The 144,179-nt window shown below is 37.2% G+C and overlaps 3 protein-coding genes across 55 annotated transcripts; 1 reads left to right on the forward strand and 2 right to left on the reverse strand.

Moving 5' to 3' along the window:
* Window positions 1-14,213: 14,213 nt before the first annotated feature.
* ALG5 (ALG5 dolichyl-phosphate beta-glucosyltransferase) lies at window positions 14,214-56,600 on the reverse strand. 4 transcript variants are annotated; one of them, XM_070578085.1, is made up of 10 exons: window positions 56,443-56,600; window positions 50,995-51,166; window positions 50,563-50,609; window positions 49,249-49,317; window positions 45,499-45,591; window positions 41,395-41,508; window positions 30,704-30,763; window positions 25,313-25,464; window positions 16,755-16,840; window positions 14,214-14,420 (listed from the first exon to the last, which is right to left on the reverse strand). In XM_070578085.1, exons 2-10 carry the CDS (start codon window positions 51,131-51,133, stop codon window positions 14,305-14,307), a joined length of 876 nt encoding a protein of 291 aa, XP_070434186.1. In that variant the 5' UTR covers window positions 51,134-51,166; window positions 56,443-56,600; the 3' UTR covers window positions 14,214-14,304. The 4 variants fall into 4 exon arrangements, with proteins under 4 accessions (XP_070434186.1, XP_008528942.1, XP_070434184.1 ...); XM_008530720.2 differs by lacking the exon at window positions 56,443-56,600 and adding an exon at window positions 55,932-56,098; XM_070578083.1 differs by lacking the exon at window positions 56,443-56,600 and adding an exon at window positions 54,964-55,150.
* On the forward strand, window positions 56,269-63,433 carry EXOSC8 (exosome component 8). Its single transcript, XM_008530706.2, has 11 exons — window positions 56,269-56,360; window positions 57,416-57,452; window positions 57,709-57,772; window positions 58,372-58,445; window positions 59,950-59,995; window positions 60,707-60,812; window positions 60,902-60,947; window positions 61,753-61,849; window positions 62,145-62,265; window positions 62,764-62,870; window positions 63,217-63,433. The coding sequence occupies exons 1-11, from the start codon at window positions 56,344-56,346 to the stop codon at window positions 63,330-63,332; spliced, it is 831 nt and encodes a 276-aa protein (XP_008528928.1). The 5' UTR covers window positions 56,269-56,343; the 3' UTR covers window positions 63,333-63,433.
* On the reverse strand, window positions 63,345-102,798 carry SUPT20H (SPT20 homolog, SAGA complex component). Of its 50 annotated transcripts, none has more exons than XM_070578057.1 (26): window positions 102,657-102,798; window positions 100,363-100,458; window positions 97,844-97,879; window positions 97,145-97,203; window positions 96,813-96,879; window positions 94,345-94,471; window positions 93,235-93,338; window positions 90,816-90,932; window positions 90,645-90,698; window positions 88,242-88,381; window positions 86,539-86,695; window positions 86,387-86,443; window positions 84,214-84,285; window positions 83,285-83,442; window positions 80,786-80,812; window positions 80,197-80,229; window positions 79,516-79,633; window positions 78,870-78,972; window positions 78,561-78,719; window positions 76,545-76,614; window positions 75,901-76,055; window positions 73,537-73,592; window positions 71,536-71,655; window positions 66,188-66,293; window positions 64,616-64,719; window positions 63,345-63,851 (listed from the first exon to the last, which is right to left on the reverse strand). In XM_070578057.1, exons 2-26 carry the CDS (start codon window positions 100,363-100,365, stop codon window positions 63,714-63,716), a joined length of 2,340 nt encoding a protein of 779 aa, XP_070434158.1. In that variant the 5' UTR covers window positions 100,366-100,458; window positions 102,657-102,798; the 3' UTR covers window positions 63,345-63,713. The 50 variants fall into 50 exon arrangements, with proteins under 50 accessions (XP_070434158.1, XP_070434136.1, XP_070434161.1 ...); XM_070578035.1 differs by having other exon boundaries at window positions 76,545-76,851; XM_070578060.1 differs by having other exon boundaries at window positions 78,870-78,969; window positions 102,427-102,779.
* Between the last annotated feature and the right edge of the window lie 41,381 nt (window positions 102,799-144,179).

Consider the following 144,179-nt stretch of genomic DNA (forward strand, 5'->3'; position numbering starts at 1 on the left):
TATCTCTTTGAGATCCTGCTTTGAATTCTTTTGGATCTATACCTAGAAGTGGGACTGCTGGATCATACGGTAGCTGTATTTTTAGTTTTTTGAGGAACTTCCATATTGTTTTCCTTGTGACTGCACCATTTTACAGCCCCACCAACAGTGCACAAGGGTTCGAATTTCTCTGCGTTCTCGCCAACACTTGTCATTTTCTGCTCTTTTGATAGAGACCATCCTGATGGGTGTGACTTGATATCTCATTGTGGTTTTGATTTGTATTGCTCTTACTATTGGTGATATTGAACATATTTTCATATGCTTGTTGGCCATTTGTGTATCTTCTTTGGAGAATTGTTTGTTCAAGACCTTTGCCCATTTTTTTAATCAGGTTATTTGTTTTTGTTGTCGTTTAGTTGTTGTAGGAGTTCCTTATATGTGCTAGATATTAACCCCTTATCAGATATGTGACTTGAAAATATATTCTCCAGGGGCCGGCCCGGCAGTTAAGTTTGCACGTTCTGCTTCGGCGGCCCGGGGTTCGCTTGTTCGAATCCCGGCTGCAGACGTGGCACCGTTTGGCAAAGCCATGCTGTGGTAGGCGTCCCACATAAAAAGTGGAGAAAGATGGGCACAGATGTGAGCTCAGGGCCAGTCTTCCTCAGCAGAAAGAGGAGGATTGGCAGCAGATGTTAGCTCAGGGCTAATCTTCCTCAAAAATAAATTAATTAATTTAAAACAAAAAGAAAATATTTTCTACCATTCCATAGGTTGCCTTTATAGTCTGTTGATTGTTTCCTTTGAAGTTTTAAGCTTGGTGTAGTCCCATTTGTCTCTTTTTGCTTTTGTTGCCTGTACTTGGTATCATATTTGATCCTCATTCTTTTTTTGTGTGTGAGTGTGAAGAAGATTGGCCCTGAGCTAACATCCGTTGCCAATCTCCTCCCTCTCCCGTTTTTTTTTTTTTTTTTCCTTGAGAAAGATTAGTCCTGAGCTAACATCTGTGGCAATCTTCCTCTGTGTTGTATGTGGGATGCCTCCACAGCATGGCTGATGAGTGGAGCAGGTCCACACTCAGGATCCAAACCCACGAACCCGGGCCACTGAAGTGGAATGTGCAGAACTTTAATCACTCAGCCATGGGGTAAGCCTCTGATCCTCATTCTTGATGCCTCTGCTGCTTTTAAGAAACCCATGAACTTTTTGAGTAAATTAAATGAATAGATGAATGAATGCAGCATGGATGAAATGAAGAACAGAAAAATTCTACTTAATTAAATGGCAGGAATTATTCAACCATGATTAATTCCCAATTCAAGTTTCACTTGGGCTTCATCATTGGGCTCCTCCTTCCCCTCCTTGCCTCATTAACACCCACTTTCCTCCAGATCTCAGTGCAAGTGTCATATCCTAGAGAAGCCTTCTTGCTCCTCTCTGACTTGGTCAGACCCTCTGTTTTGTAATCTTAGAGGACCGTGTATCTCTCATTCATAAGCAACATCATTGTTCCCAGTCGACTCCTATTTAATTACTTGATTAATGCCTGTCTCCTTCAATTACCTGTAATACCTAAAAGAATGAGGAGTCTATCTGATTTTGCTCTTGTTTATTCACAAAACCTAAAACAACGCCTGGTATATAGTAAGTGCTCATGAAGTGCTTGTTCAGTGTATGAAGATTGATTAGGCGTGGAAGAAGAGGACAGAGTAACAGATCTTGGGCTTGGATTCACACCAGGCTTTTTTTTTATTCCAAGGGCGTACCAGTGCAGGAGAAAGCAATGCCTGCCTCTGGTCTTTTTGGAAAACTAACAGAAATGTGTGTGTGTGTGTGTGTGTGTGTGTGTGTGTGTAGTGGGGAGTGAAGTCGGGGGTGCTTTGTGGTCATTTTGGGGAAGTGGCAGGCATATTAAAGGACCTGAAGAGAGAGAGCAATATGATCCACAAAACTTACCTCCACAGTAAGGATGAGATTAAGCTTTATTCTTATTTTTATGTGGGATTTAATTATTTGATGGTACATGTGACACAAACTTGAACGCAGTTATAATGACTTTTTAATTTAAACTTTATTTCTATATACTTTTTGTGCGTTATGAGGGTTGCTTGATTTTGTGATATCTGATCCCCAAAGAACTAAATGGGCTCCCATTGTTTTTGACTGCAGACCTTTGCTTTTGAGATAAAGATAAATTTAATTTTGATTTTGGAACTGTGCAATACTTTCTGAAATAAAAGGCAACATCCTAGGGTATCATGGAATTATAGTTGGGGGTCACTACTAATACCGGGTGTCTTAGTCAGATCAGGGACTATAACAAGATAGCATAGACCAGGGGACTTTAAACAACAGAGGGTTATTTCTCGCAGTTCTGGAGGCTGGAAGTCCAAGATCAAGGTGCTGGCAGATTCAGTGTCTGGTGAGGGCCCGCTTCCTGGTTTCCAGATGGCCCCCTTCTCATTGTATCCTCACACAGCTGAGAGAACAAGCTCTACTCTCTTTCTTTTATTATAAGGGCACCAATCCCATCACTGGGGCTCCACCCTCATGACCTCATCTAAACCTGATTATCCCCAAAGGCCCCACCTCCTAATGCCATCCCACTGGGGGTTAGGGTTTCAACATGTGAATGTTGGGGGGACAAAAACATTCAATCCATAGCAATGGGAAAACCCTTAGTTTAAAACCCTTAATTTGTGCCAGCCCCAGTGGCTTAGTGGTTAAGTTCCGCGGACTCTGCTTTGGTGGCCCTGGGTTCAGTTTTGGGTGCAGACCTACACCACTCACCTCTCAGTAGCCATGCTGTGGTTGTGGCTCACATACAAAAAGAGGAAGGTTGGCAGCAGATGTTAGCTCAGGGCGAATCTTCCTCAGTAAAACAAAAACAAAACCAAAAACCCTTAGTTTAAAGTCAAGTTTTTGCCCTTGATTCAGTTGATTGGAAACAGTCTCTCCCCTTCCTTTGAAGGACAGGCTGAGGCCATTAGACCAGCAAGACCCCTGCCTGTTTGCTGCCTGGCTGAAAGATGCAGATTTCTCCCTAGTTATTTGTTAGTGATTAATACGTTGACTTTTTGCCATTCTGTGTGGCCTTCTCTTCTTTATCAGGGCTAATAAAGCTGATACTCTTTGATCCATACATTGCTCTTCAATTTACCTTAATTTATAGATGACTTCTGGCAGAGTGAATTCTAGGAGAAATTAAAGAGATATTCAAAACGGTTTACATGAGAATAAAATAATATCTCTCAAAGCATTTTCTGTACAAATGTTTCATATTCATCCAGAATCTTAAATGCTTGACCAGTAAAACTTAATCATTTTTGGTCCTTAATAGTGGGCTGCTGTCTTCGCATATTATTTAGTGAGCCTTAGGTCTACTTTTAAGGCCTTTATTGAAAATAGTTAAGCATTAGAAGAAAACAGATCCATTAGTTTTTGCTTTCTTCTTTGAGAGAGAAGTTTGGGTAGAGAAATAAGATCTTTTAGAATAAAGTTACCTTTAGAATAAGGCAGGTCATAAACAAACCAATAAAACATAAGATAATATTCTGCATTTACCAAATACAAAAATATTCTTTCCTATATGTACATATAAGTTATCTTACATTTTCATAAAATTGTAGTTTTCAATGCTTAACCTCGTATTATTTCATGTGGTTCTCACAGTAACCCTGTGGGGAGGCAGCTCTGGTGTTCTCTCTGTCTTACCACCTCATAGGTAAGAAAACTGAGGTGGACGCAGCTTTCATCACTGGGAAAAGTCTCCTGACTCATCCAAACGGTTTCCAGCCACATCAATTGCCTGTCCAGAGGGAAAAATAATGCCCAAGAAACCACATTTTTAATGAAATTAAATTTTCTAACATATATTTCCTATAAGAAATAGAAATAAGGTTCTATTGTTGTTGAAGTATCTTTTGCACAATGATAATCTTTAAAAAATGAATGAGATGTAATTGCTGCTAAAACTCAACTATCGTGCACTTATTAACTATCAGAAAAGGTAAATTTGCAGATATTAGAGAAATTTAAAAAATTGTATGAGACTTGACTAAACTGATGGTTTTATTTTATTTATTTTTTTTAAGGTATGCTGTGTTTTTTTTTCCTTGGTGGGAAGATTGGCCCTGAGCTAACACCTGTTGCCAACCTTCCTCTCTCTTTTTTTTTTTTCTCCCCAAAGCTCCAGCACATAGTTATATATCGTAGTTGTAGGCCATTCTAGTTCCTTTATGTGGGATGCCCCACAGCATGGCTTGATGGGCGGTGTGTAGGTCCATGCCCAGGATCCAAACCGGCGAAGCCCCCAGCTGCAGAAGTGGAGCATGCGAACTTAACCACTTGACCACAGGGCCGGCCCCCTAAACTGATGGTTTTAAATTTGAAAGTCTCAATTCATTTTTCTCTTTATATAATTGGCCTGTGGGAAGAGAAAAGTAATCATAGTTGAAAACATTAATGGGTCAGAATCTTACACTGCCTACTTTAGTAGGACAAGCTGTCACCTGATTTGGGCTTGCATTTGGCAGATTCTGCAAATATGTCGTTTCTTTTAAAAAAGGACAAGGTGGGTACTAGTTGCATCCTTAGCTTATGGATTCTCCAACAGTGGGTCACAGCTCCCCAACTGCGATGCCAGAAGAGTTTCTAGGGGATCGCAAGGCCTATTTCAATGTTCAAGACTCATTTTTACCATAAAAGACTAGGACTTTTACATTTTGAGTTAAAAGCATCTCTGGACATTAAAAAAAAAAAATCGTGAAACAAAACTAGTAGTTGCTGCAGCAGTAGCTGATAGTGGTAATAGCAGCAGTAGAAAAAAGAAAAACTCTTTCTGTCCTTTTTTTAAAAATAAACTTTTTATTTTGACTTGTAGATTCACAAGCAGTTGTAAGAAATACTACAGAAAGATCTTGTGTACCCTTTACCCAGTTCTCCCAGTGGTAAAGTCCTGCAAAACTATGGGGCAACATCACAACCAGGATACTGACACTGATACAGTTGAAAGACAGAACATGTCCATCACCACGGGGTTCCTCATGACGCCCTTTTACAGCCACACCCACTTCCTCCCCACCCCAACCCTCTCCTCAACTACTAATATGTTTTCCATTTCTATAAATTTGTCATTTCAAGACTGTTTTATAAATAGAATCGTACAGTACGTATCCTTTTTTTTCACTCAGCATAATTCTCTGGAGATTAACCCAGGTTCTTGCGCGGATCTATAGTCGGCTCATTTTTATTGCTGCGTAGCAGAGCGTGGTGTGGATGTCCCACAGTTTGTTTAACCATTCACCTGTAGGAGGACTTCTGAGTTGTTGCCAGCTTTTGGCTATTATGAATAAAGCTGCTATAAACATTCATATACACATTTTTTGTGTGAACATAAGTCTTCATTTCTCTGAAATAAATGCCCAGGAGTGCAGTTGCTGGTGCCATGGTAGTTGCATGTTTAGTTTTTTAAGAAACTGCCAAAATGTTTGCCAGAGTGGCTGTACCATTTTACGTGCCCACCAGCAATGTGTGTGCAATCTGGTGTGGCTGCATCCTCACCAGCATTTGGTGTTATCACTATTTTTTGTTTTAGTCATTCTCATAGGTGTACAGTGATAGCTCATTGTGATTTTAATATGCATTTCCCTAATGGCTAAAGATGTTGAACATCTTTTCATGTGCTCATTTTTCATCCATATATCTTCTCTGATAAATAGCTCTTCGTGCTTTTGCCCATTTTCTAATTAGAATGTTTATTTTTTTACTGTTGAGTTTTAAGAGATCTTTATATATTTGAGATACTAGTCCTTTGTTGGATATGTGGTTTTTGAGTATTTTCTCCCACTTTGTAATTAGTCTTTTCATCCTCTAACAAAGTCTTTTGTAGAGCAAGAGGTCTTAATTTTGAAGTCCAGTTCATCAATTTTTCCTTTTATTGATTGTGCCTTTGGTGTAAAGTCGAAGAACTCTTTGTCTGGCTCTAGATGCCATTTTTTTCTTATGTTTTTCTTCTTAAACAGTTCCCTTTGCATTTAAGCCTGTGATCCATTTTGAGTTAAGTTTTGTGTAAGGTGTGAGAGTTAGGCTGAGGTTCACTTTTTGCCCATGGATGTCCATTGCACCACCACCATTTGTAGAAAAGACTGTCTTTCCTTCACTGAACTGCTTTTGCACATTTGTCAAAAATCAGTTGGGCGTATTTGTATGGCCCAAGTGTTCTCTGCTCTGTTTCATCAATCTATGTGTCTATTCCTCCACCATACTACACAGTCTTGATTATTGTAGCTCTATAATAAGTTTTGAAGTCAGATAGATTGATTCCTTCTACTTTATTTTTCTTTTTCAAAATTATTTTAGTTATTCTAGTTCCTTTATCTTTCTATATAAATTTTAGAGTAATCTTGTCTACATCTTCTGAAAATCTTGCTGTGATTTTCATAGGAATTGTGTTAAACCTGTGTAACAATTTGGGGAGAATTGACATCTTTACTATGTTAAGTCTTCCAATCCATGAACATGGTATATGTCTCTCCATTTATTTAGATCTTCTTTGATGTCTTTCATCAGCATTGTGTAGTTTTCTGCATATATGTCTTGTACATGTTTTATTAGATTTACACCTAAGTATTTAATTATTTTGATTGAATGTAAATGATATTACATTTTTACTTTGTGTCCATGTGTTCGTTGCTAGTATATGAAAATATAATTGATATTTGTGTGTCTATCTTGTACCCTGTGACCTTGCTGAATTCATTTATTAGTTCTAGGAGGGGTTTTTTTTGGGTTCCCTGGGATTTTCTATGTAGACAATCATGTCATCTGCAGATACAGACTTTTCCTCTTTTCTAGTGTATGCATTTAGTGCCATAAATTTCCCTTTCAGCACTGCTTCTGGTGTGTTCCACAAATTTTGATATGTTCTATTTTTTATTTTAATTCAATATATTTTTTAAAATTTCCCTTGAAATTTCCTCTTTGGCCCACGGACTGTTTAAAAGTGTGATGTTTAGTTTCCAAGTTATTGGATGGAGATTTTTCTGTTATGTTTCTGTTATTGACTTCTAGTTTGATTTTCTTGTGGTTGGAGAGCACGTTCTGCATGATTTCAGTTCTTTTTAATTTGTTGAGGTTTGTTTTATGGTCCAAGAGATGATCTATCTTGATATATGTTCTATGGGCATTTGAAAAGAATGTATATTCTGCTGTTGTTGGGTAGAGTTTTCTATAAACGTCTATTAGATCCTGTTAGTTGATGGCCTTATTTTCTATAGTCTTGCTGATTTTCTGTATAGTTTTTAAAGAAATCTTTTGTTAAGAGAGGAGTATTGAGGCATCTGATTATACTTTGTCTATTTCTCCTTGCAATTCTATCAGTTTTTGCTTCACATATTTTGCAGCTTTGTTGTTTGGGATGTACACATTGAAGATTTCTATGTCTTCTTGGTGGATTGAATCTTTTTTATTATTATATAATGTTCCTTTTTGCTTCTGGTATTTTTCTTTGATTGAAATCCTACTTTATCTGATATGATAGCTGCTCTTGCTTTCCTTTTATTAAGGTTCGTATGATATATATTTTTCCATCTTTCACTTTCAACCTGTCTATATGGTTATGTTTGTAGTGACTTTGTTGTAGACAGCATATAGTTGGGTCACGTTTTTAAATCCTGTCTGCCAATCTGTCTTTCACGTGTTGAATTTAGACCATTTACGTTGAATGTAACATATTATTGATATGTCAGGGCTTGTCCGCTATTACATATTTTTTTTGTATGGATGTTCTGTTTTTTGTTTTTCTGTTTTCTTTTTCTGCCATCCTCTGGGTTACTCGAACAACTTTTTGAATTCCATTTTGATTTATTTATAGTATTTTTGAGTATATCTCTTTGTACAGTTTTTTAGTGATTGCTTTAGTTGCTCTGGTTTTTCTCCCTTTACTCTCCTTCATTTATAGTATAATTGTCCTATATATTCCTCTACATATATTTAGAACCACCTCAGACAGTGTCATAGTATTTACTTCTACCATCAAACATAAAATTAAAACTCTAGAAGGGAAGGAAGGTTTTTTGTATTTAGCAATATTTTGCTTACCATATGCTTTCTTCCTTCCCCATGTTCCTGCTTTTAATGTTTTCTTTCTGTTTAGAGAACTTTGTTTAGCTGTTATTTTAGGGTAGGTCTGTGAGTGTCAAATCCTCTAAGCTTTCCTTCATCTGAGATTGTTTTGATTTCCGCTTTATACTTGAAAGAGTTTTTTGCTAAGTATAAGATTTTACATTGACAGTTCCTTTCTTTTAACATTTGAAAAATATTATGCCATGCCCTCCAACCTCCGTGGTTTCTGATGGTAAATTCATTGTTATTCTGATTTTTTTTCCCTCTGTAGGTGTGTCATTTTTTCCTGATGGCTTTCAAGATTTTTTCTGTCTTTAGTTTTCACAAGTTTAATTATGATGTGTTTTGGTGTGGATTTCTTTGGGTTTATCCTGTAAGGACTCTGAAACTATAGGTTTACGTCTCTTGCCAAGTTTAAGGAGTTTTAAGCCATTATTTCTTCAAGCACTTTTTCAGCCCTTCCAGGGACTCTGATGATACAAATGTTAGATCTTTTTATAGTTTCACAGGTTCCCGAGGCTTTTTTTCATTCTGTTTTCTCTCTTGATCAGATTGAGTAATTTCTATTGTCCTATCCTTCAGTTTACTGATTCTTTCCTTTGTCACCTCCGTTCTACTGTTGAGCTGATCCACTGAGGTTTTAATTTCAGTTATTTTATTTTTCAGTTTTAAAATTTCTATTTGGTTCTTCTTGATATCTTCTTTTACTTTCCTAATACTTTCTACTTCTTTGCTGAGGCTTCTGTTTTTTCATTCCCTTCAAGCATGTTTGTAATTGCATTGAAGCATTTTTCTGTTGGTTGCTTTAAAATCCTTGTCAGATAATTCTAACATCTCTGAAATCTCAGTGTTGGCATCTATTGATTGTCTTTTTTCATTCAAGTTGTGCTTTTTCTCGTTCTTGCTGTGATGAATGATTTTCTTTTGAAACCTGGACATTTTAAAATTTTGTTCTGACACTCTGGATCTTATTAAGCCTTTTGTTTTAGTTGACGTTTACCGACACTGCTCCAGCAGAGGAAGGGAGAGTGCTCTCTTGTTATATTGCCAATGGAGCTGTAAGTACATTTCCCTACTTGGCCTCTATCGACACCAAGGGGAAGGAGGACTACTTATTACTGTTGGGCAGGGGTAGGAGTTCTGGCTTACTACATGGTCTTTACTGTCACTCTAGTGGGGGTGGACTCATTACTGCTGGGCCACCAGAGGAAACAAGCCTCCTCTGACACCATCCCAGCGGGGAGTGGGTGAAGCAGCTTGTTACTGCAGGGTGGGAATGGAAGTGCAGGCTCCCCTGGTGACCTGCACTGGTGTCATGATGTAGAGGACTCATTACTGGCTGGTAAGGATGAGGCCCTGCTCTCTACTTGGTCTTCTCTGACAACACCTGGTAAGGGTGTTTAAGTGCCTTCTTACAGCCTCGTGAGGGTATGAGTCTAGGTTCCCCACTTGGCCTTTGGTGTTGTCAGCAGGGGCCAGGGCATCATTTTTTCCATAGTGTTTGGTTGGAGTAGAGCACTTATTGTCTAGAGGTTTTCTGCCCCTTTCTTGGTCCTTTAGCAAGGGAGAGAGGCATTTGTTGGGGCTCCTTTTTCGTCTGTGCCCATTGGCATTTTTAGGTTGCTGGTTTCAGCTCCAAGTCTGAGATACATGAGATGAAAAGAAAAGCCAAGGAGCCCACCATCATGGCAGTCCCTAGACAGTCTGCCTTGTTTGCACCTTTCAAAGTCTACCTATGGTTGTTTTATGTATAATGTCCAGGGGTTTTAGTTGTACTTAGCAAGAAGGATAGGGAAAAGTACATTTACTCCATCTTCCCAGAAGTCAGAGTCGTCCTTACTTTCATTTTTTTGTCATGGTATAATTATTCTGATTTAGCTGGCCCTTCGACTAAAATTCCTGAGAAAATATTTCTTTAGATCTCAAGGAATACAGTGCAAAATATAAATGAATAGGACTGCTCTTCTAAGTTTATTTGAGAAGAATGACAAAGACCAAAAGGAACTGAGAGGATGTAAACTGTCTCCCCAGATGGAGGTGATTCTACTTTCATTGAAGTTGTACACTGTACATGGAGAGTCCCATAGAAATATATGAATTTATGGAAAGTTTTCCTAATTTTGAACTGCAAAGATTTATCTATCCTTATAATATATCTGGCTCCTTGATTTTACATTATTTGAATTGTTATATAAACGTATCGCATTTTCTTTTTTAAGTAGACTATTTGAGGACAGACACCTTTTAATGCAGGGCTGCTATTGATTTCCTCGTAACAGGGTAGTAAATCCATCCAGAGATGCTTGGAAGTTCAGCATTCACCATGTACTCACTGAGTGAATGATGGAAGAAATAAATGATATATAAAATATATTCTAAAGACCTGACAGCATATGTATTCTTACTTTAATGACTTGTACTTTCTCTTTAATTTTATTGTGGAGGATTTGAATTTAAATTTATACCACTGGATGGTTGGGGGGTGTTTTGTGGGCATGATGGCTTTTCGGGCCTAGGTTTTACCATCCGTGCTCTGATAGTAGAGTGAGTTGCACTGACAATGACCTACCCTCCATCTTCATCACACACACACACACACACACACATACAGGTACATCTTGTCACTGTAGACATTCATGGGTCAGAGAAATAGTATATGTACCTTCCTTTTCCTAGGAGTATTTCTGAGGTGCATTGTGATGCTACCCAGACAAGGACCGCTGCTGTCATTCTTGGTCCTCTCTCTGCTCCCAGTCCTTTCTATAGGACTGTCTGCCCTTTTGATGTGGCACTGGAAGCAGGTTTCCCTGACTCTCACACTGCCATTGATGATGGCTGGAGCCCTTGCTCTCCCCCAGCAGACTCTCCCTGGTGGGGGAAGTTGCCTGCAGTCTCCGCAGAGGTCACAATGAGGTTTAAACCCACTGCTGATGTGCCTGAGTTTTCACTGGGATTCCTAGAGATAGACGCCAGGGTAGAGATAGTTCCCTGGCATTCCCACTTAGAAAATGGAAAACAATTTTTCCACAGAAATACTGTTGCAAAACATGGTTAGGTTTTACTGCAGACCAGTACAGAGTAGTTTAGGTATATTACAGACACGTTATACGTGTTTTAGACTGTTCTAAGGACGTAACCATCCTTTCCAACATTATTTCTAAGGGAAAACGCCTTCTGAGTTTCAAACAACTGATTTACAAGCTGGCTTGAATGAAACCCGCTTCTAAGTTGACGACAGGCTGAATGCTTCTAGGCATGTGGTTCTACAGGTGAGATTTGTAGGCATCACGCCCTTGAAATGCAAAGTCCTCAGAGGGTGGCGCCGGGATCTGTTTTGCTTGCACACGTAGAGCACTCTATTACTACAGCAAGTGATCCTGGATGAGTTTCAAATAAAGAAAATTTCTGTAATGTTATCAATTTAAACTACATTTTTCTCTTACTGAGTGCCTCAGATTCTATACTGTGCTTTTAGCTAGGTGAAGCTGTGCCTAGAAAGGTAAATTAGCATCAAGGATATCAAACCTTTCTTAATAGTGTTCATGGATGAACTACGTATAAAGTATTGACACTTTCCCTCAAAATTCCTATTACGCTTCAAATACACATTTTTATTACTAGCTTACAAAGAACAGTACATACTTTGTCTTATTATAGTTTCATTAGGGATCTTATTTTTGGTTCAAGGCTTATCCTGAAATTGTTGTATATGCTCATGGTCATTATTCTATTTGCTGTCTGTCACTTCTACTTGCATAAACCTCGCCTTTTCCATTCATTTAAGTGACTTAAATGCTCTCAAACCCTGGTAGTAAAGGAAGTTTGTATTACCTGAGGGCTAAGCTGCTTCTCTATGGACTAGCCAAGACAGGACAAAGACTGGTGACTGATTCCAAATCTACTAGCTACCACTAAGAGGCTGATCCTTTTAGTAGATAATAATCTAAATTATGGTATTAAGTGTTTACTACATGCTAAGCATTGTGCTGGGGACATTAACTTTTTTTAGATATTGTTTTTATTTTTATTGAGGTAACATTGGTTTATAACATTATATAAATTTCAGGTGTACATCATTATATTTTGATGTCTGTGTAGATTACATCATGTTCACCCATGACTAATTACCATCATCACCACAGGCACGTACAAATCACCCCTTTCACCCTCCTCCCTCCTCTCTTCCCCTCTGGTAACCACCAATCCAATCTCTGTTTGTATGTGTTTGTTTGTCATTGTTTTTATCTTCTATTTATGAGTGAGATCTTACGGTATTTGACTTTTTCCCTCTGACTTATTTTGCTTAGCATGATACCCTCAAGGTCCTCCCATGTTGTCACAAATGGCCGGATTTCATTTCTTATGGCTGAGTAGTATTCCATTGTGTATATATACCACATCTTCTTTACCCATTCGTCCCTTGGTGGGCACCCAGGTTGTTTCCAAGTCTTGCCTATTGTGAATAATGCTGCAATGAACATAGGGGTGCATATATCTCTACGCATTTGGGTTTTTATGTCCTTTGGATAAATACCCAGCAGTGGAATAGCTGGGTCGTATGGTAGTCTTTAATTTTTTGAGGAATCTCCATACCATTTTCCATAGTGGCTGCACCAGTTTGTAGTTTTGATTTGCATTTCCCTAATAATTAGCGATGTTGAACATCTTTTCATGTGCCTGTTGGCCATCTGTATATCTTCTTTGGAAAAATGTGGTGATCTTCTGCCCATTTTTTAATTGGGTTGTTAGTTTTTTTGTTGTTGAGATGTATGAGTTCTTTATATATTTTGGATATTAACCCCTTATCAGATATACAGTTCGCAAATATCTTCTCCCGATTGTTAGGTTGTCTTTTCGTTTTGTTGATGCGTTTCCTTTGCTGTGCAGAAGCTCTTTAGTTTGATGTAGTCCCATTTGTTTATTTTTTCTCGTTTCTCTTGCCTGGTCAGACATGGTACTTGAAAACATGCTGCTAAGATGGATGTCGAAGAGCATACGTGGACACTAATTTTGAGTAAGAAATCATTTGTTTTCAAGGAGCTTATTGTCTAATGCAGATGTGATAGTATCACTGTTGTTGAAACTACCGGAGAGGAGTCATTTTTAGCCTATTTCCTTTTCCACTTAAATCTTGTCTTTAAAATGTTATATTCAATGTACTTGTATCTTTCTACTTATCCCCGATTTTCATACCTTCAGAAACTGAAGTAGCATAGTCAGTAAAAAATGGAGGCTCTGGATCCAGACGACATAGGCTAGTCATGACTCCACTATTTCCTAGCTCTGGGACATCGGGGACCTAACCACGTCGCGCCTGTTCCCTCTGCTGTTGTTAAGTTAGGTGAGTCATTACACACTAAGTGCTCAGAACTGTGGTGGGCACAGAGTAAGCGCTCAATAAATGTTAGGTATTATTATGATTAGTTTGCTTCTCTAAAACATCAGAAACAATCTAATTCTGATTTTTAGGGGTCAATTATTTTATAATTACTTTTTGTTAGCCTTTACAGTATCTGAAAACACAGGCTTCTGATGTTACTAAGTAAATACATTTATTAATATTATGAAACTTTCTTTTTAATAAAGAATTTCTAATTTCTAATAACATGAACTCAAGAGAGAAGGATTGACAGGAGGTAAGAGAGTAAGTGCAGTAAAAGTAAGTAAAATTAGGAAGGAGACAAGTAAGACTGTATAAAAAAGTGGATACCTTTGTGAACAAGTCTATATCCTTTCTTTAACATACAATTTCCTAGGGTTTGATAGATTGAAATATGGGTTTAATATCGATGAATTTGTATATATTTAAATACATGCTAACTTTATTTTTAAATCTCTGAACACTGTTATATGATTGTGCTTTTTATTTACGTTCATGAGAATTATGCAGGCACTTTAGAGTACGAATAATTGCTTCTGTCTTCTGTTTAAAGACTGTATTTCTCAGAATCATAAGAATAATCTAAATAAACAAAATTGCTAAAGCAAAAGAAAATCTGATTTTGTTTACAAACACCTTAACATTTTTTTGTTGTCGTTCCTAAAGGTGTATACAAATTTTTCCTTACGGCAGTTAATTCTTTAACATTATCAAAAGGCAGACAATGGCATAGGTTTATTCCAGCTTTATTTAAAATTTTAATTGCAAATGAAATAATATGACACGGATGCATAAGAACACAATCAATGATGGCAAATAAGCTAATTCACTTTCCTGGGTTGTTGAAGCCTCCAGGCCCCAGTCAGATATCGAAGTCGTATAAAAAGCAGGTCCTTGCCCATCTGTAGCCAGCTCCAAAATGGAACTAATTTAGAACCTGCAATTTAAAAATAAACAAATAAACTCAGGAGAAAATATATCAGTGTAAAATAGTATTTTAGAAGTCAATCTACATGACCTTGGTGAGCTTCTGGTAACCTTATTATTCATATTGTTAATGTATGTATGTATTTATGTGTGTATGCATGTTAAACATTTAATTCCATCTGTACGTTTAAAGATGACTTTTGGGGACAAATTTTCACGTTTTACACGCTGCTTTTCAGTCTCTCATGTACTACAGAGAATCAGCTACACCTCCACACATAATACAAGTATGGATTAATAATCTTGAGATAAGTCCAAGACAAAAATCCAATTTTTATTCTAATTCTATCAAAGACTCTCAATCAGCTAAAATAAATACCATCTTGGCTAGGCCATCTTCTTGTGCTGTGATTGCCAAATGGCAACATGCCAAGCCCAGTTGACTACATGAGATTTGCCTCCTTGAACATGTTTTAAAAGCCCTTGCTTTGACCCCGAGGGATTTCTTTTTAGTAGGAAGTGGAGCTCCACCCCACTCCCCCCAGTTCAGGTAACTGGGGTGCTGGCTGGTAAAGTGACATGGCCAAGATCAGTACTAATCACTGACAATTTCCAGATTGGAGCATTGGGGCTCCAGCTGCTTTCTCTTTTTCTTTCTTTTTCCCCCCAGCTTTACTGAGGTTTAATTGACAAATAAAATTGAAATCTATTTAAAGTATACAATGTGATGATTCGATGTACGTATACACTGTGAAATGATTACCACAATCAAGTTAATTAACACATCCACCTTAATTATGTTTAAATCATGGACAAAAGAATTAAACATCTTCAAAGATGAAGTGAGTGGTTTCTCTAAAAACAGCAAAAACAAAACATCTTGAAGTGAAATGAAACTTGGATCTAAACTGTGACAATTTCAGATGGCCCTAATAGGGAGGAGCGACTGACTATATGGCCGAGGGTTCTGGGAACAACTAATACAAAACTACTCTTTGAGTGCTGGTTATTGAAAAATAATACACAACTATCTCTGAAATGCAAATGAGCAAATGATATAAATATGAAACACATTTTTACTTTTCCCCACTTCATCTTCCCATAGAGTCTATGCTGGGCATAGATCAACACAGACAGATAACAGAGTTGATCACTACAAGTCTGAGCAATCCTTTTACCTGCTTCCCAGTCCCCTTTGATCCATACTGCTACTGTGGAGATTAGTTAAATTTCTGTAAACTCTATTCGATTCAGCAAGACTCCAAGAGGTTTAAATTCGTTCTAGACTGTATAGTTTGTATGATTGCCAGACCGGTTCTTAATCTTTTTCTGTCCCTAAACATCTGAGGTTACAGAGCAATAATGGCTTACTGCAACAATGACTTTCCAGAGGAGGCCATGCTCACCTGGGGGACAGGTGACTTTGAAAGTCTCCAGATGATTGTTAACTGTTCCCACACTGTTAACTGATATAGGTTCATTCTAAAGTAAGCAAAGGAGAAAACTAGAATATGTTTTAAATTCTATACAGCCAGAGTAGTCTACACTTTTCTGAACAGGAATTATTAAGAATTATGATAGGGGCTGGCCCCGTGGCCGAGGGGTTAAGTTTGCGCGCTCCACTGCAGCAACCCAGGGTTTCGCCGGTTTGGATCCTGGGCGCGGACATGGCACCGCTCATCAGGCCACACTGAGGCAGCCCACATGCCACTACTAGAAGGCCCCACAAAAGAATTATGATAGATTTCACATTATTACAGATCTTAGAGATCTTTACGTCTTCACATTATTAAAGATCTTAGAGATCTTTTTGAACATATGTACAGATACAGTTAAAAATTGGCTGTGAATGGATTGTGGACATTTGGAGTAAAAACAACTATAATTCCTTATTTAGCTTTGCATAGTGGTTTGCAGGTACTCAATACCCACTGAGTTATGATTATCCAATGAGTAATACAATACTAAAATTACCCAATGAGTAATACAATACTAAAAAAAAAAGGTGATGCAAACAATAAAGTTTATTTCTAGCCTCAGATTACTGTGATCTTGTCTACTGTAGCAAGTTTGATTGAATTTCTTGGGCAGAGCAGTAGGCCTACTGAAGACCTCAAGAAGAGACTGAAGTAAAAGAGAAGGCAGTGAGCCGGGTGGAGGGTGGAGGGGATCAGCAGGCAGGCAGTACTCTCTATGGAACAGCCTCTCTGAGTCAAGACAGCTGAGTAGGCCCGATGGGAGCAGGGGGGAGCATTAAAGCCAGCTGACTTTATTGGGCAACTGTATTTCTGACGTCTCCCCCACCCCCACATAAGATCAGCTGTAACATAAACAGTATACTCACCTTCAATTTCAGTCCAGTTGACAGCAATTTCTGCTATTGGAATTTTAAAGAACTGTGCTATGTAAAGCAGTTCTACGTCAAATGCCCTGAAATAGAATATATATTGATATTTATTTTTAAAAAGACAAATAGAGTGTAATTAAATCTCTACCTTGGCAGGTTTTAAAGAAGCTTACATGGCAGATGTAAAGCTTATACTGTTAAACTGAAGGTCAGATTCACATAAGGTCAAATAAAAGGTAAGTAGTTCAGGAGCTTCAAGGCAAATAAAATAATTTAGTGTGTCATTGCATAACATTTAAATGAGAAATATGCTGTCTCTATCACAACTCAGAAACCCCAAGGATAAAAATGGCCTCTTGGGCTCCAAGAGCAAATTTAATCCTGGAAATTTTCATGATCCATGGTTTGCAATCCTAGCCTTAATTAGCTCAAGGTACAGAACTGACAGCATTTTCAACTGATTCAGAGAGCTAATAAAGCGGAACTCTGAGGAGCTCTTGGAGAGAATGTTCTAAATCACTTTAGAGTTGCTTGATTACATTCTACTGTCAAAGGATCAAGGGTTCTTTTCTAAAAACAGGGTGCCTAGGGCCCCATCTTTTCCTTTGCCCTTCCCCGTGCCATCGTGGACAATACAGCACTGGCAGCTGTTGAAAGTGAAAAGCCAGTTTAGACTGGTCGGAAATGCTCTTTGGGCATAACTAATACATACAGAGGAAGTAGATATATTGTCTCTTTCTAACATACACCGTTAAAAACATCTCCAGTCTCAATTCCCGGTCATCCTTCCTTCTACCTATGAAAGGTTTCCTCCTCACAGCCCCTCGGTTTAGGTCAAATCTGCTTTCCCTGACTCAGAAGTTTTCCTGGGCTCTGTTTACAAAGTTCTCTGAACCAGCTGCTTCCTTTCTCTGGCATCAAGCGCAGGAAGAGAAGCAGCACTACCTGTTAACCTTCATGCTCTTTAACTGCCCCTAAAAGTGCTCAAGTCCTTCACGGTTCTGCTTTGATCCTTGAGTCATCAGGCCCTCACTTTCTAGACTACATGGAACACACTTCAAACTTTCAGGGCTTGGTTTTAAAATATTAGCATAGAGAGGAAAATGCCTAAAACCCACTTCTGTTTGATTTCCCTGATCCAAGACAACTTGAATTCGCGAGTTTTGTTTTCTTGGCCATAATACCACCACCATCCGTTATGCAACTAGTTTAAATCCCAAATATTTGGATAATTCAATGAGAAAACTATTTTTTAAAACACTTAATGCTTTTTCTTATCCTAATAAAATATTTACTTAAGATGATAAACCATTTACAAAAGTGTTCTTTGTATTTTTAAAAGGACTATGTGAAACTTCCGTTAACTAGAATTGTGACACTCATGAAAGGAGATAATCTGAATATTAAGCCTTGTGCTTAACCCTCTCCTTTAACACAAAAACAAAAATTTACCTAATGGGCTGAGTTAGTTCTAATGATATTCAATAATCTGAACAAGATTATTAAGTGTTTTTCTAAGAATATCAGTATATGCTTAGTGACTTATCAAAGACACAAAACAACATAAGAATGATGAAAGGAAAGGAGGAAAAAAGCACTGATTAATTGACATTACTTTATATTAAAAAAATCCCTTAAAGGGCTATTTGTTTTCTAAATGATTACTTTTTTTACTCTATCTTTCTTCCCTTAAACATTTTAGATGAAATGAAGACGCTTATTTTTTAAAAATTGCAGTAAACTTCACCGTATTATAAGAGACCAATCTGTTACCATAGCAAAGATTATAATTAAAATACCAAGTACTTCTGCACGGAACTGTATGCTACTATGGAGAAGCAGTACAAGGCTTATTCTCCAGTAAGATGCCTCCATGTGTTTTTGCAAGTGTGGGGAGGGCAGAGCCCCCGTGTTTTCTTTTGTTACTCAGCTCTTGGACTAGCTGTTACCTCACGAACAGATGTATTCCTGTAGAAGAAAGGGCACGCTGAGACTCTGGGAAACACAGCAGACACACACGTACCCGACCGTTCACTCCTGAAATTCCACTGAAATTAAAACAAGGATGGAACAGACACACAGGAACAAAGAGAAGAGGAGATGATAGCAGTAAAAGAGGAAATTTCAAAGTTGGAAAGTAGTTGGACAAGTGGTAACTAGGGAAAGTAGACAATGGCAGGGGGAGAAGCCTAGAAGCAGGTTAAGGGGTGCCACAGAACGCCCAAAGGCTCAGAAATCAGAGCCTCAAATGACGCCTGCAAGTGGGTGTGCAGGTGGGTTGCAGATGGGACGACTCACTGAAATCTAGATGAGATTCTCCTTTCCTCCAAAGATTCTGCGAATGCTGGCAGGCAGGCTCATATCTCCTAGGCAGGAGACCGAGGGATCCCATTTTAGTGAAAACGACCAGCCCAAAAGGTGGCGACAGTTAGGAGTTTCCTACACAAAATGGCCCCACTATTCAATCTGTAGTGAAATCTACGAGTCAATCAGAGGCTCTGACCATGCACACAGCTTCTGATGAGCTTTTTTTAGTATCAGACTAAAGACATCTGGGATAAACTGTAATGACTAAAACAAAGGAAAAAAATTGGTGCAACAGACACAATGCAGGGAAAGAAGAAAATGTCAAAGTTTTAAATGAGACATTAAGAGAAGTAGTGGAAGATATAGTAGTCATGAAACAAAGAGAGATTTTTTTTTTAAAAGTGAATATTGGAAAACAAGAGTTGTAGGAAATTAAAATTTTCATAGCAGAAATAAAAATTCAAAAGGAGGGCTGAATGATAAAATTGAGGAAATCTTCTCAAAAGAAGAAAAATAGAAAAGAGGAGAGAAGATAAAATTATAGGATCAGTAAGGAGGTTCCATATCTGTTTTATAAGAGAGAAGAGAGAAAAGGGAGAGAGGAAATTGTCAAAGAAATGATTAAAGAACATTTCTCAGAACTAAAAGACAAGAGTTTCCAGATTTAGATGGCCTACTGAGTACCCAAGAAAACACATGAAAAAGGGCCACATAAGTCTCTGAATAATTTTAAAACACTGAAGCAAACTTCCAGAGGGGGATGGAAACAGCATGCCACAGACAAAGAAGCAGGATTCAGATTATCTACAGAATTGGACTTCTCCACAGAAACAGTGAGTGCCAAAGACAACAGGGCCAGGCTTTCAAAATCCCGAGGAAATGATTTCCAACCTCTAATTCCTTCTCCAGTTAACTATTAGACAAGTGTGAGAGTAGAATAAAGACAAGTTTTCACATGCGAGGTCTCAAAGTTTCCTTCTCATATTTTTAGCAAGTTTAACAGAGGACGTGTTCTACTAAAACAGGTGTATAAACCAAGGAAAAGGAGATCGAGGACAGGAGCTGTGCAGCCGGCCAAAGAACAGCTAGAAAGAGCCCATGAGATGTCCCCAAGAAAAAAGGATCAGACTGGCGCATAATCTGATGCGTCAGATCATACTGAGAAAGAATTTATACTCCTGAAGGAGTGTGAGCGTGAGTAAGTGACAGATTCACAGGAGAATAAGGCCAATACAAAACTGCAGATATGGGGCCAGCCCGGGGGCGCAGTGGTTAAGTTTGTGTGCTCTGCTTCGGTGGCCCAGGGTTTATGGGTTTGGATCCTGGGTGTGGACCTACACCACTCATCAACTCATGCTGTGGCAGCAACCCCATACAAGATAGAGGAAGACTGGCACAGATGTTAGCTCAGGGCCAATGTTCCTCACCAAAAAAGCAAACGAACAAAAGAACCTCCAGATATTTATTATCTCTAGGAAAACAAAAAGTATGATAAGAAAGGTGATATAATCATACTGTATGCTACAGCCCAAATGTGAATTATCTTCACACAGCTATAACAATCAATACTGATCTGACCAAAAATTATTTTAAAATTGTATGAGGAGTGTAAGTGTGGAGGGTGTACAGGAGTTTAAGAGAACTAAATACTTATCCACTGATTTCCTATTTTGGAAAGTAACATCTAAAACTGGAAAATGGACACAGCTATGCAGACCCATTATTTTGAATATGAAAGCAAATACCACAAAGACAAAGTAAAAAGATGAAAGTAGCTACAGCCAGGGCGTAGGGATTGGGGATGGCGGGAGATGGGGCAAAGGACAACTGTTTTTCTGTTATAAGTCTTATTGACTTTAAATCATAAAAATGTATAACATGGATTAAGTATTTATTGAAGGAAGGACATTTCAAAGAATCCACTTTTAAAATTACTCATAAAGTAGGTCAAATTATACCTTAACATTAAATGGAAAGAATTTAGGTGAGGTACAGTTCTGCAGATGGAGATGATATATATATATGTATTTAACATTACCCAAACTCAAGCCTCTAATTCTGCATCAAAGAGATGCCTATAACTCCTCAGTTGAGGGAAACAATAGACAAAATAAACAAATGAGATTTCATCAGACTAAAGAGCTTCTTCAAGGCAAGGGAAAACAGGATTGAAACAAAAAAACAGCCCACTAATTGGGAAAAAATATTTACAAGCCACTTATCCGACAAAGGCTTAATCTCCATAATATACAAAGAACTCACACAGCTTAACAACAAAAAAACAAACAACCCGATCAAAACATGGGCAGAGGACATGAACAGACATTTCTCCAAAGAAGATATAAGTATGGCCAATAGACACATGAAAAAATGTTCATCATTGCTAATCATAAAGGAAATGCAAATCAAAACTACACTAAGATATCACCTTACACCCGTTAGATTGGCAAAAACATCCAAAACCAAGAGCGACAAATGTTGGAGAGGTTGTGGAGAAAAAGGAACCCTCATACACTGTTGGTGGGAATGCAAACTAGTACAGCCACTATGGAAAACAGTATGGAGATATCTCAAAAAGTTAAAAATAGAAATACCTTATGACCCAGCCATCCCACTACTGGGTATCTATCCTAAGAATCTGAAATCAGAAATCCCAAGAGTCCCTTGCACCCCTATGTTCATCGCGGCATTATTTACAATAGCCAAGATGTGGAACCAACCTAAATGCCCAAAAACTGATGATTGGATAAAGAAGATATGGTATATATACACAATGGAATACTACTCAGCCATAAAAAAGGACAAAATTGGTCCTTTCACAGCAACATGGATGGACCTCGAGGGTATTATGCTAAGCGAAATAAGCCAGACAAAGACGAACTATATATGACCCCACTCATAGGTGGAAGATAACATATAGACAAGGAGAACTGATCGGTGGTTACCAGGGAAAACGGGGGGTGGGAGGAGGGCACAAAGGGGGAAGTGGTGTACCCACAACAAGACTAACAATAATCTACAACTGAAATCTCACAAGGCTGTAATCTATCATAATCTTAATAATAAAAAAAAAATCCAACCCGTATTAAAGGTCAAAAAAAAAAAAAAAAAAAAAAGAGATGCCTATAGTCTTTTAACTTCAGCTGTCCTCATTGATGTTTTCTAATACCTAGAAAGTCTACTTGACTTGGATTTCCTGAAAGTTAGGAGAAAAATTTCAATGAATCTCTGTTACAATAAATTCTTAAAAAAGAACAGTCTAGGGGCTGGCCCCGTGGCCGAGTGGTTAAGCTCGCGCGCTCCGTTGCAGGCAGCCCAGTGTTTCGTTGGTTCGAATCCTGGGCGAGGACATGGCACTGCTCATCAAACCACGCTGAGGCAGCATCCCACATGCCACAACTAGAAGGACCCACAACAAAGAATATACAACTATGTACTGGGGGGCTTTGGGGAGAAAAAGGAAAAAAAAAAAATCTTAAAAAAAAAAAAGAACAGTCTAAGGTGACACTTAAATGGAAATAAGGAGTAAATGCAGAAGTTGGTTTCTATAAGTTATGCTGCATAAGAAAAAAGTACATCTGTTCTTTAGTCTTTCTTGACTTAAGTGCAGGAACAGACAGGTTTCAATAAAAGCCACTGATGAAACATTACTGTGGTGAAGGGTATACTGCTAATCAAGTCGATACATACATATTTGGTGGTTCTCCTTTACAGGCACAAAATAAATATAATTAAACCCTAACGAGAGATACAAGAGGCTAAAATTTTAAGTCAGATCAATAGCATGTCAATCAAGTCCAAAATAAATGACTAAAAAAGCATGCACATGAACATAAAATTTAAAGAAGAAAAAAATTAAAAAATGTTCTTTAACTAAAAAAAAAAAAAAAACCCCAAAACACTAGAATTGTGCTGTCCAACAGAGCAACCAAGAGCCACATTTGACTACTGGGCACTTGAAATGTGGCTAGTCTGAACTGAGATGTACTGTAGCTTGAAGACACAGTACAAAGAAAAGAATGTAAAATATCTCAATATTTTTTCATATTGAGTGCATGATGAAATGACAATATTTTTATACTGTTTTAAAGTATATTATTAAAATAAATTTCATCTTTCTTTTTACTTTCTAATGTGGCTACTAGAAAATTTAAAATTACATGTATGGCTTTCATTTGTGTCTCATATTATATTTATACTGGACAGTGCAGCCCTAGAACAATCCTGACAAGGAAACTTCATGATTTTTAAGTTATCACCCTAACCCTAATGTACTCCATTTCATAATCCTTCCTTTCAAACTGCAGAGAACCCTAGTTCTAGACGTAACGGCTGATGGCTCAATGCCCAATGCAGAGGAAGGCATCAAGAGTGGCTTCTTAAATTAGGTTCTCTCATTTTGGAGTCCATTAACTATCAGGATGTTTTATTCTTTAACATAATAGAAACATGTCTGAATCTGAACACCAAATATACATTAATTAAAATTTTTTAATCTAGGAAAAAAAGATTGAAAAACATGTTTGAATGATAATTTTCATTCTGAAATTATAGTTTCTTTAAAGTTATTTGGAGGGCTATATGATATCTATTTCTAGGGAGACTATAGATCTTTGCAAATAGATGCAAGAAAGTTGTAGAGACTACAAAAATGAACATCTACTGAAATAATTATGCAGATTCCCACCATGAAAAGAATTCACATAGAGCCCACGACTAAGAGTAAGTATTAATTCTTTCAACGATATTGAGTACCTACGATGGGCCAGGCACGCTATCAGATAGTGGAATATACTAGTAAACAAAATCACATAGGATTCTTCTCTTGTGGAGCTTATGTTTTAACAGAGAAAAGGAAACATTACACAAATAAGCAAAGACTACAGATGTGATAGGTGCTATGAGAAAGGCTTATGGTACTGCAACAGTATACAATTAGGGGCGTCTGATCTAGTTTGGAGAGTGAAGCCAGGCTGTCCTAGGGAAGACCTGAAGGATAAGGAGAAGGTGAGAGGCTGAGGGGTCGGGGTGAGAAGGGAAGAATCTGCATGTGGAGACTCTGGTGGGCCAGACTATGCAATCAGTGCTGATATTGTGTATCAGTATACCTGTCAAGGCCACAGAAGGGGCCAAAAGGCAATGGGAAGCCACTGAAGGATTCTAAGCAGAAGAGATGCATTTGATTAATCACTTTTAATTTTTGAAAAGACCCCTTGGGCTGAAGCATAGGAAGTGATGATGTCCTGGATGGTGGAAGTGAAGATGAAGAGAAATGGAGCGACATAAAAGCTAAAATCAACAGGACTGGGTCATGGATTGGATATATGGAGGGGCTGTGGGGGATGTTGGGGCTGACCCCAAGGTTTCAAGCTTCTGTGTGACAGCGTTATTCATTAAATAGGTTGAGAGCTGAGGTGAGGTCCAGGATAAAGATACGCTGAGGGAACAGGATATTTCAAGACAGAGAGCTGGGAAGTGTTGAATACCAATGGGTTAATTAAGATAGTAAGTGGTCATATTAAACATGGTCACTGGGATTAACAACATGGGGTTAACGAGGTGTTTAGATGGAGGGATGGGGGAAAATCCATAGTAAGGTAGGTAAGGAGTGAGTGAGAAGTGATAAGATGGAGACACTGAATATAGACAACTCTTTCAAGGAAAGGTTTGCTGTGAAAGGAGAGAGGGCTAGAGCTGGAGGGGTGTTTGGGGTATCAATGGAGAGGGTTTTTTTAATGGCAAGAGAAATTTAAACTTGTTTCAAGAACTGATGGGCAAGATGTGGTTGAGGGGAAAAGGCTGCAGACACAAGAGAGAAAATAAGCCAAAAGGATTAGGCTCTTAGAAGGTAGAAGGGGATGCAGAGGTCAAAGCATTGGCTCTTAGGCAGGAGAGCGAACTTACTCCTATAAAAGGAAGGGAAGAAGAGAAAATGGGTACCCTTCTCTTTTACTTTTTTCTTCAAGGAAAAAAACAAAGCTGAAGGAAAGGGGATATTTTCAGGCCTCCCAATTTATACTGTCTACAATTAAGGTGAATACATAAGTTTATACCCTATGTTTGGTTTGACATTTTCAAAATAAGATCCAACCCAGTAAAAGGATAAAGGCACAGATTAAGTTTACATATAAAAATGTCAATCTGTTTAAATCTGGAGGTTCATTGTGAGAACACAGGGCTGCCTCTCATGACCTGGAATACCTTCTGTATAATAAGATATACCACATACATGCTGGTGAGGAACCTACCATCGTTCAATGTGTAGCGATGAAAATGTCCGCGAAGCTGCTTCTCGAGTTAATAATTTGAACCCACACTGTGTGTCCCTGATTCCTTTGACACAAAGGAACCACACCAGAAAGTGGAACCCATACATGAGAAGAGTACGGAAGTAAGAACGCTGAAACAAAGACAAAATAGAAATGATTTTTCCATTTATCTATAACAGAGACATTGAAATCACCTGGCCTGTACACAACTGCATTTTAATATTTAATTGACTGGTCGATGAACACACTGTTCCATTCCCTTCACTGGCAAAGCATTATACAGAAAGGGGGAGGATGCCTACTGCTGAGCGGACGGAGGCTCTGGAGAAGCAGTTACTCACGTCCTGGTGGTTGAGTGACAAGAAGCAGCACAGTACCGGTGAGAGGTCAGGGCCTCAACCTACCAGAATCATACCACAGCAGTTCTGGGCTGCCATGAGCAAGGAGAACATCTCATTCACCTACATATTTTGTGCCTCTCTGCCCAAAATATATTCCAGTTTCAAAAAAGGTGACAGTTACCAGAATATTTTGCAAAAGCAAAACACTAAGATTTGAACCTGAAGTTTGATACCTAGCTAAAGAGAATATTGATAAAAGAGGTACAGCAGAGTGTCACGGAAGTTACAGACTAGAAAGAAGTTTGAAGCAAAAACCCTGTCTCTCTAATTAGGTAAGACAGATATCTGATTAAATATATTTTAAATATAAGTTCTTTAATACTTTGGATATTAAACTTAAGTAGTCTTTAATTCTGAGTATTCACTGCTGTCATTAGTAATTAATTTTATTATTAGTAGTAACAGGACATAATATTCCATTATTCATTAAACATTGCAAACTTTAAAACATAGTAACAATAGATCATTATCATTGTATTCAAGACTTTCATGTTTAGGATTAAAAAAAGATAGGAATCTCAACATTTTTTATAACTAAGGTAACAGACCCACGTGATACATGCACATAAGGAACCTATTCAGAGTCTGCGGAGAACATTTAATGTCTCATACTATTAAATAGAGGTCCCTTCCTCCTTTTGGATTTTGCTTTTCATAATTGTAATCTTTAGTACTGTTCTTCACTCACATGGCTTTTTCTATCATTACTGAGCAGAACCATGACTGACCAGCGATGACACGACATAGTAGAAAAACGCCACTGACCTGTGCAGATCTCTATTTGAATCCCGGCTCCACTAACAACTAGCAGGGTGACCTTGAGCAAGTTACCTCAACTCTCAAAGTCCCACTTTCCTCATTTATAAAATAGGAATGAAAATGCCTACCTCATAAAGTTATTATAAGGATTACAGGAGATAATATTAAAGCCTTTAGCCAAGTGTTTGGCACAGAAAGTAACAGGAACTCAATAAATGTTTTTAATATAAAGGAAGAAGGCTTGAAGCTCACTTTAACCTCCCGACTACAATTTCACTTGTGTATTAAATAGGGCAGGAAGGGAAGGAAGAATAAAATACCTATCTATAAAGTATGTAAAACAAACTTTTTGAAAGCATCTAGCACTTCTTATTATCTAGAATCATTAGTTACGTTTTGATGTAAATATGTCTTACCTCTCTAAGTAGGGCAGAAACCTCATTTTAAAATACTCTGGGAATCTCACAACAGCTTGCTCAGTGCCTTCCATATAAAATACTTCCAATAAATACTGGTTGACTGATTAAACCTCCAAAAGAGTATTTATGCTTAGAAAAGAACAAATAGAAATTGAAAGATAGAAAAATAAAAATTAAAAGGTAGAAAAATAATACCTATATTCTCCTAGAATGATTTTTAATGTGATTTAGGTGAGCTTACTAGTTACCAAATAAAAATATTTACAACTGCTTTTGCTTGCATGTTAATACAAGATTTTTGCTTGTTTTATGATAATGGCTATCTTTGAAAAACCAGAAACATGTGGAGTTCACATGAAAACCTTAATTTATTTGATTTCCAACATATTTAAAAGCATAACAAGATACTACAAAAAGAGGATCTTTAAATTTTAAAACTTGGCAAAATACCTTAAAATTTAGAAGATATCTAAAAACATATTATAGGATAGACTTATTTAGTTAAACTAAGCTAACAAAATCATAGAGTAGCACTATATGAATTTCTGAAGTAGATGTTTAAAAACATGAAAAAAAGACATTCACTACTTCAATATTAACAATAATCTCTCTAATGTTTATGAAATGTAAACAAAGAATTCAGGTGAAATTTAAAGTTGACTGGTAATTTCATTATCTTAAAGTCAGAAGTTCAAAGAAGTCCCAAGACTTAAGAAAAGACTCTTCAAAGAAAATCTGAAGACATCAAACAAATGGTAATGGATTCTATTTTAAGTCCTTTAAAAGTGATAAATTAAGAATACCCAGACAATTTCCACATGATTGTTGTAACTGTTATACAGAACACATGGGGATGTGCACACATTTATGGATGCTAAAGGACTCCACTGGGGCTGTGTCATGTTTATCTTCCAAGAGAACAGTACAACAGATGGCAGGATTAACTGAGAATGTGTATAAACGTATCTAGCAAAGATAAGACTGAAAACTACAGGGTTAAACTATTGAAGTTGCTGTTTACTATCCTGATTAATTCTTTCATAATTTTTTTACTGTCCACAGATTGATCACCATGCAAGCACATTAAGAGAAAACCTGAGTGGCTCAGAAAAGGAAGGCTATGCCGCAGTTTCTTGGACATGTGGCAGATGGATGTGTTGCCTCTTGGAGATGAGCGTCTCTAAGACAGGTCTGGCTCTACGAGGATCATCTGGATTTGAACTTGAACTACAAGCCTACTGAGCATCGGCAGTAGACAACTGCTGATCCCTAGTCAGTAGATCAGTTTATCCTTTCTTTCTACAGAGTAGTAGCCAACTCTATGGGGTCCAAAAAGCACTAAATCAATCACTAAGTTTTAGAGATGGAGGAACAGATGGATGGATAACAAGATAAATTATAAACATGTGGATCCTGGGCTAGATCCCTTGATGTGTGGCTAAAAGCAGTACTAGGTAAAAGAAGATTTAGACCATAGCAGTCTTATTTGAATACTATTCTAAGAAAAATTCAAAGAGTTTTCAACTAATGGATGTTCTATTTGAAAAGAATTTACACCATTAAAAACAAAACCAAAGAACAACATACTTGCTTTCTACTGCCACCAACAATAAATACAGGGCCGAAGTATCTCGTGCCTAGAGTACTTCAATAGCTTCCTAATTACTGCTTCCTATTTCTTCAATCTATCTTTTTTCCTTCACCAAGTAGATTATCCTTTTTTTTCCTATTAATATATTATTTGAAAAAAGGAAAAAATTCAATCACACAACCGTGAAATTAATATCAGTCTATTTTGTGTTTTCGTTTGCATAGATATTTTTACACAATTATACTGTATTTACAATATAATACTGTTTTTTTATACAACCTAATATTTTAGGTATTTTTCCCATGTGATTACGTAGTCTCCATTATCATCTGTTTTACTGGCTGCGTGACATTTCAGCCAGGGGAAATATCTATATTTTCTAGTGTTGGAATTTGGTATTTTATAGTTGCTAGTGTAACGATAAATAATGTGCTGAGCATCTTGGACATACACTTTCCTTCCCTTATCCCTTATCCCTTGTGTATCAGTAAAGTAATAAAGTTGGACTAGTTAATCTCTAAACTCTCTTTCAGTTTTAAATTCCTGGGAGTATGATATCCTCTATGGTTATGGGATTAAACTTTTTCAAATACCAATAAGAGTCCATAGGAATATAGAATACTGGACCAGATGCTTAAGTTGTTAAAATAATTTATTTATCAAAAAAAAGGAGAGTCTGTGTTTCCACATGTGAGCATAATCCTTAAGAGGTTTTATGACTCTGCCATCAGTATATTTTTTATAAAAAAATCAGAATTTCTTATCTTATTTCAGAATCATTGAGGAAAAGGTTAAATCTTCTATGCCACTGGTTCTCAAACTCTGGTATGCATAAGGGTGACCTGGGAAATTGTTAAAAATGCAGACTCTTGGTCCCATGCCTAGAGTCTGATTCAGCGTGGCTGAGACTGACCCAGAAATATGTATTTAAAAAAAACCTCCCCAAATAATTTTGACCTTGCACTGAAAAATATGGCTTTATTCTCAAACTACTTGACCACTCTAGATGAACCATTAAGAATATAATGGACAGGGGCTGGCTCTGTGGTGTACTGGTTAAGTTCACACACTCTGCTTTGGTGGCCCAGGGTTCACAGGTTCAGATCCCAGGCGCGGACCTACTTACTACTCATCAAGTCATAGTGTGGTGGTGTCCCACATACAAAACAGAGGAAGACTGGCACAGATGTTAGCTCGGGGACAATCTTCCTCAAGCAAAAAGAGGAAGATTGGCAATAGATATTAGCTTAGGGACAATCTTCCTCACCAAAAGAAAAGAAAAAAAGAGACTATAATGGACAATTACTGAGCTTGTTACACTAGACCAACATTTTTAAGTGAAAAAATGATTCAAATAAGAAAAATTGCATAGAATAATTCCTTAATATATTTTTTCCTTCAAGTTACTCCAGCTTTTCTAGCCTAATCTACAAATTACAAAATGAAGAATTTCATGTCTTCGGTGAATTTTTTTTTTTTTTTTGGTGGGGAAGATTGGCCCTGAGGTAACATCTGTCACCAATCTTCCTCTTTTTGCTTGAGGAAGATCGTCTGCTGAGCTAACATCTGTGTCAATCTTCCTCTATTTTACATGGAATGCCGCCACAGTGTGGCATGATGAGAAGTGCTAGGTCTGCGCCTGGGATCCGAACTTGCGAACCCCAGGCCACCAAAGCAGAATGCATGAACTTAACCACTACACCACCAGGCTGGCGCCCCCTTCAGTGATTTTTTTTTATATCCTAAAAAGGGCAGTTACAACTTGTCAAATTTTAAGGTATAGTGCTTTTGTAAGAGGAATAAAGTTAAAAAAGAATTTAAACTTTGAATGAAACAAAATATAGTATCTAAGTGTGCAAGTATGACAAAACTAAAGGCAGTTGATAGGTTCAAAAATGCATCATTTAGAAGTTTGTTATATATTATAACTGAATGGGGACTGTTTGTGTCTTAAAAAAAAATAAAAAAGAGCTGCTTGCATCCTAAGTCAAAGTGAAGTCTACATCCTTCTGTAAACTCATTAAAAGAAAAAATCAATTCCTAAATGTTCCAATTCTTCACAAATTTCCAAAATTAAAAAAATTCTTTTCTTTTGAAAGGAACCTCATTTTTATGAGATTAAGTATGAAAGCTTATTTTGTGCTAATGTATATGTAAAACAGGAATAAACTGCTGACCCCTGCCAGTTAATGAGCCTCACCTGAGCAATTGATTCTTTTTCCAAATGAGCTCGAGATCCACATGCAATAGCCATTTGACCCTGAAGAAAACAAAATCAAACGATTTTTCAAAACTTATGTATCATTAATAAAAATATTTATTTTCAATGTGAATATCTCATTTTTTAGAAAATGATTTTTTAAAAAAGTAAGACTAAATATCTTTAAAGGTTTATTGAGGAGTTCAGAATAGTTACAGCTTCAAGAAGCCTAATTGCACTTACTAAGAGGACACTAAATATAAGAGGCATGTATTACTTCAAAATTCACATATTTAAATGATTTTTCTGATTAAAAATACTATATCAATATAAGTATACTTTTTTAGAAAGAAAAATTAATAGTATTAGAAAGACAAGGGTTATCTGTAGATGGTATGATTTTATACATAATCACTAAAATCTTGAAAATCTAAGAATATCAACTGAAAACCTACTACAAACAATAAGAGAATTTGAAAAGATGAGTGGGAACAAAATGAATATATATATAATATTTTAGCCTTCATATGTACAAACAATAATCAGAAGATAAAGTGGAAGAAAAGACAACATTTACAACATCAATAAAAAAGAAAAATCTAGAAATAAACTTTACAAGAAACGTAGCAAGATCTAAACAAAGGAAACAAGTAAATGCTACCAAGGGAAACAAAACAACACAGCACACAGAGGGGCACACCATGATCGTGGGCAACAGCAGGTGACGACAGCATTAAAAAGTCAGTGCTCCTTAAATTAATCTTTAGTTTCAAGGCCATACCAATAGAAATACCAAAACAATTTTTCATTGAACTAGACAAGCTGATTTGAAAGTTAATATTGAAAAATAAAGAACCAAGAAGAGCCAGGAAAATTCTAAGAGCGAGGAAGGACTTGCTCCAGAGGATTTAAAAACATATTATAAATTACAATAATTAAAAAGGTACTGGAATGTAAACAGATAAATGCATGGGCCAGAATGGAAAGGCCAGAAACACAAACACACACACATGGGTACTTAAAATACAATAAAGATGACATTTTAAATCCCGTGGGAAAAAGATCAATGAATAAATGCTGTGGGGTGTCCTGGTAGCCATTTGGAAACCAAGCCGCATGCTGACAAGGATATATTCCAGATACATTGAAGATTTAAGGGTAAAATAGAAATAATTTGATCTCAAGGAAGGCACAAGTACATAAAACCCAGAAGAATAAATGAATTTGAAATAAAAAAAATTGCTGTGTGGCAAAACAACAAAAATTCAACCATATTAAAAATTAAAAGACAAAATAAATGGAGGAAAATGTTGATAATTTATATTACAGACAAAAGGCTAATTTCCAAAATGCACAAAGTACTTCTACAAATTATTAAAAAAGTACTCAACAACTCAGGTGGAAAAGAGGCAAAGGCTATGGACAGAGAGTTCACAAAAGTAAGTAAAAACAGCTCTTAAACAACTGAAAAGATCCTCAATCACACTTATACCAAGAGCAATGCAAATAAAACCTAGCAGTTTTTACCGTACTGTGCCTACACACTATATGGACAATGATTTGAAAACTGTTAACAGAATTACAAATATACATATAATTTGACCCAGCAATTCCACAACTGGGAAGTCTTCCTAAAAATAAACTTGCATATGTGTAAGAAGATATTCATGCAAGGTTAATCATTTCATTGTTTGAAGCAGCAAACTTGTATGTCTATCCAAAGGAACTAGCTATGAAGTTGTGAAAGAATGAAGAAGCGCTTTGATGTATATATACAGCTCAATCTCCAAGATATATTGTTAAATGGAAATAACAGAACAGTGTATAATGTTATGGTTTGCGCTTTATTAAATAAAGAATACATATACAAACTTCCAGATAGAGATATAAGAAATGGATAACACTAGTTACTTCTAGGAGTAATTGGTTGACTGAAAAATGAAGGGTGGGGCTAATTTCACTGTATATCTTCTAATACTATTTGAATTTTGAATCATTCACCAAAATAATTAAAATTCGTGTTCATTGTAAAAAAAAAATTAGAATATAAATTTACATATATATGACAAAACTTTATTATAAAGAGAGAAGTCACATATAATCTCACTACCTAAAAGCAGCCACTGATAAATTTTGTATATTTACTTGTCTATTTTTTGTACTTTTTTCCCTCTGCATTTAAAAAACCATAGCTAAAATTTAGTCATGTGTATCATGCTCTTTTTCATTTAAAATAACCTAAAGTTTTCTTATATTCAAGTTCATTGTTTCCGAACTTTTTATTACAGGCATTTTCAAACATACCCAAAAGTAGAAAGAATAAGAAAATAAAGCCCCATGTGCCCGCCACCTGGATTCAACAATTATCAACAAGCCCCTCACTACCACCCACCCAACCTAGGATTATTTTGAAACAAATTCTAAGCATCCTATAAATTGATATATATTTCAATTATAATATCACTATCATACCAAAAACATTAATAATTCCTTAACACCATCACATATAGTCAGTTTTCAAATTTGCCCAATTATCTCGTAATGTTTCCAGTTTGTTTCAATCAAGAGCCAAATAAAATCCATACAAATTGATTGGTATTTCTTTTATCCACGGGTTCCCCCTTATGTCTTTTAAGTTTTTTTCTTATAATTTATTTGTTAAAGAAACAATGGAATTTATCCTGTAGAGTTTCCTAGGTTTTGAATTTTGCTGATTTGACCCCCCTGGTGACATTTAACATGTTCCTCCGTCCTCTGCATTTCCTGTGAACTGGGTGTTAGAGTTAGAGGCTTGATAAGATTCAGGTTTATTTTGCAAGAACTTGTCATAGTCGTGCTGCACGTTGGTCTTTCTTTCCTGTGCCGATTTAAGGACAATACAATATTTCACTGTACAGATAACCACACATACTTTCATTTTTTGCCTAGGTGTTGATGATTTCTAATTTCATGTTATTATAAAGGTGCCTAAAAGAATATCTTTGATATAAAACTCCAACTGTATTTTGGATTTCTTTCTTTGGAGAAGTCATAGAAGTAGAATATTAAGTTAAAAATATGAATGTTTTTAATGTATAGGATCCAAATTAATCTTTAAAAAGGCTCTTTACATTCCCACTAATTGGGTATGATATGGACTATTTCATTAAATCCTTGTCAGTTCTAATCATTCTCATTTTAAATTTGCTAATTTGATAACAGAAAAATATAACTACACATGATCTAATTTACTTTTTTTTAAAAATAAAAAGGTAAACTTCCGGGAAATTTTTATTAGCCATCTATATTTTCTTCTAGAAATTATCTGTTATCTCTTTGCTTACGTACTATTTAATAGTAAGAATAATTTCTTCCCTTTTTCTGACAGAGGTACTTTGCTCAGGAAGGGAGAGAAGGGTTTTCTTAGAGGAGAACCACGTTAAAAGTTCAGATCATATATGGCGAATAAGCTTTAACTTTGAATCCAAAAAGAGCAGTAGCATTACTGAGCAATAGATAAAGAAGCACATCCTTCTACCTTTCAGAGACTGAGTAGAGTTAAAATACCACTTAATTAAACTAAAAACAAAGCAAAAGCAAAAGCTTTCATTTTAAAATCTCCTTTTCTTTCAGCATAAGCCTCTAAAAGCTTTTAAAGCGGGTTTTGTGTATCTGGAGTTCTGCTGTAAGAACTGAATCCCTGATAGTGATCTCAGTATCAGGTGGAATTCATCTAAGTAGCTTTTAGAACAGTTAGCTGTTCTTCAGGCATGAAGGATATTCTTGTTTTAAAAACTGCTCATATTAGAATATATATGTAGACATGGAGTCTCTTTCTTCTAAGCTTCTTTCAGAGTATAGCTGAATTTCTTATTGTTTTAAAAAATGAATATTTTAGTTGCTATGACAGTTGGCTTTTAAAAGTGGAAAAACTGGTGCTGTATTCTATTCTAGAAAGAAATGCTTAATTAGAATCTCTCTTTCCTAACACTTTTTTAGTTAAGTGTTTTCTCACAATTCATGGGAGAGAAGTAATAGACTAGAAAAACTAGGAAAGTCCAATGTAGATTAACAATTATAAACAGTAACATTACAATTAGTTCTGAAAATCAATCACAGACTAATGTTAATAATTAGAGGTAACGGTTACTGAGTGCTGAACACACACGAAACGGTTGACATAGATTTCTAAATTTTGATCATTTCCTCAGGATTATGAACTTGGGCTCATTGTCCTTATGTCAGAGATGAGCAAACTGAGATGCCTGGATTAACCTGCCCCAGTCTGCATGGGATTTGAAACTAGGTCTATTCAAACTCCACATCCAAAGTTAAGAAACATATTGAAATGGAAATTGGCACAGGGCACTCCAAAAGACAAAAATGCTTCCAAATAAGGTAGAGCTATAGAAACAAAGTTGAAAAAATTTAGAAATTAGTAAAAAAAAAAAAAAAGTAAATAGTAAAATTAGCCATATTCAGCCAATATGGGCAGAAACGGAAAACTTGGTATATGAAGCAAACTACCAAGTTAAGAATAAGTTTTATTTATTATAAAAAATAAAGTTTTGATTTAAAAAAAAATCACCCCTCCCCTTTTTCTTTAAAAGCAATATAGGCTCATTGTTAAAAACTAACAATAGAATTAATCTAAAAAAAAATCTGAAAAGATACCCATAATCCCACCATCCAGACAACTGATGTTAACACACTATTTCATATATAGATAGATTTATCCATATATATCCAGATGTTTAAAATTTGCTTTTTTCACTTAATTATGTATAATGAATAGCCATCCTATATGATAATGAGTTTAACCAGTGTAATTTAATATCGGACATGTTAAATTGTTTCTAGTTTTTTCCTCTTATTAAAAAACACTGCTCCTTGAAAATTTATTTTTATACACATTCTTAATTATTCCCTTAAGATAAATTTCTCAAAATTGGGTCAATGGATATGAATTATTTAAAGCTTTTGATTCATATTTCCAACTTGTTCTAAAAAAACTTTGTATCAATCTGCACAGACTCAACAGATAAACTTGGCAATATCTGTTTTGTTTCCTTTTATTTGAGAAAAGGTACCTTATTACTTCCCTGCCTTTTAAATTAAGAGTATTTTCTCTCGACAATCACAAGGATATACAATTTATGAAAATTTCTGTGGTTAGAAAAAATTATGGTTGTTAAAATCAAGGTTTCAATCTTCTAGAACAAGGCTGGTAAACTACGGCCTGTGGGTCAAAGCCGGCCTGCTGCCTGTTTTTGGATGGCCTATGAGCCAAGAACGGTTTTTAAAAAAAGAAGAATATTGCAACAGAGACCATACATGGTCCACAGAGCCTAAAGTGTTTCCTCTCTGTCCTTTACAGAAAAAGTCTGCTGTTCCCTGTTCTAAGGGAGATCCACTTTCAAACTCGGTTCGTTGGTATTGAACACCTGCTCTGACAGGCAGCCCTTGGACTCCACTAGTTTGGGAAACACACTGTGATCTGCTGAGACAGACTCTCCTGAAGTTTTATTACGTACAGTCTACCACTTTTTTACATTTTCAAGCCTGCCTTTTTAATTTTTGCATTCTCCTTTGTTTGATTTTCACAAAGATTTCAGCAAAATGCTTGTGTAACTACCTGGTCTATAAAACGAATGACTTGGGAAGTCAAGGGATCTCTTTTGGAAGCCTGGTCATCTACCCACGTATTGAGAGGGTGAAACAAATAGACTAGGTTCTTAGACCTGCCTGCGTGGTCCAAAAAAGGGGAAACATAATTGTTATTCTTTTATTTAAGGAACAACCAAACCACACATACACACATGAAATGCTGGTGTACCAAAACCGCACTTAGCCAAGGTACCAGGTTGAAGATACAGGAACATGCAGGGTCATTAGTTAGCAATCACTCCAGATTGAGCTGTGTGCGTGGTTAATATTTGTTTCCTATAGTTTTTCTTAATGTAATTTTACTCCATATCTCTTTAATATCCATTACCTTTAATCATTTGTGGCCTTAAAAACCTGAAAACTAAGTTTGTTGGAACTATGTCTAAATGAGAATTTAAGATACAAATCATGGCCTGAGGAATTATCCTATGATTATGGATTACAGACTTCTTGTCATCTATGTTGCCTGTTCACGGATTTTTGACTCTATTTCAAATAGTTAAATCACTAAACAAGTGATCATCATATACTTTACTTAGAAAAATTACTGTAAAATCAACCATAATTTTATTAGAAGGGTAGAAAAACTACTGGTTAGGAAGTTGAAAAGCTGGGAGAAAGTTTTGCACTTAAAAAAAAAAGATAATACAAGTAAAATATTTGGAACTAAAGGTAAATATCTCTTTTACTTGTTTATTGTACATAGCTCTACTTAAATTATGTACATTTAGTTTAAAACTTTAAAAGAACAATTATCTTCAGAGAAGGAATTACAGGCAGTTTTTCTAAGTTCATCATATAAGAATAATCAGACCAGAATATATGACCTGGCTACTCTAAGAGGAAATCCAAGTAAGAAGCAGCAGCAAATTTCTTTTTGTTGCAATTAAAAATAAAATCCGCTGAGAAGCAAACATTAGAAGCCGTCAATACTGTAGAAGACATTTAAGTGAACTACTGCCATCTAGTGAGTCAGTCGTGGAGTCATTATAGAACTCAGCTACTTTGAAACCCATGTTCCCGTTTCACTATTTTCAGAACTATTCTAGTCAATTTTTATCAGGGCTTAAGGAAGTATATGCAATACATGCTTATCAAATCTGTGGCCTACATGAATTGAGAAGGCAAGAGCAAGTGTACTAAAGATAGAATAAGAAGCCACACCTTGAGAAACTGAAATTGAACGTGCTGATGTTTAATAGGGATAAGTAGCGAGCCACACTTTCCTTCCTAAACAAAACAAAGCAAAGGAAAAACAGAAATAAAAATAACAACCATACCAGTACAGGGATGTGGAGGCAAGGTTCAATGGCAACACATATGACAAAGACCTGGCTGTATGAGGTAAAAATGTAACGTGGTGACCAGATCGATACCAGCTGAAGCATCTTCAGTGGAAAATGACCAAGATGGTAAGAAAAAGAAATATGCTCTTTACAAACTGGAAGAACTACTGACAGCATAAAATAGAGAAGAAACATGGAAAACAGCTTTAACGCTCTGAAGGGCTGTCACAAAGAAGTAGAAGTAGACTGTTTTGTGTAGCTGTAAAATTAGAACCACCAAAAGGAGACAGACGTGCATTTAATGTAAAGAGGAACTTTATAACTGAGTTGGGATGGAAGGGCTGCTTGGGCATCACCAGGGCTATGCAAACAGACACTGAAAGATCACTTGGTGGTTGTGAAAAGTTTCCAATAGTGAATAAGTGACTAAATTAGATCAAGGGTCTGCAAACTACAGCCCGTGGCCTGAATCTGGCCTGCTGCTTGTTTTTATAAATCAAGTTTCACTGGAACACAGGCATGATCATTCATCTACGTATTTGTGCTACAACCACAGAGTTGAGTAGCTGCAACAGAGATTGTATGGCTTTAAAGTTGAAAATATTTACCAAATGGCCCTTTATAGAAAAAGTGCCAACACCTGAATTAGATAATTAAAAAGTTTCTAATTCCTCTATGCACATTAGCTTCAGAATATCAGTTTTCTGAGAGCAATGACTCTTTATAAGCTTTGTGAGAATCATGAGTAGACAGGAGTCCTGATTCAAAAATAATTTTCACTGGGTCGATCCAAAGACTATGGATTTTGGAACTTTAATTGCCTATCATTTATCTGCCTCCTTTCCACTTCCTCCAAAAAGTGTTACATGATGCATATTGATAAAAACTCTTAATAAACTGAGTTCCAATTAATTCAAGTGAGTTGTGATCCTCTTAAATAATCAGGCTTCCCTTGAGGTGCTACAGACCAAGGCTGTGAATTAATAGCTTAATCATATGAGTTAGTTCTTTAAAACGCAACATTTACAGTAACAATGCAGTAAACTGAATTATGACAAGGAAAAAAGATGGCATCAGAACTCCTTTCCTTTTCAGAGTAGTTTAAAGGGAACTGGATTTACAAGAGGAAGGATCAGATTTTTTTCCTGTTTATTGTTTGGTTTACCTCCTAATTTTGGTTAAATCATTTAATTTTTCTTTGCCCCACCAGAGGATGACATAAAGTCAGCTGCTAACAATTTGACACCTTCCACCCCGCCCCCCCACTCATGGCTCCCCAGCTACAGGGATAATGAGGGAGCAACATCTATCAAGTCTCTGTGGGTTCTTTCGGGGGAAGTAGGAAATCAAACCCAAAAACTTCAGCAGTTGGATTTTTCTTTTAGCTTATCATGATTTTGCGAGAGGTGGAAGAAGACATACTTTTTCAGTAAGAGTGAACATGTAACATATCCAATAATAATTTTGTATCAAGAGTATAAGGCAGTACTGTCCAACATAACTTTCTGTGATGATGGAAATGGTCTATGTCTGTGTGAGCCAATAAGGTAGCTTACAAGCTACAAGGATATGAAATGTGGCCAGTGAGACTGAGGAACTGAAATTTTAATTTAAATTTAAATAGCCACACGTGGCTAGTACCTACTGTGTTGAATAGCACAGGTAAAAGGGATATTGTCAGAACTAATTCTTTTAAGAACTATATTAATTAATTCATTTAGTATCTCTAAAGAAACACTGCTGGGAAGAAAGGGGGAGTGGGTGATGGTGGAGGGGGAAATAGAATACTTCACAAATCACGAAATTAAATAGATACTGATTTCTAGGAAGTAGGATATGAGGTGAGGGTTTGTAATATTAAATTTTCTGTTGTTTGGAGTTTTGCTTTAATGAGTTTTATATGTCGTGTTTTACTTTATTTGGTTTTTGCTATAATGAATAGGGATTATTTTAACAAATATATAATAATAAAAAACAGTTCTAAATTAGGTCTATTTCATTCATGGGTAGTTCTATTTATTGATCTTATTGTAGCACTCAATTTTGCTTCCTTAGTTCTGTAACTTCTTTTTTAATATCGTTCTGTTGTTTTGTCATCTCACCTTCAAATGCCTGAATTTGTGTTGCTGAATGCTTATTTTCATTAATTATTATTTCCTTAGCAAAAATATTCTCATGTAATTTTACCCTTTTCCTTGGATTATAATGGCTTTCAGACAGGGTTTATCTTTCTTTTGTATGAAACTTTAATTCTTTTTTTGTAGTAATACGTTAGTGTAGCTGCCATTTATCTCTTGAGCTCTATGTAGCATTGTTGGGTCACTTGGGTTCCCTGCTGTTGTGAGATGTGGTCTTGTCCTGTACAAGGGGACACTCCTCTGAGGAATGGATCTAATCATATGGATCTGTGCCCCAAACTTAGCTTGAAGCCCCGAAAACGGTGAGCCTCAGCAATTTTTCTTGCTTCTGCTGAAATCCAGGGATACTGTGTATTGTTTGATGTTGTCCAAGGGTGCTTATTCATTCTTTCAGTCTGATTCTTTCCAGACCAGGAGTATTTGGTAAAAAGCTCAGAATTTGGTAAATTCATCTTCTTTTTCTAAATGGCTTTTAAAAGATGGGAATGGCACCAGGATTTTCTCTTTCCTCAATCTCCACTTTTTTCTTTACATGAATATTGATACAGTCACATACTCCATAATGACATTTTGATCAACGATGGACTCCATATACGACAGTGGTCCCATAAGATTAGTACCATATAGCCTACGTGTGTAGTAGGCTATACCATCTAGGTTTGTGTAAGTACACTCTATGGATATTTGCACAACGATAAAATTGCCTAACGATGCATTTCTCAGAATGTATCCCCATCGTTAAGCCACACATGACTGTAGTGGCATTATTTGTAACTGCCAAAGCTGGAAACAGCCCAAATGTCCTTCAACAGTTGAATGGATAAACAAGCTGTGGTATACCCACACAATGGACTACTACTTAGCAATTAAAAGGAACAAATTATTGATACACGCAGCAATTTGGATGAATCTCAAATGCATTATACTGAATGAAAGTCAACCTCCACTTTTTGAAGTTATGGCATAAGTTGCACATAATCTTTTTTGAGTGGTTGCTGCTTGTGTTTTTTTTTTTTTCTTCTTCTCCTCCTCCCCAAAGTCCCCCAGTACATAGTTGTATACTCTAGTTGTAGGTCCTTCTAGTTCTGCTATGTGGGGACGCTGCCTCAGCATGGCTTGATGAACAGTGCCAGGTTCGCCCCCAGGATCCGAACCAGTGAAACCTTGGGCCGCCCACGCAGAGCACATGAAATTAACCACTCAGCCATGGGGTTGGCCTCTGCTTGTGTTTTCATTTATTTGTTTCATCAAAAACAAGATTCTGTGATCCAGTTTCATTTTACATCTTTACCTGGAAGTCTCAGTCTATGCTTTTAAATAAAAGCCTTAGCTAAATATGCATGATAAATATTAAAACTTTGGTAGAAACAATTAAAAATCAAGGGAGATGGCCAGAGTAGTAATAAGTGTCAAATGAATCTCAGAAAATCAGTGAATGTTTGTAATAAAATGATTAGCTCTTCTGTAGGACTGTATACACGAATTTCACACCAAGAAAAAAAAACAATTTAAAACTTATACGTAAATTATAGGTAACTTACAGGTAAAGCCCATTTTAATTTTACTTTAGACCCCCTATATTCTTGATTGAATATAATTTAAACTATATTCTTAGACTCACAGGCCAAGGCTGTAGATCATTTAGTCCCTTTTCTAATTTCTCAACATCGGGAAACTTTGTAGCTCCATCAGCATCTGCCATAAGGATCTTTTCTCCTCGAGAACTGAATATGCCCTGTATTTAAAAATTTCAATTAAAAGAAAGTTGCTTAAAAATTAAGGTTAAATTCAATGACATAGTTTTTTCTGCTTTACTTAAAATATCTAAGAGTGAAATATTAGGTATGAAATGAGAGAAGGAGGCCAAAGCTTTCCAAATGTATCTAACGCCTATTTCATGATTTTAAAAACTCTGTGAGGTCATACTACTATTACCTTGGAAAATATCAAGATAAGAAAATAATTTGGGCAAATTAAAGATATTCTGCATCAATAAAAATAGAAAGTAAAATACCTGTCATATACATGACATATTTTGTATAAATGACACATATATATGTATTGCAGATATATATTGTGTATATGTATCATGGTCCTTAAAGGGATGTGGGGCTACTTACAGCAGCATATGAAGGACATATTTATGGACAGACTGAACAAATATTATGCAGATTTGCTGTAAAATGCATCATAAGATGAGAGATCTTTAGTATTCTTTATTGTGGAATCTAAAGTATTTTAAATTAATTATTGAATAAAGAAATATGGATGTTACTAAAATTTAGGAAGTGGGGATATATCCAAATACTATTTTATGTTATTTGAGGCATCTCACACTTAGCAAAATTATGCCACTCAATTTTGAATTGTTGGTCTTTTGTGCAAAATATGGCTGTATTTACACCGTATCTGTGCAAAATATGGCATATATTTCACACAGAAATCAACTATCAATTATTAATTTCATGGTACATTTGAGTCAATTCATTGTTTCTTAAGTGTAAATATATTTATGGTTTGATACAGTAGAATATAGCTTTGCTATCACTTAACTGTGTGAATACAGATAAGATATATACAAATGTAGACAGAAACCTAATCATTAATTCTATCGTAGAAGCCCACTCATTAGTATCTGTGATGTCTTTTATTATACCCATTAGAATATGGGAAAAAGGCAGAAATAAAAATATTATATTTAACATCTAAACAACATACATGAAGTTTTAGAAAAGAGAAAAGATGACAAGGTGCAAAATCTCTAGCTATGAGTTTGACACGGAAAAAAAACCCCAATAAAATAACTATTTCAGCGATACATGACAAGGGTGAACTAGAGGTTATTATTTAGCATTAATGGAAAATTGCCTTTGCCCCTCAAACTTGTTTAAGCCGCCTCATCTTTTTTTTTTTTTTTTAAAGGGGCAGGGGGTTTGTCAATGTCTGCTGCTCTCCCATTCTACCACTGATGGCCTTCGCTTCAAGGCCAAACTTCTTGAAAAGGTAGTCTGTTAGTGGCTCCCATTCTTGTCCATTCAATCATACCCTATCCACTCTGATTGCTCTTTCTCTTATTTTTCTTCCTCCCCATGTGCCTCTTTTCCCCAAGGCTTGCTTCCTGGCTCTCCTTTTGCTTTATACCCTCTCCCTGGCCAATTCAATGGGTTTCAACTATCATCCGATGCATGTGGATGACTCACTAGTACCCTCTCTACCAGGCTATTCGGGATATCACTACTTGGTATCTCAAACTTATTAGGGCTCAAACTCAACTAAACATATTGTCTCTTCAGTCAGTTTCATCTCCAGTGTTTCATTCCTTCTATTAATGATGTATCATCCTCTCAGTTACCCAAGGCCATTGGAAATTCATTCCTCTCCCTGATCACCTGTTACAATTCTACCTTATTTTTAACACCTCCTACATTTATTCTCTTCTCTTTTGTTGTGTCACCATCATGATCCAAACAAATACTCATTGTACCTTGCCTATATTACTGTGCTGGCTGCTGTCACTCTGTCAATGGTAAAAGTATAAAAGTCCTTAGCCTAAAGTTCATGATCCGAGCCCACCTGCCTCTCTGACCTTATTTCTATACAGTCAAGCCACATGTACCTAGCAGTTCCTTTTTTGCTGAGGAGTATTTGCCCCGAGCTAACAGCTGTTGCCAATTCTTCTCTTTGTGCTGAGGAAGATTTGCCCCGAGCTAACATCTTTACCAATCTTCCTCTACTTTCTATGTGAGCCGCCATCACAGCATGGCCACTGATAGACGAGTGGTGTAGGTCCATGCCTGGGAACTAAACCCAGGCTGCCAAAGCAGAGTGTGCTGAACTTAACCACTAGGCCACTGGGCTGGACCAGCAGTTCCTTTATTGTGGCATGTTGACAACACTACGCCTTTGGTCATGTTCCTCCTCTGCAAGCTCCCTCCTCTGACTTTTGCCTTGATAATTCCTATTCCTCCTTGAAGACTCACTTCAGAATTTATCTCCTATGAGAAGTCTTTGCTGCTCTTACTAGATGGAAGGTGGTAGCAACATTTTGCAGATACTTCTATTATAGCATTTATAACACCACTAAACTGTGATATCCTCAAGGATAGGATGGTTGTCTTTCATCTCGGTATCTCTAATAAAGTATCTGGCATGTAGTAGGCACTCACATGTTGGCTAAATAAATAAACGAATGGATGGATTTAAAGCCTATTGTTATATTCTGTCAATCCTATTTTCTTTTTCTTCTTTTTTGTATCCTGTGACCCAGTGAAAGCAAAGTCACTGTTTCTAGTTCCAAGAGTTCCTACTTCTATCTTTTCTTGCTTTGCTGACTGGCATGCTCTTCTCTCAACTTTTTCTCTATACAGTATCAGAGGGGTTAAGAGGACTCATTTCAGCATGAAACTAACCTAATCCAAATTTTGAATCTCTCTCTTAATATCTAAGTGACCTTGAGTAAGTTACATTACCTGTCTATGCCTCATTTCCATCATCTATGTAACCAAAATAATAGGACCTAACTCATGAGAGAATAGGAGGAAGATTCAATGTGATAATTATGTTGAAGTGGATAATTTATTGTCCAGCTCAAAATAATCAGCAAGTGGAAGCCAGTATTCACCACTGTTGGAGGCCTGGCTTCAGTGACATCCCTTTGCGAGGTCTGCTGTTTTCCTCATGTGCCTGAGACTGCTAGTTATCTACCCAATATTTATTCTTTCCTTCTTCCTTACTATTGGAATCCTGATTTGGTCAGAAATGAAAATATTAGAAAAAACATTTCTCAGCCTTCTTTGGAAATAGCGGGGGCCCTGTGACACTGTTCCAGCCAATCAAATTTCAGTAAGTCAATGGGTGGAGCTTCTGGGAAAGCTCTTTAAAAGGGGGCGAACCAGCTGGCATGCATCTTTTGCCCTCTGCCCTTCCTCCTGTTTGGAATGTGGCTACAATACCTAATGCTCCAGCAATCATCTGTGTGCATGAGAAAAAGAGAGCAAAAAGGCAGGAGCCGGGGTTTCTGATGACACCATGGAGTTGCTCAATAAGCCCTGAACTGCCTATATCTAGATTTCATTTTATGGCAGCTAAAATAAATAAACCTCTAACTCATTTAAGGCACTATTTTTTGGATTTTCTTTCACGTATCTTGACTTTTGGTCTTTCTTTCAGCGTATCTTGATTCCTACCTGATATGACTCAGCTCTTAAAGTCACCTCTTCTCTCTGGGAATTTCTATAGGGCTTCGTCTGTAGCTCTCTCCTAAGTATACTCATCTTTTCTATTGGACTGTAATTCCATCAGGAGAGACCCACGGCAGATTCATCTTGGTTCACACTACCATACTTAGCACAATGCCTTCATATAGGTAAAACTTAACACAAAAGCATTATATAAACTGCAAAAAAATCACAGAATCTCTTATCCAGTAACTAACTACATCAAAGACACACAGAAGTAATGGTAACATTTTAAATTTTGATTAAAATAAACATATTTTTATGAATCACTCAGTATGTTATAGATATGGCATATTGTTAGATTTGATCAAATTATATATACAATATGTCTGAAGTTATTATTAAAAGTACTTAAAAGTAATTTGCCACTAACTTGAAATGCTGGTATTCAACTAGCCAGCTGTAGAATATACATGTACTTATAGTCTGCAAAAGAGGTTATTCAAAATATCTTTATTTTAGATAAAAATGTTGAAAATATGTATTACCATCCTAATAGCTCCACCTTTCCCACGATTCTTCACCAGCGTTATCACTCGTACTTTGTCACTTCCGTATTTCTGGCAGTATTTAAAAGCTACCTGTCAAATTACATAAAAGTCAGACAAAATTAACTTGGGTTCCAAGATAGTAATATAACTGGGTTTTGCATTTTGGCTTAAACCCTGCTATTCCAGTTGCCTTCTTCCGGTGATTCGACTATATCCACCATACATTTTGGTGGCCCAGGGGAGTTGTCGAATTCCTGGTGCCAAGATCTGACACTGACTTTCTAGGTTGTAGTCGTAATTCACTTTCCTGCAGAGGAACCACCAGAACAGGCAGCAGCCGTCTCTTATTCTCTTGACTCCTCTACCTAAGCTATTGAGCTGCTAAAAAAATAAAATCCACGTGCTAACCAACTATTACAAACTTGTGATCAGGCCTCCAGTGCTGCTTAATGACTTATTTACTTGTCAGCACCTGATCTTATTCCCAAAAGCCTGTTTGTATCCTGGACCATTTCCCCCAAATCTTCTCACTCAAATTCCGTTCTCTCAGCAGATATTCATACCGAAACCTGTTCTCTTCTGAATCTTCACTCTCTTCCTCTCCACTGGCTCCTCAGCCTCAAATGTCCTCAAGACTCCAGCATCCTAAACTCTTCCTTTGAAGACTGCACTGTTATCATAATTAAGCACCTGCCATTACTCTTTGATTCATAAGCACAGTCACGAAACAGTGATCTACAGCTGCTATCTACATCTCTTCATCACCATTTAGTCTTCAATCCACTGTATTATGGCCCACACCCTTTGCTTTTCCACATTGCCTTTCTCTTTCACTTCTCTCCATCAATGGCACCCTCTCCTTTGACACGCATTTCCATGGGCAGTTGCGAAGTTATTTTCATCTGGTGTTTACCCTCCTGTCAGACCAGCTTAAGATGCAGCTCAAATACCATCTCTTTTTCCTAGCTTTCATGACCATCCTTACCGGTTCCCAAAAAAGAAAATACAATTCTAACAATATGAGCTCCTAAGGCATCTTCCCATTCACTTGTTACATAATGTAATTACAGACCCTCCCCAAGAGGCTGTGAGCTACTTAAAGATAAAGATTAATATTTCTACTGCCTGACACATGGACTTGGTTAATTTCCACAAAGAGCAATAATCCTATATGCACATTCCTAGTATAGCACTGGTAGCTGCCTGCCCAACAAACAATGCCTCCTTCTTCCTTGCTATTATGGCCCCAATCTTGCATAGTGACAGTGTGTGCAGTCCTAGGAGATGAATTATGCTTGGTCTAAATCCTCTTTCCCAAGTACTTTCCCAGCCCCCCTTGCAGGCATAGGTGGCCATATCACCAAGTTCTGGCTCATGAACTCTACGAGAGAGTTGGGGCTTCTGGTAAAGATTTTTACTCCCAGTTAAAATGGAGAGAGGCACACAAAGATAATTCTTAAAGTCCTGGCTGTTTCTTAGTGCTTCAGGACACGTGATATTTTGAGCTGTGGCCATTCTGTGATTAAGGAGCACATGAGAACTGAAAAGATGGGGATCTGGCAAGCTGACATTGTTCAAATGCTGAGCCAACTCCTGAAGCGATGACATTCAGACTTCCTGGTGTATGAGAGAATTAAATGCCTTTTATTACCTAAGCTCCCCATGAGACAGTTCCTAACTAATAAAAGTATCTAACACATTGTGCTCCATTTATCTGGTTCATATCTCTAGTATTAGATGAGAATTCCTTGAAGGCAGAAGACAGGTCTCCATCTTTGCATTTTAGTACCAGTCACAGCCCCTGACTCATGTTAATGGCTCAAGAAAGGTCTATTCAGAGAACATCTATTAGAGTTGTAGATGTTTGTCCTGGAATGGCATAAAGCTTGACAGTCACCAAAAGACTCCAAAACCGGGAAGATGAAGTCATTGTGCAAGTAGCTGAACTAAAAGAAACTTTACCAGGCTAGGATGAAAGGCTCCTTCCAAAGGGGATGCTATCTAGCTTCGAAGAAAACAAATACTGTTGAAGCCATTCCTGTTTGGAATGCACGAACAATGAAGCTTTACAGTGTGCCCTCTGGACACCACAGCAGCTGCTACTTGGCCACTGTTTGTGAATTTAGTGCATGCTGAGTGCTCACCTTTCTGGTACCTTGTATTATTTAAGGGTATAATAAATACCATTGTACAACTGCAACACTCTTATACATAGGATTCTGTGCATAAATTCTACCTCCTAACTTTAAAACTCCCTAAGAACACGAATTATATCTAAATTTTTTCTCATAAACCTCACAGAGTGAGAGACATAACATGCAGACAAATATACAACTTAGGGGAAGCTAGCTTCTTCTTTTAAATAAAAACTTCTACTAAACATGATTTCAAATTTTCTAGGTCTTCCAACCTCGGGAGCAAATGCCAATCTCTCCCTCACTGATCTTTCTAGGAGAGCAACCTGCCACTCACATGCCAAAGGGCCTCTAAGAAAAGCGCTCTTCAGGGAAAGCTGCTTTTCCTCAGCACGGTGGAGGCTGCGTCCGTAATCTCAGCAGCAGGTGCCTGATATTTATTTTCTAGGTCATTCCCTTCATATATTAATGAGTTGCCGGAATAGTTTGTGTTCCTATCTTTCATGTCATACTTACTATTCAAAGGGCAGCACTTACTCTTCCTAAAGTGGATGCCACCAACACTTTCTGGCCTCTAAGCCTTTGTTTACACTTTTTTTTCAATCTGAATATATTAACCTCCATGTTCCTAGTCATAACCATCTTTAAAGGTTTAGTTCAAAAGTCACTTCTCTTTCTCTCAAATTCTTTATAGCATGTTATTTTCAGCCCCACTTTTTATCTGCGTTATAGAATTTGTAGGCATGCTGCACACCTGTCCTGGAGGTTCCTTACACAAAGGGGCAGGCTCATGTATCTGTATGGTCCACCCAGGGCCTATCACCTCGTGTACAGCTGGTATTTAATGAAAATCATTACTGATGAATAATCAAGTGAATAGATGTTTCCCTGTATATTTATTTTAAGGTCCATCATGTTGCTATTTAACAAAAATATCAATAGCACCATCAATGAATCTTTTATTAAAGAAACATGAATGTCAAAGAAGAAAATGTGAAGCATTCTTAATATTAAAAACATTTAGGTATTTGGAGAATAATTTATCAGGATCACTGGCAAGATTTCACAAGTGTACTCCTGCAAGGACTATCGCCCCTAGGCCCAGCAGTCACAGGTGCAGGAACACAGGAATGAGGGGGCTAACACTAAGACGCTGTTGCCTCCCAGGGGTGAATCTAGAAGGGGGAATGCCAAAGGACACACCTGACCCCAGTGGTAGACACGAGGGCATCTTCCTGTTTGCATGACTGCTCTGGAAACTGTAAGGCAAGGCGGAGCATGAAGAAAAGAATCACGCTTAAGAAAAAAGGAACCATCAATCTGCAGGCAAACAGAGTTCCCCAGGCACCCTGGGGCACCATGTTGTTGTGCATGTTTTCTCCTGATCTGGTGACCCTCAAAGCTTCCCCGGTCTCGTGGAGCAGTGTAACAGCAGGATATTTTCTGCTTTCTATAAACGCAATCTCTCTGCTTTTTCTACTATTCACACGATAACAAGGGGGAGTATCTGGCATAGCTTTAGGGTTCTCTGAAAAGCAGAGGTAAGATTTTACATTTGCTAAATGATTCTGTATTTTCTATCTACTGGAATTCTAAAAGTAAGTGTACTTACCTCTGAGGTCTGGTCTTTGCTGCCATCATCAACTACTATCACCTCATAAGTGAAGGTGGGATCTTGTTTCTGCAAGAAGCAAAAATAAAATACCACAATTTGGTATGAATGCCATCAAGAACTCTAATAAAATTGTAAAAACTTTAAAAAATAATTGTTTTAGGTTGATGTCTATAAATATGAATATAGAGAAGTACACAAACTACAATAAGATAAACAGGCCAAGAACAAAAAGGAGGAGAGACATGGGGTGAAAGTAGAGGGTGAGTACTGACTGCATCTCCGCGGGCCTCCTGCTCTCCTTGTGGCCTGCCTGCCCCATGTTGGCAGGAGCAGCCAGGTTCTTGTGGTGCGAGCACGTCTCAGAGAGGCTTCGAGGTGTATGAGAAAAAATCCCATGAGGTCTGAAGTCAGAGGGTGCAGATTCCAACCTGACTGCACCACTTCTTAGCCTTATGACCCTGGGCAAGTGACATTTGTGACTTGTTTTGTTATTTAAAAAAAACACAACCAAAAGCGCCCCCAGAAAACCTAGCCCACATGGCTGTTGTGAAGATTACATGCAAAGGAAGAAGCAGAGCCTCAAATATAATAGGGGCTCAATTCTCTTCCTCTTTTCTTTAAATTGAATTTTTGAGTAAGGCCCCCTCCTTTTGATGAATCTTTTATTTTCCCTTTACACAAAAAAACCTAAAACCAAAGTAAATCGAAACAAGTTTTCTAAAAAAAAAAAAAAAAAGCAGGAGCCACGAAGCTCACTTATTTTCTTAAACTCTCCAAGGAGATTCCAACAGCAGCTCATGCTACAAAAGCGGGGCACATATTACTTTTCTTCTCTTTATGCAGGGAAAGAAGAGGAAAATAAATGAGGGAGACTCTTCAGAATAATAAAGAATAAAAGATACTTTCACCCTAATTATAAGTCTTTTTCAAATAAGTGTCTTTTAAAAAGTCACAAAAGTAAACACAGCATTGTGCTGTCATACAAAGCCTGCCAACATACACTGTCACTCGATTTTAAATATCATCAGGCAAGACAGGATGAAAAGCAGGTGGGAGGGTATATAAGAGAAACTTCAACTTTCCAGTTTCTGGGGTCAGCCACCTGCCTCTGGAGGTGGTGTGCTACGTGCTGGGCTTGCCTGCTAACAGCTGACCATGGACAACAAGCTGAGCACGGGGTGGCCCAGTGATCGGGATGGCCCGAGTGTGGCTCGCACTGCCTCTCACAGTGCATCTAGCCTGGGGTCCACAGGTTGGTGACCTGGTCTAGTTTTAATTGGAGACCTGACATTGAAAGAGAAAACCTGATACCTGTCTCTTCTCTAGATAGCTCAGAGCTTCATCCATCATTACAGGCACTTAAAGAAAAAAAAAGACATATTAAAAATTGTTTTTGAACATCATTTACCAAGCCCCAGCACACTCAGTTTACGTACGGGAAAAGTCTAAATAATCTAACAAGCCCCTCTGGGACCTTCCCCCAGTGGCCATTCCCATCCGGAACGACTGTCTTCTGTTCACATCTGCTATTACTTCTCTAGACACTTCAGTCCCACTACTTCACGAAGCTGCTCCTACGCTTTACAGCTGATACTCATTTCCCCTCTTCTGAGCTGCAATAACCAACTACGCACTCACCACAGCCCACACCCATTAATGTTCTCACAAAGACAGTAAAGTCCATACTTTAAATTTCCCTTTCTTCCCAAATTACCCCTTACAGAAAAACCAAATAGGGCTTACACCGTTTTTCTTCATTGTATGAAGGCACAACAACAGAAAGCTGTTTGGTAGGTGAGTCCCATATGCTGGGTAAAGTTTCCTTCTGCCCCCTGGCGTTTAAGAAGAACTTCTCTTGCTCATGTCGATGAAGGTCTGGCATTTCCGTGGCAGTTATAAACGCAACAAAAGAAATCTAAAAGCAGATATGTTAACAAGAAACTTTGTTACGCTGTATGCCTTAAACTTATACAGTACCATATGTCAATCATTTCTCAATAAAACTGGGAAATAAAAAGAAACTATGTTATGTTGCCCCTTTTCGTTACATTTGTTATTTTTTTGTGTGTGGAATATTTACTCTCAGTTTTTAGCCAATTAACAATGGTCTGGAGGTGACTCCAAAATTCAAACCAGTCAGTCCTCTACTTATGAACTGATTATTGTCCTCTTTTCCATTAATAAAGTACTAATGGCTTAGGAGGGTCTTTGTCTCTTCCGACCTGTCATTCCCCAGGTTTCTGTCATTCTAGGTCATAGTAGGGAACAGTGACTACCGAAGTGCAATCTACTCTTAGATGACCTGAATGCCCGATCCCTGGCACACACACAATGAGTTCCCATCCCTACTTGGAGCCTATATGTGACGGAGGACAAGCTCGTATTGCAGTGGAATGCGTGGCGAGAGGGCAGACCTCCCATCTAGGACCAGACTGACCCAGGATACGAAGGGAAGATTCCCCCAATCCTCATAGTATGAACCACTAATGCTTGGAAATATGTTCTTGATACTTAGCTCAGATTTGAATTCAGAATGCAGTATTTCCTGGAGTACAGTATCAGACTTGTAGGCTGTAGGCACCATGCACTACTAACATTATACAGCTCCCTTTGATATTCATTTGGGAGCTAGTTTTGGAAATACCATTCTTTGTGACATTGTCATTGGTACACTTTCTGCTTGCAAAACAATCGATCTACAAATTTTTGGAATGGTACTCATTTGTAATTTGATGAGCATTTACAATATTCCATCGGGTATAGACTGAAATTGAGTATGCCTCTGATTGGTTTGAGCATGGAGGCAGTATCCAGGCCAGTGGTTAAGAGTTCCTGTTCTGTACCCATAGTGTCCAGATTGTGGTTTCTGAATCCAATTTCCCACTAAAAGTAACCAGTGCTCTTAAGAGGAATGGCTGATTCAGGTCTGGGGCAGGAAATGTACAATGGTGGAACAGCAGTCAGACCAGAAAGCGAGGAAGGCTTCAACGATTGTGAGGGCCACGCCAAAAGGACAAAGGAGCCAATGTGAGGGGCTCCCACTGGCCTATGATGGGAGGAGTTGAGCATCAAAAAGAATAATTACTACAGTGGATTGAAACACATGAAAATATTTTATATTATGGAATCACAATGATCCTAAAAATAAAAAATTAATTGGTCACTTTTGCAAAATGCCAGAGAACTATCTCATTATTTTGAAAACTTGCTTTTTATCTTACTTGTATATATGAAAAGTATTTCAGGGTAACTGAATAGCTGAGTCTAAGGTTTTTTTGTTTTGTTTTTTTGAGGAAGATTAGCCTTGAGCTAACTGCTGCCAATCCTCCTCTTTTCGCTGCGGAAGACTGGCCCTGAGCTAACATCCGTGCCCATCTTCCTCTACTTTATATGTGGGACACCTACCACAGCATGGCTTGCCAAACAGTGCCATGTCCGCACCCGGGATCTGAACTGATGAACCCCAGGCCACGGAAGCGGAACGTGCGCACTTAACCACTGCACCACTGGGCCGGCCCGAGATTTTTTTCATTATAGAATTCTAGGTAATACATGAAGAAGGAATGAAATAATTACAATATTTCACTTTGCAACTCATAGCGAAACAATGGATTTAGGTAATGATCATCAATGACTGCTAAAACCATTAGGTTAATGAGAAGCTTTATAACTGGTGGGTCAGGCTAACAAGTCCTGAACCCACGGACCCATCTTAACACCAGCGAAAATTAGACATTCTACGCCTTCTAATGTGATAGAAGAGGAGGTGTTCGGCATCACTCACACACTTTTCTTGATTAAAAAACTCAAACATGCATTTGACCAAGTCTGTAGATGTAACTACTAGCTTACAGGAAATTCAGGAGACAGAGTAAGATGCTAAAAGGCACCAAGGGGATGCAATCACTAAAATCTAAATTGTGAGAAATGACACAGGACAAATGACCACTTATCGAAGACAAGGAAAATGAAAAAACTGTAGTAGTTGTTACAGATTACGAGACTAGAGACATGTCCGTCAAGCGCTACATGTGAATGCTGACTGGAACAAACTGACTATACTAAGACATACATGAGGTATTTGAACTGACGGGATACTTGAAATCACTGAATAACAGTTACACTTTGAAAAAATCTGTGATAAGGGCTGGCCTGGTGGCGTAATGGTTAAGTTCACGTGCTCAGCTTCAGTGGCCCTGGGTCTGTTGGTTCGGATCCGGGCGCCGACAGATATTAGCTCAGGGACAACCTTCCTCAAGCCAAAAACAGGAAGATTGGCAACAGATGTTAGCTCAGGGCCAATCTCTTCGCCAAAAAAAAAAAAAAAAAAAAAAATCAGAAAGGAACAGGGGTGGGGAGAAAGTATGTATGGAGGATGGATATATACAAAACAAGATTAGTTGTGTTTTTGGGGGGTGGGGGTGGGGAATGATTTCCTGCTCTCACATTTAAAACAATGAAGTTCTACTAGCTGTGTTCCATTTGCATATACGAGCTCATCTCTCCAACCTGAGGTTCCTCACCAGTCACTGGAGCTAATGATGATAACATTTATACCGGTGTTGTTTTAAAGATGAAGTAAGACAATCCCTGCTAAACAGTGACTATAACACCCACATATTGTAAGTACTCAATAAACGGTTGCTCTTATAATCACTTCAAGCTAGTGGGATCAAATACTTCCAGTACAACCTCATAAAACGTACACATTTAAATTTGTGCAACAGATTCAACAGAAGACTGATTCAATCTAGGAGTCTGTCAAACTCTGCCCAACAAAAAACCTGAAAAACCCGAAATCTCCATAAACCACTAAGGGATACAAATCATCAAAGACATCAGGAGACATTGGTTTTTCGCTATTGAAACTGTTTCCAAGCTGTGAGCTTACAACATTTCTGGCAAGACCGCAGAGTGGCCTTCCTGGCAGCGTTATCTAGGCTGTTAAATCTGAATATCAAGGAAGCAGAAACCTCTCCATTCACCAAGTAGATGGCAGGCTCATTCCAAATTACATGGGCTAAAGTTCACTTGGCAAATTTTCTACTACTTATGGATCAGCAATAGAACGTTTGTACATAAACTGTGTTTCCGGAGTAATGGCAAAGTAAACCTGAGTTTGAATTCCACTGTACTGCCTCATTTAGAAGCAGCAAATTCAGGGCGTTTAATTCCGAGACATAAAGACCCCCAGACATATGGCAACAACAGGCCTTGTCTATCCTGCTCTTCCTGTGTCCCTCGAGGGGCTTCCTGATCCCGATTTATTCCAATCCGTAACAGACGGCTCCTGTCAGTGCTGTCACCGCTATTCGCGTAATCACACACTTTCCAGGGACTCAAGACCTCGCCAGGTAGGGCTAGACCCGCAGCGGCTGCAGCCCCGGAGGAAGTCTTGCAGAGGTAGGGGCGGACCCGGCGGGCCGGCAGAGGGTCCGGGGACCAGGTGGAAGCGAAGACTGGGTGCGCACGTCCCCGAAGGAACAAGCGTACAAGGCTATGAGCACAGAAAGAGAGAAAGCTCCGAAAGAAAAATAAAGAGCAGAAGAAAGGGGGTGTGAAATTCCAGAAAGCGAAATTCCGGCTCGGGGGAAGCGTGGTGAAAACCGACACGTCGAGGAGCCGGCAGCGCGGCGGAGAGGATGCCTGGGAGCCGAGTGTCCAGGAGAGCAGGGAGCCCAAGCCGCGTCGGCCCCCAACCCCTCTCCTCACCAGTATTAGGGCTGAGGCCAGCAGCGCCGCGCCGAGCCCCGCCAGCTGCAGCAGAAGCGGAGCCATCCTCCATGACCCGGCCGCCGCCGCCGCGCTCCTATCCAGCGCCTACACACACGCGGAAGCGCGCCGCCAGCCCCGCCTCCCGCACGCAGAGAGGCCGCGGGGCCGAGCGCCCGCCGCCCACAGCGCCCCCGCGCGGCCACACCCGGGACCGGCCGCCGCCCACAGCGCCCCCGCGCGGCCACACCCGGGACCGGCCGCCGCCCACAGCGCCCCCGCGCGGCCACACCAGGGACCGGCGCCGCCCACAGCGCTCCCGCGCGGCCAGGAGAAGGACACGTAGTAGCTCTTGTGCGCCAGGCGCTCAGACCGTGGAGAGGCAGGCGCTGTTCCCTAGTAGGGTTGCCAGAGTCAGCAAGTAAAAATATAGGATGTCCACTTAATTCGAATTTCAGATAAGCAACTAATAATAGTTTTTTAACAACCTTATTAAGATATAATTCACACACTAAACAACCGACTCAAAAGATTTTGGTATACTACGTTAACTTTTTAAAACTGTGAACAAAATAAAACATAAAACTCTAACCATTTTAACCATTTTAACTGTACAACACAGTTGTATTAATTACATTCACAATTTTCTGCAGCCATCACCACTATCTATTTCTACAACTTTCCCTGCTCCCCCAGGCCCTGTTAACAACAAAGTAACACGCACTATTTCAGGCTCACTCAGTAAAAAAATACTTTGTTTATCTGACATTCGAATTTAATTGGATGTCCTGTATTTTATCTGGGAACCCTCTCAAGGAGGGAGGTGGAAGCCGTGAGCCCCGACACAGCCTACGACACGAGCCGCTCCGTTGGAACCCGCTCTGGGACCTGCAGAGTGGCACCGGTGCGGCTGAGGAGCGCACAGAACGGGACCGTAACTGTCGGTGCTGGAGCAGGTTGCCCTTTACCTGGAGACGGCAAGCCCCGGGCCCGGCCTATGCAGGAGGCGGGAAAAGGACGCAGAAACATGGGAATACTGCTCAATACTCAATACCCGATTGTTTGCTACAAGGTCGGTTTTGTCTTAAACTCTTGAACTACCAGACTGTTTCTGAGAGCGGCCCTCTTTAGAAACAAGTCTTCACTTCACTAATAGCAGATTCGTCAAAACTCGTCGACGACAAGGAAATCTAGAGGCGAGTCTGGCTAGGGGCGGTCGAAGCGAAGCAGGGCCGGGCCCCAGCCTCGCCGCGCGCCGGCCTTCCGCGTCCCCCGCACGGGAGCAGGGCTCAGGCGTCCGTGTCGAAAGTGCGCCGGCGGAGCGGGCGCGTGGGCCGGAGGCGCGGGGTCGCCCCGGCGCAGGCGCAGGCGCGCGGGAAGATGGCGGCCGGGTTCAAGTGAGTGTTGGTGGCCGGCGGGCGCGAGTTTGTATCCTGGCGGATGGCGGCTTCCTTTAACCCTTAGCTGGGATTTTCTCACCTGGAGGCCATTCCACTAGGTCCCCACTTCTTTCCTCCGCGGAAGCAGGCGACAGGCGGGAGCACCTGGAGGTGGTCGTAGTGAAAGGAAGGGGAGCTTCCCCGCCCGAGCCGGGAGATGGAAGGGACTGTGCGTGGACTTGGGTGCTCGCGGCGAGCGCGTGGCTTGGTGTGTAGCGGAGGCGCGGCGCCGGGATTCCTTCGTGTTCTCCCTTTCCCGTAATTTGTTTCTAAAAGGACTGTACCTTGTTCGGAAGGTTTTACCTAAACCTTCTTTGTGCCGCTCTGGTGTAGCCTATAGATTTTCGTCCTCAGTCAAGTTTTTACATGAATAAAATAAATAGGATTCCAAAGGAAACCAAATATATGGAAAGTTATCTTTGAAACCGAGTTCATTATGTATATATATATGTTTTAAAGTTGATTCTTAACAAAATTTATGGGGAGTCAAGTAACTAACTCCTGGAATTTCAGAGTACTGTGAGCCTAAAAATACATTCGACAGTTATGAAGTAAAAACGAAAACATTTAATCTCTGATCTTTTTAAAGTCGTACATACTGCTTATAATGGTTTATTGCTTACAGTCATAAGTGAATATGCTAAATTTCAGTGAAATTCAGATAGTGAAGATAAAGATGTAACTTTTTTTCGTGCTCACTAAAAATCTCTGCTTCAGAGCGAGAGTGATACTATTGTAACACCTGGATTAATCCTTTTAAAGATGCACAAAGGCTTTGGGCCCCCATCCTCTATTGTTTAACGCAGAATTAAGGACAGCAGTTGAGTGATTGCTACTGCAAGGGTATCTGCTTTTTATAATTAGTTGCATGTGGCAGCGTAAACATCGGAATTTATGAAAGAAACAGTTACAAATTGTGGAAAGTTCTGCTGCATCACCATACTCTACCAATTTTTGGATTTATGTTAAGATTCATTAATTTACCTCAGATATGTTTTTAACATGTGTTTCAGAACTGTGGAACCTTTGGAGTATTACAGGAGATTTTTGGTGAGTAAAGGTGGTTATGTAGATGTTAATGCTTTTTGATAACAATATCTTAAGCTTCTTTTAAAGACAATTTTCATATATAGAAATATTGAATCATTATGTTGCACACCTGAAACTAATATGTCAGTTATAACTAAATTTAAAAAAACAATTTCAGGTAATTCAAATTAATCCATTTGAATTAACGAGGTTTACTGTGTTTTCTCTGGTGTGCGTAAAATATACATATAACCTACTTTCATATAAATACATTTAGAAAGAGAACTGCCGTCCTGATGGAAGAGAACTTGGTGAATTCAGAACTACTACTGTCAACATAGGTGAGGACGTTTTGAATTCTAAAATAGAATGTGGAAGTTGCTTTAGTTTTCAAAATAGAATTTTTGTTTTTTTTTAGTACTAGTAAAGAATTTTTATTTGTAAATTTTTTTTTTTTTAACTCACTGTCCTCTCAATCGATATGTTTCCCATTTTAAATTTTAAAGTAACTGTACTTTTCCCCCCTTCCTTCCTTGCAAACCTCCATGCCATGGTTTTCTTATGTGTCTTAAACTTACTAAACCTTCTGTTGCAAACCTGGAATTTTCTAGTTTGACCTATGACATTCCCAAGTTTTAGCCTGTGAGCCACTTGAACAGTATTTCAGCCAAATTCTATCATGTTTAAGGGGTTTTAATGATTTTCTGTAAGAGATTTTTATCTGTACAACAGTCCTGTGACAGAATGAAAATGATTAACTCAAATTCAAGGACAGGTGAATAATACTTAAGAGTAATTTTATGTAGTCATACCATTTTAAAAAGACTCAAGCGAGGAATAAATTTTCATAAGCAGCTGAGATATATAGTAAGATAAAATCATACGTAGGCAACAAAGATACTTTCTGCTGACTTTTTCATTTTGCTTAAATACTTTTCAGGTTCAATTAGTACTGCAGATGGTTCTGCTTTAGTGAAGCTGGGAAATACTACAGTAATTTGTGGAATTAAAGCGGTAGGTCTAACATATGTCTTACTGAGATTTGAGTTACCAAATTAACCTCATATACTTACTGTGTACACCTACAATTCTATTGTTGACTAGGTGGTCAGGTGTCAGTTTTCTAGTATTTGCTTTCATTTCCCAAGAGCTTTCACCTTTGAGTATTAGATAATATGATCCAAGTTTAATGAGTCTTAATTTATGAACATGCACAAAATATACTAAATGAAATCATTTTTAAAATCCTCACCACCTTTAATTTTTAGAGAATTTGGTTGTCAATTGAGAAATTGATTTTTTGGTGACATCCTTTCATCCAGTGATGGCATTTAATCTGTGCAAATGTGTAGAAAATCTAGATTGTTCAAAAGAAAAGCCTGAGGGAATAATAGCTGCCATTTACTGGGTACCTGCTGTGTTCCAGGCACCTTGTATTAGGTGCTTTACAGAATTATCCAGTTTAATCCTCAAAACAGTCATTTGAGGTATGATTTCTCTGTTTCCTGTTGTACATGAGGTTCAGTAATGTATCCGGGAACATAAGGCTCACAAATAGAACTTAGACATAGCTCTGACTCCATAGCCTGTTACTGTATTGAGTACATTGCACTCTGTGAGCTACTTAATCTAAGTTCAGATTCTCCCTCCCTGAAGCTGAAGTGATATCTTAACAATGAGATTTGAGCACTTACTCCGTGCCGGGTTTTGTTAGGGACTTTACAGCATTCTCTCATTTGACCTCATTAACATTCCCTAAAAGTAGGCTCTGTTAACTTCCCATTTTACAGATGAGGAAGTTGAATGGTAAGAAGTTAAATAACAGGGCTGGCCCGGTGGTGCAGCGGTTAAGTGCGCACGTTCCACTTTGGCGGCCCGGGGTTTGCTGTTTCTGATCCTGGGTGCGGACATGGCACCACTTGGCAAGCCATGGTGTGGTAGACGTCCCACAGATAAAGTAGAGGAAGATGGGCACGGATGTTAGCTCAGGGCCAGTCTTCCTCAGCAAAAAGAGGAGGATTGGCAGCAGATGTTAGCTCAGGGCTGATCTTCCTCAAAAAAATAAATAAATAACTTGGCCAGAGTCTCTGAGCCAAAAGTGTGGGTGTGACTTTTGAACCAGGTCAGTGATTCCAGAGCTTTTGCTCTTTACCACTCTACCATCAGTTCCTAAATCCGGCTGTCTTATCATGTGGGGTTTAAATTCAGATTCTTGCCTACTGAATGAGTGGGAAAGAGGGTGAGGCAGAAACCCAATTAATATTTAAGAGCCTCAGGTAGTTTTGACGGGTAGCATTGTAGTGTAGTCAACTGTGCTATTCTTACCTTGCAGAGCCAGTGAGGATTGGTGCCAGTGTCCACAGAGCCCCTGGCATGACTCCCCAAGCACAGTAGACACTCATGATGTAGTTAACTAGCTAGAGTGATCTTTGGTGGAGCCTTCCATAACGGACTGTTAAGCTGTCTTCACAATTTTTGAGTAGCTTCTTTCATAGAAAACATTTGTTCGTTTCTATAGGAATTTGCAGCACCACCAACAGATGCCCCTGATAAAGGATATGTTGGTAAGTTAAATGGTTTTGTAATTTTAATACAGATACTTTAACACATTTAATACCAGTAGTTAAGTCCTAGTAGTTGAGCTGAAGAGGAAAATTATTCATAAGATTCAAAAATATACAGGAATGAAGCAAACATTCCTGGAAAGTTTTCTGTGTTAGAAGATAGCACAATAGCAAGACACCGAATTTTGTACATTTCTTTATCAAACTTGCTCAGTTTTTTCTTTATACATTCAGATGTCATCAACCAAGAAAATAGACTCACTTAGGCATAGGGCTGTAACTGCAAATTTGCTTCCGTATTCTTCATTTGTACTACTGTGCTATGTTTTTTGACTTGGTCTTTATGGTAGGAAGCAACATTGTAAAATCCAGAAGAGTTGGGTATGAGTAGAGGGGCTATCTTCTGTTACAGATTGAGGTATTTTGAAAGAAATCTAGAAAACTTTTGTGAAGGCTTTAGGATCGAGGCCTTAAATAGATGCTTTTTTTTGGTGGTATTGTATGGAAAAAAAAGTTGGAAAATGTAAATTGTATGTAAGCCTGTGAGTCTTACAAAGACCAAAAAGAATATAATTGATGTATTACAATGCCTTCCACTTGGAAAAGCCTATCCATGGCCTCAGTTGCCTTTGCAGTGGATTGATAATACCTTTAACACTTCTGTAAACCAGAGGTGAAGTTTAGTTCATAGCTGCAGAGTGTTTTTTTCAGTTCCTAATGTGGATCTACCACCTCTGTGTTCGTCGAGATTTCGGTCTGGACCTCCTGGAGAAGAGGCCCAAGTGGCTAGCCAGTTCATTGCAGATGTCATTGAAAAGTAAGATCATCACGATAAAATTTGACTATCACTCATTTATAGAAAGTTTTTGACCTTTCATTTACTGTGCTCTCTGTCATTAAATCAAGTTCACAGATAATTCAGAAAGAGGACTTATGCATTTCTCCAGGAAAGGTAAGAGGAATAAAGAAGCTATGAGCTTTTATTCTGAAGTGTTTTTTGTGGGGAGAAGTGAACAGAGAAATTAAAATAACAGACCATGGTAGCCTTAAATATGGATGTCTTGTTCTTGGATGGATTTCAGTAGACAGACTCAGTCTTACTCTGTAACTATATAGCTCAAAAAAAGAAAAAATCAATTTTGACTAATTTATTGGCTGACTGGGAGCTACCTGTTAAGCTGAGGTAGGTTTTTTCCCCCTTAACTTTTACAGCAAATAATGCTGTCATTTTTTATTCCTTATAGCAGATTAATAATATGTGATCAGCTAACGTGTTTAAGGTGAATCCATACTGTAAATTCCAAGTCTGAAAACTTAGAACTAATTAGTTGACCAAAAATCTAGAGGCTTTTACTATTTGATTATATTCTAATATGTTAGCATTATAAGACCTAAACATTTCATGTATTAAGGTTTCTGTGGGAAAGTACATTTTGAGTTTCATTTGGGACTTTCAAAAACATTTCCTGAATCTGCTAACTTAGCAGCAAGAATGGAAATTCCTTCTACACCTATAGCTCCCTTGAGGGAAGTGGAGATGTTCGTCATTTGTCAGCTGGGTAGTCAAAAGCCAGCTTTAACCAAACCTCTCCACTTGTCTTGGTTTTTTTATAAAGGTAAAGCTTTTTTTAAGTTTTTGAGCCTTGAAGCTATCTTGCTTGTCTAAGCAAAGGTTCTGTGATTCTTAAGTTGAAGCAAATACCACCTTCTACCCATCAGAAGGCTTTAATTTACACTTTATGTAAATTTTATTGTAGCTTGCTTGGGTTCTATACTGTGATCTTATTTGCCTGGACTATGATGGAAACATTTTGGATGCCTGTACCTTTGCTTTGTTAGCAGCCTTAAAGAATGGTAAGCAACCTTAATAAACCTTAATAAAAGGCAAACTTAAGTGTCAGAATATTCTGTTTTGTTAAACTTTTTCAATAAACTTTTCAAAGGTTTTTGTTAAGATTTAGCTATTATTCATGTGTTTCTAAATTAAAGGAAAACTGTTTCTATCCACTATATTTACCTTGATTGTTCTAAGATAATTTCTTTAAAAATAGTACTTCTAGAAAGAGGGAAAAGTGAATTACCAAGCTTAGAAAGCCATATTTGTTACCTACAGTAGAGATACTCACTTTACATATTTGCCTTTTTCTAGTACAGTTGCCTGAAGTTACTATAAGTGAAGAAACCGCTTTAGCAGAAGTTAATTTAAAGAAAAAAAGTTTTTTGAATATTAGAACTCATCCAGTTGCAACCTCCTTTGCTGTGTTTGATGAGTAAGTTAATCAAATGTATTAAAAAATTGTACATTTAAAGTAATAAATTGTTATTCAGCTTACTTTTTGGGAAATGCCTAAGGTGAGCATACATCCTAGTTTGCCCTGGACATCTGAGTTTATACCTGTTCTCCCTGCACAATGATTATTTCAAAAGCATCCTGATTAGGATGATGAATTCTATGCTCTCCCTACTTGCTTCTTGGTTTGCTTATTCCTATGTAATGTTAATTTTCAATTATTTCACAAAAGATTTACCTTAGGCTTTCTTCAGTATTTGCCAAGGACTTTAGTATATTCATAAATTAAAGGGCAAAGATTCTTACAAGTAGTAGAATTTTAGGTTGCTATTAAACTTTTCTGGTTTCCTGCCAGTTCTCTTCTAGCTCTTCTATCTGACATCAATACCTAAACTAAAATGCAGGTAGTGAGTTTAGTATTCTTCTCAAATAAAATTTGTTCCGTGGATTGATAATTTATACTTTATTTTTTAAATAGCACTCTGCTGATAGTTGACCCTACTGGAGAGGAGGAACATCTGGCAACCGGAACCTTAACAGTAGTAATGGATGAGGAAGGCAAGCTATGTTGTCTTCACAAACCAGGCATGTTCCTTCTATTTCAGTCCTAAAAATGTAAATGAAAATTCAGTGTGAGTTTCTTTGTATTAGGGAGGGCCAAATGGAATGTAGAATGTTTTATAGTTTACCTAATGTGAGTTTATGACAGTTTCTTTATCTCAAATTCCTTACATTTTTATATTGTATACCAGTGAGTGATTCTTAAACTTATGGCATCAAAACCACTTGGAGGTTTTGTTGAAACATAACTTGCAAATCTTGAGACCATGCCACTGGTTTACAACATTGAATTTCTGTGTTTTATAACTTGACATGATTTTGATCATGCAAAAGAACAGATATTAAAAGTGTTGGCACAATAATTTTTCAGGTGGAAGTGGGCTGACTGGAGCTAAACTTCAGGACTGTATGAGCCGAGCAGTTACAAGACACAAAGAAGTAAAAAAACTGATGGATGAAGTAGTTAAGAGTATGAAACCCAAATAAACAACCACCACATTTTCAAAACAGATTTGTAAAAACTGTATTTGTTACACTGTGCACAAACCTTTTATACTAAATAAATATCAAACTACATTCTTCTGAAAGATGATTCTAGTATTTCTTATGTCACTTCTGTATGTACTATATACAGTGAAACCATTTTTAAAAAGTAATGACTTAGGCAAGCCAACCCTAATGGTTTGTTAAATCATCCCCCTGTTTTTATTTTAAAATCAAAGGGCTGTGCTTCTGTATAAAGTTTGTACATCTAGCAATGTAAAATACTGACACATTTAAAAAAACCAAAAATGAAGTAGAAACTCAGAATCCTTTTGATTCAATGCTCTTATGTTTTTAAAAAAGAGAAAAAAAGTAATGCGAGACTCAGAATTTTGGAGTGGTTGGCGTGCCTCTCTTCATTTTACTTTTTGACTGGCTGCCTGTATGCCGATGACGATGTAGCTGAGCTGTTTGTGCTGCTGCTGCTGCCATAGCCATTTGATGCTGCAAGAATCGCAACTGCTGTAAAAGGGAGGGAAAAAAAAATCAAGTTATGTTAAATGTAGGCAGGTATGGAAAGGTGCTTTTCCTGAGAGTGATGAAAACAACAAAACTGAAAGGGAGATAGCACCAAGATAACAAAAAGGGACTATACCACATTGAGACAATGCACAGTCAAACAGCACCAGTGGCACAGAAGCCTGCTGAGGGCTTTAAAAATAGTTCTTGGTAAAGTTAAAAGGTATTTCTGTTACTTTGCCCTGCCAGTCTATATTGTAGTAACTCAGCAACTTCAGTTACCATTTTGTTGTATGATAGTTTATAGCAACATAAAACCACCCTGCATATTAAAGATAGTCAACTATAAAATGCTGACTTCTAAAATAATGGAATAACATTTTTCTAAAACAGTATGACATTTACTAATAGGAACACTGGTATACTTGCCTTTTTCTGCAGTACAGTAATAAAAAGTTAACCATTGGCACTTAAAACTGTCTATTTCAAAATATACTGGAAACTACCAAAAATGTACATCAATGTGCCACCAGCACTTCATGAAAGATTTTAAATTAAGGAAAGAGTATGGCTTAAATGTACAAAACATATTCAGTGCTCCAAGTTGACTAGCTAAAAAATGTCAAACTTTTACATAAAATTTGCTAAATTATTTACCAATTACTGTATAGTCTTAAAAGACAGTAAAATAAAACTGAAGGTATTTTGAGGTACTTTTGGAGCAGAGTATCTTTAAAAATGTAATCAGAGTGAAGTTGCTGGATTACTTGTATCTGTTGCTGCTGCTGTTGAAAGGCAGAGGAGAGCTGGAATCTCTGCTGAGGAAGGCTTTGCTCAGGTCTGTTCTCGGCAGAGCCAAGCTGAGACAACACTACAGAGAGGAGAAGGGGAAAGCAGGCCAGTCAAAAAGTTTGAAGGCTACCAGGGTTAGAAAAGGACAACACAGAAAATGAAATAGAAAAGTTATCAGTATGATTAATCTTAAGTATCAAATCACAGACATTTCAGAATAAATTTAGTATAGTCTCCTGTTAGTTGAGGGTACCACTGATTACAGAACTTCCTGGACATGAAAGGGAAGGGAGTAAACATGTGCCAAAGCATTGTATCCCTCTCTTTTCTTGCATCTCAATGAAATTTCATACTAATGCTATTTTGTTGAGAAGGCTTTCTTGCAAAGTGTAAACCACAGTATGCTGTTTTAAAATATAATCAATGAAATAGGAAAGGGGTTTGGGAGAAATCCAAACTACCATAATGACAAAACTGGTGAACAAGTGCTTTAAACTAAAGATGCTACAACAAGTATCAGACCATAAGCAACAAAGGTGGTGAACTGAGACTGCATTATTCCTCTTTGAGCTGGGTGGGACCACAATAATCAGTTCAACTCTCACTGTGCAGATGAGGAAACTTCAGGCCTAATGGTTTGAGTAACTCACTCAAAAGTAAGTAGTGGCAGATCTGGATCTAGGAACATTCTCATGATTTCTCAGCCTACAGGTCTTACCATTAAATTATACTCCAGCTATTTTAGGAAACTTATAACTTGTGTGGTAAAGAGTTATCATAAATTTCCATTTGGAAATTCACTAGCTCTAAATTAGAACTTTTGTTAAGACCTTGCAGATTAAATTTTAGACACTGGGAGTTGTATAGGATTCTAAAGGCATTGTAGTAAAGCCCAGTGATAATTCAAAATGTTGACAACAGGTTCATTCATTTAATCCTCAAATGCTATCATAACTTTCTTATTCATGTGGCTTATTAATTTTAATTAAATGTAAACTTCTAATTACTGTCTTCATTTGACAAGATAATCTTCATTAAAGGTAAATCTGGTTCACCATTTACTGCTAGAAGAGGTGAGCAAGCATTCAGTATAACCTAATTTTTTACAAATGATAAAAGTGGCTTACATAAATTATGTGACTGACCATTAAGTCTTAATTCATGCAACTGCAAGCTACCAGAATGAAACAAAAGATTATGTGATCTAGAAAAATGCAGTCTCAATAACCGAGGAAACCTGAAGAGTTAACAGCTTTGGTAGTTTCCTATAAATCTGAAAATTGTATGAAATTTTGCCAACAAACTGTAACATGAAGGAAACAACTGCTGTTAATATATTGGTCAAAGCACTTTTAATTAATCAACTGTCAAGTTAATGAAAAAATCTGAGGGCCATCAATTTAATAGCTCACACATTAAATAAAACTATACTTTTTCCTAGTTACTGCTTGCAAGAGAAGGAAAAGTAGTAATTAAAATGGTGAGATACCAAATGGATTACAGATACTTTCAGTAAATTCAAGATATGAAGTTACGAAGATACCAACCAGCTGCCTGTGACTGCATAAAACTTCCTACTCCAGCAAGGTTAATAACAGCAGCGTGCTGAGCAGATAAGGCCTGTTCTTGGCTGGTTGAACCTTGTTCAGAACCCTGAATAAAAAAATAATAAATAACTTGTTTAGAAATAAAAACAATTTTGAAGTGGTGAAAAGAAACTAGTATTTTTTCCTGTATGAGGAACATCAGACTTATAAAAGGAGTAACATAAAGACTTCAAAGATATTTCGAATTAGTAAGAATAAATTTATGTATTTTAAAAGCAAAAAAATAAAACCTAATTATTCTGAATTGATTCTATATTCGTTTGTTTGATCCTCTATTAACAATACAGCCTAAGGCTTCTATAAAGCTTCATCAAAACTACTTTTTAGGGGCTGGCCCTGTGGCTAAGTGGTTAAGTTCACCTGCTCCACTGTGGCAGCCCAGGGTTTCGCTGGTTTGGATCCTGGGCGAGGATGGACATGGCACCACTCATCAGGCCACGCAGAGGTGGCATCCCACATGCCACAACTAGAAGGACCCACAACTAAATACTGGGGGGATTTGGGGAGAAAAAGCAGAAAGAGAAAAAAAAACTTGGCAACAGTTGTTAGCTCAGGTGCCAATCTTTAAAAAAACACGAACTACTTTTTAAGGCTTAAAACACTCTGCAACACTATACTGGAATTTCTAGTGAGCACAGTAAGTCAATAAAAGGCACTGTAATGGACTGTAATGGAAAAAATAAAATTATCCTTCATTGCAAATGGCATGACTGTCTAAAAAGGAAATCCTGAGTAATCTACAAAAAAGCCCCCAGAACTAACAAGTGAGTTCAGTAAGACTGCAGAATACAAGAAAAACATACAAAAGTCAATTCTATATACTAACAATGAACATGTGGAAACTCAAACATACCATTTACAATTGCTCAAAAAAAAAAAACAAACGGGGAACTTAGGTATAAATTTACAAAACATATATAGGACTTGTATGCTGAAAACTAGCTGACTGTGTACTAGCTAGAGACATACTACACCCATGGACTGCAAAACTCACAGAGTAAAGATGGTAGGTTTCTCCCAAACTGACCTATAGGTTTAACTCAATTCCTTTAAAAAAATCCCAGCAAGGTTTTTTGTAGATATAGACAAGATAATTCTAAAATTTATATGGAAAGGCAAAGGATCTAGAATAGCGAAACAATTTTGAAAAAGAAGAATACAATGGGAAGAATCACTGCCCAATACCGTATAGTCTAAAGTAACCAAGACAGTGTGGTATCATCAGAGGGATAAATACATAGATTGGTGGAATGGAAGAGAGAACACAGAAAATAGCCAAACAAATACAGAAACTATCTAAACAAACACAGCCAAGTGACTTTTCACAAAGGTGCAAAAGTAATTCAATTGAGGAAGGATGGCTTTTTCAATAAATGGTGCTGGAGCAACTGCACATCCATATCCCACCCCCAAAAGTAAACTTTCACCTAAATCTCACACCTTATACAAAATTAACTGATAATGGATCATAGATTTAAATGAAAAACTATAAAACTGTTAAAACGGGAGAAAATCTTTCAGGCCTGGGGTTAGGTGAGGAGTTCTTAGACATAACACCTAAAGCACAATCCATAAAAGAAATAAACTGATAATTCAGACTTCATCGAAACTAAAATCTTCTGCTCTGAAAAAGATATTCTTTCCTACCACCTAAAATGGTGTCTGAAATAACATTTCAGTATATAATACAAGTTAAACATTTCAAAAGTTACAAGACATTTTTCTTGAGGGACCTCCCTGGATATAGAAAGAAACTGCACAGAAAAGCACAGAACTGACAGACTGACAGAAGAGGACACTTGAACTCAGAACTCTGCTCATGAAATAAATTAGAATAGGAAAAACGAGACCACATCCCTTCTGTAACAGATTTAGAAAATAAAAGAAAAAGCCCAAAATGCAGAAACACAACAAAACCCAGCTGGCACAGATTCTCCCCCTAAAAACACCCCACAAATCTAAACAAAATTGCAAGACACCACAAATGGAATTAAATATTCTCAAACAACCTGGAATCATGCTAACATTAATCAAAAGAAAGAAACAAGAAATATTACTAGAGATGAAGAAGGTCATTTATTAACGATAAGGTGTCAATTAAGGAAATAACAATACTACATGTGTACCTAGCAACACAGCTTCAAAACAACAACCTTCAGCAAAAAACTGATAGAACTGAAAGGAGAAACAGAAAACTTAACAATTTTAGTTGGAGACGTTAGCACTACTCTAAATAATTGATATAACATGTAAAAAGAAAATCAGTAAGGACACAGAAGACCTGAACACCACCATTAAACAACTTGATTCATCTTATATTTTAGAATACTCCATCTAACAACAGCAGAACACATATATTTTCAGGCACATAGGAATATTCACCCAGACCATTAAAAAAAAACCTCAATAAACTTAAAAGACCTGAAAATATGTCTTCAGACCACAATGGAATTAAAGTAGAAATCGATTACAGAAAGGTATCTGGAGGGGCTGGCTCCGTGGCTGAGTGCTTAAGTTCGTGTGCTCCACTTTGGATCCTGGACGCAGATATGACACTGCTCATCAGGCCATGCTGAGGTGGCATTCCACACAGCACAACCAGAAGGACCTACAACTAGAATATACAACTATGTACTGGGGTGCTCTGGGGAGAACAAGAAGGGGGAGAAAAACAGAACACTGGCAACAGTTGTTAGCTCAGGTGCTAATCTTTAAAAAAGAAAGGTATCTGGAAAATTCCCAAATATCTGGAAATCAAACACCACACATCTAAATAACCCATGGATTTAAAAGGAATTCATGAGGGACATTAGAGAATACTCTCGAATGAAAATGAAGGTACACATATCAAGATCTGTGGAAAGCAGCTCGAGCAGTTCTGAGAAGGAAATTCATAACATTAAATGTTTATTTTAGAAAAGAAAGGCCTCAATAATCTAAACGTCCACTTTAAGAAATTAGAATAAGAAGAGCAAATTAAAACTACAGTCCAAGAAAAGCTTCCAGAAATAAAGACCTGAATCCACATATTAAAAGGGGCCATAGGAAAGACATGGAAGGTAAATTTTGACACATATCCTAATGAGAATTATACACTTTAAAGATAAAGACAAATTTTCAGGGCCTCTAGGCAAACTAATCAATAACTTACAAAAACAAGATAATTGTAGAGACTGATGTCAGACTTCCCAAATACATACAAAGCAAATTAACAGTGGGCAGCAGTATTACAATAAATTTAAAGGAAGAGATCTAAAACTATAAAACCCTCAGAAGAAAACATAAGGAAAAAGCTTCTTAACACTGGACTTAGCAAAGATTTCTTCAATATGACACACAAAAGGCAGAGGCAACAATAAATACAGATAAAATGGACTAGGCCAAAATTAAAATCCTCTGGGCATCAAAGGACACAATCAAGAGTGAAAAGGCAACCCATAGAGTGGAAGAAAATATGTGCAAATCATACATCTCATAAAGGATTACTATCCAGACTCTATAAAGAACTTCTACAACTCAACAACAAAAAAAGCAAATAACCCAATTGAAAAAATGGGCAAAGGACCCCAAAAGACAATTCTCCAAAGAGGATATACACATAGCCAGCAAGTATATGAAAAGATACTCAGTATCACTAATTATTATGGAAATGCATATCCAAACCTCAATGAGGTATCATCTCACACCCATTTGGATGGCTACTATCAAAAAAACCCCCCCAAAACCAGAAAATAACAACTGTTGAAACTTGTTAGGATATGGAGAAACTGGAACCCTCATGTGCTGTTGGTGAGAATGTAAAATGGTGTAGCCATAGAAGCGTTATTCATGATAACCAAAAGATGGGAGCAACCCCAACACCCATCTATGGATGAAGAGATAAACAAAACGTGGTATATAAATACAATGGAATATTATTCAGTCTTAAAAAGGAAATTCTGACACATGCTACGATGTTGATGAACCCTGTGGACACTATGTAAATGAAATAAGCCCACTACAAAAAGACAAATACTGTATGATTTCACTTATATGAGGTACCTAAAGTAGTCAAACTCACAGAAACAGAAAGTAAAGGGAATATGTGTACAGTGATGGATGGCAACTAGACTTCTGGTGGTGAGCACAATGTAGTTTATACAGAAGTTGAATATTCTCATGTACATCTGAAATTTATATAATGTTATAAACCAATGTTACCTTCAATTTTAAAAAAAGAATCAGTACAAAAAAAATAATTTAGAGCTTAAAAACAACAAAAAGTTGATTTAGAAAACAACTTAAAAGTTAAAAATCTTTTAAAGTGGACAAAAAAAAAGGAATGATGGTTATCAGGGCTGGAGGGAGGGGGAAATGAGTTACTGTTTAATAGGTACAGAGTTCCAGTTTTACAAGATGAAAAAGTTCTGGAGATGAGATGCACAACAATATGAATATACTTAACACTACTACACTGCACGCTTAAAAATGGTTATATGGCACATTTTATGTTACATGTATTCTACCACAATTAAAAACAAATGTAAAGAAAGTGCAAATCAAGAATTTTATATCCAGCCAAGTAATCCCTCATGTGTTAAGAATAAAAAAAAAAGTTCTAAATGTGCCCTTCCTGAGAAATCTATTAGAGGATGAACTTTACCCAACAAAGACTTGACTGGGGAATCTCTGGCAGAAGGACTGATGGTAAACATTTCATATATTTAATTGTGAGCTAAGAGAGACACTAGGGTTGGGCCCAGGAATCAGCAGTTTTTAGTTTTTCAGATAATCCCTAAGTATAGCAAAGGTTCAGAAAACCTTGTAATTCCTTCTTTTTTCTTATTTAATTTCATTCTATTTGGCAATAGACAAGTATTTGCTTTTGTCTATCTTCCCTCTGCCCTAAGCTTCATGCTAAGAGGAAGATCTCTATTCTAAGAGACAAAATATTGTAAACAGAAGAATGATGATTGGGTAGAAAATACATGGCCTATAAGGGCAGAAAGATTTGGGCTTGAATTCCTGCTCTGCCACTCACTGTAGGGCCATGAGCAAGTTATTCACCTGAATCTGTTTTGTACTATGCAAGATGGAAGTATCATTATCTATTCATTATGGCCATTGTGAGAATTAGAAATACCCACCCAATAACTGATAGCTACTATTGTTAATAAAGAAAAACAGTAAGTAAATGTTTATTTGAATAACTAAATAAAAGCACTTGAAATACGCTCGGAATATACCAAAAAATGTTTCTATAACAATTCTACTAACACAAAGCATATGGAAGGAGAGAAAGCACATACCTGCTCCCCTGGCTGTTGAGGACTAGAAGTTGTGGGTTGCTGAGGTTGTTGTGGTGTAAACTGAGAGAGCTGCTGTTGCTGCTGCTGCAGAGTGTTAAAAATGAGTGAACCACCTGGAAGCTAAGAATTTAAACAAAAATTAATTAATTAGCCAATTTCACATTATTTAAATTTATTTATTCTACAAACATTTTTGGAACATTCACTATGTGTTGGGCATTCTTCTAGAGATTCAGGAAACACAGGTGAACAAACATCAAAACAGACCAAGTACCTTGCTCTTAAATAAAAAAAATCTTTTTAAAAACAATTTTTAAGTGCTATTACTTTGGGCTTTCAAATATGTTAATACTCTCCAACATAAATCTGCTTCAAGTTAATAGCTAGTTATCCAAATATACATACTGCTTTTATTTAACTTTTCTAATACATCAATATAAAGCAGCATTAAATGCATTAGAAAATATGAACAAGCTACTGATAATCAGAGATATATATTAAGAAAACTCATCTCTGAAAATTTCTTCCAGCTTTGCCAAAACCCAGAAATGCATGGATTCTTATACACCATAGTGAGGAATTCCAAAGCTGAAAAGAAAATGTATTAGATGTCCATACTTAATATGGAAACATTACTTGCTGTTATTCTAAATCTAAATTGATTTTTAAAAAAACCCACACACTTTTTTAAAGAAGCATTCAGAAAACTCCATGTTAAAAATTAAAATTATGCATTCCAAGTGCATCACGAAACAAATGCTTTTTCTATTTTATTCATTCTATAGGGGTTTAAGTTATAAGCATTTTCAAGTCATCAGGACAAAGTTCAAGCAACTGCTACCAAACACAGAACTTTCAGGTCTGTAGAGTCAAAAAAAGGTGTCCTTGGGTCAAAATCTCTACACTCAGCACAGCTCACTCTTAGGGAAATTTGGACACAGCACAGGTCAAATGCTCTTTCCTCAGATAATAAATGTAGCAAAATATAATTAATTTATATGGTGGGTTTGTCCTTATTTCTTATTATTAGTGTTATTAAGGAATTCCACTCCTGTTAACACTGAGACTGATGATCCCTGAGAGAAATTCCAACAGCAATATGGAGGAAAGTTGGCTCAATAAAGCAATGTGATCTGTGGTTTGAGCATATTACAAGTAAACTGTTCTGTAATTAGCTTGTAAATACTGACACTGTTTGCATCTTCTCTAAGAAACATTTTAAGTTTTGGCTCTAAACGCATTTCTCAATTTGTTATTTCTGGGGTTGATCTGTTATTGTCATTTCCCAATAATCCACAGCTCTGTGATTTTGTGTCTCCAGATCTTTATATTCATGTCTACCTTTCCAAAACTTCTCTGTAGATAATCCCATTTTCCAACCTACTAGCTTAATACTGGACTCCATCCTTAAATCCAAAGACCTAGCATAACACCCAGAATATTGTAAATTCACAATGTGTACTAAATTCTCCACCTTCACTCTCTATCTGTTAACAGTGATAACGTGTAAGAAAAGCCTCATCATTAGACAGAAACTGTAATCTAATAAACATTTACTGAATGACTATTAGGTGTCTGGCATTATGCTAAGAAATCATATTCTCCTCAGGAAAAGAACACATACTTATTTTTAAAATCTCTATTCAAGCACAAAATCTGTTTTAAGCAAACAGTAAGTAATACATATATAAATACATAAAATGTCTGCTGAGAGAGGAATTATTTTCTAAGTATATCTACTGCTGCTCTTGTAGGCAAGTATCCTCCTTGGTAGTTGTTAATTCTCCCCATTGGAACAGCTAGTTCTTGATTAGGCAGGGGTGCTGAATACTGATTCTTTCTCCTTATGCATTTGACCAAGCAAAGGTAGCAATAGTAACCACATCCTTGGAAGACTGTGAACAACCTCAAAATTTCAAATGCTGAAATGTATAGATATACACAGTTAAAAAAAAAATCAAAGTACAAAAACTTGAATCGAAAGCAGTGTTTCAGGTTTACCTGAAGCAGATTTAGGGGCCTGAGACTTGAAGTATTTTTTAAGCCAAATGGAACACCTGTTAAATAAAACTCATGGTTATAATGGAATTAAGTTTCTTAGACTTGAAAATATTTTATGTTTTAGTATATATAAATACAACACTAAGTACTTTCTGCATAGATGGGCTTATTTTTTATACTTTTAAAATACCTTAAAAAAATTTTTCATAGTGTTTATTAACACTGAGATCTTGTTCAAAGATATGGATCAGTACATGTACATTATATTCTGTATTTCAGAAACTGAGACTTCTTTATCACAATTTTGACTGTTGGTGAGAGAAATTAGTCTAGAAGTATGCAGACACCACGAATATAATACAACTATTGCTGTTGTGCAAATACATTTCAGGTACTGGCAACTATTTACATTCCTCAGTGCTAAGTAGTATACAATAATAATCTCTGAAAACCAGTGTACTTTGTGTTTTTCTTTGTGAAGAAAGATTAGCCCTGAGCTAACATCCCTGCCCATCCTCCTCTACTTTATATGTGGGACGCCTGCCACAGCATGGCTTGACAAATGGTGTGCAGGTCCGCACCTGGGACCTGAATAGGTGAACCCCAGGCCGCCGAAGTAGAGAGCACCACTGGGCCAGCCCTTACCTTGCACTATTTTTTAAAGTACAAATGTTAATATTAATAATGCTAAAGAATGATGGGTTCTGTGTAAGGATCAAACTGAAAGTCAGACAAGAATGCTGTTAAATCTGAACTTATTCCCTCAAATCTGTGACCCAACATAGAGTACATCATAAAGTAAAGTTTGGCAAACTTTTTTAGTAAGCTTTGTAGACCACATACAGCCTCCGCTGCATATTGTTCTTCTTCTTTTTTTAACAAATCTTTAAAAACGTAAAACCATTCTTAGCTTGGACTTTGGGCTCTAGTTTGCTGACCTCGATCTCAAAGTATGTGTATATTTTGCTCATGAACAAAATATACCAATTTGAACACTAATTAAAAACGTATCTAGCAGACAACTGTTATTTTAAAAAGATAAGAGGCAGGAAATTCACAGGTGATAGTATGAAAGCCTTGCATAAGAAACTGAAAAAGCATAATCAGATGAAAATATGACAATATTGACATCCTCTTCAGGAATTCTCATGAAAAGAAATGGCATAACTTCCATTAAGGGTGGATGACAACTATACAATGCTTTATGGCTTACCAGAGGCACTTTCAAAACACTTCATTTATTTCTCACAAGTACCAACTGAAGTTAGATATTTTTACTCATATTTTAAAAAGAGCAGATGAAACTGAGGCTAGGGGAAAAAAATTAAGTAACTTCTTTCAGGACCCACCGTTAGCACTTGGAGCCACAGGTAACTGGTAGAGTTACATGTAAATATAAACATCCTAAATTCAACATCTGATTCCACTTGCATGGCTTCTGCCACTAGAGCACATTTGTGCACATTAAAATAAGAACATAACTTGGAAATTAAGAAATCACAGCAATATGTTAACATCTTTATATTCTTTGGGTTCTCTTTCTCATAACTCATAGAAAGTTTCAGATAAATTTTTCTTACTATGTCAAGTTTATTCTTCCTGTTAAATTTTTTCTCAGTAGTAAGCAACTGGATGGTCCAAGATACTACAATGTATTTTCTTACCTCTTCTCCTTCTATATTTTTGTTGTTACAAATTATCCCCTTTTTGTATTGTGAGTTTACCAAATTCAAATGGTTATAGTTATTTTTGATGCTTTACGTAATAATTATTATTACAATAAAGCTACTACCACTAATGATGATCACAGCAAATATTTTAAAATGCTTATCATGTCTCAGGCACAATTTAAGCACCTTATCTGTATTTCCTCATTTAATCCTCACAACCACGAGGTAAGGTATTATTATCCCCATTTTATTTATGAGAAACGTTGAGGCACAAAGGTATGTGAAACTGCACAACTGGGATTCAAACTCAGGCAGTCTGGCTCCAGAACCTAGGCTGTTACTGCCATGCTATGTTGCCTTTCTTGCACAGTGTAGGTTTTCAAAATATATTTCTTTTACTCAGAATAGGAGTACACTGACAACAATTAGACTATCAAAGTTAATTTCATTATAATGTTTGGAAGGCAAAGATTTGCAGACTTACAGGCTTACCAAATTTCTTCACAGAAGTTGATTGCTAGATGGTTTTTAATTCAAATATCAGAACTTTAAAGGCTTTTGAAATGAAATACCTGTGACATAATATTTCATGAAATAAGGACATTAAATGTCTTTAATAATATGTTTAAAACGACATTTTTCACATTAGATGTACTTTAATTTTTTAAGAGGTTATTATTTCCAATATTCTGACCTGCTTGAGAAGTTGCCTGCATTGCACCGGGCAATGCATTTGGTAGCAGACTTCCTGAGGGTAGAAGGCCACTCAGGTTTATTCCTGCAGGAGTTATGGCACCAGTGTTACAGCCCAGCATAGGGTTTGAACCACTCATCAAAGCCTGAGCTCCACTGCAGGAGAATAAGACAAAGCATTAAACCTACACTACAAAAAGAAAAATCAGCCATATAACAATCTCTTGGATTAAAAAATAAATAAACACAATTAGATATTTCTGTCTGAAATATCAATTTCCAGGCTCAGTTTCATTTTTACACTAGAAAAGTGACAGCAAGGTTGACTAAAATTAAGTCAATATTTATCAAGGCTTAAAATATAATTTGGAAGAGTAAAGTGCTAATCAAGGGATTAAAAGATAGTAATGCAGAGGAGAAACAGGAAAATCAAAGCTGCTGTCAATGCATAGCAGTATCATCGCAGTGCATGTTAATAGATGTATCACCCAAAATTAAAACATACTTGTTGAGACAGCTTCTATCCATATCTAAACTATTTTCTTTCAGTAATATGCAATTTGTTCTTAATTTTACAAAGAAGAATTTATTCAGATTGGTAAGAATATCTCAAAAAAAAAAATCAGGGCATCAATGCAAACTTACCAAACAGAGCCCACTACATTGATGAAGTTAAGTCCAGCAGAGTTTGCCATGACCTGGGTGGCCGTGGTTCCTGTAGTTATAGATGTTACCATGGTGGAAAGAGGAATGGTCGTTACAGGCATTGCCTGGCTCAGAGACCTTTGCTGCTGAGCAAACTGAGTTAACAAAGTGGGCTGAGGGGTGAAGCCTGAATCTTGGGGAGTAGGGGTGGCTGAAGGGGTAATAGGAGTTGAGCTCTGAGCATCAGGAGGGTGTGGGGTCGATGAAGGGGTTGGTGTAGGAGTAGATGGCTTAGGAGTTCCAGATCCTGCTCATTGAGAAAAATAAAAATTGCTAGTTTGTTATAAATGGCCAGTCCTTTTTAAAATAAGGTTAATGGAATCTTACTTAGCACTGACAATTTGTTCCAGTTTTTTTTAAGCAGTTAACTGCAAGTGTTAATTTCTACACATGATACATGAGTGTTGCTACACTCAATTACAATTAAGGATGCAGTATATCACCTAAAAATTCCATCAGAGATGCTACTACAGTAACAGTGAAAATATACATTTGTATTCTACCACAATACCCATTTAAAAGTTAGTTTCCTACATGCTACCTTTGGCCTAAAAGTTTAAAAGGAATTCAAATTAATTTTTATTATTTACGATTTCACTAATTTAGGACTTTGTTTAAAAATATTGCTTATTTTCTATAACAGTCTGAGATAAACTCTGAACATATTTAATAAATTACATACAGTTAACAATCATATTTGGCACCTAAATATACATGTTTAATTCCTAACACATCAAGTTTATCCTGACGAACAAATTTACAAAACACAGTAATAAAGCAAATATTTGATAGATAATACTGCATCTTTAACAGTAACTGTGTACTTCTGTTTAAATGTAGAATGTATAGAAAATCTGTTGTGAATGAAGTATGCACAGTTTATCAACTTTTTAAAAAAAACAAAAACAAAAAACAAAAACCAAAAAAATAAAACCAAAAGCTCTTGAGGTGTTTTCTTTTTTAGCTTTCATGTCCTGCAGAAAGAAAGGAAAGAAATGTGAATGTCCAGAAGCTGTCACTCAACCCTTACTTAAAGTAACAACTGTGTGCAGTAGATTAACATAATCCATACCCACAACATAAGAAGTGTGAATAAGACTTTCAGGAAATTTATAAATTTTTCTTTGTGCAAAACAAGAAGGCAGAAAAATTACACCTTTTGAGCTATCAAGATGAAGATGTTTATATCTAATGCAAAGACCACCGTATCACTGTGCAGTGTACTAAAACTTTCAGCACATGTTAGTTATCTATAAAAAAATCTAAAAAACTGGAATGAGTTTTTGGAAATTGGTGCCTAAATATCTCAGATATTTACTAATTTGAAGAAATTCTCCCAAATCAATCCTAATATTCTTGTATAACTCCTTCATGTTAAAAAAAAAATATTCAGTATTAAAAATTACATTTTACTATCTTCAGAATAGTGCTTTATGATCATCACCACATTGTAGTAACTGACAACAATTTATAAGAGTGTAGGAGTGTTCTGGAAAAGTCAGCTTTCAGTTTATTGTACCACCACCTTGGAAATAGTTGGCTTCTTACATAGACAAAGATAGGACTGCAGCAACAACTCTTAGGACAATTTTTCTTATTAGCTGCATAGTTTACATAAGATGTAAAATGATCGTAGGGTACACTGGAATAAAAAGCATTTTGGAATCTTATTGCCACATTTAACTACCAGATAATTTTTTAAAGAAGATGTGTAGGTTGCAAGTCTATAAGAAAGGTATACACAAAGTGCATACATAGATACAGAAAAACGAATACAATTACAATAAACACATAATACATACAATCAACAAGAGATTTGCCTGAAGCTTCTCAAAACTTATACATTTTGGGTACACAGTACATTCAGATTTCACTATTTCACTGGTGAAAAAAAGCTGTTTTAAGAAACACTAACGCAAAAGCTCATGAAGAGTTAATCAAGAATTTATGACTCACTTTGTGATGAGCTGGCAGGTGACAGGGCAGCTGGAGAAAGCATGCTAACTTGATTGAGATCCACAGATGACTTCCGAGAAAGGCTTGGTGGCTTAGAAGCAGGAGGAGGAGTTGGAGATTTAAGAAAGCTGCTAGTCTGTTGTGGCGTAAAATAGTTACCTACGAGAAGAACATGAAAGTTATTTCCTAGGTTCCCAATTCAAAATTCTGTGAATTGTGTAAATCAAAATATGAGCAAAGATTTAAAAACAATTTACGATCGTATGATGTTTCTTACTCTAGACTACACAAAACTAAGGAATGTAATACCTGAGGAACTATTTCCTGAGCTTGAGGGAAGTTTGATGGGTGGAGGTCGATGTTTTACTCCCTTCCCCAATACTGAAGACTGAACTGACACAGTCTCAGGCTGCTAAGAGAGAGCGACATTAAGTATTCTTGTTAAAATTTAGGTCAAATCAGAAATTCATAAGTTAATACACTATAACACCTAGATGAAAACATACAATTTAAAACTCTGAAAAGTACTCTTAGTGGTTAAGGACTGGGTTTTAAAGATGCTACAGAAGAATATAATTTCACAAAGAGATCCATGAAATAAATTAACAGTATACATAAAGAATGAAGAAAGGATTTCTGAGTAATAGATGGGATGAAAGGGTTTGAGGGAGAAAGGCAGAGGATTTAAATGAGGTCAAAGCCCACCTTAAATTTTTCCCAGAAAATAATAACTGTTGAAACCAGGTGCTTAGTATACACACGTGTTCATTAAATTTTTCCCTTTATCTTTGTGTAATTTGAAAATTTCCATTATAAAAAGTTCAATAATAGTAATAAGAAAAAGTTAAAAGCAAAAACAAAACTAAATAATATCCCCATCCCTCAAAAAAATAGTCCTTAATATTTCTCAGATTCCTTGAGAAACAATTAGGCACAAACAAGTTATCAAACACACTTCTGTGTCTTTCCCTGGAGAAAGCTGACTCAAGCTGGCTGAGCCACTGGAGCTGTGTGACATCTTGACTGGACATTTGGCTTCATTCTGAACCAATTCCTGGTACTGATTGACTACCCTGAAATATTAGGGGAAAACAAATAAGGATTAGCTAACTGTGTTTTAAACAAAAATTTATTATATAGGAAATGAATAATAACCGTTAATGAAAAAAATGTTCCATTAAAACACGAAGATAAAAACTAGACAATTTATCTTTGTATTAAAAGTACATTCTCCTAATCTTTTCAATGACAAGCTAAAGCTCAAAAACATTTTGCTAATAAAAAATCTAAACACAGACTTTCAGTATCTTGTTTCTAATACGGAAATTACAGGGATTATTTAACCAATCAGCAGCCAAAGAAATTACCCAATAACTTTCACTTACATTCTGATTAAAGTACTACCTAGAAACTGTTTTGCCTAGCTAGCCTAGATATTTCTAAGTTTTCTTATTTAAAATAAAACATTTTAAACATTATTCTTCTATCATTTTCCTAATTCTATGAAAAAAATCCTAGAATACCAAAGATATAACTAAAATCAAAGTTTCGACTCCTAACAGAGTACTCTCTGTCCTCTAACAGTGAACTACTTCATATCAATCCAGATCAAAAATAAAGATGCAAATATTTTTACCTCTCAGCATCAGTCTTTGATCCAATAATGAACCTAAAATGTTTAGAAAAGAGAGAAAAGTATTAGATAAGAGTTGTCATAAGAAGCTCTGGGATTACTTTCGAAGGCTGCCATATTTCAGTGATAGTAATTTTACAAATTGACTTAGACTCTACCAAGATAGCATAAAAAAAAAATTTAAAAATACATTTAAACTTATGAAGCAATGACCAAGTTTTGCATGCATTATTAAATAATCCTGTGAATAATTTGGCTGACTTAATTTAGAGAGATTTATTTTGGCACACAGCTTATGTACCAAAACAAAATCTGGGTTGAAAATTGCCAAGTGCCTTGTAAGTGTCTGCCCTACAGCAAAGCTCCCTGAACTATGGTGTGCAGGGCCTTTGGCCTTCCTCTCACTTCAACCTTTGATTTTGGAAGTCATTATTAACGTCTATATAGCAGGATCTTAGAATATATTTTAGACAAGGAAGATAGCTTATTGCCAATTCAAATAAAATGTCTTTACCAAGTCTTTTTAAAGAGTTTGACATTTATATGATTTCTTAACAGATTAAAATAGTGAGTTTGTTTATTTTTTAATTACCAATTTGAATGATCATCTGTGGAGGAGCTGAAATATAAAATGTAAAAAAAGAAAAAAACTTGGTTAATGCAGCTCAAACTTCAACTTCATAGTTCTAAAATCAAGTAATTTATGAATATGGAAGAATGACTGGAAGGTAATAAATCATGCAGCATTTTTGCAGCGACTCCCTGATGTAAAGGCAAAAAATTCAATTATCTTCTTGTCAAACACATCTAGTCAGTTGGCTTTTTGAATCAATTTTTTTTAATTATTAAAAATAATATTATTCCCTTGTGTTTGAGAAAAGTTAAATTTATTTAAAATGACCAATATATATCTTTAAGGAAAAGATTTTTAAAAATATAGATACAGTTGGCCCCCTTTATCTGTGGGGGACACATTCCAAGACCTTGTGGGGATTCCTGAAATCACAAACAGCCCAAACCCTACACACTATGTTTTTTCTCGTACATACATACCTATTATAAAGGTTAATTTATAAATTAGGCACTGTAAGAGATTAACAGTGACTAATAACAAAAGACAATTATAACAACATACTGTAATAAAAGTTACCATAGATCTTAGAAACCTCCGCATATGACCTGCTTTCTTTCCTTAGACCTTCACCTTTTTCATTTTAAAGGAAGTACTTTATGGCTTCCCTTTGGCATATCTGAATTGCCAGCATCACTACCCTTGTGCTTCAGGGCCAGGATGAAGTAAAATAAGAGTTCTTTGAACACAAGCACTGTGACAGCTGATCTGATAACGGAGATGGCTACTAAGTGAATAATGGGCAGGTAGCATATACAGTGTGAATATGCTGGACAAAGGGATGATCCACATCTCAGGTGGGATAGAGTGGAACGGCTTGAGATTTCATCATGCTACTCAGACGGGTGCACAATTTAAAACTTACGAATTATTTATTTCTGGAATGTTTCATGTACTATTTTCGGACTGCAGTTGACTGGGTAACTGAAACCATGGAAATCAAAACTGCAGGTAAGGTGGGACTACTGTAATCAAAACATCTGATCTTTCTACTTAGTATTCAACAGTAGAAACTGCTAATGTGAAAAAATTAGCCAAGGATTCCCTGATTGCTACTATTTCTTCCTATCAACTTTTATGTAGGTTATTGGTGAGGTTAATGTTTAAAATTCATCTTTCTGGTGTAGTTTCAATTAGCATTTTGTGTAAGGCTTTATCAATGATTTAACATAGACCTGGACCTTGCTTTTCCTGCTGAGGTCCTCTCTTTGTTTTTTATTCTTTTCAAAACAGCATCAACTTGATAAAAAAACAAAACTAACAAGAATAAATACACGTACAGTATTACTATAGTTAATAATACTGTACTGTATATTTGAAAGTTGCTAAGAGAGTAGATCTTAAGTTTTCATCATATGAAAACTTTTTTTTTTCTTTTGGTGAGCAAAACTGGCTCTGAGCTAACATCTGTGCCAATCTTCCTCTGTTTTATGTGGGATGCTGCCACAGGGATAGCTTAACAAGTGGTGTTGGGTCCGAACCTGAGAACCCTGGGCCACTGAAGCAGAGCGTGCAAACCCAACCACTACACCACTGGGCCGGTCCGCCGCAAAATTTTTAACTATGTATGGTCATGGATATTGTGGTGATCATTTTGCAATATATACAAATATCAAATAATTATGGTACATACCTAAAGCATAATGTTATATGCCAACTACATCTAAATAAGAGAAAACTAAATATTGGTACCTTGTACTAAATAAATGTACTCCATAAGTTTTGGAAGATTATATATATTTCTTTTTTTTCCTGTTTTTTTGTGAGGAAGATTAGCCCTGAGCTAACTGCTGCCAATCCTCCTCTTTTTGCTGAGGAAGACTGTCCCTGAGCTAACATCCATGCCCATCTTCCTCTACTTTATATGTAAAACACCTACCACAGCATGGCTTGCCAAGCAGTGCTATGTCCGCACCTGGGATCTGAACCAGTGAACCCCAGGCCGCTGAAGCGGAACGTGCGCACTTAACCAATGTGCCACCAGACCGGCACCGTAACTATATCTATTTCTATGGCCAATAACTACACTAAGCAGAATCCATGTCCTTACACAGAATGCTGAAATACCAAGTATCTTCAACAACTTTTACATTTATAATGAATTTGCCTCCCATTTAAACAAAATATTGCCTGGAAACACTTCATGCTCAGAGGTTAAAGTCATAAGAGGCAACACATAAACATACCAACAGGGATATCGAAGGCATATCCTTCAAAGCAAATATAAAAATAATGATACCATATGTTTCTAAAAAGAAATTATTACTATTTTAAATAACTCTTGGACAACATGGTAACCACAATTTAAGTTTACTTAGCACTACTGCCAAATCTAATTGGAGTATTTAACCAACAAATGAATCCTTGAAGGGAAATTTTTATTCATTAATGGTTCATCAATAGGTGCAAATTAAACTCCGATGACTGGTTTTGTCAATTACATGTATTTACAGAACTCACTGGGATGGAGACATCTGGCTGTCACTTTCTTCATCTTCTTTACATGGCTGTATTCTACCATAGTAAAGTGGATCACCAAGTGACTGTAAAATGGTCAGCTTTGTTTTCTGATACTGATTACCAGCTTCACATTCAAATACATAATCATCTTTTACATCCTGAAAAAGGCAGAGCATCCCAAATAAATACCTTCTCCAGTAAACATATCATTAGAATTAACAAAAATCAGGAATAATTTGTATACTAATTTGTACCAGGCAACAGGAAGACACACGGCACTTGGGCTATAGACCTGTTCAAGAATGCTTACTAGAATAAAGCCCAGGATTCTTTTTCACATGGTACTTTGGAAATCAGAGTTCCAATGGGGTATTTACTTGAATAAGCTTGAGTGAAATACGGCAGAATTTCATATACTGGACATATGAATGCAAATATTAAATATTAAAAAGACACAACTTTCAAAGACAGATCTGTTTCTATATGTCATTATTCTTTCTGCTATCATACATATAAAACATCTCTCATCATTTCACTCCTAGACTTACCTAATTTAATACATTATGCTTATTTCTCCCTTAAAGAGGTTATTGCAATTAGGGAAACTTTCATGGAACACTTCTCTTAAGAGACACCCTTAGAATAATTTACTAATTACTAAGTTGAAACAGAAAACAAATCAGAAGTAGCAATATGCAACCAAAAGTAAAAATGAAGTTATGCAATAAAATTGCCCTTTAAAATGGAAATCATACTTTATAAAAACAAAACTAAATAGTTGCTCCTTCTTTTAATTTACTGAATCCCCCAGAAAGTCCTTAAAAAAAAGAAGGTCCCAAATTAAAGGCAACTGCACCTTATGTTTAATAAATTCAGATCTCAGATTAGAAAAAGCATCATTAGAAAGGGAGAATGCAATGGTTACTTACATGGGCTGGCCAGACTGTTGGTTGTGAGTCATCAGATTTGATAGACTTCTCCACTTTAGCATATTTCTCCACCTAAGAAATCAAATTAAGAGACAGCCGATATAATGGAATCACTATTATGACTAAAGAGAAAAATGTATGTAACTTAATATACTTTTTGGCACAAGAATTACTGAATCACCAATATCACCAACTACTTATGCTTAAGTACATAGATGCGTCATTTAACAACAGGGATATGCTCCAAGAACGCACTGTTAGGCAATGAAGTCGTCGTGTGAACATCACCGAGTGTACTTACATAAACCTAGATGGTACAGCCTACTATAAATCTAGGATATACAGTACTAATCTCATGGGACCACTGTCATATACGCAGCCTGTCATTGACTGAAACATCAGTACGTGGTGCATGATTGTAGTTTAAAACTCTCCTGATATATTCAATTAAACCAACTGGTTTCTAAAATAAAACATTTGCCATTAAATAAATCTAATAAACACAGCTGCTTTTTTGGACTGTGCCTCTTTTTAGTCCATAAGTTATCACACTTGTCATTTAGAGAAATTTGAATGTCAGAGAGATGATTAGGACCAGGATCTTTTTCTTTGGCTGGGTTTTCAATGGAATAGGAGTTGTTGTGTAACAGTGGGGACAAAACTGGAAAGAGATGAGGGAAGTTACATTAAAGTTGATAAAATTTTTGTGAACCTTTCCAATTTTCTAGTCAGACTTGGACCACATATTCCATATATCTCATACAAGTTCATTTGAATCAAATGTTCTCACCTTCCTAGTAACCATAATCTTAAGAGTAACTTAGACTCACCTGGGCACGTGGTAACAATTTCAGATTTCCATTTCTCTCCCCTGGAGACCTTACTCAGTAAGTAGGTTTGAAGCAGGGCTTGAAATCTGTATATTTAACTGGTATCCTAGATGACTCTTCTGATGGAATTAGAGTGAGAAACTTTGTACTGGGGCTTTGCTACTCAAAGCGTGGTCTGTGGATCCCAGTACCATGCAACCTACAAGCTCAGCAGCAGCATCTCAGGCCTCAGCCCAACTTGTTGAATTGGAATCTGCACTTCAACAAGCAACCCAGGCGATTTGAACATACATTAAAGTTTGGGAAGCCTTGCTTTAGACAGCCAGCCTGCCCTCCAGGGCTAAATTCCACTCTTGGGTATTTACACTAAACATCTTTTTTCAGGTTGAATTTCTCAAGGAGCACATAAGTTTCCAAAAGAGAATGTGGCTTACTCCCTTGAGTTGTATATACAGTCTACCTCTGATGCTTTTGGCTTTGTACTTTTCACAATTTAAAAAAAAAAATCATAGATAATAAAATAAGACATGTGCTAGCCTGAGAAGGATATACAAGCAGAAGAGCAGACATCTGTTAAAATAACTAATCAATCTTAAAGAGCTGCATGAAAAATAAAAAGGAACATAAGAAATAGGAAAATAAAAGACCTAAGAGGGGCTGGCCCCATGGCCGAGTGGTTTAAGTTCGTGCGCTCTGCTTTGGACGCCCAGGGTTTCGCCAGTTCGAATCCTGGCATGGACATGACACCGCTCATTAAACTCTGCTGAGGTGGCATCCCACATACCACAACTAGAAGGACTCACAACTAAAAATACACAACTATGTACCGGGGGGCTTTGGGAGAAAAAAGGAAAAATAAAACCTTTAAAAAAAAAAAAAAAGAAATAAGAGACCTCTCACCAAGACCCCTTTCCTGTCTTTGATCATTTATAGTTCATGTTAACTACAGATCAGCAAAGACTACCATTAAAGGTTCCTAATCTCGGCCACTGCTCCAATATCATTAATTTTTAAATTTAACTATCAAGAAATCATGATGACATATTATGAAAAAACGCACAGGCATTTTATGCATATTATGTAATATGTATCATCTTTTTCCACATTTTGAAATTCTTTGGTTATTATTCCTGCTTTAAACACAGACCTATATTAAGGGAGTACGTTCTTAGACAACTTAATGTGAAAGAATACAGCTTCTAAAAATGATCAGTTGCTTTTTTAAAAAAGAACTATTTTGTTTTTAAAAGATGTAAGATTCCTTGTTTTCCCAAAGTATAAGCTACCATTAGTTAAACTTAGGTACCTTCTATGAAATAAGTGCAATTCATGAATTGACTTACATCCACTTCTGAAGGTATGGCCAAGTTACAGGGACTCTGCTTCCACATATCTACACACTGAAAAATTAGAAACAATGTAAATATACTGAAAATCCAAAATAAGGCAAGTCTTTCGGCATAATAATGTTTCATTAAAAAAAATACATACTTACATTTCCTGCTTTAGAAATTTTGAGGTCATAATGCTGACCTGCTTTTCTTTCCTTTCTTTTTTGTAAGAAATCAAGTAATTTTAGCTGAGGAGGAGGTGGACAGTGAGACAGATCCTGCTGCCGATTGAGAGAGGACCTAGAATACCTCTTGAAACACCTGAAATGTTAAGAAATTTGAATTAAACAAAGCTAATAAGAGAAACTCAGAATACATATGCATTTAAATTAAATCAGTGAGCATTAAATATGTAATTAAATAATAAATATCTGTAGAACACTATCACTGGCCAAGCAGTGTTCTGGACACTAGTGAAAGAAAAATGAAAACGACTGACAAAATTCCTGCTATCTGGAGCTGTTAGTCGAGAGAGGAAGACAGTCAGTCACAAGTAAACAGGTAAGATCATTTCAGAAAGCAGTTAGTAAGAGAACAAAACACACGGTTCTGTGGTAAGCGATAGAGAGGGCAACATTAGGCTGGGGAAGGACTCTGAAGAAATGACGTGAGCTGAGATATGAATGATGAGAAGGAACCAGCTATGGAAAGATCAGGAAATCAGCATTTGAAGTAGAGAGAAGAATTTAAAAAGGTGGTGAGGCTGGAACAAACTTAGCTTGTTTTAAAAACAGAACAAAAGGTAGGTGTGACTAGAGCACCAGAGTCCATGAAGGAGACGAGGTCAGAGAGAGAGACAGGAGCCTTGCAGATCAATGATAACGTGTTTAGATTTAATGTGAAATGTGATGGGATTCTGTTAAGGGAATTTCAGCAAGTGGTGGCATGATCTGCTTTGAGGGTTTTAAATTACTCTGGTTTGCCTAAATGGTGAATAGACGAGCAGAGCAAAGGTGGAAGCAGGAAGACCAGTTAGGTAGGAGTTTCTTAAAGAAGTCAAGATGAAGATGACAGTGGCTTTGACCACGTACTGGCAGTGGGCACGGAGAGATGTGGATAGAGATACAAGGAGACTTCATAGGACGGCTGACAGATCCTATATGAACTTATTTGACTATTTCCAAAGCTGTACCTTTTCCTCAGCATATATTATTTCAATAGGAAATCAGGGAATTTAGAAGTGGATAGGTTTTTTGAGCCCTTCCAAACTTGAAAAAGGTCCAAAGTGGGCAACTCAAACAATTACGTAAAGAGAACTAGTGCTGAGCCACCTATTAACTGCAGTCCAAATTAACATGTGTTTTTATTTTATCAAGAACAGATGCTAAAACATTTAAAGACAAAATTACCATGTTATAAAAAGACATTTAGTTATAAACTGACTTTTAAAACTATGATATTTTCCCTAATCCCAAAAACAAATTTAGAATTTTTTTAACAAGTGCTATTAATAAAAATTAAATGGGTTACTGGATATTAGGAAGTAAAGAAATTATTGTTTCCATTCATACTTGTCTCTTCTCAACCTCTATCTGTTTGGTGAACAAGCTCTAAACTTTTAGGAAGCTTAAGAAGTTTGTTCTTTAAAAGAATGCAGAGAATGCATCACTTCAATAGAAAGCAAGGGTATTAAAAAAATCACAATACTTACACAAAAAAAGTAACATAAGGCAATTAAAAATGCTATTTTCAAAAAAAAAATCATAGCACTTGCATACTTTGGAGGGAAAAGAGACCATAAAGAGCCAAATTTAGAGCTACATGTTTAGGAGCATCTTTTGGTTTATCACTCCACAAAGGTAATTACCGTTTCATTGGGCGTGTGTTCATCTTTTGCTTGTTATAGAGCAGTCTGTTTGCAGTGCAGGTTACGGCGATAGAAGGGTCAAGACATAGTGGTTCAGCTGTAGCAAGGATCAGTTGGCTCTCAAGCAAAAGTTTGTCTTCCTGAAATGTATAAGAGCGCATGTCAACACCAGATTTAAGATTTTCAAATCATACTTACCACTTCATCTAGAAATATTCCTTGGAACTCTGCCTAGGACTACAGTAAAATATGGTATTTCAAGTTCCAACTTTAGTCTGTAAACTTTAGAAACTTGACAGCACAATGAAATTACTAATGGAAATTCAGTAATTAGTAAAGTGTACAAAATGGTCAAATTGTTAAGAGTGTCTATTCATTAATCCAACAAATATTTACTATGATGTGTTTACTATGAGTACCTATGATGTGTTAGGTACTGTTCTAGGAGTTGGGTTTAAAGTAGTGAGCAAAACAGATAAAATCCTCCACCCCGACAAACCTTACAGAGTACGATGGATCGTGGCATTTTCAGTAACTAAGAGATAATGGTCACATTCTATACTCAGCTTTGTTTGATTACAGGAATGAAACTGACTACACGAATACTGTGTAAACCTTATAAACCCAATCCCAAAGTGGATACAGGCTTTTTACTGGTATCATGTAACTTTACTGAACCCTATTGTTTTTGCTTTATCTCTGAAATATTTTAGTAGCTATAACTAAATTTTTTAAAGTCAAATTAGTCAATTAATATTGCTGAATAAGAAGTTTTGCAAAAAACCCAACACTGGTTGTTTCAACAGTTTCATTCAACCTTTCATTACGGAAATTTTCAAAAAATACACAAAAGCTGAAGTGTAATGACACACATGTACCAACACTCAATTTCATTTAACTACTAACTTTTTCATTTTTGTTTTGCTAGAGTAATTTAAAATACATCTCTGATGTTGTATTTAACCTGAAATACTTCAGCAAGCATTGCTAACTGCTAAGGACCTCTAATAATCAGTCCAGATTTAAATTTCCCATTATTTCAGGAGTGTATTTTCAGTCAGTTTGTTTGAATTTGAACTTGAACAAACCGTGTGCATTGTATTTGGTTTTTCTCTCTCTTAAACATCTTTTTTTATTCTGTAATGATCACTTCTCCCCCCGATCTTTTTTTCTTTCCTCATGCAATTGAGTTGTTGGATTTGACCAGCTGCTTTCTCATGGTATCATTTAACTGCATCTGGTGGTTGCTTCCTCATCATGTCCTTTAACGGTTTCTTTTATTCCTTGAATTGCCTACAAACTGTTAGATGTAGAGGCTTGGTTTAATTCAGGTTCTAGTGTTTTAGACAAGCATTTTTCACCGGTACTACCGTGTACTTTCTCATGCATTAGAAGGCACACAATGATGTGTCCCATTTTCATACCAGTGGGCTTAGTCATATCTCTGCATTACAAAAATTCCCATGAACCTATAATCCAACAGTTTTTCACATCTAAGAAGTATAGCTGTATAGATTAAGATTTCCAAGTTGATATTTTTAAAAGTTTATCATTTCTCTTGTAACTATTAGCTTGAATTTTTCTAAAGAAGAATTTTCCCTTAGTTACTATTTGGCTACCTAACATACAGTTCATACAGGAAAGGCCAAATAAATGCTTTCGTTGCTCTCTTTATGAATCTTCAGAGTAAGAAAACTGATACCCTAGCAACCTCCAATGATGACCAATGAGTTTATTTTTGAATTTTCTTTTAATAGCTTTTAACCTTCTTGTAAATGAAAAGATTATAGCCCAAACTAAAATACAACACTTGATAGTTACTGATGAACTGAATCTTACTTTATAATCATATTTCAGATAGAATAATTCTCATTATCGATATTCTCTTTGGTTTAGTAACTATTCCTCTCTATGGGGCAGAGAAATAAGTGAACACTCCTGTGAGTGGGAACCTCATATATAGTGAGCAAGCCCTAGAGGGTTACCTGGCTGTTTCAGGGGTAGGAGTGGTCCCCTAGTGCTACAATCAGGATGAATGGCAAAAACGCTAGGCTTGCTTTAGAACTCTAGATAAAAGAAAATCAGTATTTGTACCTAAGGTACAAACAAAACATTATTCTTCTGTTTCAGAGGGGATAAAAACCCAAGTTTCACATTGGGCAGATCAGGTCAACCTCACCCTATTTCACCACGTCTTAAAGGAACTGAGACTGAACTGTTTTAGTCCCTTAAGGAATTACTGCTTGTATGAAGAGATCCTTAACTTCTAAAGCTCATACAGGAATCCCAAACTTTACTCATGAATAAAATTGCCAGCAGAAAATATCCGTTGTTTAACTTAATGGTAAGTATTGTTTCATCCTATATTTTGCCTGTTTGGGATTAAAAAACAAAATAACCAACCTGGGTCCATTTGTGGTTATCACTTGTAATTGAATGTACATCACAGATTAAAGTCTAGAGAAAATAAAAATGTAAAGAACACATTAATGTATAGGTGTGCAAACATATAACGACTTTAGGTTAGAACTCCAAATAAAATCTAAGAACAATACTTAAGTGAACATTCTTTACCTGCATTGTTGGACGTAAGAGAATGTGCCTACTTTGGTAACCAGGAGATTTCATATTACTGGACTGCCTGTAGTCACGTATTTCTGCTATGACACATCCACAATGAAAAATATTAACCTGTTTTGAGTGAAAATATTTAAGTAAATGCCATTTTTCAAAAGCCTAAATAAGTGGGTTTATAGAGAATCTTTCAGGTTCTTTACACTCTTGTGCAATGTTTCCGGCCACTCACATACTCTCAAATGGACTTCCTTGGTAGATTTACATAAACCTTTTAAGAGGAATTATTTTATCTTCATCACCATGACTCAAGAAGCACTTTAAAACTGTTCAATGGTTTCCAGTTAGAGACTGACTTTTTGGCCTTTATATATTAATGTTATAGATCATCAGAAGTGCTGCTGTTCTTGATGCTCACTGGCTCAATGTCATACTTTGCTAACTTTATCATTGTTATAAATTGCCAATCAACCCTACTGGAGACTGGTTCTGGATACAATTGCTGTATTTGCTCTGTTAGAATTTCCAGGAAGCAGTCATTATTTATTAATAAGAGTAAGAAGGCTAATTATAAACTCAAATAATAATCTTTTGTAAAAAATATTTTCTAATCCTTTTGCTAAGTCCACAGTTAAGAACTTTCATCATTCAAGTTTTGCTGATTATCACTTGCCAGTCACTCATAGCATTTTTTTCACCCATTCAGAACTTTTAGCACTGTGACCTCCATGTTATCAGTCATTATCATGCTCACACTTTCAAACAAATATTTATTGAGCCACTACAATGTGAACTATGTGTCAGTCACTATCCAAGAAGCTACAGAGATACGGTGGTGAGACAACAACTGCTCTCAGTGTGGGAAGGCAGGCAATAACATGTAAACAAATACACAAGATAACTTTAGATAGTGATGAATGTTACAAAGGAAACAAAATGGGGAAGGACTAATTTAGATTATGTGCTTGATTAAAAACCTGCCTGAAGGAGTGATGTTTCAGCTGAGACCTGAATCACAAAGGGCTAGACATCTGGGACAGACCATTCCAGATTCTAGAAGAAAAAGCAGATGAATAACGAGGAATAAGATTGGCATGTTTTAGTATAGAAAGAAGGTATGGATGGCTGGAGTGTAATGAGTGGGGATGAAAATCAAGAGGTGAAGACAAACTGGAAGGCAGGGGATTTGTGCAGTGAGAGGATGCTAGAGAACTTTAAGCAGGGAACTTTGTTTTTTTGCTTTTGTTTTTCTTATTTTTGTTTTATAAGCTTAATTGGCTATCTGTGGAGAACTTATGGGGTTCTAGAATGAAAGGAGGGAGTTTAGCAAGGTAACTATAGCAGGTCTTGACCATACATTTTAAAGGTAGAGCTGATATCTGCTGATAGAAAAAATGTGAAAGGTGAGAGTAGTGTCATTCATTGGGTGTTAAGACTGGTAAAGGAACTGGTCTGGGAGGAAAAATAAAAACTTCTGTTTTGTCATGTTACGTTTGAAGAACCTGTTACACATTCCAGTAAATATGTAAGTTTGGAGATTGGTGGAAGAGTCATTGTGAGAGATAAGCAAGGGATTAAATGTCATTTTTAAACTCATAGAGCCGGTTGAGATCATCCAGGGAGAGTGTTACTAAAGAAAAGAATGCCTAGGACTAAACACTGAAACCTGCACACATTTACAGGTGGAACAGAGACGACAGCAAAGACTGAAGGAATAGAGACAGAAGAGGAAAACCAGGAATGTGATGTCTCAGACGCCAAAAGAAGGGTGTTTCAAAGAGAAAGTAATCACATGCACTGAACTTTGCTAAAGAACCAACGAAGATGAGAACAGAAAAGAATTTTTTTTAAAGTTGAGAGACAGCACAATATTCTTGTATTCTTTACCTAACTGAGAGGGGGAAACAGATGATAGAAGACAGGGAGGTTATAGTTGCAACTACTTGAGGAGGAGGATGATCCAGAATATAAGTGGAAAGAATGCCTTAGGAACAGCTTACTTCATTTTAATAGAAAGGCAGGCAGAAAGAGTGGACAGAGATACCGGGATGCTGGTGGACTAGTGCTAGGAGGAAATGAGAGTTCCCATCTGATGGCTTCTTGTTCCTCAATAAAGTACATAGTATGGGGTGGATTGAAGTCAAGGGAGTAATTTCTTCTATGATTTCTTGATCGTAGCTATAGAGAGATTTCCAGTAGATGAGTTAATTGTTACAGAAATTCTAGAGGAATCAACTAAATCTATACATTTCAGTACAGCCTAAAAGATAAATATCCTACCACAAACCAATTTTCATATAGCTATGTATGATGTCTCATTCCATGTTCTAAGCACTGCTGAGAACACAATTAAATATCCTTTATCACAAAATGACATACAGTTGACAAATCTAAGGACATAAACAGGAAAATTTGGTACCTGAGATTTTTCTAGGAGATCAACCAAAATAGGAGGTAATTCTTCTGCATCCAAATATTCAAGTAATTCCCCTTCTTCATAAGGCAGTCGAATGGTCTCAGAATCTTAATTTTAAAACACAGAAAATAATCAGGCTCACCAAAAAGCCTACGTGCATAATTTAAATGACTTTTCATAAAAAAAGAGAACAAAGCCAAAGGCTCTCCTAAAGTTTGGTCTTTATTTACATCTTATAAGTGAATCACCTTACATACTGCTAAAAGACTTGATAAACTTTATAAAATTTTAGACCAGAAAGGAGAAAATGCCTAACATATAATGGAAAAACATCTGGCATAACAATCATAATACAAATGAAAGCCAGCAGTACAATAATCAGAATATGATAAAATTCCAAAGCTGGTAACTGAAAGTTCCTTGAAGACTGCTTAATCTAATCTGGAAATCAGTCATGATATGGTACCTCATCTGAAAAACGGTTACTAAAAGAACAAAATTCTCTTCATGTTACATTTTAGAATGATTTATTAACACAAGAAAAAGTTCTTAACTAGGTGAGTTCCTTGTAAAACCCATTTCAGCAGGATATCAAATTTTTAGGCCTCTCTTTAGTGACATCTAAGAGTATTTATATTTTAAAACTGTTTTCAAATTCACATTAATAGAAATAAACTGTTAACATACGAAAATTATTCAAAAGGGAGTGAGTCTGTTTAATTTTGAAGGTTTCAGACACAGAGCATATCCAAAATGCAGAAGAGAAACTTAACTTTAAACACCTTATGCTATCTTAAAAAATAAAACGCAACTGAGGGGAAATTTTGACAATTATTTAAAAATTACCTCTTATACAATTTAACTTCAAAGACCTATCTCAATTAGAATACTTTTCAAATGCATCTTCAGGAAGGCTAATCATATTGAAGATAATTTTTAATATTCTAACAAAACATCACAAAGAAGAGAATTTGGGCTCTAAGTGTTCTTTCATCAAGTCACTACTGATCTGAAGGACAGATCATTTAGCAAGTTAAGAAACTACTTCTAAAAGACAGCACATCTGGCCTGGCAGAGGGATTTTTGTGGTCACTGCTCTCTGAAGGTTCTTACCTGATCCATTTTTTCCCCTGAGCATCAGAGAATATCCCTCATTTCCTGGGTATAGGTTGACCACTAAACACGACAATGTCTCCTGCATAACAAGCTTCTCCAACAAGTTCACATTTCTTCTTAATTTCTGCTTTAAAAAGAGGTGGAGCTCATGAAAATAATCCTTAACAAAAAATGCTAAAATGTAACAAAATCAGACCTCCTGAACTAAATTTTGGTGTTCCTTCTACATTATGATCCTGAGTATATGGGGAAGATTCACAAACACTACAGCCACCAAGGATGGAACATCTATGTCAACTTAATTTTGATCTATTACTACGTTTTATGCAAATTCGTATCACAAAGAAAAACCAGTGATCTACAAAACAAAAATACTTTAACATAAAATATGTACCTTTGAGTACAGAGGTAGAAAATCCTAAACTAAAAATATTAAAACAAGTAAAAGGTAAAAAATGTAAATATATAAAACAAAGATGCTATATAATTAGTTTCTATTAAGTATAAGTCTATATAAATAAATCTATATAAATAAAGAATTTGGGGCATTCTCTTTGGTCATACTGTCATAGATGCACATTTCTTAAATATTTTAAGGCCTAAATTAGATCCAAACAAGTTCAACAGCTCTAATTAGCTGAAATGTTAAAATGCTAAAAATATCTATCTGGTAAGAGGAAGTAAGAAATTTAAGCAATTTTGTGCACATTAAATAGCTCCTTAGAAACTACTGGTAAAAAAATCCATCAGGAAATATAATACACATATACATCAAAATTCATTATTTTGAAATGCATATGATGTAAAAATAAAACCCACTTATAACACTTTCTTTTACTAAATCTTATTTACAAAAGATATCTGAGTCAATAGGATATTATTTTTGCAGGATCTCAAAAAAATGTTTTTGGTATCTTAAATATGTACATATATAGTCATACACAGAGAGAAATGAAAAAACTACATTTTGAAAATTGAAAAAAAAATGGCAAAACAACTTTTAGCCACTTTATTTTTTTTAAAAAATAGGGGCCAGCCGGTGGCGCAGTAGTTAAGTTCCCACGTTTCGCTTCTCGGCAGCCCGGGGTTGGCTGGTTCCGACATGGCACCACTTGGCAAAAGGCAACCTGTGGTAGGTGTCCCACGTATAAAGTAGAGGAAGATGGGCATGGATGTTAGCTCAGGGCCAGTCTTCCTCAGCAAAAGGAGGACTGGCAGCAGTTAGCTCAGGGCTAATCTTCCTGAAAAAAAAAAAAAAGCTAGTAAAGAGAAACTAAAATTTCAAAGTCTTTTCAAGTGTAGAGAAAACCTCATAATTTGATATAAGACAGAACAGTTAGATAAATTCTGACAGTACGAGTACCTCCTCAAGGAAACTAGCTGGTTACCATTTAGTTCTGGAGTGAAAAGGCCAGATAGTATTTTAGGCTTGTGGGCCATATGGTCTGTGTTGGAACTACTCAACTCTGCTGTTGTACCTTGAAATTAGCCACAGACAAGACATGAACCAATGAGTGTGGCTAGATTCCAATAAAAGTTTATTTACAAAAACGCAGTGGGCCAGATTTGGCTAGTAGACAATGGTTGCCAACCCCGATTTAGAATCTTTATTTATGTATTTCTCCTATTTAGTTCTGTCTCTGAGGTGATGGATACGTTATGTTGATTGTGGTGACAGTTTCATGGCCATATACATGTCAAAACTTACTATACTTTCAAATAAGTACAATTTATCGTATGTCAATTTTACCTCCATAAAACTTATGGAAAACATACCATAAGATTTATTTGTAGTTTAACAATCATTTTTTCCCCTAATGTTAAGGTTTTAAAGGCTAGATACTACTGAAATGCCACTAATTTTTTGCCTAAAAAGTAAAACGGTGTTCATTTTTAAATTACAGACAGACAAGAGAAACTCATAGAGCCCTTTAGGTCCTTATAACCAAAGAGTCCAAAAGATATCAATGAATCAATTTCTATTACATTTCTATTGCCCATACTTTTATGCTAAATAAACACAAATTAAGTTAACCTGGCCATGAACTAATTTTTGTGACCAAATTCACTTTTATCATCAACCTGAATTTCCTACATGTCCTGTAATAGCTTTAACTTTCCAGTGCAAATCACCAGAAGAGAGGCTACTTTTCCTCTCCTGTCTTTAGTCTACAAATCATTTTGCAGAAGAGAGAAGCAAAAAATATATATGGTGGCTTTGCTTCTTCTAATTTCCCAATGAGATAATCTGTTCCTCAGTAAACACTGCTCCCTTCTCCTAACTAAGCAGGTGCTCTTTGCCTGAAGCCAGATTAGCCAGGGCTCTCGGGAAGTTGCAGAAGTGTCTACAGTCTGGCTGGAAAAGATGTTAGTTCACTCACAAAATTATAAATCATGATCTCCTTCAACTGTCCCTCTTCCTCTACACTTCAGAAGTCATAACAACATAAAAAATGTATACTTACCTTAACCTCAGGCTCTTTTTCACATTCTTCAATATATAAGTCATAAAGTTTTTGAAATACAGATTTTCTAAAATTTAATAAAACAAAGACAATATACAAAATAATGTGAATGTTATAATTGTAAAATAAACATTACTTTTAAGTTTTCATTAATTTTTTCCCAATTTCCCCAAAATTAGGAGTGGATATGACAGCTAACATCAACTTAGAAATTTCTAATATTTGGAAAGTACCTGTAATATAACATTTCTAGCACAGTGCCTAGTAAGAATGCAATAAATGGTGGCTAGCATCATATTTCAAAAAATCTGTCATCAATTAAGTATTCATACCTTCCACTAGACAGGTATTTCCTTTTAGGAGGTCTCTGTCGGGCACTTTCAATGACGTACTAAAAAAAGAAAAGTTCATGAAAACAGCTTGCCTTTTGCTTAGTATATGAACAACTGTATTAAGTATATTTAAAATATGTGTAAGGCTTAAAAAGGCTATTCAGTCACTGAAGTCTATGATTCATATTAAATTACATCTCATAGGAAAAACTACCTAACTTCTAAATGTCTATTACAAGCAAATGAAATTTAAACTGCACTAAAATTTAGCACAATATTTCACTGCTATAAGCAAAACCATACAGTTCACAACTGTGGTTTCATAGGTCAGAAACATTCTCAATGTATGCTTTATGGCTGTTCAGAATATGCATAGCACATTCAATTGGAAGGACTGTATATATTTTTGAGCTATTTATATTTATTTAATATAGCACATAGAAAATCTGTCAAAACAGGAAAATACAATTTTAGAAATTCTATGCCCTTGTTCAAATATTTATTGCACAACATTATTATCTGAGGATTCCAAGTAACAGATGATGTAACCATCACCTGGTGTTTTTACGAATTTACAGCAAAATTATTTGTCCTAAAATATTATTAACGTACTCCCTTGACAATGACTACAAAAACATCTAAAACTGAGTTTTGTCACTTAAAAACAACATTTCAATATTTAACTTAGTGATGTCTCACCTCTGCACGATCCAAAGCTAGTTCCAAAGCTTGTTGCTATAAAAAAGTAAATAGTGTATTTGATAATATTAGTTATTTTCACAAGATAATTTAACATACATATAGGATCTTTAATTAAGTTTAAATGTGTTTTATTTTCTAAAACAAATCTAACGTATTTTCCTTTATCTCTCTGCTCCACCCACTCCATTCTATGCTCAAAATACAGTATACACAACTAGAAGGACCCACAACTAAAAATATACAACTATGTACTGGGGGGCTTTGGGGAGAAAAAGGAAAAATAAAAATCTTTAATAATAATAAAAAAGATACAGTAGAAAGAAAAAATATGGCAGTCCTGGGCACCCGATTATGACAACAAATTAGGTAAGAAATACCAAAATGGTTTTCTCTGGCCAGTGCTTGTGAGGTTGATACAGGGCCAAGGGCTGGATATGGTAACTACTACCATTTTATAAACTTTAATTTCCTTAATATTCTAAGAGCACCATGAGGAAAATATAATGGCCATCAAGTTTGTAATTAAAGTAAAGCAAAGATTAAACTCTAATCTGGTAGGAGTCCTAAAAATTGGTGGCACTGTTACGTTGATACCTAACATCAATTTAGAATCTGTAATACAACGTTTCTAGGTCAGTGCCTAGCAGAAATGCAATAAATGATGGCTATCATTACCAGGCTTCAATGACTTTAAGATATCATCAATTATAAGCATGCATCAATATTTTAGGTAATACCAAGAAAGAAAAAAGTGCTGCCTCTTATAACTGTAAGATGTCACTGACTGTAGACTCATCAATTCAGTAATACTAAAATGTAAAAGAAAAGGCATCTTACAATTGATGAAATATGGTATTATTACTACGTGTACAATTTAAGATCTACCAGTAGATCCCTATCCTTCATCCATTCCTTAGAAACTTTAAGGCAAGGGGGAGAAATAAGAAAGTAAGTTCTTTCTTCCTCATTTGTAAAGCTTTCTATTGTAATGATGCCTAAGAACAAAAAATATTAAGTTTTAAACAAAATTAAGCAAATATACCACCGATGATTTCTCTTTCTGGTTTTGTGGTTTGAGTACCACACACCTTCTATAGTATTTTTCATTCACAACGACAGTCACTTTTAATTCCATTGAGAGGAACAGAACCTTTATTTTTTATTTACAAAGACGTAAATTTTTCTTTTATTTTGTAGACTCCAGTAATTCAACCTACCAAGCTGCATGGGGTAAAAATTCCCAGCACCCACCAAAATCCCAACAGGGTAAGGGGAAGAATAAATGTTGCCAGCCTGTAGAAATCACGGAAAGGTTTAAGTGACCCTGTCACTGTAGTCCTAAGGATGGAGAACTCATATGTTTACAAAAACAGCCAGCCTTTTTAGACTGCAATAAAAAATCCACACTATCAAACATCTAAAATGTAATAAGTGAAAAAAGTCTGAAATATGCGATCATTTCAAAAGGTTCAGTTAAAATAAATTCACACCAATTTATTAAAAATCTTACAAGGAGCAGATTCCCAATGAAAATGATTCCCAGGATTCAAGATGGCGCTCTTGGGTAGAAATCATTTTCCAACACAAAAATAGAACTCTGGACATATACTCTTGACAAACAGATAAGGTTCTTTTAATTATTTTGGCCATAAAATCTTACAGTAAGTTTATATAAAAAATTATAATAAAAACAATCAAATATATAATACAGGACAGTTTTAAATAGTCTTCTCAAGTAAATATTTCATCCTCTGAAATCAAAACTTCAAAAGGTCTAAGGTGAGGTCAGAACCCCAGTGCACAGCTCCACTTTTCTCTAACAGGGCAGGGGCAGACAGGCAAGATCCCAAGAGTCTTGAGAAGGAAGATAAATGTTTTCTGAGGTTTATTCAACACGGTGAGTGTTCATTTATTCTCTCACTGTCAAATGATGCTGCTTCTTTAAAACATTAGAAAGTGATTTCTTCCCTCTCTCTTTTCAGTTTTTAATGGCAAAAGTTAAATACCCAACCCTTAGTATGTTTAGTGACTGTAGGTCAGTGAACAGAAATGTGCCATCAGAAGGCTAACACTTCTGCTGCTTAAAGTATGTTATGTGCAGTAAGCAGGTTACATTTGCTTTTAAATTAAAAAATATATATATAAATTAAGAGGATCTTTAAGACATGAGAAACCTGTGCCCCTCAAACTATTTGTATTTATACCCATCCTCCTTGACAACGATTTGGACTACGATAAAGTAAATAGAAGTAAATATTTTTTAATACTTCACAAACATAAGGACAGACAGATTACCTGTGTAACCTGGATACGATAATTATTAACACTAAATTGAGAGATGAGTCCCCTATTTTGTAGATTAGATTCTGCCATGTGATTGCTAAGTAATTTCCCGGTCAGTGTAACTTTGGTAGCTTTCAAGAGTATTTCTGTATCTCTAATAAAGATATTTTTAAGGAGATGAAGGAAGAGTACATTCTAAAACACAAATGTGAACATACTGAGCTGTAGCTTACCATTGTGGTATAAAAAACGGGTCCAAAAAAAGAGAAAACTTATGTGCGCTGATGAAGGGAGGTGAAAACCATGTCTTTAATATCAATCTTACAGTACTGTGAAAGCAAAAACAACAAAAAACCTCATATTAACATAAAGCTATTAAGAGAAATGAGGCTTATTAACAAGGAAAATTATTTACACCCACATATTTCTAACACGTTAAGATTCAGCAACAATAAAATTCACATACCACAATCTATGTACTCATTGTTGAGAGGTACAGTTTTAACTAGGTAGGACAAAATACCGTTTGCAAGTTAAAAATCATTATTCACTTTCTTCAAAAATATTTCACATCCAGGAGAGAAAAGAATAAATGTTTTTGAATTTCTTCTCTCCATCATCACCGCTCCTGCTCTCACCATTCCTCTGGATCATTGTAACAACCTGCCTACTGTCCTTGGCCACTGTGCAGTCCACTTTACAAATCATACATTTCACCAGACCAGCTGATAAAAGCCCTTTAACGATGTTACCTCACATACCCCAGGCTACATCTTCCAGATGCAGCTCCAGTCGCTCCATTTCCCCTCCTCAAGCAAACTTGATACCCTTCCCAAGAACCTCATCCCTCTAACACAGGTTCTCATCCTGTCTGCAACACAGAGTAACCAGGGGAGGTTTAAAAAGTGGGATACCTGTGCCCCACCCTCCAGAGATTCTGATTAACTAGTCTGGAGTAGAGCCCAGCGATCAGCATTTTTGGAGCTTCCCAGGTGATTCAAAGGCGCTGCCAGTGTTGGAAGTCTGCGGCTGCCATCCTCTCTGCCTCCCACAGTGGGAGTGCTCTGAGACCGATGCTAAACAAAGCTTATTTTTAATCTTACTCTTTACCTAATTCACTGTAACCCGTGTGTCTAGACACAGTTGAACTAAAGGCACATCTTCAAGCGACAGAAAACAGTACGTTTAAAGTAAAATGGTTTTGGCTTGTTTTTGGTGAACCCAAAACTTAGGTTTTGCCGTAAAGGTTTAAAAAAAAGGAAGAAAACAGGGGCGAAAAAAAACCACCAAAAAATGACAGGCACCACAGAACTTCCAGGAATAATCATTTAAAAAATGAGAAAAATATTAATCTTACCCTCGAAGAGCTCATAGGAGATTTAAGATGAATTTAAGTTAAAGAGAAAATTTTCTGACCACTGAATCAAAGATGAAGATACACTAGGCACGTGTAAAATGTGATGACTTTAAAATCAGATCTCTCGTCAACAAATTGGGGTGGATGCGGGAGAGGAAGGCTTAGTGACTTTAAATTATTTAAACACTACAGACCAAAGCCAACAACTACGTACCACTTACAAACCAACCATTCTGACTGTATACAGATTTTACTAGAGTCCTGTGAGAAAACCACTGCAATCATCGTCGTCTCCATTTTACAGAATGAGGCACTCAGAACGAGTAACCTTCCTAAGACCACACAACTAGACCAGAATTGACCTCTCTGTTTTTAATCTTAGATTCTTTGTAGTAAACCTTAGAACCTTCAGACCACTCAATCCAGCATCCATTTTTAGATTTTCAAAAGCAAAGCATGTAAAATAAAAGACTCGATTCTGCTCGGACTGATATATTTTTTTCTGAATTTTGACCTAACTTTACATCACGGTGGTCAACATTCGTACAGAGTACTTAATCCAACTTCGAAAATCTCGGGGGCCACTTCCTATGTTGAGTCCTACCAGCAACTTGAAAGTACTGGACTCGAGAGAAAGCAGCCCCCTCCGGCGCGGAGGTTGCGGGAAATGGCTTCCAGGGGCAGCTCTTCACCAAGTTCGTTTCTGAACACCCAGTAAACACGGCAAGCACCAGTACTGATCCAACTCAAACGTAGCAATCGAGTCTAGCGATTTCCCTGATCGACCTGAATCTCTGCCAGCTGCTTTGGTAACAACTTACGTTTTACCTGCCAAACGCCGCAACGCCACAGCTGAGCCAACAGCCTTTATTCAAAACGGACAACAAGAAACCCGCCCCCCAAAGCGTTACGAGCAATTCTTCCGCGTTTCTGGATATACCTGTAACTGGAACCCAAAAGTCAAAACTAAAATGAAAAGCGTGGCTTGGCAGCACGGCGAGAGGGAACGGAGGCGACCGCAGTGAGGGTCACTCGCTCGGCCCGCCGCGTCTCCCAGTCCTCCTCCCGCGGGCTCCGGGAAGCGCCGAAAAGCCACTCGGGAAGCCGCTCGCTCACCTCTGACCCCGTGCGGATCTCGCGGGCCTGCCACGCCCCCCCGCCACCGCCCACCTGTGCGTGCCGCCGCAGCCTCAGACGGAACGCGACGTGCCGGGCTCGGCCCCGCGCTGCCGGCTGCGCGCCCGCCAGCCGCTCGCTCCGCACGCCCCCTCCCAGGCGCTGCGCCGCAGGCCCGCCCAACGTCTATTCCGGTGCCCGCCTCCCGGCTGGCGCGCTGGGCGGGGCGGGCGGGCGGAAGAGGCGGAGCTGAGGAGGTCGGGCCGCGCCCTGGAGGCTCATGCAGGTGGTGCCGCCGGGGATGAGTCCCCGCGAGGCCCAGGTGCGGCAGAGAGCGGTGCCACGAGCCCTTCGCTGGCCTGGCGTCCAGGTCCGTAAAATGTTAAGTAGGCCGTGGCTGTTATTTGGGGGTTTGGGTGCCCTGGTGAATTTCTAGAGTGAAGGAAACTTCCAACTGGTTTACCTTGTTGCCCAGCCCATGGGAACAGAAAGAGAATGACCGCCTTCTTACCTTGACTAGTCCAAGCCGTGCAGCCTTTAATAGTATATCAGGTGCCAATGAATATAATGCTAAAAAAAACCAAAACCTCGCTGACAAGTTTAAAAATTCAGAAAATAAATGACCAGCACACATCGCAATATGTAATTGTAATTCTACACCTTTAAACAACTTCGGTTGTTGGGTTATACAATTCTTTTTATTATTCCTGAGGTATAATTCACAGGACATTGTGAAGTGTACAGTTCAGTAGCATTTAGTACATTCACTATGTTGTGCAACCACCAATTCTATATAGTTCAGAAACATTTTCATCACCCCCATTAAGCAGTTACTCTCCATTCTTCCCTCTCCCAGACCCTAGCAGACACCAATTGCTTTCAGACTTTATGGATTCACCTAATCTGGATATTTCACATAAATGGAAAGTGACCTCTTTGTGTCTATCTTCTTTAATTTAGCATCATGTTTCAGGTTCATCCACCTTGTAGCAGGTAGCAGTACTTCATTCCTTTTTAGGGCTAATATTCCGTTCCGCTGTATGTATATACCACAATTTTATCCACTGATGAATGTTTGGGTTGTTTACACCTTTGGGTTATTTATTGTGAATAGTGCTGCTATGAAGATTTGTGTGGAAGTATTTATGTGAGTCCCTGTTTTCAATTCTGTTAGGTGAATACTATTCAAGAAAACCAGAGCCAGACAGGAGTTCACGGAGTAAGAACAGATTTTATTCAGGAACTATTGCTATAGGGGAAAAGAGATCTCAGTATAGAACTGGGCTCAATTCCAAATACAGCATGAACAAGTAGGAATGTATAGCCAAGGAGCAGGGTTGAGGTCAGTGGATGGAAATTTCTTAAAAGGAAATATCAAGGGTTGAAGGCGGGAATTCTGGCTAAATTGACTTGAGAGGATTCTGACTGAAGACAGATCAGGGTGATCAGATACCATGGGTGGGGGCTGAAGAATTCGATCAGATATTGAGGGCGATCAGGTATCCAGGTGAGGCTTCTCTCTAAACTGACTTAGCAGGATTCTTGCCACAATTGGTTGATATAAGTCCCACAGGTGGATGCTAAGGTAGAGGCCTAAAGGGCTTAGAGGAGCCTGACTAAAGTTTAGTCAAGGAGAAAGTCATTGTCAATACCTAGGAGTGGAATTGCTGGGTCATATGGTAATTCTGTGCTTGGATATTTGAGGAATTGATAAACTGCTTTCCACAGTGGCTGAGACATTTTACATTCTAATAGCAATGTGTGGTGTTTGCAATTTCTCCACATCCTCAACAACACTTGTTTTCTTTTGTTATTGCCATCCTGGTAGGTATGAAATGGTATCTCATTGTGGTTTTGATTTTCGTTTCCCTAGTGGCTAGTGATGTTGCACATCTTTTCATGTCCTTGTCGGCCATGTGTATAGCTTCTTTGGAGAAATGTCTATTCAAGTCCTTTGCCCATTTTTTAATTGGGTTGTTTGTTGTTTAAGTTATGAATTCTTTAAATATTCTGGATACTAGACCCTTATCAGATATATGATTTGCAAATATTTTCTCCCATTCTGTAGGTTGTCTTTTCACTTTCTTGCTAATGTCCTTTGATGCACCAACTTTTAAATTTTTGATGAAGTCTAATTTATCTATTGTTTCCTCATGTGGCTTGTGCTTTTGATGTCATACTTAAGAATCCATTGCCAAATGCAAGTTCGTAAGGATGGTCAAAAACCAAACTCTGCACACTAAGTAAAAAAATGCAGAAAGATGAGTTTATTGCAGGGCTTTTGACCTGCAAGCTGGGAAACTCAGGAGCAATGCTTTTCGTTGCTCACAGACTAAAGGGTTTTTATGGGGTAAATGTGGAGGTTATTTGACTTTTTCAGCTGATTGGTTGCCTAGTTGTCTTCTTCCTTGTTTGTGTCAAGGTAGCTGAGTCAGGGGAACAAGGAAGTCCAAAGATGGCATGAACAGACCTGACATTAGAGGATTGGCTGGCATCCTGTGCTAATTTCTGAGAAGAGCTGTCAGTTCCTGCAATTTATGTTAGGTAAGGCTGTTTCATTTTTCTTTAATGTGCCTGCATTGTCCACTTCTATTTTGGCTCCAACATAAATGACTCCGCTTTAGTTTGGGTTTTACAGGATTTACCCCTATGTTTCCTTCTAAGAATTTTGTGGTTTTAGCTCTTATATTTTCCATTGATCCATTTCAGTTAATTTTTGTATATGCCGTGTGGTAGGGGTTCCATTTCATTCTTTTGCATGTTGTCCCAGAACCATTTGTTCAAACTATTCTTACCCCTAATGAATGATCTTCACCTCCCTGTCAAAAATCAGTTTGCCGTAGATATATAGGTTTGTTTCTGGACTATTAATTCTATTCCATTGGTCTATATGTCTATCCTACGCCAGTACCACATTGTTTTGATTACTGTAGCTTTGTAGGAACTTTTGAAATTGGAAGGTGTGGATCCTCCAGTTTTGTTCTTTTCCAATATTGCTTTGGCTATTCAGGTCCCCTTGTAATTTTATATGAATTTGAGGAATAGCTTTTCTATTTTTGAAAAAAAGGCCACTGGGATTTTGATAGGGATTGCATTGAATCAGTAAATCACTTTGACAAGTATTGGTATCTTAAAAAATTAAGTTCTCCAATCCATCAACATGGTATCTTTCCATGTATATAGGTCTTCTTCAATTTCTTTCAGCAATGTTTTGTAGTTTTCAGTGTACAAGTCTTTCATCTCCTTAGTTAAATTCATTCCTGGGTATTTCATCTTTTTGAATGCTGTCTTAGTCTGCTTGGGCTGCAATAAGAAAATACCACAGACTGGGTAACTTAAACAACAGAAATGTCTTTCTTACAGTTCTGGAGGCTGGGAAGTCCAAGATCAAGGTGCTGGCTGATTCAGTTTCTGGCGAGAGTTGTCTTCCTGGCCGGTAGACAGCTGCCTTTTCACTGTGTCCTCACGTAGTACGGGAGTGAGAGGGCAGGAGGGAGAGAGAGACTGAGCTCAGATGTTTCTTCTTATGAGGATATTAATCCTATTGGATTAGGGCCCCACCTTTATGACCTATTTAATTACCTCCTTATAGGCCCTGTCTCCAAAAACAATCACATTGGGTGTTAGGGCTTCAACATACAAATTTTGAGGGGACACAATTCAGTCCATAGCAAATGCTATTACAAATGGAATTTTAACTTAATTTCTTTTCAGATTATTCTTTGTTGGTATATAAAAAACCATCTCTTTTTTTAGTGTTGAACTCATACTCTGCAAATTTGACCAATTTGTTTATTAGCTCTAATAGTTGTGTGTGCGTGTATTCTTTAGGGTTTCTATATATAGGATCATATTATCTGTTAATTGAGATAGTTTTACTTCTTCCTTACAATTTGGATGCTTTTTATTTCTTTTTCTTGCCTAATTGCTCTGGCTAGAGTCATCTCTTTGTTTTAAGGAATTGGCTCATGCAGTTGTGGAGGCTGGCAAGTTTGAAATCCACATGGCAGGCTGAAAACTCAGGCAGGAGTTGATGCTGTAGTCTTGAGACAGAATTTCTTTTTCTCTGAGAAACTTATTTTTGCTCTTAAGGCCTTCACCTGATTGAAAAAGGCCTACTCATGTTATTAAGAGTAATCGCCTCAAATTTAACTGGTCACAGGTGAAAAACACATCTACAAAATACCTTCACAACAATACCTAGATTAGTGTTTGATTAGATAAATGGGCTCTGTAGCCTAGCCACTATAGCACTAAAGCCAACCATCATACCCAGTGTGATAGATGGTATCATTAGTTCACAATTTTTAAAATAAAATTTCCCACTCTTCTCATGGCTTCAGTTTGGGTGGAGTATACTTTCACACTCTAGTGACTTTGCATTTTGCCATATGACTTGCTTTGGCCAATGGAATGTGAGCAGGTATAACATAGTCCACTAGCTGGGAAACTAGATGGGGTCTTGGAGAGAAGGGGGAGACATGTATATGCTGAATCCTTTGGCTTTGTGTGCCTGTGTGTGTGTTTGTGTGTGTGTGTTTCTGTAGACAATGATATAGTATCCAGTTTGCAGGGGCTCCTACTGGCAAAACAAGGGATAATTGAGTACCAAGGACAAGCAAAAAGATTTTTGACTGCAATGGATTGAAACACATCGAATATGTTAAAAATACGTGAATTCTTAATAATGCTTAAAAAACTCACTGGTCACATTGAAGATTGCTAGGACACCAACTCGTTATTCTGAAATTGGTAAATAAAGGTTAAAAAAATCAAAATTGTCCTGCTTTTCCTACACAAACTGAAATTTGCAGTAACCAAATTGTTAATGAGGGAAAACTTTTTATAGGGAAAATTCAGTGAAGAAATAAAGAAGGATGATAGAATATCACCATTTTGCAACCCATAAGAAAATAATGCTTCTAGGAAATAATCTGTCTAGTTCCACATGTAAGGAGCTTGAAAGTCACTTCATCCTAACAAGAAGTAAAAAGCTGAAAAATCAACAACTCTTCTTAGATCCATAAGAGAAGGGGATCACAGGGCAAACTGCTGCCCCTAAAATAGAGAGACTGACAAGTGAATATAGAATCACAACTTAATGGAGCAGCAGTCTCCGTGGGAATCAGTGCTGGGGCTGGGAAACCTGAACTGTAACTGATGCATTGCTGGAGGTTTAGTGTGGACAACTCTGTGAGTTAAAAATTCCAGGGGGACCCAGTCATAAGGTAGTCCCCACACTTTTGTAGGTTTTACCTTTTGGAGGTCTATCAGATTCTCATAGTAAATACTGGAGAAAAATCCCCTTGTGCTTCAGGCAGGAGGAGGGGGAAAGGAACCATTTTAAAATACACCAGAACACTCTTGTTCTTTCTAACAAGGCCTGCCATCAGTGGAAACTAGTTAAGCAGAGCCTAATTGGCTGGAGCTCTATCAGAGCCCACCTGACCTGGGGGAAAAGAAATATAGTTGGCTGTCCGTATCCACAGGTTTTTCGTTCCATCCCAGGTTGGTTGAATCTATAGGTGCAAAACTCATGAATGTGGAGGCCTGAGTATGTTTGTTGTACTATGCCTTTTTACTATAAGGGACTTGAGCATCTGCTGATTTTGGAATCTGCATGGGTTCCTGGAACCAATACCCTGCAGATACAAAGTGACAGCTGTACCCACCTCTGGCCCATTCTAGCCATCCTGTCCCACCAATGGGTGGGGGAGTCTGAGAAGCACTTATTAAGTCCACAGTTCAGAGACACAGGCTCACTAAAAGACTGAGACCTAATCATAGGACAATGGAACACTCACCTCCAAACCCTACCACCACATAACTGAAGGCCCGTTTACAGCGGTTCTTTTTACCCAGTACATCATGTCTGACTATCAAGAAGAACTGACAAGGCATACTAAAAGGCTAAAAATACAGTTTGAAGAGACAGAGCAAGCATCAGAACTAGACATGGCAAGGATGTTGGAATTATCAGACTGGCAGTTTAAAACTATGATTACTATGGATCTAATGGATGAAGTAAATAGCATGCGAGAACAGATGGGCAATGTAAACATAAAGATGAAAATCCTAAGAAAGAACCAAAAGGAAATGATGGAGTTAAAAAACACCATAACAGAAATGAAGAATGCCTTTGATGGACCTCTTAGTAGACTGGACACAGCTGAGGAAATAATCACTAACGGTTGGGAAATAACCATTAGGTAGAAAATTGAAAGGGAACTTTACAAGGAATGGATAAGGAGGAGAACACCTGATCATTCTTAACAATACTGGGTCAGCCCCAGTTGCCTAGTGGTTAAGTTCAGCGTGCCTGGCTTCAGCATCCTGGGTTCAGTTCACGGGCATGCATCTACACCATTCATCTATCAGTGGCCACACTATGGCAGCAGCTCACATACAAAAAGCGGAAGGTAGGCAACATATGTTAGCTCTGGGTGAATCTTCCTCAGCAAAAAACCAAAACAGAACAACTTAACAATACTAAAAGTGAGATGATCAGTATTTTTGCCTCCTGATGTGATGTACTTTGTATTCTTCCTATTTACGAAATATTTTCTTTTTTTTTTTTTGGGAGATTAGCCCTGAGCTAACATCTGCTGCAAATCCTCCCCTTTTTTGCTGAGGAAGACTGGCCCTGAGCTAACATCTGTGCCCATCTTCCTCTACTTTATGTGTGGGATGCCTGTGACAGCATGGCTTGCCAAGTGGTGTGTAGGTCTACACCCGGGATCCGAACTGGCATACCCCGGGCCGCCAAAGTGGAACATGCGAACTTAACTGCTGTGCCGGCCTCATGAAATATTTTCACAAAAACAGAAATTGAATCTGAATCTAATAAAGCCTCAAGGTATTACTACCAGTTTACTTGAAAAAAGAGGCACAGCATAACATAAATGATGCCATGATAATACAATCCACCCTGTATATAATGTGGTAAATGCTGGAGGAAGATTGAATGTGAACTGGCTGCATGATAGTAAGGAATTACTGTTAACTGTTAAGGGCTGAATTGTGTCCCCCTAAAAATTCATATGTTGATTCTCTAGACCCCAGTACCTCAGAATGTGACTGTATTTGGAGATAGGACCTTTAAAAAGGTGATGAAGTTAAATGAGGCTGTTAAGGTGGGCGCTTTTGCCAGTATGACTGGTATCCTTGCAAGAAGAGACTAGGACACATAGAGAGACCCCAGGCACGTGAGCTCATAGAGAAAAGACCATGTGAGGACACGGCGAGAAGGTGGCCATTTGTAAGCCAAGGATTGAAACCTCAGAGGAAACCAACCCTGCTCTCACCTTGATCTTGGATTTCCAGCTTCCAGAACTCTGAGAAAATAAATTTCTGTTGTTTAAACCACCCATTCTGTGGCATTTCTTATGGGAAAGTTAGCAAACTAACACAATAACATTAGGTGGAATAGTGATTTTTTGGTTATGAGAATAAGACAATTGGACCTTATGTGTTAGGTATACAAAATATAGCATTTACAGGTGAAATTATGAATTTGGGGATCTGCCTTAAAATAGTTAAGGTAAAAAAATTAAGGAGCCGGCTCTGTGGCGGAGTGGTTAAGTTCGCGGGTTCCGCTGCAGTGGCCCAGGGTTCGGATCCTGGGCGCGGACATGGCACCGGTCGTCAGGCCACATTGAGGCGGCGTCCCACATCCCACAACTAGAAGAACCTGTAACTAACTTATACAACTATGTACAGGTGGGGGTTTGGGGAGATAAAGCAGAAAAAAAGAAACAAACAAAACAAAACAAAACAAAATTAGGATATGGTAGATGAAATAAGAATGGTAAATTATTGGTTATTATTGAAACTGAGTAGGAGGTATTAGTGATTCATTATATCTCCATTTTTTGATATGTTTGAAGATGTCCACAATAAAATTAAATTAAACATACACACATATGCATGCACACATATACACACAACATGCCAGTATATGCCAAATGTAAATATAGTTTATCTCAGGATTGGGACTCAAACTCATCCACTCTCATGGATTTAGCTACTGCGCATATGCTGAGGACTCTTGAGTCTAGTTCTACACATTTCTGGTAACTCAGCCTTTTCACTTGATGTACTAAAGGCCTTCAAATATAAAGTGTCCAAAAGGAATTTATCATCTTTTTCCTCAGATTTTCTGTATTCTCCCTGCTGGTGGTTGTCAACTTCCCACAGATTAGAGCCTGGCTTAGAGGTCTCCTCTCTTAGGCCCCACATCCCACTGGTCCTCAAGTCCTTGGAGTTCCATTTCTAGATCCTTCACAGGTCTGGCCTCTCCTCTCCTATGGGGTCACTTCCATAGCTCTCGCTCCAGTTTGCTGTATTCTTACCTGGGCAGCTACAGGTACCTGCTACCTTTAGTCCCTGTTTCCTCTCTCACCTGGTATCTCTCACTTCTACTTTTCCTCAGATTGTTGCCGAAGTAGGCTTTCTTTTCTCATAACTTTTTAAGAAAGTGGACAGATAATACATGAACATGAAACAGTGCAAAAGTATATAGCAATAAAAAAGTAAGTCTATCATTGTAGCACTATTCATAAATAGCACCTTATGTTATAATAGCACAAATCTACAAGGAAACAAATTTCCATCAAAAGGTAACTTGAATAAACCATGATAAGGCTGCATAATACAGTAATCTGTGGCCATAAAAAGGAGTGAGGAATATCTCGGTCTATAGTATATATTGTTATGTGAAAAAAGCCTTACACCTGTACTGAGCCCTGGTTCCCTTTAGTGGGAACGTAGAGCACAACCTGGCATAATAGTGTTCATGGCTACCGGATTATCATTGTTTCTAGGCATTTCAGTGGACAGAGGTAGGAAATAAATATAGGTATAAATAAAAATAATATATGAATATATATGATAACATACATCATGAACTTATATGGACATTCCAACTCAAATTCAGTACTATAGGGTTTTTATTTAACCTCTTGATCTTATGTCTGTATAGCCTTTCTCCCACACTGAAAATGCTGGTTCCCAACTGCACCAAAATAATGACTCATTGCTTTATCCCACATAACATTTGCAACCGTCTCAGAATAACACCACCAATGCTACTATCAATAATATGTTCACTGAAATGTTTAAAGATGTTTTGGAGATTTTTTTGTCCTTAGAGTATGTACTACTGGAAATGCATATATAAATTATGTGTTTTTTAAGTCATTAGAATAGTTTTTTTCTGATTGGTTATGTCAACAACTTGATTATAGAGATATTTCTTTTTAGGAATTGATGTTTTTATTATTTATTTTTATAAGTATGTAAAATAATTATATAGTTACAAATCAAATCTACAAAACAAAGTTAAACTTAGAAATTCTACCTTCTATTTCAGTTCCCTCATCCTGTTGCTCCCTCCCTCGATTGGTAAGTATTATATTTTAGTTTTTTGGTTTATTCTGTTTTTTAAATATAGTATACAATATAATATATATAGATATAGATAAATATTTGTACCTCTTATTACCAATACTAATGGAAACTGGCAAATAAAGAGATAAAACTGAGCATTTATCCTGTTTTTGTAATTCACTGTACCTCATCTTGAGTGAAACTTTCTTTCTTTTTTTTTGTTGCTGAGGAAGATTTGCCCTAAGCTAACATCTGCTGCCAATCCTCCTCTTTTTTTGCTTGAGGAAGATTTGCCCTGAGCTAACATCTGTGCCAGTCCCTCTCTATTTTTTTGTGTGTGGGATACCTCCACAGCATGGCTGGTGAGTGAGTAAGACCACACCTGGGATCCGAACCCGTAAACCTGGGCCACCAAAACGGAGTACGCAAAACTTTAACTGCTCGGGCATGGGACTGGGCCTGAAAGTTTCTTTTTAAAGAAGAGTAAAGGCTAATAAATGCAGAAAGATGAATAGAATCAGGATTTCACCGTTATGAAACTCCAAATGAAATAATGAATCTAGACATTGATTGGTTGCTAACATCACGTAAAGAAAAATAACCAGATATTACATTCCTTCTGACAGATGTATACAGAACTACGTAGGAAGGAGTCTTGCAAAAAAGCCAAAAGTCCATTTATGCCTCTATATCTAACTAATTACTTACAAAGAATAAAGAAGACAAAGGAACATGTTAAATGACATAATAGAGATGCAGTCAGCAAGATCCAGAATATAGGAGATTCTACAGGACATGTAACAGTGTTTCCTCACAAATATATCATAAGGAAAAAACAGAAGGGAGGGAGAGTTTACATATTAAAAGAAATTGTTGAAAAAAACTATAAAAATTTGAGACAATATAGGAAATTTGAACATTGATTACATATCCAATAATATTAAGGAATTATTGCTATTTTTTAGATGTGAAAATGGTACCATGGCTTGTTTTTTTAAAAGAATCTTTATTCTTTAAAGATATATCCTCAAAGGATACATACTGAAATGTTCATAGATGAAATTATATGTTTCAGATTTGCTTTGAAATAATACATAGGGACAGTAGTGGGGGAAATGGGTATGGGTTTAGGTGAATCGACATTAACCATGAATTGATCATTGTTGAAGCTGGTGGATGGAAAGACAATATTCTCTTTTTTTTCTGCTTTTGTACATGTTTGAAATTTTTTATAATAAAATTTATTATGGTCCCACCTCAGATAACTGACTTCTCTCCCTAGGGTCAACTACTGTTAACAAGATGTTTATTTAACTTTCCATTAATTTTCTATGCATATACAAGCCTTTGTGTATGTGTAGGCATGCTTATGGATATATGCTCTTTTGCTTTCATATGAATGGAAAAAGAGCATGCTTGTCTATGCTGTTTCCCCTTCTTGACAATACGTTTTGGAACTCTTTCCATATTTACATGTATAGATCTACCCCATCCTTCTAACATATGCACTCATTCTATTGGATGACTGTACCATAATTTCTTTAAGCCAGGCTTCTATTGTGGACATTTACATAGTTCTTCATGTTTTGCTATTACAAACAATAGTGTAATGAATAGCTTTATATATAAATTCTTGTTCCCATGTAAGAATTTATCATCTGTAGAATAAATTGTTAGTAGAAATAGTAGAATTGCTGCATCAAAGGATAGATGCATTTTAAATTTCATTAGATCATAGTATTGCAGAATATTACTTTAAGAATTTGCATCCACAAACGCTTCCAAGAGGGTCTGTTTCTCGCCTCTATCACCAAAACTGTGCATTATTAAACTCTTTGATCTTGCCAGTCCATGTGAAAGCATGATCTTGTTAGATTTCATATTTCTTTAATTATGAGTGAAGGTGAACATCTTTTCGTACGTTTATAACTTCCTTCCCACCTCCCCCCACGTTGCCTTGCATGTTTCTGCTCAAGCGTCATAGCTAGAAAGAATCGCTAACCCTTCTTCCCTACTATTCTATGCCTGATTCAGTGCTGCAGCTCTAGGCTCCTTGGCTTCCTATGCCTCCTTCTATCAGCACTTACACTGGAATGTAACTATCTTTCTCCCCTGCTAGATCTGGAACACTTTAATTTTAAAACTATATTTCTTAACTCTGTTTCCTGCATCTAACAGAGTATTTGGCACGGGGAAGCTGCCTAATAAAACAAGAATTAATAAAAGGTTGATAAACTGTACCTCATACCACTAACCTCCAAATCATCACAATTGGAGCAATACTCATTTATCTTTTACTTTAGTTAACTCATTTAACTCTCATAAGAACCATACAAGGGAAGTATTATTTTTATCTCTATTCTACAGATAGAAATCTGAGGCTGCTGCATGGCAGAGCAGGGTTTTGAATCCAGAGTGTTTGGCTCTGGAGATAATGATCTTAATTACTAAAGTTACGCTGCTACTCATAGAAAAATGTTTATTGAGCATAATTCTCAATGCGTGATCTGTATCCTTTCATTTAATCCTCACAACTCTGTGAGTTGTTAAACAATATCTAATGGTGACAGACTCTCTTCTTGGCCCAATGTTCCTCAGGCTCCTCTTACCCCTCTTCTCAACTAGCTCTCGGCCTTGCACACCCCCCACGCCCACCAACTCCTTCTCCCCTTGCTGTCCTTGTATGGCACAGTTTTAGCAAGAATCTTGCTCAATCAGTTTAGAGAGAATCCCCCACCCTTGATGTCTGAGGACCCTGGCCTGCCTTCAGCAAGAATCCTCTTAAGTCAGTTTAACAAGAATCTCCCTATCTTTGATGTTTTATCTTAGTAATTTTCTACCCACTGACAAGCCACTCTCACCACACCCAGCCTGCTCCTTGGCTATAAATCCCTACTTTTCCTTGTCGTATTTGGTGTTGAGCCCCATCAGTCTGCACTATTGTGAGAGTCTTGACACCCAAGCCTATTGCTATAGTCCCAAATATAGTCTTACAGTTTTAAGGTGTCAGAATAATTTTTTTTTTAACGACAGTTACTGAGTATGTGCCATGCATTGTTCTAAGGGCTTTACGTTTAACATTCACAACAATCCTATGGGGGAAGTTCTCTGATTAATCCCAATTTGCAAATGAAGAAGATGAGATTTTGAAGAGTTTAAGTAAATTGCCCCAGATCACACAGCTGAGAGACTCAGAAGGCTTTGAGTTTCTGCATCACACTTTCTACAAAATGTTCTTTCTCTTCTAACAGTCACTAGCAGTGGTGGCACTGCAGACCTGCCCAAATCTGGATATGTTTGGCATTTGTCATGTAAGTTACTCATCAAGGGTCTCACAGTCCTTCACTGATTGCATTCAGGCCTGTTTGTCCAGCGGTACTCCCTCCCCGGACCCACCCCCCCCCCCCCCCAACCCCTGCCATATTAGTGTGTCCTCGATTTTAGAATTGAAGGCTTAACTGCTTGGCTCTGCTCTGAGTGGAAATTATTTTCTTGAGTGTCGCCTTCTCTCTCCTTCCCAAATGCTTGGCTCTCTGTGCCCTGCTGTTTCTGTCACAGCTTCTTTTCTGGCTTAGGCTGCTCCTCACAGGATTGGGGGAGAGGGGATGGTGAGTGCAGGGAGAGGATGGTTGCAGCAGTATTCAAGGAGGACCTACCTGTTGGCTTAAGGATAGCTGGCTTGTCGGGTGTGCTGGTCACAACGGTGGCAACAGGAAGGCCTGACAGGCAGGACCTCCTTCTCTTGCCTGTCTCCCCCTCACTTAGCTGCTTTCCATACTTCCAAAACTCGGATCATGTCATATCCCCACTGTTAAACTTTTTCATTGAGGCCTCAGTGTCCATAAAATAAAGTCTGCCTCCTTAACGTGATATTAGGGGCCTACACAGCCTGATTCCACCCATGTTTCCAGATAGAGTATTCCACAACAACTTCTTTTACGCACTGGTGTCTTCTTAGCTGTACTGCCCTATCTTGTTGTGAACTTTCATTTCCCTTTCTCTCTCTCTCTTTTTTACTAATGATGTTACCTTACTTGGCATTTTCCTCCTCAATAACTTTGCCTGCTGAATCTTACACCACCTTCGAGGCCACATACATGTTATCACTTCTGAGACACTTTCTGGGATTCCCTAGTTGGAATTAGTTTTTCTCATCTCTGATGTCCCCAAATGCTTTATTTTCACCAAAAAAGCCTTAAAATTCCTCTTAGCTTGGCTAAACTTTACACAGGCTTCTTCCTGATTCTAGGCCTCTGACTTTTATTTTCTTAGAGAATTTACTTTGGAAAACATGTAATTGTAAATTCTTTCTCTGCCCCTTTGAGATGTACATTTTTAAAAAAGCCTCCAACCAGTTTTTACAACCCAGGACTCAAGGACCTGGGAGCCATCCCTTTGAAATGTAATCATCAGGGAAGATATGCCTCTATTTCCCAATGTCTGCTGGGAGAGTAGGAACCTAACTTCTGTTTATGCCTAGCTCCAAGTTGTAAAATTACCCCCTGTCATGAAGATAAGAGAAAGTTTCGTTTTCCTTTGGATAATGCCACTTAGCACAGATGGCCTACAACCCCCTCACCCAAGCTCTTAAAACCTTTCCGGCTAAACTGTACATCAAAGGACACAATCAAGAGAGTGCAAAGGCAACCCACAGAATGGGAGAAAATGTTTGCAAATCATATATCTGATAAGGAGTTAATATCGAGAATATACAGAGAACTCGTACAACTCAACAACAATAACAAAACAATTTGATTGAAAAATGGGCAGAGGAAGAGCTTCGGGGTTGGTGAATATGCCTGGTGGGTGGAGCACCTCAGTTCCATGGGGACAGAAGCTCCTGGGACCCTCCTTGACCTCTCCGTATATATCACTTCATCTGGCTGTTCATCTGTATCCTTTATAATATCCTTTATAATAAACTGGTAAATGATTTTTCTGGTGATTCCTATAAACTTATTCTTCTGGATGATCATTTGTGTCATTTTAACAAGAAAGAGGTTATGTTAAGAGCATTTGAATGGTAACGTGTTTAAGGGATTTTTTTGAAGCATAAGAGAATGCTATTTAGAAAGAATGAGAAAATAAAATGAAGCTGATGGCAAGACCAGTGCCTGAGATGAGTTTGCTATAGTTTCTCAAGTTGCCTTGAAAGATATCTCTAATTTCTTTCTGCTTTTATAAAAAATGGAAGTCAAGAGGCCAGCCCAGTGGCGCAGTGGTTAAGTTCTCACGTTCTGCTTCGGCAGCCCAGGGTTTGCCGGTTTGGATCCTGGGTGTGGACAAGGCACTGCTCAGCAAGCCATGCTGTGGCAGGCGTCCCACGTATAAAGTTGAGGAAGATTGACACGGATGTTAGCTCAGGGCCAGTCTTCCTCAAAAAAAAAAAAAAAAAAGACGTAAAACTAGAAGAATATATAGTATGTGATAAATTGATGTATTGTTTGTTACATGAGAAAGTGGACTTTTCTCTGCTGTATATTTAACTGTTTTGGCTTTGAACCTTTATACTTCAGTCAATGTGACATCAAAGGAAGACTGTCTTAAGTTTTATTGAAGACTCAGCTATGTTTTCTTTTCCATTGACTGCACCAGAACTAAATATCCTGTCAGAGAAAATTCATTGCTTGCTGCCATTCTAAGTACCCACTGCCCATAGGCATAATTACCCATCATTCCTGAAGGGATTTGTAATTTATTTGGAAGACCTGCAAATGAGATTGATCCAGTAACACACCTAAGAAAGAAGCTGTAAAAAACACTGGGAACAAATATGCTTCTGTCACCTCCCTTAGCATCCACTGTAGCTAGCTCCATAACAGAAAACAAATAAAAATATTTTATGACAAGTGGTAACATTTCTGACTGAATGATGGTAGACTTTTTAGCTGTACCCTTGAGAGGGAATAGATGTGTGTGACATATGTGCAGTTACTCAGTTTTCACTGTGTATGTGTGTAATCTTGAGCAGCTCATATCTTAATATGTTTTAAAGTTTTACATGATGTCATCAAGCCTCTATGTGTTGTACACCAACAGAGCCAGCAAACACATGTCGTAAATATTGCTGTGATCTCTAATAACCAGCTACATGTTGGGTAAATGCATTTAAGTTTAGAAATATCAAATTATTGGGCCATTTGCTATATTTCTGATGTGGAAGGCTTGGGGAATCTATAAATACTCTAAACTCATTTTCTATGGAAAAGTTTTACTCATTGCTGAATTATTACTTGGCCTCCGAAAATCATCATCATCATTTGGCTCTCTTGAAGACATAATTTACCTCATGTGGACAAGCACATTCCCCTGAAGAGGGAGTAGTTTTACTAGCCAGCACCTCATAGGATCAGAAATACTTTAAATTGTTTCTTTAGTGCTGATAGCTTCTTTCAGTTGATGAGAGCACTATTTATCTTATGCAAATACCAATCCAATGAAATAATATGATGTTTATATTCACAGCAATTCTGTTACAGCTTCAATTTCTGTTCTGCAACTCATAAATTGCAATAAGAAACTATAGGAAAAAATGGGCAGAGGACATGAATAGACATTTCTCCAAAGATGTACAAATGGCCAATAAGCATATGAAAAGATGCTCAACATCACTAATCATTAGGGAAATGCAAATAAAAACAACAATAAGATATTACTTCACATCCATTGGGATGGGTATTATCAAGAAATTGTAAAATAATGAGTGTTGGCAAGGATGTGGAGAAATCAGAATCCTTGTACGTTGCTGGTGGGCATGTAAAATGGTACACTGCTATGGAAAACATTATGGTGGTCTCTCAAAAAGTTCAGCATAGAATTACCAGGAATTCCACTCTTTGGTATATTTCCAAAAGAATTGAAATCAGAGACTTGAACAGATATTTGTACACCAAGGTTTGTAGCAGCATTATTCACAATAGCCAAAAGGCAGAAACAGCCCAAATGTCCATCAACAGATCAATGCATAAACAAAATGTGGTATATACATACCATGGAGTATTTTTCAGCCTTAAAAAGGAATGAAACTCTGATACATGCTACAAGATGAATGAACCTTGAAAACATTTTGCTAAGTGAAATAAGCCAAACACAAAAGGACAATTATTGTATGGTTCCACTTAGTGAGGTACTTAGAATAGTCAAATCCTTAGAGACGGGAAGTAGAACAGTTTACCAGGGGCTGTGGGGAGAGAGGAATGAGAAATTATTGTTTAGTGGGTATAGAGTTTCCATTTTGGAAGATGAAATGTCCTGGAATTAGATAGTGCTGCTGGTTGTACAACATTTGTGAATGTACTTAATGCCACTGAATTGTACTTTTAAAACAAGTTAAACTGGTAAATTTTATCTTAGCTATATTTTACCATAATAAAAAAATATTTACCCCCCGCCCCCCGAACAACTCTCCTATCCTTTTTTTCAGTGGAGTCGAGTTTAGACTGCGTTCGGATCTCTCTTACCTATTTACATAGCCTTGAATAAAGTCTTCCTTACCTTTTTAACTTTATCTGGAGCAATTTTTGCTTTGACAGTTCATATTTCTGGCATTGCGTTGTATGTACCAATGCATTTTATTTAGCAACTTGGACTCATCTATTTATCTGTGACAGTTTAAGCTCCCTGAGGTTGGGAACCTTGTAGTGTTCATACTTCTATCATCCAGAACGCATATTCTGGTGTCCTTACAAATTAGAGCCTTAAAAAATGTTGCTGAAAATAAGTAAAATTGTTTCTATCGCACTTGGAGACTTTTCTTGTGTATCAGTGACATCTTGTGGCACCAAATGGAATAGCTTGTATTGTGTTAGCATTTTCCTTGAACAAATTATTCTCTTTTTAAAAATCCAGATTTTATATGTATTCTTTAAAGTTTACTTAAAATAAGCATTGTCGAAGTCAGAGGGTAAAAGCCTGATGGTATTGCTAAAGGATGTTTTTAACCACTCTTCCATCCAATACTCCCTATCCCCTGATGTTTTTATCAGCTGGGGTAGAGCCTACCTGGGATAATTCCTGGCTGGATCACCACAGCCCTTACCAGCCTGGAAGCTCACCACACTTTTAAGAGAGTCCCTAAATCAGAATTATTAATTTGTTAATAATTGGCATAAAGATGATAGTTGAAACCAAAGAAGTGTGTGTGTCGGCTGTGAAGGAAAAAGGATTTGCAAAGAACCTTGAGAAATGCCAGTTGTATCGCTAATTATCTTGAGGGGAGATTTTGGGCTTGAAAAAACTATTTATGGTTGCCAGTGTTTTAATGAATATTCAACTTACTAAAATTGTAAACATGTAAATTTATACCTTTTAAGACTTTAAGCTCAATGTACTAATTTTATTATAAACTTAGTAAATTTTGTTTCAATTAAAAACAGTCTTTTTTTCTAACTCCTCAGGGGATTCTTAAGTGCCCTGAAGTTTGAGAACCATAAGTGGGATTTCTAAATTGTGGTGAATGAATCTCTAATTCTTGAATTATTGTCTCAGTGAGGCCATCAAGAGGATATTTTACAGATTTTACGTGAGATTCCATGGCATGTCCAGTTCTAATTGGCACAGGCTGAACCCAAGTTTCCTTTAGCCAGTACTGGTTCGAGGAGAGTCTGTCTGACTTTTTCCCAAGGATGACCCTGATTAAGAAAGAAAGGAAAGGAAAAGAAAATAAAGTGGGAATGGAAAGCAGAGTAACACAGCAGTCTCCAATGCAGAATTTGACTTTCTGTCTCCGTCCCTTTCTTCATTTCCTCAGGAAAACTTATTGAACCAGTACTGGTGAAACTGGGCCATTAGTCTGAACGTATCAAGGACTTGCTCTGATTCATGTTTGTGTCTCTAATGTCTATTAAAATGTGAGTGTTTAATGTTCAATCTTTCATTCCACAACTATTTATTGAGAGCCTATAATATACCAACTATGGTTCTAACTGCTGGGGATGTTAGCAGTGACCAAACAGACAAAAATTTATGCCTGCATAGAGATGCATCCTAGTGAGAGAGACAGACAATAAACAAATAAACAAGAAGAACCTATACATGTGTTAGTGTCCTTCAGGTAAAGATCACCAGGAACACACCTATAGTTGAACAACTTGGGTTTATTGTTGCAGTGAGGGAGAACTGTCATCGTGGGGAACCATGGGGAGGCTCAGTAAGACGGTGTTAGAAAGAACCTATTATAGGATTTCGGTTTTGGTTGAGTAATATTGGGGAGAGTCTAATGAAGTGGACATTTGCTCTGGTTTGTATATTTTCAGAAAGCAAAGACAATTCTATAACTGAGTGTTCTTTTCTGTTGTTGACATTCTGTGAGATTGTTTATGTCCAACAGAACACCATGGCTGAGCTGTGAGCATCAGGCAAATTTACAGAGGTCAGGGACTTTTGCCTTCTCAGATGATAATAAGTGCCATGAAAAAGAAATAAAGCATGGAAAGGGGATAGGGAGTATTGGATGGAAGAGTGGTTTTGATTTTAAAAAGGATAGTTAATGGAGGACTCCATGAATAATTTACATATGTGCAAAGATCTAAAGGAGGCGAGGAAGTGAACTCACACCAAGTGAAAAGGTAGGAAAATGAGTAGGGGGAATGGAGGAAGCCTTGGCACATTCTAGGAACAGTAAGGAAACCACAGGGCTAAATGGTCAGTTAACAAAGGTAGAAGAAACAACCCAAACTAAGATATTGTTGCTAGATATAGAGTGACTAACCCAGTTACCCAGCACTGAGTGGAGTTCAAACTGACTTCAGCAGGCCCTGGGTCAAGACTGGATCACTTTTTGGTATTCAGGTTTGGATTAATCTAGACTGGATTATTTTGGAAACCAGGTTCAGACAGACTTTATCTCCCCAGCATTGTCTATGAGCAGTTGCCCAAACAGGTGATGAGCTTTGTGCTATCATACAGTGAGCATTCAAACATTTACTAAATGCATTTACTTGGTCATGGGGCCTCCCTAAACAGATTCCATATGGATAACGTGAAATCATCTTCAAATGTGTGTTTTGCATGAGAATGAATCTTGAGTTATGAAAATGCCTCTTCTAATTTGTTACTAGACAAGGTCTTTCATAACAATGCTTTATACATTTACTCTGTACATTTTTGCACATATTAATCTTATTTGAGCATTTTAACTGCCTTGTGAAATAGGCCAGAAATCTTCCTTTATGTTTGTTTGAACCATATGAAATTGCTAGTAGTTTACTAATTTGACCTACAAAAATGGCAGTTACATGTGGTCCAAATTAAAAAGTGAGGAAATTGGAGAGGTTAAGATAGGCAAAGGAAAGTTAGTGGTAGAATTTAACAACTCCTATATGTATGTATTCAACCTAGATTACTTCGCTGAACTCCAGACTCATCACCATCTCCTCTTGAATATCTAGTAAGCATTTCAAATTTAGCATGGTAAAAACTGCTCCAATCAAAAGACATAGAGTGCTGAATGGATAAAAAAAGCCCAAAACAAATATATGTTGCCTAGTTTAGCTTTAAGGACGCACATAGACTGAAACTGAATGGATGGAAAAAGATATTCCATCAAATGGAAACAAAAAACAAACAAAGAGGAGTAGCTATACCTATTTCAGCCAATATAGACTTTAAGCCAAAGAGTGTAATAACAGACAAAGAAGGTCAGTATATAATGATAAAGGGGTCATTCCAACCAGAGGATACAACATTTGTAAATGTGCACTCAACATGGGAGCACCCTAAATATATATAGCAAATATTAGCAGATCTGAAGAGAGAAATAGATAGCCATACAATAAGAGTAGAGGACTTCAGTACTCTACTTTCAACAATGGATAGATAATTCTGACAGAAAGTCAATAAAGAAACGTTGGACTTAAACTGTATGTTAGACCAGGTGGACTTTATAGACATGTACAAAACATTTCATCCAAAAGCAACAGAATACACATTCTTCTCAAGCACGCATGGAACACTCCTACCAACAGTGCACAAGGGTTTCCTTTTCTCCTCAGCCTTGCCAACATTTATTATCTGTTGTCTTTTTGATGACAACCATTCTAACATGGTTGAGGTGATATCTCATTGTGGTTTTGATTTGCATTTCCGTGATGATTAGTAATGTTGAGCACCTTTTCATGTACCTGTTGGCCATTTGTATTTCTTCTTGGAAAAAACGTCTATTTGATCCCTCAGCTCGTTTTTTAATCAGATTGTTTGATTTTTTGCTATTGACTTCTATGAGTTCTTTATATATTTTGGATATTAATCCCTTATCAGATATATGATTTGCAAATATTTTCTCCCATTTCATAGGTTGCCTTTTCATTTTGTTGATGGTGTCCTTTGCTGTGCGAAAGCTTCTTAGTTTGATGAAATCCCAGTTATTTTTGCTTTTATTGCTGTGCTTTCTGGTAGGAATGTAAATTTGTGCAGCCCCTATGGAAAACAACATGGAGGTTCTTCAAAAAATTAAAAATAGAGCTACCATATGGTCTAGCAGTTACACTCTGAGTAGATATCTGAAGGAAATGAAATCACTTTCTCGAAGATGTATCTGCATCCCTAGGTTCATTGCAGCATTATTTATAATAACCAAGACTTGGAACCCACCTAAGTATCCATCAGTTGATGAATGGGTAAAGCAGTTGTGGAATATATAAGCAATGGAATATTATTCAGCCACAAAAAAGAATGGAATCCTACCATTCATGACAACATGGATGGACCTTGAGAGCATTTTGCTAAGTGAAATAAGTCCTATAGAGAAAGACAAATACTGTATGACCTCACTTATATATGGAATGTAAAAAAAACTGAACTCATAGACACAAAGAACAGATTAGTGGTTGCCAGAGAGGGGGTGGGGGCTGGGGAAATGGGTGAACATGATCAAAAGGTGGCCAAAAGGTACAAACTTCATGTTATTAATACTTTCTGGGGGATATAATGTTCAGCATGGTGGCTATAGTTAATGCTAATGTATATTTGAACGTTGATTGAGAGTTCTCATCTCAAGAAAAAATTTGTAACTATGTGAGGTGATAGATGTTAACTAGACTATTGTGGTGATCATTTCACAACATATACATATATCAAATCATTATGTTGTGTCACTTTAAACTAATACAATGTTATATGTCATGTGTATCTCAATAAAACTGGTGGAGAAAACATGGTAAAAATTGAACTTCAAATTCCCCACCAAGTCCTCTCCTGTCATCTTTCCCATCTCAGCAAAGGGCAAATCCATCTTTCCAATAGCTAAGGCTAGAAACCTGTGGCCATCTTTGACTCTTTTTTCTCACACTCACATTTAGCCATCAGTAAATCCTGTCAGCTCTATTTTTTTTTTCCTTTGGTAAGGAAAATTGGCCCTGAGGTAACATCTGTTGCCAATCTTCCTCTTTTTTTTCCTCCCCTAAGCCCCAGTACATAGTTGTATATCCTAGTTATATGTCCTTCTAGTTCTTCTATGTGGGGTGCCACCACAGTATGGCTTGATGAGCAGTGTGTAGGTCTGCACCCGGGATCCAAACCAGTGAACCCCAGGCCGCCAAAGCAGAGCATGCAAACTTAACCACTACACCACTGGCCCGGTCCCTTTCAGCTCTACTTTTGAAATATAACCCGAATACGACCACTTCTCACCATGCTGTCCAAGCTACCATCTTTCTTATTCTAGATGATGGTAATAGCTTCCTAACTGGTTACCCTGTGTTCACCATTGCCTGTTGACAGTCTGCTTTCCATACAGAATGACCTTCTAAACTTCTATGTCCGATTATATCACTTCTCTGCTGAAAATACTCTGCTGGCTTCCCATCTCACATAGCCAAAATCATTGAAAATCCTACAAAACCCTTTGTTTCCACATCCCTATGACCTTTTTGATCTCATCCTCTCTAACACATTTCTGTCTCAAGGCGTTTCCATTTGTAGTTTTTGTCCTACCTGTAATTCTCTTCTTTAATATTTAAAAAATTTCAATTGTAATTACTTCACCATATATCTCTAAGAGATCATTTAAAAAGTAATCATAGGGGCTGGCCCCCTGGCCAAGTGGTTGAGTTCACACGTTCTGCTTTGGCGGCCCAGGGTTTCGCCAGTGTGGACCAGGGCGCAGGCATGGCACCACTCATTAGGCCATGCTGAGGTGGCATCCCACATGCCACAACTAGAAGGACCCACAACTAAAAATATGCAACTATGTACTGGGAGGCTTTAGGGAGAAGAAGAGAAAAAAAAGTAATCATAATATCTATATCACACCTTAAAAGTAAACTGTAATTCCATAATAACATCTGATATGCAATCAGAGTTTACATTTCCCTAGTTTTCACAATTTAAAAGAAAATTTGTTTGTTCAAAGCAGGATCCAGATAAGGTCCACGCATTGTATTTGCATAACATGTCTCTTAAGACACTTTTAATCCATGAGAGTTCTCTCTCTCATCACGTTTTTCGTGTCCTATGTTTAAAAGAAAAAAATTGGGTCTTTTCTGGGGTAGAATTTCCCACATTCCAGATTGATGTTGTTTAACATGTTTATCTCCTTTTTATTTCCCCTAACTTGGTTGTTAGATTAGGCCTGGAGACAAGGTCAGATTCAAGTTTGATTTTTTTCCACAAATTTTTCATGGGTGGATCTGTATGTCACCTATTGCATTACATTATGGAGGTTATAATGTCTGGCTGTCTCTCTTGTGTTGTTAAAATTGTTCAGTAGATTCTGGTATTGAATTAATTCAATTTAGCCACCAGAGGTCAGGACTTTATTTTAAAAGTAGACACTTCATGTAGGATCTATACTTAAGTTTTGTAAAAGAGTGAAAAAGTCTATATTAATGAGGTTTCATTATTAGGAATTTCTGGATAAAATTTTTTTTGACTTTTTTTGAGGAAGATTGGCCCTGAGGTAACATATGTTGCCAATCTTCCTCTTTTTTTTTTCTCTCCAGAGTCCCAGCTCATAATTGTATATCCTAGTTGTATGTCCTTCTAGTTTTTCTATGTGGGATGCCACCACAGCATGGCTTGATGAGTGGTGTGTAAGTCCGCGCCCAGGATCCAAACTGGCGAATCCCAGGCTGCCGAAGCAGGGCGCACAAACTTAACCACTACACCACTGGGCCAGCCCACTTTTTGACTCTTAAATATGAATGTTGGTTGCTTTAGAAGGTTAAATATAGTTTTTCAATATAATTTTTCCATTTTTAGCTTATCACTATGCTAAAATTATGCTTCCTAGATTTAAACACTCCTGTACTTTAGAAGTTTGTCAGTTTATATGCTGCTTTAACTGTATACAACACTCTGGTTAAAATGATAAAGTGAAAGATAGAACAGTAAGAAGAATAGTGGTGAAACCAATTATGGAAAAAAGGACAGAGCGGCAAAGGAGAGGAGAAAGTATGGCATAGTCACATATCCGTGGCTGCAGTGGAAGCCCGAGGCTGCTCCTCCCCAGGACTCTGCTCAGGCCTGGTTCCCAGACATGTCTCCAGAACTTATGTAAAACCTGCCTTGCTATTGGCCGGGTAGCCTTGTGAGTCCAGAAAAGTTCTTCAATCATAGAGAATTTTGATTGGGGATGCTGATCTTTGTTGTTTGTGTTCTTCACAATAGGAGAAATTTAACTCAGTAATATAACTATTATGGTAAATTACTGGCCAAAAACTTCATGCCAAAACAATAGATGAGTATGATAATAGCAATAATATATATATTTTTAGAATCATATCTTTTCTTCAATTACAATCCTACAGGGGTGGAAAAACATGAACTAAATCCAGATAATCCAGAGTTTAGAATCTGGCTCTGCTTTACTATGGCATCTTGTAATATGGCCACTTTGAGCTTCTGTTTATCTTTACGTAAGGAAGGACCAATAAGACCTAGAGCTTCCGGGGTGGTTGCAAGGATTGGGTTTTCATCTTATCTCACTGGTTGCCTCTATTTAGTCTCCTTTGCTGGGTCCTCTGTACAGTCCCAACCTCATTTTTTTAAATTGCTGAATAATATTCCATTGTATGGATATATCATTTTTTTTATTCATCGGTTGATGGACATTTGGTGCATTTCCACTTTTTGGCTATTTTGATTAATGCTTTTATAAACAGTCATGCACAAGTTTTAGTGTGCACATATGTTTTCATTTTTCTTGGATATTTACCCAGGAGTGGGATTACTAAGTCATATGGGAGTAATCTTTTGAGGCTAGACTGTTTTTCAAATTGGCTGGACCATTTTACATTCCCACCAGGCGTGTATGAGGGGACTCCAATTTCTCCAAATCCTTGCCAACGTTTGTTATTGTGTGTCTTTTTGATTATAGCTATCCTAGTGTGTGTGAAGTGGCATCTCATTGTGGTTTTGATTTGCATTTCCCTAATGACTGATGATGTTGAGCATCTTGTTATGTGCTAATTGGCCGTTTGTATATGTTCTTTGGAGAAATGTGTATCCAGATCTTTGGTCCATCTTTTAATTGGGTTATTTGTCCTTTTATTGTTGAGTTGTAAGAATAGTTTATATTTTATGGATACTAGTACTTTATCAGACATGATATGTTAGTATTTTCACCCATTTTGTGGGTTGCCTTTTCACTTTATTTTTCTTAAAGATTGGCACCTGAGCTATCATCTGTTGCCAATCTTTTTTTTTTCTTCTTCTTCTCTCCAAAGCCCCCCAGTACATAGTTGTATATTCTAGTTGTAGGTCCTTCTGGTTGTGCTGTATGGGATGCCACTTCAGCATGGCTTGATGAGCAGTGCCATGTCCACACTCAGGATCCAAATGGGCAAAACCCTGGGCCGCTGAAGCAGAGCACGCAAACTCAACCACGTGGCCACGGGGCTGGCCCCATGCCTTTTACTTTCTTGATAGAGTAATGTGAAGCATAGAAGTTTTATTTTGAAGATGCTGAATTCATCTATTTTTTTCTTTTGTTTCTTAGGCTTTTGGTGTCATATCTAAGAAACTATTGCCTAACGTAAGGTCACAAAGATTTTCACCTGGTTTTCTTCTCAGAGTTTTATAGTCGGAACCTCTAGTTTCTCTGATATTTTCCTAGAAAGCTGTTGATAAGAACTTCATATTTAGAGGCGTTATCACACTCACCCCCAACTAATGGCGTGTGGGTAAATGTTTAACAAATGGCTTTCTGAAAAAAAGTGTATGCATATCTTTGTGCACATAAGTCATTATGAATTTTACTGTTTAAAAGGAAATGTAGTATGTAATTTATAAATAATCATGATAAAATATACTATACTTTGTATTGAAATTTCACATACCAACTGATTATCATAGAATGCTTTCATTGATTTTTGCCAAATTCTTTTTTTTTTGTGTTACTGTTACGTGCTTTTTTTTTGGTGAGGAAGCTTGGCCCTGAGCTAACATCTGTTGCCAATCTTCCTCTTTTTTTGTTTTTTTTTCTCTCCAAAGCCCCAGTGCATGGTTGTATATACTAGTTATAAGTCCTTCTAGTTCTTCTATGTGTGATGCTGCCACAGCATGGCTTGATGAGTGGTGTGTAGGTCCGTGCCCAGGATCCAAACAGGTGAACCCCAGACCACCAAAGTGGAGCACAAGAACTTAACCACTATGCCACCAGGCTGGTCCCCCAAATTCTTATATTCATGACTAACCTGTAGTTGCAATTCAGCCGTGATTTGACAAATTAAATTACATCTCAATCCATTAACTCTTTCCTAATAAATTTATCATTAAATCTGATATGTGATGTACTATTAAATGATTTCTCACCTGAACAAACTATATTTATTAAACTTAACTATTTCTCAACTTTAGTACCAAAGCAATTCCTGATTTTTCTTTTTGTGGAAGATTAGCTATGAGCTAACATCTGCTGCCAATCCTCCTCTCCTCCTCTTTTTGCTAAGGAACACTGACCCTAAGCTAACATCTGTGTCCATCTTCCTCCACTTTATACGTGGGACACCTGCCACAGCATGGCTTGACGAGTGGTGCATAGATCCACACCCAGGATCCAAACTGGTGAACCCTGGGCCAGTGAAGCAGAATGTGCGAACTTAACCGTTGTGCCAACTGGGTGTTGTGCCAACCGTTGTGTTAACTGGATGGGCCCCAGCAATTCCTAGTTTTTAGCGCTTGCTAATGACCATGGTGTAAATACTCTCCCCATGATTGATTTCATGCTATCAGCATGATATCACTGAATGCATAGTTGGGAATATGAAAAGTAGCACATCATTATACAGTATTTACACACCAGATAGATATAGTAAAAGTAAATAATCTCAAAAGCAAAGATAATAGCAAAAAATGCAATAATGTATTTAGGAGCTGATGAGTTTTAAATATTTTTTACCTTTGTTTTTAATATAATTTAGTTAATTTCAAGTTCATATAATTTAATTTTTAATAGTCACTATATTTAACATCTGGCTTGTAAAATTTCTGAAAATTTGGCAGTAAGCTCTCAAAATCCCGTAAAAATCAATTTCAGCATGCCACTGATCCCTCTTCTTCCCATTGCCCCAAATATATCACACACATCTTGATCACAAATGATGTAGAGTAGGTTTGTGGGACTGATGTTATGTGTTTTGGTGCCACATCATCTACGTTTTAGAGCCTTACTGTGGATGCTCTACTTTTGGGGCTATCTTGGCTTCTGAGTCTTAAAGAAGGTAGATAAAAATTAAATCGTTACCAGTAATCTCTGTCCCTACCTTTAGTATTTATTGGCTATTCATAGGCTATGGCAGAGTTCTTTAATGTGTCTATGAATCATCTAAGTAATTCACTAAATTGCAGATTCTAGGGCTTACACTCTAACCTTCTGATTCTATAGGCATAGTGTGGGGGGTAAGAAATTTAGCATTTCAGGAGATGCTGACACAGATAGTCTTCATGCTTTGAGAAACACCTCTGTCTCAGTATTAGACAAGTGAAGGCACTAAGATGAATTCTTCTTATCAGTGCTGTCAGTGCTGCTCTCAATAAACCTGAATAAAGTGAGCTTTTATATTAAGTATAACTCAGTAAGGAGGTCCTAGCTTCTGTCCCTGGATAAATCTTTTAATTAGTTTGTTCAGGAAAAGATATTCTCACACGTCTCTACTTAATTTACTCTTAAGCATCAATTCATAAATTTAGAAACAATAAAAATCTCTTCATACCTTAATGTCACCAGATCACGACTCCAGAAGAGTAGATTCAAATCTATTTCTCTCTCTATATCTCTATCATGCCTACCTCTGTCATCTCTACCTCTACCTCTATCTCCATCTCCATTTCTATCTCCTTGTCTATCTCTGTCTCTTTAAAAAATTTATTCTTGGTCAGTTTATCTGATGTTATGTATTATCAAATATGATATACTTAAAAAACTCCCACTGGGGAACAAAAGAAATGGAGAGATTTTTGGGTGGGAAGAGTGGAATACTACAACAGGTTTTCAGGGAAGTAATTTTCTTCTAAGTAAGAAAATATTTTACTTGCTTTACTTTATTTTAGTTGAGAACTAGTTGGGTTTCTATCTTGGCCAGAAGCAAGGCAAGTTGAGAAAACACACTCTCTGGACCTAAAGGTAATCAGACTAAGAATTAATGACATCAGCAAATTGACCTCTAAAACTAACATTTCAGCATCTTGGTACATATCATCCATACATGTCAAATAAAAAGGAGAACCAATATAATCTTGGGGCTTACTGTGAGAAGGGATCCTTTGAATAGATGTGCAACTGCTTTTATTATTATCTACAACTGGGCCTGGCCTGAATCGTGCTGGACTAGTGTATATCTAGTTAATATGTCCTTAGGAATTTCTTAAATACTTAGCTAATGTAAATTTTTCACTTATTTAAAAATAAAAGTGTTAGGATTCTTTATTATTCCCCTTTCCAGTAAGTTCTTGGAAATTGTTTCTTACAAGTATGTCTCTTCATTCCAACCCATATGGTATTAAACTTTTAGGTTTAATTTTAACTACTTAGAAGAAAATTCCATACTATCTGATTTGTTATCCAGATGTACAAGAACATGCTTGGAAACGTTTAATAGTTTTTTGTTGTTGCTGTTAAGTAGGGAAGGTGAAGAAGAAAATAAAATATTTTTTTAAGCCTCATAATTTACTAAAATAATTGAAAGCAACGTTAAATTATTAAGATATTCTAAACTTCTGTAAGTAGAAATAAAGTCAACTACAGAGTTTATAAATAAGTTGGATAGCTAATTTTATTCCATCCATGAATTTATTCATTAATTGAATGAAAGAGAAACCAAATTACATTTAAAGAATCATATCCTTTGGAGACATGGAGTCATATTGAGTAGAATTCAAATCTCTGCTGGTAAAGATTAAATGAGGTTTATTATCTATGTTTCTATCTATCTACCTACCTATCCATCCATCCATCCATCCATCCATCCATCCATCCATCCATGTTGAATGAACGAGATTCAAATAAAACATGGTCCAGGTTTTCAAGAAGCTTCCAGTCCAGTGAAGAAGCAGATAATAAATCGGTGGTCACAGTTCTATTACAGAGTGTGTGGATGCTGTGACAGTACAGTGGCGGAGATCTGAGTCAGACAGGGGTGGGGAGGATTAGGGAGAGCTTCAGAGAGGTGATGCTTGATTTCACTTCTCAAGGCTGTAAGGAGTCAATCAAATAAGAAATGGTTGAAGGCCATTTTAAGGAAAATAATTAAATATATGAGGGCCAGGAGACCTGAAATAGCCATAATCTAACTGCATGGCAAATCTCTTCAAATTTTTGCACCTCTTAAAAGAATCCAAAAGTGGAAATCATAGGATATACATTATAGAAGTGATTTATACAAGAAAGAATGGACTCATACTGAAAAAAAGGGCGTTATTTCTCTACTTACAAGTTTAAATTGATATATAAAATATTTAAAGTAGATGTGAATATTTAAAAATATTTCCCCACCTTAACTTATTTTTTTTCTTTAGCAACTAACTACTAGTCCTGATTATGCTGGGTAATAAGGCATCTACTGGGGTTGTTTATATTTTGGGGCTCCTTGGTAGGTGGTGACTTTTTTGAGGTCACTGATATGTTTTATTCAACTTATATCAGTCCAACTCACTGACATGCCCTGCTGTAATCCTTACAAAGGAAGATGTTAGGAACTGTGAATAGAGGGATTGGAGACTTAAAGTATGCAAATACATGGCTCACTAGAACAGTGCTTCTAGAAAAAAATTACCTGAGATTTTAAAACAATGACCTGACTTGGGATAGACTAGAGTAAAAATAAAATATGGATTAGGAGCTAACAAAGACTAGAAACACTGACCCCTCATTGTAAGAAATGAAAAAGCAATACATTGAGATTTTGAGATGAAGCAGATACAGTCTGGCTGTAAGGTAAGCAATATTTCCTTTTATATTTTTGAAGTAGGGGGTAAATAACCACACTACATGAGTAGATGCCTAGGTCCCAGGAGCAACAATGTATGAATATTTACAATGGGGCAGGAAAAAACCTTCAGTCAGAAGGCCTGGATTTGAACTTCATCTTCGGTACTTCCTAGCTGCATGACTGCTCTTCATCATCTTGAGTCTTACTTTTGTTGCTTGTGAAAAGGAGATCATCATCATTGTCACCATCATCATGTTTCCTCTCACAGAATTAGATGGAACAAATAAGCTAATGTATGTGAAAGTGCTTTGTAAATAGTAAAGCTCTCAGGAAATATGTTATTGTTGGTGGTTGGCTCTAGAAGGAACCCATCATACTAAGAACTTCTCTTCTCTAACCTAAACTTACATTCTGCTCCCATAGATGACTCTCAACCACAGCAATGCCTAAGATGGCTCTACCAGATCAGGATCTGGGGAGTGGCTGTAACTAACTAATCATAGGCAGTAATCCAGGAGGCAGAAGTCCAGGACCAAACTCACCCAGTGTGCCTAACTTCTAGGAAATAATGAAATGAACCTGAGGCAGGAACTATGGAGACAGTACAGGAGTGGTAAAGGCTGGGAAGAGATGAGCATTTCTAGAGTTAGCTTCTAGATAGGAAGAACTAGGCAGGGTAGAAAGCTGCCCTGAGGCTCCGCTGAGCATTCTGATCTCTGGGACTGGAGGAATCCAGGTTACTGGACCTCTTAACTTGGGAAAGCAGCTCTGCCAAAAAATGTCTTCTCCATACTCCTTGGCATATTTCAATTACTGACAGATGAGCTAATAGTTAGAAATTTTTTGAAAAAATTATTTTGTTTTAAAATAAAAACAGCTCCTGGAACATTGAAAGGGAGATACAAAATAAGTCAATGTGCACAAATTTATAAGGCTATTTTTCTCTATTTCTGCTGGGTTCCTAGTTCCCAAAAAGTAAAATTAAATTGGTATTTTCTCTTTCAAGTAACTTTCCCACAAAAAAGCTCAAAATTCTGGAGTTAATTTTGACTATATGAAATTTACAAAATACTGAACTTTTAATATTTGCATCATTAGTTTAAGATAGTATTAGATATCACAATATAAGTCCATTAATTTTATTTCTATAATTCATTCAACCAACAATTACTCAGACATCAGTATTATGTACCAGAAATTGTATTATAGACATAAGGATGAAAAGTGAGGCTTCTGTCTTGAAGGATCAACTAAGATATAATTTTATATTTGGTAGAATGGATCGGTTCACAAGTTAACGTGAACAAAGAAGACATTGCCTTGGAAAGTATGGGAGAGTCCTTTCCCTGAGCACGTGAAAACAGGAATGTGAGTGCCCTAAGAAAACTGGGGATGCAGGGGTCATGCATTAAAAAAAAATACGCCAAGTCTATTAAGAAGAAGGTTGGAGGAGATTGGCTCTTAAGCAATAAGATTATCTGGAAATTTAAAGGGATTTGTGCATGTTTGTATTCTGCCAATGGCAAGGAGACGTTCCATATACCAAAAAGAGGAAATCTTTGCTACCATTTAATAGGTTTTCTGAGTATGTTAAAGAGAAAGGATTGCAAACAATAAACTAAAGTGGGAAGTAAAACAGCTTGTAAGGAATACTTAGAATGATTGATGGGTAAACACTCTAGTGTGTTTATATTTGGATTGGGGAATATTTTAAGTACCTGGATTTTAGTTAATCCCATTTCCCAAAGCAGTATCGTTCTCCATATTTGTAGAGCAGCCCAAGGAAGCCAAACAAAATAGATTGCTAGCACTGAGGCTAAATCAGGTATTCTTTTGTATTAGAGTTACAGAGTTAAAGTTGTCTGCATTTGATGTAAGCAACATATCTTTCTCCTTTAATTATCTCACATAGAAAAAGTTAATATGAACATGGGAAACTTAAACTGGAAGTTATAATACTCCATGTTGTTTTGTAAGAAGAGAGGCATTAACATTGTGAGTAAAAAGAACTTTGTAATAGTAAAGGCTGTTGAACGCTAGATTGGGTTATCAAAAGAGGTTGTAGAATTTTCCTGTTGTAAGAGCTTTAAACTTATGATATATATCTCTTTAAGATAACGTTTTAGAACAACCTCTGGCTTTGTGCACATGGTTATCCTAATGTCCTTTTTATGACCCACTCAATCACTACTTTAGCAAGCCTTTCTGTGGCTATCCACACAGATTTGGCTATTTCTTTCTTTGTATCCTCATGCCACACTATCGTAACACCTATAAAATTTTGGGACAGTTCTTTATGTATGTCTCCCTTTACTACATTATAGTTCTCTGAGGGCAGAGACTCTCTATTTGTCAGTTGTATTTCAAGTTTCCAGTTGAGTTCTGGCAGAAAAAAAAAAGACAATCAGTGTTAAACAAATCCCTTGCCTTTTCCATTCTAGCTAAATTGGTCATCTCACTGTTCTAGGAACTGTCCATGAACATTCCAGTGTTATGGTGTTTGTGCTGTTTCCCTTATTTTGGAATGCATTTTCTTCTTCTCTGTATAAGTCTTATGTATCCTTTCAGGTCTAGCACAAGTCTCACTTCCTTCATAGAGAGCCCAGAAGATTAGAGGCTTGAGTGAACATTCCTTCCTCGGAAATTCTAAAGTATTTATTTACAGATTTGGTGGAGTTTTAAAAAATGCACGCCCCATGACTCAACTAGTTTGTGAGCATCTGAAAAAGAGGGATCATGCCTTATCCTTCTTCATTGCCCCAGTGCCTAGCTCAGTGCTCTATTCAGAGTAGCTGGTCTGTAATAAATATTACTTAGTAACGAGGAAGGTGAGAAAATGGCTAATCTGATCATATATGAAACTCTCCATTGAAAACACTAATGTTCATTGTAGTTTCTAAATCTGCACATAATGGAGAAACAGGATCAGCATTTCCAATATTATAAAATAGGGGTAGAGCTCCCCATCCCTCTTCCAGAACGCTTGAGACAAGATTGTTTTGGAATTTCCTCTTCACTGGGTAGCACTTCCCATTACTATTTCACAATAAGTTGGTAAATAAAGACAACAAAGACTACAAATATCCTCATGTCAGTTCAGATCAGGTTTGAGTTAATAAAGTGAACCTTGATAATCTGAATTGCATAGACTGTGAAGTCAAATTATTTGCTTGATGATTAATCTACAAATCATACTGTTGACCTTTGAAATGGATCATAGTCAGAAATTTAGCCTTTGCAGTTCATTTACTATTCTCTTTTTAGTTTCAATGGGGAGATGCCATGTTAATGTAAATGCCACAAGAAGATTATAAATCAGGATCTAAATATTCTGTAAACAACCATTCTTAGAGTTTGACTGACTCGTACATATAGGGTAATTTATGTATCTTAGCTATTTTCTGGTGAGACTTCTGGCAAGAGTTTTTAAGATTCCCTGTTCAAAATAAACTACCTGTTCAGACAAAGTGAGCTTGAAAGACAATAAACTTCTAAATGTTGAGAAAACTTTTCAGTTGATTGTTTTTGGAGCACACTGCTGATTTTCTATTTTTTAAGTGTTTAAAGAGGATTTAGAAATTAACTGCATTTTTATTTGACCTGAACTCTATACAGCATTTTCTAATCCCAGCCTCTACTGTTCTTGGCTAGAGTTTAATTATATTTTCTAATCCAACATTTATGGGTTAAGTTGAGCCATATCTGTTGACATGTATTTTGGTCAGTTTATTTGTCCACAAAAATGAAGTTACTGTTATGTGGAAGCATTTAGTGTATTATTTAGCTAACAAATGAAAACAATGAAACCCAGAAAGCTGGGGCTGTCTCCGTGGCCGAGTGGTTAAATTCGCGCGCTCCACTGCCGCGGCCCAGGGTTCGGATCCTGGGCGTGGACATAGCACCGCTCGTCAGGCCACTTTGAGGTGGCGTCCCACGTCCCACAACTAGAAGGACCTGCAACTAAGATATACAACTGTGTACGGGGGCATTTGGGGAGATAAATCAGAAAAAAAAAAAGATTGGCAACAGTTGTTAGCCCAGGTGCCAATCTTTAGGAAAAAAAAAAAAAACCCAGAAGGCATTTTAATCAAGCTAAAATATCAAACCACTATTGGTTCAGTTTCTCTTGGAACCCTGACTTATGCACTTATCATACACTTATTTTTTTCCAATTCTGGTTGAATACAGTCATGCATTGCTTAATGATGGCGATACATTCTGAGAAACATGTCGTTAGGTGATTTCATCATTGTGTGAGCATCATAGAATATACTTACACATATCTGGATGATATAGCCTACTACACACCTAGGCTGTATGGTACTAATCTTATGGGACCACTGTCATATATGTGGTCCATCATTGACCAAACATCGTTATGTGGTGCATGACTATACTAGGATTTGTAGAATCAAGACTAATAACCTCATGTCTTTAATTCTCTGTCCTCTCCCTACAATACTGAAATTCCAGCTAACTTAGGACCATCCCTAAAGACCTGTAGTTGGTATGCCAAGGCAACTGGCAAATGTTCTTCTCAATGTGCCATGGCAGCCTGATGGGCTGTGAATGAGATACAGGTGTGTTTGCAGATAGTGAACCCCACAGTCCTCAGTGTGGCTGGGTGGGCCCTGCTCTGCAGAACCTCTAGTGGTCACCACCAGCAGTGAACAGCCCCTGGCCAAAGCTCTTCCAGCACCTACCTGAGCCAAGTGCAGCCTGGCAGCCTATCCCACGGTCCCTGCAGGTGTCTAGTGGGATGAGTGGCATCTGACATTTGCTGCTTCATCAAGGAAGAGCTTTTCCTCTCAGACAGTACTTCAGGAGCCAGTTGCAAAACTCACCCCTTCCCCATCAAAGATAGGGGGCAAGTGAAGCTGCTGGAGGAGTGCTTAATGGTGGTTCTTCCAAGAATGGAAGTGGGAGGAGTCCGAAATTTAGGGTACATAGAGGCAGCAAAGCGAGACGGCCCAAGGAGACAGCCCAGCCATTCTGGGTGTGATAGGCAGCTTCTGAAATGGCTCAGTAATCCTCACCTCCTATTCTTCATGTCCTTCTGTAATCCTTCCCTTGAGTGTGGGCTGGTCCTAGTGATGTGCTTGTAATGCACAGAATACTGCAAAAGGATAGGCTGTCACTTCTGAGATTAGGTTTTAAAAAACTGTGACTTCCATCTTGCTGTTATGCATCCTCTTTTGCCTCTCTGATGAAGCCAGCTGCAATGTTGTGAGCAGTCCTATGGAGAGGCCCACATGGCAAGGAACCAATAGAGGCCTCTGGCCAGTAGCTCATGAGGAACTGAATACTTTTGACAATCACCTGAATGAGCTTGAGTGCTTCCTCAGTTAAGCCTGAAATGACTGCAGCCCTGACTGACACCTTGGTTGCTGCTTTGTGAGAGACCCAAACCCAGATTCCTGACCCATAGAAAATGTGAAATAAAAACTACTCTCTGTGCAGCAATAAATACCTAGTACACGGAGCAAGCAACTCATCAGTCTCAGGCTGCAGGACTATTGGGGACCCCAGTGGAGCTGGCAGGCCATCATCTTGGAGGGAGCAGCTGCAGGACAGCTGGGAAGAAGCAAGCAGCTGAGAGTCTAGTGATGACCTCAAGAGACCCCGAGGAGGCACACAAGATGTATCTGATATATTGGCCAAATTCCACATTCTCAGAGGCTTTGCAGCATGGTGAAAAGATAATAGATCCTGTGGTCAGAAAGAAATAAGTTCATCTCCCAACTCTGCCATGAGTTACTCAAGTCGTCTTAACCTCAGCTTTTTTCTCTGTGAAGTGGGAATGATAATACCTCCTATTTAGAGGATTGGCTAAGTTGCACATGTAGCACTGGACCTGACACAGAGGGGCTCCTAACACATAATCTTTATTAGGTAGATTGTAGACTCTTTAGTATTGGTAACTTGAACAATTTCTCCTTGTTGAAACTCTTTCCAGGCAGCATTTATCTGGTTTATGGTTCTGAAACACCACCCTCATTTCTCCTCCTATCTTTCTGGCTAATCCTTACCTTTGCTGGCTTCTATTTCCCCACTTGCTTCTTTATTTGTTTTCCCCAAGATTCCATCATTGGTCTCCTCCTCCCATTCTCTATAGTCTCCCTGAGCAACATTATCTCTAGAGGAATCATCCGTTTTTCCCTCAAAGTTCCTGCTTGTCATAAATACAAACTTCCACCAACACTTTCACCCATTTGGAAGCACTCATTTGGGAGAAAGCTTTCCTCTTCTCCATACCTCTGACCTGCTTTTCTGTCTAGGAGTGGAAGTGACTTCAGTTTTTGGTGAGATCTGGAAAAGGGTCTTGGCGTACAACCCTGGCTTCTGGTTTGCTAGAGTTATCTCTCCTTTTCTTTCTCTCTCTCTCCTTCCTACCCTTTTCTCTCACTCTTGGCATTCTGTCCCCAGGTCTTCTGTGGTCTTCTCTTCTTAAAGGTAAGCATATCAAGCAAGCCTTGAATCTTTTTGAATTGGACAGGTAAGTTCAATCTTGTTTAAAATTAAAGAAATATGGAGTCAGAATAAACATTGTTGACACAAGTGTTTTAAGAATTCAAAGTGTAAGACTATCATTTATCATTTCAGATAAAAAATATTAAAGAAAGACAGTTTTATTTTTAATCTCCTTTTGTTGTAACCTATAATATTAAGACTATGGTAACCTAAATGCTTATTCAAGTGTTTGTTGTAGGAAATTATGTTGGCTCACTAAAGTTATAAGCTGTATTTGTCCCAGGAAATTGAATTGTTCACCAACCTTCTGATAATTAACCCACTGACTGTGATCGCATTGATCTTACTAAAATTGACCTTATCTATATTTCAACTCTGTAAGTTCTCTTTAGACAGGAAACTACCTCAGACTCTTTGTTGAGATTTTTCTTCTTGCTGGTTGTATAGTTAAAATAAAATGGCAAATCTCATTCTTACAGAGGTCCACATGAGGTCCCAATCTGGTTTTTCTGAAAATAAATGTTATATCTTGATTCCTATCTGATTTTTTTTTCATATTTCTTGATTGATTCTGAATCTAGAGAGGAGGGGTATGACAAACTGTTCTTTTCAAACCCTGACACAAATTAAATTTACTTGGGGACTTTCTAAAATTATGACATGCCACTTGGTAGTACGGTTGAGGAAGAGGGGATGAGTAGCTCCAGTTAATTTTAACATGGGCAGCTACCAACATTTCAGAAAGGAACCTGAAGGACATCACCAAGATGGCAACATAGGAGGCTTCTTAATTCCCTTCCTCTCACAGACACACTGAATACACAGCTACACATGGATCATTTTTCCTCTGAGAGAACCAGAAATTAGTTGAGTGACTTCTGCACCTTAGGCAACTGAGAAAATACCCACAATGAAGTGGATAGGAAAGACTGAGACACACTCTCATTATAACCCCACCCCAGGCAGAGTGCCTTACAATTGGGAGGGAATCCCCAATACCCAGCTTCCTCCTGAAGAGCTAAGGGTGTGGACCACACATATAGCATCCCAACTTTTAAGGCTGCCACCCAAGGGACAGGGCCCCAAATCACCTAGCTCTGAGAGCCAATGGGACTATAGCAAATAAAGAAACAGATGTTAATAGGTGTGTAAGCATTCCCCATGGTTATCCCTCTTGGCTCAGTGCAGAGGGAGCAGATAAAAATGCCCATCTCCCAGTTTTCCCCTGGAAGGGATTTGACTGCATACTTTACCAGTTGCTGCCTGAGGGTCCACATCTAGGTGCTGACTGGGATCCTTCCCAGAGCCTGAAAGAGCTGGAGGACATTTCCCCTGTGCTCTCCCTGTAGCTTGCTCTGTCAATAAAACTCAGTTGCTAGTTTCTCCCTAGAAGGAGCTTGTGCACCCATCTAGCACCCAAATTGTTATGGCTGCCACTTGAGGGGCTGGAGTACTACATATATAATGTCCTCCATTTCCCAGCTGCTGCCTGAAGGTTGAGCTTCCAAATAGACTACATCAGGGAGCAGAAAGGATAGGCCATTAGTAGTCCTCTGGGAGGCTGAACAGGCTTATGGTCATTTCCCACACTTTTGGGACATAGACAAGCCATGGTATACCCTCAAATACTGGGAGCCACTAAGAACAAAGACAGCAGGTTGGACAATCACAAAGGTTTGAGAGGCAACCAGGAAGTTAGGCTGGGCTAACCAATGAAGTTCATCTCCTCCATGTCGCCAGACTTTCAGGACTGGTAGAGGTGGCTGTTTTATCTAATGCTCAGAAACTAACACAGAGAGTTAAGCAACATGAAGAAACAAAGGAACATGTTCCAAGCAAAAGAACAAGATGAATCTCCAGAAACTGACTTGAATGAAATGGAGATAAGTGACTTATCCAATATCATGTTCAAAATAATGGTTATAAAGATGCTCAGTGAGGTCAGGAGAGCCATGTATGAACAAAGTGAGAATTTTATCAAAGAGGTAGAAATATTAAAAAGTACCAAACAGAAATCATAGAGTTGAAAAATACTATAAGTGAACTGAAAAATTCGATAGAGGCATTCAGTAGCAGACTAGCTCAATTGGAAGAAAGGATCAGTGAACTAGAAGAAGGGGCAGTGGAATTCACCCAATCAGAAGAGCAAAAATAAGAATGAATGAAAAAGAGTGATGATAGCTTAAGGGACTTATGGGACATCATCAAGCAGATCAATATATGCATCAAAGTTGTTCCAGAAGAAAAAGAGAGAGAAAGGGGAAGAAAGCTTATTCAAAGAAGTAATTTCCCTAACCTGGGAGAAGAAACAGATATCTAGAGCTAAGAAGGCTAGAGAGTTCCAAAAAAGATGAATCCAAAGAGACTAAGACACATTACAATTAAACTGTCAAAAGTTAAAGATGAAGAGAAAATCTTAAAAGCAGCAAAGAAAAGAAATTTGTTACGTACAAGAGAACTCCCATGAAACTATCAGCCAATTTTTCAGCAGAAACATTGGAGGTCAGAGGGGAGCAAGATGACACATTCAAGTGCTGAAAGAAAAAACCTGCCAACTAGGATTACTCTACCTGGCAAAATTGTCTTTCAGAATTGAAGGAGAGTTAAAGAGTTTCCAAGACAAACAAAAGCTGAAGGAGTTTATAACTGCTAGACTGGCCTTAAATGTTAAAGGGAATTCTTCAAGTTGAACTAAAGGATACTAATTGGAAACATTAAAAACATGAAGGTATACAACATACAGGTACATAAAGGAACATATAAAGTTAAATTCAACATACTCCAACATTGTAATGATGGTGGGTAAATCACTTATAACTCTAGTATGAAGATTAAAAGGAACAAGTATTAAAAATAACTATAACTACAATAACTTAATAATGGATACACAAGGTAAAAAGATGTAAATTGTGACATCAAAAAAATGTGGGGTAGGGGAGGAGTGTAATAATGTAGAACTTTTGTATGCATTCAAAGTTAAGTTGTTATCAGCTTAAAATAGTCTTATATAACTATACGATGTTTAATGTAAGCCTCATGGAAACTACAAAATAAAAACCTATAATAGATACACAAAGATAAAGTGAAAAAAATCAAAGCACACTACTACAGAAAATCATCAGATCATACAGGAAGAGAGCAAGAGAAGAAAGGAACAAAGGAATTACAAAACAGCCAAAACACGATGAACAAAACTGCAATAGTAAGTTCATATATGCCAATACTTTAAATGTAAATGGAATGAATACTCGAATGAAAAGAAATAGAATGGTTGAATTGATTAAAAAAAAAAAAAAGGACCCAACCATATGCTGCCTATAAGAGACTCTAGCTTTAAGCACATACATAGGATAAAAGTGAATGAATGGAAAGAATATTCCATGCAACAGGAAACCAAAAGAAAACAGGGCTAGTTATGCTTATATCAGACAAAATAGACTTTAAGCCAAAATGGTAATAAGAGGAAAAAAAGTCAATATATAATGATATAGGGAGGACGTTTATAGCAGTAAATGCCTACATTAAGAAAAAAAGATCTCAAATAAACAACCTAACTTTATACCTCAAGGAACTGGAAAAAGAAGAATAAATTAAGACCAAAGTTAGCGGAAGGAAGGAAAAAACAAAGATCAGAGAAGAAATAAATGAAATAGAGCCTAGAAAAGACTAATGATACCAGAAGGGAATGGAGTGGGGGAGGGCAAAAGGGGTAAAGGGGCACATACGTATGGTGAGGGATGGAAACGAGGCTTTTGGTGGTGAACATGATGTAGTCTATACAGAAGCCACAAGATGATGATGTACACCTGAAATTTACACGGTGTTATAAACCAATGTGACCTCAATAAAATAAAAAAAAGAAAAGACCAATGAAATTAAGCTGTTTTTTTTTTAAAAGATAAACAAAGTTAACAAACATTTAGTTGGACTAATAAGAGAAAAGGAAAGAAGACTCAAGTAAATAAAATAAGAAATGGAAGAAAGGACATTACAACTGGTAACGAGCTAATAAGGATCATAGGAAAATACTATGAAAATTATACACCAACAAATTGGAGAAGAAATAGATAAATTTCTAGAAACCACAACCCATAAAGGCTGAATCATGAAGAAATAGAACATCTGACCAGAACAATTACTGGGAAGGAGACTGAATCAGTAATCAAAAACCTCCCAACAAACAAAAGTCCAGGACTAGATGGCTTCACTGTTTAAATTCTACCAAACATTTAAAGATGAATTAATACCAATTCTTCTCAAACGCTTTCAAAAAATAGAAGAGAAGGGAACACTTCCAAACTCATTTTACGAGGCCAGTATTACCCTAGTACCAGAGCCAGACAAGGACAGTACAAGAAAAGAAAATTACAGGTCAATATCATTGATGAACGTAGATGCAAAAATCCTCAACCAAATATTAGCAAACCAAATTCAGTGTTACATTAAAAGGATCATACACCATGACCAAGTGAGATTTATTCCTGGGATGCAAGGATGGTTAACATCTGCAAATCAATGAATGTGATATACCACCTTAAGATAATGAAAGATAAAAATTATATGATCATCTTAATAGATGCAGAAAAACCATCTGACAAAATTTTAATCCATTTATGATAAAAACTCTCAACCCAATGAATATACAGGGAATGTACCTCAACATAATAAGAACCAGATAGGACAAGCCCACAGCTAACATTATACTCGATGGTGAAAAGCTGAAAGCTTTTCTTCTAAGATCAGGAACAAGACAAGAATGTCCCTGTCACCACTTTTATTCAACATAGTACTGGAAGTCCTAGGCAGAGCAATTAGACAAGAAAAAGAAGTAAAAGATATCTAAATCAGAAAGAAGTAAAATGGTCTGTTTACAGATGACATATTATATATAGAAAACCCTAAAGATGCCATCAAACAAACTGTTAGAACTAATAAACAAATTCCGTAAATTTTCAGGATATAAAACCAGCATACAAAAGTCAGTTGCATTTCTATACACTGATGATGAATTATCTGAAAGAGAAATTAAGAAAACAATTCCATTTGCAACTGCATCAAAAAGAATAAAATACTTAGGAATAAATCTAACCAAAGAAGTGAAAAATCTATATACTGGAAACTATAAACAGTGATGAAATAAGCTGAAGAAGATGCAAATAAATGGAAAGATATTCCATGTTCATAAATTGGAAGAATTAATTTGTTAAAATGTCAATATTACCTAAAGTGATCTACAGATTCAATATACTCCCTAATAATACTCCAATGGAATTTTTCACAGAAATAGGAAAAAAGTCCTAAAATTTGTGTGGAACTACAAAAGACCCAGAATAGTCAAAGGTTGAGAAAAAAGAAC

Source organism: Equus przewalskii, chromosome 16 (assembly GCF_037783145.1).
Source record: "Equus przewalskii isolate Varuska chromosome 16, EquPr2, whole genome shotgun sequence".
Taxonomy (NCBI): Eukaryota; Metazoa; Chordata; class Mammalia; order Perissodactyla; family Equidae; genus Equus; species Equus przewalskii.

Coding starts and splice junctions, on each gene's coding strand:
- ALG5 (XM_070578083.1), bottom strand. CDS start 55,029: ATGGCTCCGCTTCTGCTGCAGCTGGCGGGGCTCGGCGCGGCGCTGCTG. Junction 25,465..30,703: donor AAAAAGAATCAATTGCTCAG/GTGAGGCTCATT, acceptor TCTTTGTTTCAG/CGTTCTTACTTCCGTACTCT. Junction 16,841..25,312: donor TCGCTACACATTGAACGATG/GTAGGTTCCTCA, acceptor ATTCTATTTCAG/GGCATTTGACGTAGAACTGC.
- EXOSC8 (XM_008530706.2), top strand. Junction 60,948..61,752: donor TATGCATTTCTCCAGGAAAG/GTAAGAGGAATA, acceptor ATTTTATTGTAG/CTTGCTTGGGTTCTATACTG. Junction 61,850..62,144: donor GTTAGCAGCCTTAAAGAATG/GTAAGCAACCTT, acceptor GCCTTTTTCTAG/TACAGTTGCCTGAAGTTACT.
- SUPT20H (XM_070578033.1), bottom strand. Junction 83,443..84,213: donor CAACAGTCTGGCCAGCCCAT/GTAAGTAACCAT, acceptor TGCCTTTTTCAG/GATGTAAAAGATGATTATGT. Junction 79,634..80,196: donor TCAAAGACTGATGCTGAGAG/GTAAAAATATTT, acceptor CTAATATTTCAG/GGTAGTCAATCAGTACCAGG.